The following is a 143,044-nucleotide window of genomic DNA, read 5'->3' on the forward strand; positions in this document are numbered from 1 at the left end:
TCAAATGGGTCAGCTTGACCTCTCAACGGGAGGCTGACCCAAGTGTGCCGGCATGAAAAAAAACAGCTCGCAGAAAATAAACATAATTAAACATAAGTGGTCGGTCAACCGCCGGCAAAAGTCCACTTAAACCTAATTAAACATTAATTAAAACATAAAAAAAGTCTGCGCCGCCTCGCACGCTGCCCCTAGACGTCGTCGGCCTTGCCCTTGCCCTTGACGTCGACGTCGCCATTGCTATCACCGCCGGTAAGGTCGATGAAGACGGGAGCAGGGCCATCCCACCCGAACGCCGCCAGGTACGCTGCCAGGGCAGCCTCCTCCGGTGTCTGCTGGGGCGGCGACATTGCGGCACGCCGCACGCGCTCCTCCTCCTCCTCCTCCTCAAGCCGGAGCGCCTCCGCGTCGCGTTGCAGCATCGCCTCGTAGCACATCTGTCGCTCGCCGTCGGCCTGCTCCTGGCAGAGCTAGTGCGCCTTCCAGCGCTCAAGGTGGGTTGCCTCCTGCGCCGGCGTCGCGGCGAAGTGGACAGGACGCGCGCTCACCCACTCGCGGTACTGGCCCGTCCAAGTGTAGGCCTCCTCCGGCCAAGTGGGTGGAGGCGGGGAGCGCTTCTACGTCGGCTCCGGCTCTGGCTTGGGCTCGACCGGCGGCGACGATGGCGGAGGCGAGACGAAGAGCGGGGTGTGGACGGAGTCCCCCGCCGCCGACAGGGCAAGGGCTTGCTCCAGCCCATCCCAGTGCGCGTTCTCCTCGAGACGGCTAGCCTCCAGCGCGTGCTGCAGGGCCTCCTTGAGGGCGGCTTGGTACTGCGCCTCCGGCTCTACCCGCGGGGGCGGCGGCGGAAACGGTGGCGGCACGGTGTCGACGCCTACACGCCGTTGCTCCTCGTGTTCGAGGGAAAACCAAACCTCCCAGTTGGGAGAGTAGGCGGCGTACTCAGGCATCTGCCGCTGCTCCGGCGTGAGCTGCGCGCGGCGCCTGCGCACCTCCTCGTCATGCGCCCGCTGGGTCCGCGGAATCGCCGGCACCGGGATCTGGTGCGGATCCAGGTGCCAGTGGTGCGACAACGTGACATCGGGGTAGGGTAGCGGCTGCCTGTACTCCTAGTGCCACCGTGCTTGGTGCACCGGGATGTGCAGGCTCCGGCGACCTGGGCGGAAATGCGCTGGCGTCGGAGGAGGAGGGGGAGGAGAAGCACGGGAGGATGAGGCGCCGGTGGTGCCCTTGCCGCTCCTGCTGCCGAAGAGGCCCATCGCTTGCTAGGGTTTGTTGTCACCGGCTAGGAAGCAAAGGGAGTGGTGGGGGCCAGATGTGGACGGAAGTGGATGAGGTCGGCCCCCGCCGCACGCGTGGTTAAAAAAGGATGGTTCCACTGGCTGACTAGTAGACCCCCTGTCAGTGGTCGTCATAATTAAGACGACGGACGGTAGTTGGGTGGCCTACAGGTAGGGACGCAGCGGACGCCGAGGAGACATGCGGCGCGTCCGCGCCGACACATTGCAGACGCAATTTTGGGCCGGAAATGGGTCGGCGCGGACACCAGATGGATGAGATTTGGGTTTGGGTCGACGCATTGGGCCACCACTTGTGTCCGCGCCGACCCAAACGAACGCAAGCGGGCAAAATGGATCGCCCCATTGGAGTTGCTCCAAGAGCTATAAAAACGGTCTATTTGTGCTATCTTGTTTGTTCCGTCTGTACAACTGGACTTGTTAGTCCTTTTTTGAGCTGGAAAACCTGCTTTACTTTGATCGATCAATGAATTACTAGTACTACTTGATGTCTGATTACTCACTTCCCATCATTAACCGTGACATCCATGTAGTACCAGACTACCAGTATATTCACACAATTTTTTTGGTGAGCCATGTGTGTTGGTTAGATGAAATGGAGTTCTGTTATAAAGAGGATATATAAAATGTTGTGTTGTGGATGAATTTCCGGTAATCCACTTCTGAGCCCAGGCTCAGCTGCACCCGCCCTAACGAAAAAACAAAACAAATACTAGAAAAATTCAAAAAAAATTCAAGTTTTTTTGTGTGGTAGATAATTTGATGCATGATGTCCGCTCCAATTTTCAAATCATTTGGACATCTGAGCAGCTCTCGACAAAAAAGACAAATTCGGGGTCTGTAAAAATGTTTGCTGTTCATGCACTATTTTGACCCGATTTTTCGTTTTTGCTGAGAGCTGCTCAGATGTCCAAATGATCTAAAATTTGGAGCGGACCTCACGTGATAAATTTTTGATCATTGAAAAATATATTAGAATTTTTTGTGATCTTTTCCTGGGCGAGTGCAGATAAGCCTGGGCACCGAATCGCCACACTCATCAATTTCTCTTCAGTTTAGCAGAGGAATAGAGGAAAACTGTAGCAGAGTCGTCTGTCTTGCACAGTTCGCTATATGCTTACAATAAACAGTACGCACAAACTCGTACTAGTGCAGATTTAGTCGTCAAAGTAATACAGTATACAGTATAAAAAATTGTTGGCTTGACAGATGTTAAATCTTGGAAATTACTTAAGTTCACTTAAAAATTGCAGAAGTTCATATGCAAAATTAAATAAAAAGGAACTTCATTACTCGTTTGTAAAGAAAAAGGAAATTTTCAGTTTTAAAAAGTAAAACCAAGAAGTTCAAATTGAAATAACAGAAAAGTTAAATGTTTATAAAAAATTCAGAACTTTCTCGTTTCTAAAAAAATAAAACCAAGAAGTTCAAATTAAAATAACTAAGCAGTTCAATGTTTGTAAAAATTGGAATTTCTCTGTTTGTAAAAAACACTAGAAGTTTCGAATAAAATGAAAAAACAAAGCAAAGACTAGTCTACACGTTGCATGTGTGCATGACATGCTCTTTGTAAAATCTGAATATTGTTTCTCTATGGTCGAAAAATTCCTTTGATTTCCATTTTTATGTAGAGAAACCGTGAGCGAATAAGAGCACAAAACTATTGATGTTGTTTTTCATGATTTTCCTCATTTCTAAAAAACCTAGAAGTTCAAATTTAAATAATGGGGCAGTTCGATGTTTACTACAACACAAGGATTTCCTCCATTACTAAATAATAACTGAGAAGTTAAATGATTATCTAGAAAAGGTTCAAAATTTATAGAAAAAGTGGTTCCCCATCTAGAAAAAATATAGAGGTCAACATTTAAAAAACGGAGAAGTTCAACATTTATTACAAACCCTAAAAGGTCAAATTTAAAAAATATGGTAGTTCAAAAGGTTTACAAAAAGGGATTTTTTTCTCGTTTCTAAAAAACCCTAGAAGTTTAGATTCAAATAGCAGAGCGATTCGATGTTTAATAAAATCTAGGATTCTCCCCCATTACCAAAGAATAAAGCAAGAAGCTCAAATTAAAAAAACAGAGCAGTTCAAAATTCAGAAAGAAAGGGATTTTTCCCATTTATAGAAAAACGCAACAGTTGAGACTTAAAATGACACAAAAGTTCAAATGTTTATTATGGAAGAAGAAGATCAAATTAAAAAAACATAGCAGTTCAATTTTTTTTATAAAAACGGGTTTTCCCGTTTCTAATAAAAACTAGAAGTTCAAATTAAAAAAATGGAGAAGTTCACTATTTATTACAAAACCAAGAAGGTCAAATGAAAAATAGAGCAGTTCAAAAAGTTTATCAAAACGAGTTGCTAGTTCAATATTTATTACAAAACCCGAATTTTTTCGTAAATAAGAGAAATAAACCAAGAAGTGCAAATTACAAAAATAGAGCAGTTCGAAATTTATAAAAACTAAGATTTTCCTTGTTACCAAAGAAATAAAATAAAATTAAAGTAATGGAATTAGTTTGATGTATTCGGAACACCTAATAATTCTTTTTGTTTCTAGGAAAAATAAAATTATGAAGTTCAAAATTAAGAAAAATGTTTGATTCTTATTAAAAACATATTTTTTTTCTAAGAATAAACTAAGAATTTCAAATTAAAATAACTGAGAAGTTCGAAGTTTGTAATAAACTCACATTATTTCTCTCTACTAAAGAATAAAATGAAGAGGTTCAAATTAAAATAAAGGAACAACTAAAAAAGTTTTAAAAGATTTTCCCCATTTTTAAAAAAACTGGAAGTTCATACTAAAACAACGAGGTGGTTCGATGTTTATTAAAAAATCTAGGATTTAACCATTTTTAAAACACTCAGATATTTGTTGTTATGAAGGAATCAACCAAGTTCAAATTGAAAAAACAATCAAATTTGATGCTTATTTAAAAAAATTACTAAAAAATAAAAAATGAAGTTCAAATTAAAATAACACAAAAGTTCAAAGTATATTAATGAAGGAAATATGCCCTAGAGGCAATAATAAAGTTGTTATTTTATATTTCCTTATTTATGATAAAGGTTTATTATTCATTCTAGAATTGTATTGATTGGAAACCTAAATACATGTGTGAATATATAAACAAACAATGTGTCCCTAGTGAGCCTCTACTTGACTAGCTCGTTGATCAAAGATGATTAAGGTTTCCTAACCATGGATATGAGTTGTCATTTGATAACGGGATCACATCGTTAGGAGAATGACGTGATGTACAAGACCCACACATTAGCTTAGCATTATGATCGTTCAGTTTTATTGCTATTGCTCTCTTCATGTCAAATACAATTCCTTCGGCTACGAGATTATGCAACTCCCGGATACCAGAGGAATACCTTGTGTGCTATCAAATGTCACAACGTAACTGGGTGATTATAAAGATACTCTACAGGTATCTCCGAAGGTGTTTGTTGAGTTGGCATAGATCGAGATTAGGATTTGTCACTCCGAGTATCGGAGAGGTATCTCTGGGCCCTCTCGGTAATACACAACATAAGAAGCCTTGCAAGCAAAGTGACTAATGAGTTAGTTGTAGGATGACGTATTACGGAATGAGTAAAGAGACTTGCCGGTAACGAGATTAAACAAGGTATGAAGATACCGACGATCGAATCTCGGGCAAGTAACATACCGATAGACAAAGGGAATAACGTATGTTATCATAACGGTTCGACCAATAAAGATCTTCGTAGAATATGTAGGAGCCAATATGGGCATCCAGGTTCCGCTATTGGTTATTGACCGGAGAGGTGTCTCGGTCATGTCTACATAGTTCTCGAACCCGTAGGGTCCGCACGCTTAACGTTCGGTTACGATATTTTATTATATGAGTTATGTGATTTGGTGACCGGATGTTGTTCGGAGTCCCGGATGAGATCACGGACATGACGAGGAGTCTCGACATGGTCGAGAGGTAAAGATTCATATATAGGACGATAGTATTTAGACATCGGAATTGTTTCAGGGGTACCGGGTACTTATCGGGTCACCGGAAGGGCTTCCGGGCACCCCCGGCTTCGTTTTCTGCTCGCGAGACGTGGAGGAACTCGCAGCCGTCAAAGAAGCCGGACAACTGCTGACGAGGAAGCGGTAGCTGGCCATGTTGGTGTCGCGAGCGTCCCACTCGCCGGAGCACTGCTGCACCACCAGATCCGAGTCGCCGTAGCACAGGATCCGCCGGACGCCGAATTCCTTGGCAAGCCGGAGGCCATGCACAAGGGCTTCGTACTCGACAACATTGTTGGAGGTAGCAAAGTGGATCTGGAGCGCGTATCGAAGCCGGTCGCCCTTTGGGGAAGACACCACGATGTCGGCTCCCAAGCCGGAGCGCATCTTGGAGCCGTCAAAGTGCATGCGCCTATGTGTCGAATCTGGCGGCGGCAGCAGGTACTGGGTCTCGGTCCAGTCGACGAGGAAGTCAGCCAGAGCTTGGGACTTGATCGTGGTGCGGGGCTCGTAGAGGATTGTGTGGCCGGCTAACTCGATCGGCCATTTGGCGACCTGGCTAGAGGCATCCCGGCAACCCATGATCTCGCTGATGGGGGCTGTGCTGACTACTATGACAACATGCTCTTGGAAATACTGCTTCAACTTCTTGGCGGTAAAATACACGCCGTAACACATCTTCTGGTAGTGCGGGTAGTTCTGCTTGGAGGCGGAAAGCACCTCGCTCAGGTAGTAGACTGGGCGCTGGACAGACTGGACCTTGCCCTTCTCTGGTCGCTCGACCACCATCACCATGCTGACCGACCGCGAGGTGGCAGCAATGTAGAGCAACAGCGGCTCCTTCTCGGTCAGTGCGGCCAGGACGGGTGTGATGGAGAGCATGCGCTTTTGATCCCAGAAGGCCTCGTCCGCCTGGTCGTTCCACTCGAACGGCGTCGTCTTCTTCATCCGCTGATACAGGGGCAAGGCGCTCTCCCCCAGCTGGCTGAGAAATCGGCTGACCGAGGCCAAACAGCCAGTGAATTTCTGCACATCACGCAGCCGGGCCGGCTTGCGCATGCGCTCGATGGCCTTGATCTTCTCTGGGTTCGCCTCAATGCTGCGTTCCGAGACAAGGAAGCTGAGTAGCTTTCCGGCCGGCACGCCAAAAAGGGCTTAGGCTGCTCCTTCTCCTTGCGTATATGTGTGTGTTCTACTGATCTGATTGCCCGCATGCATGAGGGCTCCTGGGGGTTTTATAGGTCAACCCCCCAGGGGTACAATGGTAAAGACACAAAGCCGTGGGGTGATACGTCCATTTTGCATCATGCTTTAATATCGATATTTATTGCATTATGGGTTGTTATTATACGTTGTGTCACAATACTTATGCCTATTCTCTCTTATTTTACAAGGTTTACATGAAGAGGGAGAATGCCGGCAGCTGGAATTCTGGGCTGGAAAAGGAGCAAATATTAGAGACCTATTCTGCACAGCTCCAAAAGTCCTGAAACTTCGCGGAGGCAGTTTTTGGAATTAATAAAAAATACTGGCAAAAGAATTAACCAGAGGGGGGCCACCCACCATCCACAAGGGTGGGGGGCGCGCCCCCTGCCTCGTGGGCCCCCTGGTATGCCTCCGGTGCCCATCTTCTGCTATATGAAGTCTTTTACGCTGGAAAAAATCAGGAGGGACCCTTCGGGACGAAACACCGCCGCCACGAGGCGGAACCTTGGCGGAACCAATCTAGGGCTCCGGCGGAGCTGTTCTGCCGGGGAAACATCCCTCCGGGAGGGGGAAATCATCGCCATCGTCATCACCATCGATCCTCTCAGCGGGAGGGGGTCAATCTCCATCAACATCTTCACCAGCACCATCTCCTCTAAAACCCTAGTTCATCTCTTGTATCTAATCTTTGTCTCAAAACCTCAGTTTGGTATCTGTGGTTGCTAGTAGTGTTGATTACTCCTTGTAGTTGATGCTAGTTGGTTTATTTGGTGAAAGATCATATGTTTAGATCCTTTATGCATATTAATATCCCTCTGATTATGAACATGAATATGATTTGTGAGTAGTTATGTTTGTTCCTGAGGACATGGGAGAAGTCTTGCTATAAGTAGTCATGTGAATTTGGTATTCGTTTGATATTTTGATGAGATGTATGTTGTCTTTCCTCTAGTGGTGTTATGTGAACGTCGACTACATGACACTTCACCATTGTTTGGGCCTAGAGGAAGGCATTGGGAAGTAATAAGTAGATGATGGGTTCCTAGAGTGACAGAAGCTTAAACCCTAGTTTATGAGTTGCTTTGTAAGGGGCTGATTTGGATCCATATGTTTCATGCTATGGTTAGGTTTACCTTAATACTTCTTTTGTAGTTGCGGATGCTTGCAATAGGAGTTAATCATAAGTGGGATGCTTGTCCAAGAAAGGGCAGTACCCAAGCACCGGTCCACCCACATATCAAATTATCAAAGTAACGAACGCGAATCATATGAGCGTGATAAAAACTAGCTTGACGATAATTCCCATGTGTCCTCGGGAGCGTTTTCCTTCATATAAAAGTTTGTCCAGGCTTATGAAGGAAATATGCCCTAGAGGCAATAATAAAGTTATTATTTATTTCCTTATATCATGATAAATGTTTATTATTGATGCTAGAAATGTATTAACCGGAAACATAATACATGTGTGAATACATAGACAAACAGAGTGTCACTAGTATGCCTCTACTTGACTAGCTCGTTAATGAAAGATTATAGACATGAGTTGTCATTTGATTAACGGGATCACCTCATTAGGAGAATGACGTGATTGACTTGACCCATTCCGTTAGCTTAGCACCCGATCGTTTAGTATGTTGCTATTGCTTTCTTCATGACTTATACATGTTCCTATGACTATGAGATTATGCAACTCCCGTTTACCGGAGGAACACTTTGTGTGCTACCAAACGTCACAACGTAAATGGGTGATTATAAAGGTGCTCTACAGGTGTCTCCAAAGGTACTTGTTGGGTTGGCGTATTTCGAGATTAGGATTTGTCACTCCGATTGTCGGAGAGGTATCTCTGGGCCCACTCGGTAATGCACATCACTATAAGCCTTGCAAGCATTGTGACTAATAAGTTAGTTGCGGGATGATGTGTTACGGAACGAGTAAAGAGACTTGCCGGTAACGAGATTGAACTAGGTATCGAGATACCGACGATCAAATCTCGGGCAAGTAACATACCGGTGACAAAGGGAACAAACGTATGTTGTTATGCGGTCTGACCGATAAAGATCTTCGTAGAATATGTGGGAGCCAATATGGGCATCCAGGTCCCGCTATTGGTTATTGACCGGAGACGTGTCTCGGTCATGTCTACATAGTTCTCGAACCCGTAGGGTCCGCACGCTTAACGTTACGATGACAGTTTTATTGAGTTTTGATGTACCTAAGGAGTTCGGAGTCCCGGATGAGATCGGGGATATGACGAGGAGTCTCGAAATGGTCGAGATGTAAAGATCGATATATTGGACGACTATATTCGGACTTCGGAAAGGTTCCGAGTGATTCGGGTATTTTTCGGAGTACCGGAGAGTTACGGGAATACGTATTGGGCCTTATTGGGCCATACGGGAAAGAAGGAAAAGGGCCTCAAGGGTGGCCGCACCCCTCCCCTTGGTCTGGTCCGAATTGGACTAGGGAAGGGGGGGCGCCCCCTTCCTTCCTTCTCTTTTTCCCTTCCTCTTTTCCTATTCCATATGGGAGGTGGAATCCTACTAGGACTAGGGAGTCCTAGTAGGACTCCACACTTGGTGCGCCCCCTCCTAGGGCCGGCCTCCTCCTCCCTTGCTCCTTTATATACGAGGGCAGGGGGGCACCCCAGAGACACAACAATTGATCCTTGAGATCTCTTAGCCGTGTGCGGTGCCCCCCTCCACCATATTACACCTCGATAATACCGTTGCGGAGCTTAGGCGAAGCCCTACGTCGGTGGAACATCATCATCGTCACCACGCCGTCGTGCTGACGAAACTCTCCCTCAACACTCGGCTGGATCAGAGTTCGAGGGACGTCATCGAGCTGAACGTGTGTAGAACTCGGAGGTGCCATGCGTTCGGTACTTGATCAGTCGGATCGTGAAGACGTACGACTACATCAACCGCGTTGTGATAACGCTTCCGCTGTCGGTCTACGAGGGTACGTGGACAACACTCTCCCCTCTCGTTGCTATGCATCACCATGATCTTGCGTGTGCGTAGGAATTTTTTTGAAATTACTACGTTCCCCAACAGCTTATCCTTTGCTACAGAAAGGATTGGGCCATCTTGCTGCACCTAATTTACTATCATTACTTGTTACTTGTTACAAATTACCTTATCACAAAACTATCTGTTGCCGATAATTTCAGTGCTTGCAGAGAATATCTTACCGAAAACCGCTTGTCATTTCCTTCTGCTCCTCGTTGGGTTCGACACTCTTACTTATCGAAAGGACTAAGATAGATCCCCTACACTTGTGGGTCATCATGGGGCCGGGTTGTCAGCGACCGGGAAGCCGGCGCTGGGACCTGCCGGGTGTCAGGGCTCGCGGGGTTCTCTGGGCGCGGGCCCCATGTGCTAGGAGGCACTGTTCTCTGTCTTGTCGATCGTCATGGAGTGGCCGGGTCAAGTCCGCTAAAGTGGTGCACCGCCAGGTCGCCGTCTGCTGGCGTCAGCAGTGACGATGGGTGCGTTGCAGCCACGCCGGCCTCGGTTAGCGGGGCAGGTGGGGCACTATTGCCACGCCTTTGCCGGTCAGAGGAGTTGGGTGGGGAACTGTTGCCATGCTCATCCCTTTGGTGGAGACCCGTCCCATCATACGCCTTAGATGGGACTGGAGCTGACCCGTGGCCGGGTTGAGGAACACGCCATGGGAGAGCTGGCTTGCTGGAAAAGTCTTGGTTCGCCGGGTTCGGCCGACTTGCGCTAGCCGGTAGGGCCAGGTTGCCGCCTTGGTTGGGTCGAAGAGTTCGTCCGAGTTGAGGGACTTGGCTGGGTTGAGGAACCCGGCCAAGTGCGAGCCGGATTGAGGGGCGATGCTGGCCCCAACATTTTTGAAAAGGATCCGGATTTCGTTGCCTGCTCGGGGTTCATCCCCCTGACACTCGTGGACATGGACGCCACCGCGCGAGCGATGCCTTTTCTTGTGTGTGTTTCCTATAGAAGAGCTATCTCTGTTCACTTGAGATGAAAGCTCGTTAGCTGGGTTGGTGCGCACATTCCGCACTTCAACATGAATTTTGAATCCTCTTTCTTTCTCTTATCGACGAGTGGACCCCACACATGTGCTGCCTAACGCACCGATCCCGGCCTTTCTGTAACACCCCAAAATTTTGACCTTGTTTTATTAATTAAAATTTTGCCAGGAAATTAAATTTTTATTTTCTGGATTTATCTTTTGATTTCAGAACCTCTTTTTTTTAATATTGTGGAGTTTTTACCCCACATGAAAACTTTCCAAAAATATTATTGGTCTTGTATACTCTCTCAATAAAACAATTCTTTTATCAGTGGATTTAATTGCATAATTATTTTTCCCTGAGCTTCATTTCTTTTAAATGATTTTCATAAGCTTTAGAGCTTCTTTTGCACTACAACCTATTTAAATATTCCTTTAAAACTTCCACCAAAATTAGGGGAGGTCAGTAGGAGTATATAATTCAACTTTATGCAAAAACCTATGACTGTGCTTTGAAAATTTTGAGCAAATCATCCTCTTTTGCTCTCTGGTTCAGTTTGGCATTTTCTACTGCAACCATATTTTAACTTGCCCTTTTACCCATGACTCTTTTTCCTACTTATAGACCACCCTGCAAAACCCTTAAGCCCAGGAGAGTGGACCCATTGGAGTATGTTTGGTCCATGAAATGATGCCCTTTTCTTTCTGTCCAGAATTGGTTTTCTCAAAAACTTGCACTAACAAGTTTCTGTTTTTGCCAAACTAACCTTACCACCTTCTTTAGCATCTAAAGAGACTATGATCTGGAGTTTTTGGCTACCCCAAGAGATGCCTAGATGCCCATGACATTCTGTCGAGCACTTTATGTGCATGGCCAAATTTGGCATGATTTTTAGTTGGCATTGTGAGCTTGATCCTCTGACCTAACTAACTTGTCCACTAAGCTCCTAGCTAACCCTAACCCAGGCCTGTTAACTACCAGCATCATCCGAGCTCTCTAACACGCGCTGGCATTTCGTCGAGCACCTGGCGTGCATGCGCTGGGCGCGCCCAGAGTGCGCGTTTTGCACGTGCGTGCGCACGGGTCGCCGCGTCTGGCCCCTGGCCTTTGCTCACCTGCAGAGCCACGCCCGTCCTCATCCACTCACCAGCACCCTCCAGGCCGCCCCTGGAGCTCCACAGCGCCGCCGTCAGGTCGGCCGTGGCAGCTAGCGGCCGGCCACAGCAGGGCTCTGCCGCGGATGGCGCCGCCCGAGCCACCCGCGCGCGCCAGCTCGCCCCCTTGAACAGTGGGGAGCTCGTCGGAATGCGCCGACCAGCCCCAAACACCTCCACGTCGCCCTGCAGCAACAGAACGACGGTTCGCCGTCGGTCTTATCCACGGCCGCCGCGGAACCGACCTTGGCCGCCTATAAGAGGAGCCCCGAGCTCGTCCAGTCACTCAGGCAAGCTCAAGCCATCCACCTAGCGCTCCCATAGCCTGCAATCGACCAAGGAAGGCCGTCTTCCCCCTCTCCGGTCAGCTCGGCCGCCGCCACGTTCCGGTCCCGCTCGTCGCAACCAGAGCCTCCCCCGTCCGTCTGGAGCCACCGTTCAACTCCCCTGAACCTTGCGGAGCCACCCACCTCTCAAACACGATCGGGAACCACCGTAGCTCTAGTCCCCAAAACCTCCCGAAGCCACCTCCGCCGCGGAGCTCGCCGCCGGCGACTCCCTCCACCCCCGCCAACCTAGCGACCACCGGGAGGACCGCCCTGGACTGGCGGATCCATCCCTGCCCCCGGGGGCCCGTGGGGAGCCGCCGTTCGCTGGCGTCGATCACCGGAGCCCGCCACCACCCGGACAGAGGAGGAGGGAGGCGCGGGCGACTGGTCAAACCTGACCAGTGGGCCCCCTGGACCCACTGTCAGTGACCCCGAGCCGGCCCGCGCTGTTTTAAGTGGAGGCGTAAAGCCCTAAGTACGTGTCCCCCTCTCGAAAGCGTATTTCGTCCGAAACGTTTTCTTTTCTGTTTTATTTTAAAATCAGATTTTGACCGAAACTTTGACTGGCTATATCTTTTTAAATAAAACTCCAAATGAATTAATTATTTTTCCTACCTCTCTCAAATTCCACCTAGTTTATTTTAAGATTTATTTCAAAAATATCTAGGACAACTTTTTGCGCTGTTTTTAAAGTATGTGTTATTTGAATATTTTTTGGAAATAGGGATTTGGAGGGGAGATTATAACTTTCAAAAGTTTTGGAGTGCACCTCACCCCTCCACACCTTGAAGGCAAGCATCCTGAACTCAGATATGATACAAGTTGGGTGTTGTTTTGCTAGAATATTTTAGAACTCCATCATTTATGCTAATGTGGAGTGGCGTTATTTTATGTGGAATCATACTCATGCATATAAGCACATGGTGAAAATCTTTTCTGTTATGTATGCGACATTGGTGATAGTAGCTACTTCTCATGCCACATGTGCCTGATGATAGTTTGGAGGGAGTCCGAAAGGAGGTTATGTTCCGGTGAACACAACCCCGTGACTGACGTCTCGTTGTGGCGAGAATGTGCAGTAAGGCATGATGGGGCATGAGGGGTGGTGACCCTGTCGGGAAACTATGAAGAACATTGCTATGCTAACCATGTAGGGAATACTTAAACCTCCTGAGTCGGCCGTAGATCGAGTCTTGTTCCGGTAACCTCCCATACTTGTTTCGTACTACCACTTGTCCCTGCCATAGGTAGGGTACGGTTCAGTAAGTTGTCAACCCCTTTCTAGCACACACCGTACAGAGAGGCCATGGTGGAAGATACCGGCTGCATCCGGTAGGCATGCCACCTGGTCCGGGGGCATGGGTGTTTCCGGTTGGAGCCGAGGGGGTAGCTCCCCTAGTTTGCGCGCGGTATAAATTTTGTGATCCCATGCTAAGTCGAGGTTGCAGCCTCCCCACTTAGAGTTTCGCTTAACGGGTGTCGTGGGTGATTCCAGACACCGGTAAGTTAGGCTGGTGTGTGCGGTTAGGTGTGTTTTCAATTAAAAGACCGTAGACGGAATTAGTCCCGATGGACTAAAGAAATCCGTTACCCGTGGGTAAAGAGTACACCCTCTGCAGAGATTATACATCTATTCGAATAGCCGTGTCCATGGGTAAGGACTACAGTCTGGGATGGGTCAAGTGTCGGTCTTAGTGTCGGTTTTCGGAGGAGAAAACTGTTAAACCAGAACTTGGATCATGACTTGTGACTTGTGATGATTATGATTATTATTATTATGGACTAACCATTTACATTATTTGAAATATTGAGTATCCCTGGGACGGTTCTACCTCCTGGATATTCGCCATGCTTATTTACCTTATAAGCCCTTTATGTGATGTCGCTGAGACGCCCGACTGTGGCATGCTTGTTATTTATTTACCTTATAACCCCTTTATGTGGTGTCGCTAAGACGCCCGACTGTGGCATGCTTGTTATTTATTTACCTTATGAGCCCTTTATGTGGTGTCGCTGAGACGCCCGACTGTGGCATGCTTGTTATTTATTTACCTTATAAGCCCTTTATGTGGTGTCGCTCAGACACCCAACTGTGGCATGTTTGTTATTCTTTTATATAAGCCCTTTATGTGACGTCGCTCAGACGCCCGACTGAGGCACGCTTTATATTATTACCCATTCAAGGTGTCGCTTCAGACACCCGATCGGTGCATTTTTTTAATTTCCTGCTTACGTGCATCGTGAGTTTTATTTTAGGACTGACTAAGTGACCGTGGATTATTTTAGTGCATGTTTATCACCTGCTATGCTATACCTGTTTTCATGATGTTTGCGAGTACATTCAAAGTACTCACTGGCTTGTCCCTAGCTATTGTCTTGGCCAGATTTCTTGCATGGAGAGGAGCGCCGCGATGACAGTCCTGGAACCTAGGCAATGGAGATAGCAGCCTCGCGAAGATAGGAGTTATCCTGGTCAGCTGTTCCTGTGGGAAATGGAGTCCTATAGACACAGATGAACCACAAACCGCTTCCGCCATCAACCACTAGAAACCAACTGATGTACTCAGAGGCCACAATGGTCTTGTACTACATATTTTGTACTTTGCTTGGAATTTCTGTATCAAGTTGGTGCCTCATCAGCTAACAATAATCCTGGGGCTGGTGAGCACAAGGGCCATTTTCTGGGAAATTAATATCCCGAAAACCGGTCCTGACACTTTCCCGATGCCAAATAGGGAATCCCTGTTAGGATGTGACCGCAAGGTGAAAAACCATCGGGATTAGAGAGGACAAGGTACAGACTTCAAGGATTCGAAGGTGAGGGTTCGTTTTCGACGAGCTCTACAACATCAAGTTTTAAATCAGACTGCACTCGCAAGATCGTATCAACTAATGAATGTACAAAAAAAGAAGGAAGCAAGAATCATGCATGTGACAAGGTGCCACCAGATTTTAGGACGAGCCTTTTCTTTCTGGATTAGTTAATTAATTATTTAACCTAAATGATAAGTGTCACACGGGTGACATGAAGCAATCTGGCCGTGACTTTTTTAAGTTGTCATCCCAAAAAAAGCAAAAAAAAAACCCGAAACTTGCCTTCCAAAAAGAAAGTTGCTATGCTACATAATTAAAGTTGCCATGGTCGCATCACTAAATTTGCCATAAAAAATATTTTCAAAATTGCCATGTGTTCGTGCCACATGTGTGACACTTACCAGGGTCTTATTTTAATCCATGGAATTGAGGCAACTTCTTAAAAAAAACCCGGAATACTTCTCTATTCCATTAACCAAAACAACCAGCTAAATCGCTGGTAAAAAAATCCACGAGAATTATAACCGTGAGATTGTTGTTGTAAGAGTTTTTCCAGGTTAGTTTAGTCCTTATCAGTACTTGTGCAAGGGTCGGCTATATAACTCCTGCATGTACGATTGGTTTTAGGTTTTTTTATTCGTGAGTTAATTTTTTTTGCAGGAATGTTTATTCGTGAGCTATGAAAATAAGTCAGAAAACGCCCAGGTTTCGAGCGACCATATCGTGAGTTTTTTCTGTGATTTTCATGTATTGACCGTGCACGGGTATAGATTCATATTCGAGGCTGCGAGGAGGAACAAGGGAAAGAATTACTGATCAAGCGTTGCCGTGAAAGATCGGGCCGTCAACACGCACAAATTAGCATCTCGCTAGTTTGTGCGTTATTATCACTTATTCAGCTATTTTAGATGAAAGGTTATAGAATCTCATCAGCTGAAACAAATCCATCTCCCAATATTTTCTTATCCAGTTCCACATCCAAGATCCGGATCAGGTTCGACATCATACAAAACCGTGTTGCACTACCCCACAAGCCCACAACCCCCACGGTCTATTCAATAACCAAAATAAAGGAAATGAGCAAGAATCGCGGGGGGTGTGGTGGGGGGGGGGGGATGAGAATAAGTGCATGAGGGTTGAGGAGTGGGACCTGGGTAGAAGATGTGGACGGAGGCGCAAGCTTTGAACCATGTTGCGGCATGGCCGTCAACCTTGGTCGACAGAATAATAGAGATCCAGCACTCAAATGGTTGCGGATAGTGGGGCATGGGGGGCCACTGGAGCTTGTCGGCGCACAGGTGCATGACAAGCTGGAGACGCACCCGATGGTCATGGATCAAAAGACCGCTGATGGCGACGACTGCGGGAAGCCGTCAGCATAGTAGACATCCGGTGCGGCGGGAGGCCGTCGACATAGTATACACTTGGTGCAGGCGGCGAACCCGAACCCGAGAAACCGGAACACTTTATCAGGTAGCAAATCCCGAAACCCGATATTTGTTTGGGAAATTCGGGTTTATACCCACGGTACCCGAATTACCCGAAGCAAATAAGAAGGTCAGTAAAAAATCTCCCCCGCAGGCCCAAACAACCACCTAACATGAAAAATCGAGACATGAAGGACCGCAGGACAGGAGGTGAACCGCGGAACCCTAACCCCGCCCATCGTGTCCTCCCCCCTCTGTTTCAAATCTAATAATCTACAAATACATACGGTGTTACGGTTGCCCTGCCTCCCTTCCCCTCCCCTCCCGTCCTAAGCGTGACCGAAGACAGGCTCTTCGGCCTGAGCGAGGCTGACAGGGTCATAGTTTTGATTTTTTTCCAAATTATTAGGGCATATATTTTCGGAATTTGTTATAAAAACATTTTACCACGCAACGCAACTGCCCTGACTCGATCTTTCTCCACCCCACTCAGAGCATCTCCACTAGCCTCCCCAGGACACCTTTCTAGGCTTGATTTTAGGCTCGGACGACACTTTTCGCCGAAAAAGGCCCAGCCACGCCCCCAGGACGTCAAAATAGCGCCGGCAAACCCAGGCGAAACTCGGCGCGCTGGGGTCTCTTGGGGGCGCCGGCGGAAGTTTCGGCGAATCGTGTCTCACCACATGTCCTTTTTCTTGGCCCACTTAATCATTCTCCTCACAAACTTTTGCTTGGGATGGGGTGTGACTGAGAAGATGCCCTCTTTATTTCGTCGGATTTCATCGGATTTCGCCGGATGACCTCAAGACATCAACTTTTTTGGTTCGGTGATATTCTTGGGGTGCCAACGGCTGGAGATGCCCTCAGCCGCCGCCCCCACCGCATCTTCTCCCGCACCCCGACGCCTACTCCCGCCGGCCGCCAGCGCCTGGCACCTTCGCCATCTCTTTCCTCGCCTTCTCACCGGCCGCCGATCATCTGCGCGAGCGCGAGCCTCGGTGCCTCCCAGATCCAGGTTCCAGGCACGGCGGCGCCCCTCCTCCACCCCCACGACTCATGATCGACCGAACCGAATGTTTCTGCTTTACACGGGTCCCTCCACCACCGCGGCACCTCTGACAGACAGAGACCTGATCAGGCCGATCTCATCCCCCCCAACACCGCCAAACCCTAACCCCCTCCCCCCGTTTCAAATCTACTCCTACAAATAACCAGTGTTACCGTTGCCCCGCCTCCCCTCCCCTCCCGTCCCCTCCGGCGAAATGGATCTCTCCGCCACCCCCACCAAATCCAAATCCAAATCCAAGCCCGGACCCTCCCCGTCCAAGGCCGCCGCCGCCGCCGCCGCCCAGATGGACTTCTCCACCCCGTCCAAGCCGGCGCCCACGCCCACGCCCAGGCGCAAGTCCAAGCCCGTGCCCTACGCGCCGCCCGCGTCCCCGGCGACGCCCTCCGCCGTCCGCAGGTCGCGCCGCCTCCTCGACACCCCCACCAAGGACCTCTCCGAGGCTGCCCTCTTCGAGACGCCCGCCAAGCCCAAGCCCGCGCCCGCGCCCACCCTCAAGCGGAAGCGGGCGGCGCCGTCGCCGTCGCCCAAGACCCCGGCCCGGGCCGAGCCCAAGCGCAAGCGGCAGCGGCGGGCGCCGGCGAAGCGGGCCTTCTACCGCAAGGTGGTGTACGACGGCGGGGAGTTCGCCGCCGGGGACGACGTGTACGTCAAGCGGCTGGAGGGGGCCGAGTCGGACGCCGAGGACCCGGAGGAGCCGGAGGACTGCCGCGTCTGCTTCCGCGCCGGCGGCGGGGTCATGGTGGAGTGCGACGCCTGCCTCGGCGGCTTCCACCTGCGCTGCGTGCGCCCGCCGCTGCGCCGCGTGCCCGAGGGGGACTGGGCGTGCCCCTACTGCGAGGCCGAGCGCGAGGGGAGGGCGATGGACAGGCCCAAGCCGCCCGTCGGGAAGAAGATCAAGAGGACTGCCAAAGAGAAGCTTCTCGACAGCGATTTATGGGCTGCACGCATTGAGAGGTCAGTGTTGCTCGAATTTTTTTGAGGTTTGTGTGGCGAAACTTTTGTGAATTGGTTTCCTTATTCGTGTGATAATTAGCTGTAGTTGGTCACATTTGGAAAAAATTGCAAAATTGGAAGCGTGTTGGCGGTTTGCTGTAGTGATGGGCTGGTGGCTACTGATGTGTTTTCTGAGAAATGGATGTGGAATAGTGTATCTGAATGGTATATTTGCTGAGAATAGGAACTGTACAACATCCCTTCCAAGTGCTAGGCAATGGTGCATAAACTTAACTTTAGATGTGGAGTTTTCATTCGAGTTAGGTGCAAGACATTGTTTTGTTATGGGTTTGAACCCTCTTTCCAACAAAACAAGAGTTCAATCTACAATGATGTTTTGGGATGGTAGAAGAAGGCAGGAATATGTTGTGAGACATGCTTGTTGTTAGAATGGTACTTACTGAATAGCAATAACATGTAACAGTTTACGGAGGGAACCAGATGGAGCATTCTGGGCAAAGGTGAGGTGGTACACTATTCCTGAAGAGACCGCAGCAGGAAGGCAGCCACATAATTTGCGGAGAGAGCTATATCGTACCAATGCTCTTGGAGACATTGAGGTGATTAGTGTTTTCCCTGTATATGTTTGGTTCCTAAAAAAATTCCATGTTTATTGACTGTACTTGCTTTCTTCTTGTGGCTTTTACAGATGGAAAGTATCGTTAGACATTGTTTTGTCATGAGCCCCAAAGAGTATAGGGATGCCACTAATGACGGAGATGATGTATTTTATTGCGAATACGAGTATGATGTACATTGGCATAATTTTAAGCGTCTGGCAGATATTGATGATGAACCTGAGGTACATCTTCTGAAACTTCAATCAAAGCTGTGAAGCTCTCTTCATAGAAATCTGAATCATCATTGTGGTATAGTGAATAATCTTGTCCTTGCTCTATTATGTAGACAAAAGAAGATCCCAGTGACGAGCCTTACAATGCTGCTAATGATTATAACAGTGATACCAATGAAGATTCAGAATACGATGAGGAGGATGAACCGGCTGCACGTTGCTCAGCCAGAAAGAACCAATCTAATGAGAAAATTTTGGCTGCTGTACTAACTCTTCCTCCCTTTCCCTCTATAGTTTTGCATCGCTTTACTGAAAGGCCTGTTTGTTTGTAGAATTCATGGAAAGGGAGGATATATGGCCTGCAAAAGATTGGGATCCGAAAAATACCTGAGCATGTTCGGTGTCATCAAAAGACTGCTCTGGAGAAGGCGAAGGCTACCCTGTTATTGGCTACTCTTCCCAAGTCATTGCCTTGCAGGGATAAGTATGTCTATTCATGTTTGTTGCATGTTTCATCAGCTTCTTATGCAAACTGTTACTGAGTAGAAATCTTGTGCCAGAGAAATGGAGGAGATCTCTACATTTGTGAAGGATGCAATTTGCAATGACCATTGTCTAGGACGCTGCCTTTATATTCATGGTGTGCCTGGTACTGGCAAGGTAACCACCCTTATTTCATGGCCGTCGTGGTGGTTTGATTTCTTCTGCTGTGGCTGAATGCTAAACTGCATTTTCTGCACCTGCTTTTTTGACTGGCAGACTATGAGTGTACTTGCAGTCATGAGGAGGTTGAGATCTGAATTTGATTCTGGAGCTCTGAGGCCCTATTGTTTTATAGAAATCAATGGTCTCAAATTAGCTTCTCCAGAGAATATCTACAAGGTATACAAACTTCTAAGTTGGTTAAGAAATGGCAAATTCCTACTCAAGCATAGCATATACCCTTATCAGTCAACATAGACTTATAACAGGTCCACTTCATTGAATATGCAGGTTATATATGAACAGTTGAGTGGGCATAGGGTGGGATGGAAAAAAGCTCTCCATTATTTGACAGAGCACTTTTCAGATGGCAAGAAGATTGGAAAGCAAGCAAACCAGCCAATTGTTTTGCTCATCGACGAGCTTGATCTTCTTTTGACAAGAAATCAGTCGGTAATTAATCTAACTGAACTTAATTAAATAGTTGTACAAATTTATAGTTTATTTTTGAGAAAATGCCCAATATTGCCATCATTTGGCCTTCTGATTGCTCTATGATATATATTCATGTTCATTGACATTTGGATTAATCTTTCTATCAGGTGCTGTATAACATTCTTGATTGGCCCACCAAGCCAAATTCAAACCTAGTTATTATAGGTACCTATAAACTCTTTCTTGGTTTGCGATTTTGAACTCTAGCCTATTATTTATTCTTTGGTGTGTTGTTACTGAATGCAGGTATAGCAAACACAATGGATCTTCCAGAAAAACTATTGCCTCGTATCTCAAGTAGGATGGGTATTCAACGGCTGTGTTTTGGCCCCTATAATTATCGGCAACTGCAGGAAATCATAACAAGCCGTCTTAAGGGTATCAATGCCTTTGAAGATCAAGCTATTGAGTTTGCTTCTAGAAAGGTTTGGAACTTTGGATCACAGTATCATGTGTACACATTTACTGTTATATACTTGTATCTTCTTGTCCATGATTGTTCTTCTGTCATCTAATCTGAGTTTTGCTCAGAAAGTATTTAAACACCAGGTCCTTCACTTAAAGGTTAATTTCTCCTAGCTGCGTGCAGACCCTCCATGTTGTTTCATAATAAATACTTAAGTAAGACAGAGTCCCATGAACCAGTAGAGTGAATCATGCTTTCATCGTTTTTGCACTCTTCTCTTCTTGAGTAGTTTGATACGAAACATCTCATAATCTGTTCAACACAGCTGGAGTCAGTGGAATAAACAGAGTTTCAGCAATGCAGTGTGGTGCCATTGAGTATTAGCTGTCAATTGCTACTGCATTCAGCATGACATTTGCTTGTACCGTTGAGTTTCATCATTCCATAGCACAAGGAAAGAGGTTAATTTTTTGGAGCAAAAAGATTAAATTAAAATAAACAATTGTTTATCCATATCTCCCAGCTAATTAGCTTTTCTGTTCTGTGAAATAAGGTCAAACCATGCAAGTGTTCTGTTAGGCTAGTCGTAGTGGGGAGTATCATACACTAGTATCATACTAGTATATGGTACTACATCCGTAGTGCATAGTATCATATGTTGGTATCATAGAATAGTTCATTTATTGACATGCATGACACATAGTAGCACATCATTTAATATGATACGGTATCATGATATGATACTCAACCCTCTCTTCCTTCATTTAATTCTATGCCACCTCATCAAAATTGCCTTGTTGGCATGCATGATACTACCTATCATACTCCCATTACAAGCAGCCATAATATACATGTTCATTCATCTGAGTAGATTACTTTTTCCCGCAGGTAGCTGCTATGTCCGGTGATGCTAGGCGGGCCTTAGAAATTTGTAGACGCGCAGCAGAGTTTGCAGACTACCGTGTTAAACAATTTCAACAGGTTGAACAGACTTCCTCTTCTGCAAATTCAGGTAACCCTCCACATTTCTGCTACAATTGTAAATAACCTATTCATTAAAGGGTACTTGGGGTTTGTGCTAAGCTCCTATATATAGCCCACTGAACATTTGTCCAATACTTGTAGGAAATGGTTTTGTTTGCATGGGTGACATAGAAGACGCTATTCAAGAAGTCTTTCAGGCACCACATATTCAAGTAAGTGGAGATAATGATTGCTTCTTATCTGGATGCTTTGTGTTAGCATTGCTATGTAGTATACAGTTTGCTCAGTTACGGTAACCACATGTACTTGACTTCCTTAATCAGATCAAATAGTAATACTAGCCGTGTCCAACCTTACATTACCAACATCTCCTCACTTGCACAGTTACACTACAGGTAATGAAGAATTGCCCAAAATTTGGAAAAGTTATACTGGCTGCTATGGTCCACGAATTATACAGAAGTGGCCTAGGTGAAGTATTGTTTGATAAGGTGAGCACAACTTTTTTTAATTCGTGTGTTTGTCTTTAGCATTGCAGTCATGCAGAAAATTTACCATTATAACTGCTTTTATTTGATCCACTCTTTTTCTTAGGTCGAATTTTCTGATGAATTTAGCCAACCTAATTCGCTGCATAAAAAATTATTCGGAGTCCCTTGTCAACCTATTTTAGGCAACTCAGCTTGCTTACCACCAACCAAGTTTTCCCCGAATTTGTGTCTGCTAGCTACCATAACCTTAAGTTGGAACTGTTACCATTATGTGGTTTCCAATATTCTAATCGATCCAGGCCTTAAATTTCACCTTGGTTTACTCTACTATACCTGTATTCAAATGAGGATACTGGCTTGCCTTAGCTCTATCTTTCATGAATGCAGTAAATTTGTGTTGTTTTGATGACTTCCAAGTTCTGGTTATTTTCTGGATCAGTATATTGGTCTGCAACAAAAAACCATGCGAATAATTACTCAGTAGTTATTCATTCTCTCATTAAACTATTCCTCCATATAACCAATAGTTTTTTCCAATCTCTTCTCTGGTTGAGTTTCCATCTGAATTAGAGGCTTTAATTTTTTTGTCTCATGCTTGCTACAGAACTTTTATTGTGTGAGCGTTCCTTCACTGTATTAGGCATTACTGTCCATTTGGTACTGAATTAATGTCCATCTGTTAACAATCTTTGCTCTTATGGAAGTTATTCCCACCGGGAAACTAGAAAGAGTGCCTACACTATACGTGCATTTGAAGAATTCTCATGGAATATCTTTTTATCCTGTAGCTGGCAGCGACTGTTTTCTCTTGGTGCCACGTCAACAGAGAACTATTGCCCGGATACGATACTCTCCTGAAAATCTGGCAAGTGATTCTGATTTAATCTGTATTTGGTATTCACATTGCATGAAACTGTGCTAAAGTTGCTTTTACATACGGTTACCTTGAGTTCATGTGCATGTGCCATCATGTATGACGTGGATAGTCTGCTGTTACCTTTGCTTAGGTGCACTGTTACAAATGTAGTTCCGTTGTCATTTTCTTGTTCCATGAGAAGTCATGCCATGATTGTAAATGTCGCTTCCTTTGAGCTTCAGGGATATCATTGTTGTAGGCACACACTGGTTGGTATAGTGCATGTTTGTGTTTTCCCCCACCTAACTACTCTTGTTTCCTTTTACTAATATGCCACCAAATTCCGTGGAAGCGAAATATATATGATAGGTTGATTGTGCAATGCAAAAGAAAAGTGCTAAAGGTCATGTGAGCACTAGGAAATCACACTGGTGCTCTGTTTCTTTCAAGCACTTCAGTTTTTCTACCTTGCTTAGTTTGGCCCTTTATCTAGGTATTGAAGAAAGACAATCATGGTTCGTAATTTATAATGGCAATCTTGATTTTGCTGTTTTTCTATCAGTCTCATTATTTTCCTACCTATGGTTCATCTACAATTTGAAAAAGGCAAAACCCTTAGCCCCCAATGCTTCCTTCTCTATTATCTATTGAATATGCTGTTCTAGTTTAGTGTTGTCTAGAAACAAATTGTTCTAAGTTTCTCTTACAGTTGCAAGCTTGGTGAGAGCAAGATCGTTCTCTGCGAGGAAGGCACCAAGCATAAGTTGCAGAAGCTGCAGCTCAACTACCCAAGGTTAGCTTGCAAAACTACATTGCCCTTTCAAACAGGAATTACAGAACAGTCTGAAGATCAACATCCTTCCGGGCCGCTATTTCATTTTTAATAAGTATGAGTTTGCTACGCGGATCGGCCAAGAGCCCAATGCATAAGCTATGGCCACCGGCCAGTCTGAAGATAAAATTTTGATTTACAGATAAAATTTGATACCCAATTTCCATCGAACAAGGATAAGGAGGCTTTTCCCCTTTTACCCATCTGAACCGAAACCTTAGATCCACAGGACAGTTGGAAGCTAGTACTCGCATTGCATTCTGGTTAAACCTCTTAGCTCATGTACTAATCCTTCCGTTTTGTTGTTTGGTAGCGATGATGTGACCTTTGCACTCAAGGAGTCCCCAGATCTTCCTTGGCTGTCCAAGTACCTCTAAATCTCATACCTGCAGTGGCCAAATTTCCCAGCACTCGCATTGCATTCCTGCTTCTCTTGGGGAGCAACAGCCCTGTCTACATGTATAGTAAGTTCACTCCCTCTGTTTCTCACCCTATACTGAAAGTTTGCGGTTGTGGCCATCTTGTTTCCAGTGATGAGCATTATTATCTTGCGAAACTAAGAAGCTCTGTGTATCTTCTGCAGAAACTTAGAAAAAAGAAAAGCGAAAAAAAAATCCTGTTGTTGATCTCTGGAGCCGATTGCCGCACCAATTGCATACCGGTTGCCATGTAAACCAAGAACTCAGCCATATGTTGCATCAGATGCATCTTAGTTTCCATCTCAGGAAAAAAAGAAAAAGTCTTAAGTTGTGCGTCGAAGCTGTAAGATGTGAAAAAACTTGTATTTCTCAATTTTCGCCGCATTTGTGGAACTCGTGTGGGACCGTGCTGTAATGTTGTCGTTGCACTCTCAGTTGAGCTCGTACTACTGTCAATTGTAACATGACTACAACATTAAATTGTTTGTGTGCGTTCGATAAACAGTGCATGTGTTTCTCCATAAGAATCTACTAGTAAGTAGTATTGCTGATAGCCATGTAGTTAGCGCCGAAAGTTGAAAGCTACTCCCTCCGATTCGTAATACTTGAAGCTCTAGGTTTGTTCAAAACGTCTTTCAGTTTGATAAAGATTATAGGAATATGTACCAACGTCTAAAACATGTGGTAGATGTAAATATATTTTTTCTATAAATTCTTGATCAACTTCTGACATTTTGGAACGGAGTAAGTAATTAACAGTGGTGCTGCCGATAAGGTTGCAGTTGACAAGCACAATGTTATACTTCCCCTGTAACTTTTTATGAGTAGAACAGTAATTAACAGTGATGCTTATTCGCAAAAAAGGAAAAAAAAACTGAAGAGTCAAAAAACATCGTATACAACGAGTCTGCCTGTCCGTCTGTTTATGAACAATAGGCGATACTTTTTATGAGTAAGTTATACAGTGGGAAGTTCATCCGCCTTTCTTTTACTGTCCGTCTGTATTTCGTGTGTTTACTGCATCTCGTTCGTGCGAAATAACTGAAGGAGTTCCGTCGGAAGAGCGATCTTAACCTGCCAAGCACGCGAGAAGGCCAACGGAGAGATGGCAAAGGCGAGGGCCACGCCGAAGGTAGCTCGCCGGCGAGCCAGCGCCGTGAGGCCCCTGCCGAGCGGGCCCCATCGCTTCCTCCGCCTGGTCGCCACCATCCGAAAAATCACCCGCCGCCGCCGCCGCCACAGGGGCCTTACCGCAGTCTCCCCGTCCTCGCCGCCACCGGTCCCGGTCTCCAAGAGGCGGCAATGCGCGACCCGGCCTCCAGCCCCGTCTCCGCCGCCGCCCCGCGAGGCCGAGACGCCGCAGGAGCCGAAGCGCCCGGAGGAGGAGGAGGCGCATGCCGCTGATGCCGCCGCGGTGGCCGTTGCGGGCAAGTACTGGGCCCACCGGCACAGCCTCTTCTCCCTGTACGACCGCGGCGTGCGGATGGACGCCGAGGGCTGGTACTCCGCCACCCCGGAGGCCATCGCCGCCGCGCAGGCCGCCCGCGCCGCGCCCGCCGGCCTCGTCCTCGACGCCTTCGCCGGGGTCGGCGGCAACTCCATCCAGTTCGCCGCTAGGCGCGTGCCCGCCGCCCCTTTCCGTTTCCGGGTCGCTCGTCTGCTCCGCTCCCGCACTGTTAACATCGTCGCCGGCATCTTGTGCTCGTGCAGGGGCTGCTACGTGGTGGCGGTGGAGATCGATCCCCGGAAGGTGGAGCTGGCGAGGCACAATGCCAGGATCTATGGCGTGGAGGACATGATCGAGTTCGTCGTCGGCGATTTCTTCCTGCTCGCGCCTTACCTGAAGGTACATATGCTTGTTCAGTTTTATGATGAACAAGACCACATTTAGGTTAGTTAATTTTTGATAACTGGACATACCTTGATCTTGCCTACTGAGGGAAGTCCTGAAATGATATGAAACCAGCCAAACCAGTGTATGCTTCCAAAATTCACAAATCTGTCTGTAACCGTTAAATTTATCAATCTTTCTGCAAAATTAAGCCGTCAGGCGCACCAGGATTCAACCTGCATCAATTTCGTGAGAAGTCGAGAACTATGTGGAGCAAAATTCAGGGACCTCAGTTAGTAACCAACTTTGTGTCTCCAGTATATTGGAATCTGTAGAAAGCGATTTTGATTTTTTTTTTTTAAATCTACAGTTGTTGGTAGTGAGGCACTTCTTAGTTCAATTTAGTATATGTATTTTCACTACTTTACAATAAGTGTTATAAACATTACAACTGACGTCTGTAGAAGTGCTGCTCAAGTGCCCTTCTTTTTTGAACTTCATTATCACCACCAGTACTTCTTCACCAGCCGCACATTGCTGGTAGGAGTTCTAATTCCAATAATCTAGGCACGTCCTCATCCATTTGTGATGTAAATCACCTCACTGTTCATTTTAATTTGATGTTGAGGCCAGATGTAATCTAAAAACGGTACAAGATAAACTTTAGATTCCTTGTCATGTCAACACCATTGGCTAATAACCGAATAGTACATCCATAATATTTAGGTAAGTGCACCATTTAGGACTATCTGCTTGTCTGGTTATTTATTTGAACAGATTATTGCTTTTAGCTTTATTCTACATTGTTGTCAGTCCATCTGCAAATAAATCAAAAAGCATCGTATACAAAGGGTCTTCCTGTCTCAGGCCTTGGACGGCATAGTAACACATATTGTTCACCATACAGTACAATATTGACCTGGCCCTTCGTTATGCCCATTATCCTGTCAACCCATTTTAATTGAACACGCCTGTAGCAAGCAACACTGGTCAAGGTACTCCGAATTAAACTTGTCAATTGCTTTCTTGAAGTCTATTTTCAAAATGATACTATCCTCTTTAGTATGATGAGATTGGCATAAAACATCATGAGGGATAACTATACCATCCAAGATGAACTAGTGAGATTGAGTGACAGTTACAATTTTCATATTGTTGAGTAGCCATTTAATGATATGGTTTGTTGATTGCTGCTACTATACCAGGCAGATTTGGTGTTCCTTTCACCACCATGGGGAGGGCCAGCATATAATCAAACACCAGTGTACACCCTCGATATGCTGAAGCCAAAGGACGGGTATGCTGCTCACCATATTCCAAATTATCCTTACACCAGACGATGAAGTAGAATAAAAAACAGAGACAGGTTTGAAACAGTTTATGCTTCTTGGAAGCGAGCATGCTGATGTATTGCTTTGCAGTCGTTGGCCTACAATTGTAGCCTTGTAGCTGTTAGTCATGGAGGTTTGCACATTCCAAGTGAAACTGGACTGGTGAATTATTACTCTTGTACATTTGTGGCACTTAGGGGTGTTGGATGAAGGATATTTTTGTAGATAGTTTTCATATTTAGTTCAGATCTAAACTAAATACCAGAGTCTTGAAGAAACATACCCCTCATCCAAACATCCCCTTATTGTTACATTCAGACAAAATCAGAATGAACAAAATTAACTCCGATACAGTAAAACAATTGTATTATTGATATATGGTTTTGCACGCAGGCATGCAGTATTTCAAGCTGCTCAGAAAATAGCTCCTAATATCATCATGTTCTTGCCACGGAATGTGGACATAAGCCAAGTAGAGGAACTTTCGTGGTTGTCTTCTCCTCCCCTAGATTTTGAGGTATGATACTGTTCTTCTCTCCTTTTGGTCGCATTTCTCATGACTCCGAGCATTTTACAACTATCATCCTAGGATGAGACCTTAATATTCAAGTTTTCTCTAGAGTGAAGAGAGCTACGTACAGCACAGATTCAAAGGAATTACCGCTTACTTTGGAGATGTGGCACGATGATCCAGTTCAATATCGAAGTTGAGGGCAAGGACCCAGTGAGGCGAAGTTCTTCCTAAGCTACTTATGTTTTTTTCCTCCCAAGTCCTAAGTTGGTGCAGAAAGAATTAGTCTTGCAGATGTGACACCCATGTACATATCAACTGAATTTCGACCATTTCAATTAATATATGAGTTGGTCATAGCCAAGAGATCATCATTCTAATAACAAGGATTTAGTTTAGGCTTTCTCGAATTGGGTTCCATGGGATCGACTCTAATTGTTTAACCCCCAAATCCAGTTTGGAAAATCTCCTGGTTCCCATTCGAATCCCTGGAGTCAGGTATGGGAAATGTCTACTGAAATCTCAAAAGTCCTCTCATTGAATCGGCAATGACGGGAGAAGTTTCATAATGTGTGGCTATGACATGATCATAGCTGTGCCCACTGGAATCAAAATCTTTAGTTGGATAGCTACCATATGGGGACGCATGAATTTCCTTAAATGCAGATAGATAAAAAATGGGAATAAAGGGATAGGAGTAGGAATAGGAATAGGAATAGGAAATATAGTACAAATGGAAGAAGAGGCACCGGTGGGAACATCTATACTGACGAATTAAACGTGGCCCGTAATACATGAAGAAACCTGTTTATGTCTGGACATTTCACACCAATTTGTTGCCAGCCAAGGAACCCATATTGGTAGCATGTTGTTTCCTTTCGGATCATATTGTCTAGGCGCAGTGTTGTTTCCTGTCGGATCGCGTATTGTCTCGTCGCAAACTGAAATCTCAGAAGTCCTCTTGTTGAGCCTTCTCCAGCCGAGGAGCTGGATGTGACATCCACTCCCTGGAGGATATGATTTTTAAGGTACGGTATTTCCACCTCGAAGTTTCATGCCATTGACTTGCTCTTTCCCAACCTGTGACAAGATGAAGAAGAGAAAGTTCAAAGTAAACAGCAATTGTTTAACGCTTCTGGCCAGGGCAGCAACGAAGATGGAAGTAGACAGCTGAAATGTCAACTTCGGAACTATCCTACTATATTTGCAAAGTCTTTGCATTATTGTTGCTTGTACGAGTACATTCCCAGAATCATATACCGCGGCTGCACTGCAATTCTTCTGGCAACATCGTCGAATGGATTGGTCATCTCTCACCTGTTCCGCCTCCTTCCTAATCATTCTGCTCCTGCCGTTGGGTGCGTCTGATGACCGGCTTGTCCCCAGCAAGCCGCTCTCCCCTGGCACAACCGTCGTCTCGGATGGCGGTGACTTCGCCTTGGGCTTCTTCTCCTCATCCGGCTCGACGCCGTCCAACCTGTACCTTGGCATCTGGTACAGCAGCATCCCCGAGCTCACTGTGGTGTGGGTTGCCAACCGGGGAACCCCACTCACAAACGGTACCTCCTCTGCACCGACTCTCACCCTCACCAATGCCTCCAATCTTGTTCTCTCTGACAGTGATGGTGGTCGAGTTGTTTGGATGACCAACGTGGGCGCTGCCTCGAGCTCCTCTTCGACAGAGGCGGTGCTTCTGAACACCGGTAACCTCATCATTCGGTCACCCAACGGCACCACGTTGTGGCAGAGTTTCGACCACCCAACCGACACGTTCCTGCCCGGCATGAAGATGCAAATCAGGTATAGGACACGCGCCGGTGAGCGCCTGGTGTCCTGGAAAGACGCTGGAGACCCCTCGCCTGGGGGCTTCTCCTACGGCTGCGATCCGGCCACGTCCATCCAGATGTTCCTTTGGGACGGGTCACGCCCGGTGTACCGCAGCACCCCGTGGACCGGGTTCCGGGTGAAGAGCGAAGACGAGTACCTGTTGACAAACACCAGCGCTATCATCATAAACCTGGCTTTCGTCAACAACGATGAGGAGAGCTACACGATGTTTACCGTCTCTGATGGTGCCTGGCACACCAGGTTCGTGCTGACCTACTCCGGCAAGCTCCAGTTCCAAAGCTGGAACAGTAGCTCTTCCACGTGGGTAGTTTTTGGGCAGTGGCCACCCCATGAATGCAACCGCTACGGCTACTGTGGCCCGAATGGCTATTGCGATGAGACGGTGTTGCCTATTCCGACGTGCAAGTGCTTTGACGGTTTCAAGCCGATGAGCACGGAGGAGTGGGACAATGGCGAGTTCTGGAAAGGGTGCCAACGGAAAGAGGCGTTGCGTTGCAGCGATGGTTTCATGCCCTTGTCGGGGATGAAGCCACCGGATAGGTTCGTGATCGTCGGAAACACGTCGTTGAGGGAGTGCGCCGCGGCATGTGGTCGCAACTGCTCCTGCATGGCGTACGCATACGCCAACCTGAGCAGCAGCATTGAAAACAGAGACCTGACAAGGTGTTTGGTGTGGGTCGGGGAGTTGGTTGACACCGGGAGGCTAGGCGCAAGCACCGCCAGCGACACACTCTATCTACGGCTTGCAGGCTTAGATGCAGCAACTGGTACCAAATCTCTCCCCCTTTTATCTCACTATGCATCAGTGTATGAGATATGATAATTTATTTTTGTGCCATTCTGTGCGTCCACAGGTAAAAGGACAAGGAGCAATGCCATGAAAGTTGTGTTGCCGGTTTTAGGAGGTGCTGCTCTGATACTCATGTGCATTTCCATTGCATGGTTGAAATTCAAAGGTGCGTTTAGAATACATTGCTTGGAGAAATGCCGATTCTACCTTTCTGAAAATTTGAAGTTTCTCTATTGTACCCTTGTTCTATGAAATCTTGTAAAGCCTGTGAAGATGCAAATCCAGGCCAAATAACCCCTTATGTTGTTTAATCATGGTGTCTGTTAATGTATTTTTTTGCAATTTATCGGTAAATAATACATGACCAAACCAAACCACATTGTCTGTGTCCACCCTCCAGCCAGTGTGAGCCACGCCGATCATCAGGGTTCCTGCGCTGTACTCTGGGGTGGGGTGGGGTGGGGGGGTGGGGGGGTCTAGTAGCGAGGACAAGTGTGTGTTTCTGTGGAGGGGGGGGGGGGGGTATTATCTGCTCTGGTTTTTGTCAGTTTACAAAGGTATAATGGGCAAACACCAATAGTTAGGGTCAAACAGAGCTCTTCTTAATTGCTATTATGCTTATCGGAGAATAAATGATTAATGATTATGCAATTGTATGGCGAGCAGGCAAGGACAGAAACCAGGAAAAACACAAGAAGTTGCCATCGGATGGTTCAAGTGATCTTGACTTTCCATTTATAAGATTTGAGGAAATTGCCCTAGCAACACACAATTTCTCCGAAACATGTATGATTGGACATGGAGGCTTTGGCAAAGTTTATAAGGTAATTATTGAACACTAGTTTCCTCTTATTCAGTCTAATCAGTAACCTAACTGATATATTCATATGAAGAACGCAAATCATTGTTATTGCTTAATATTATTCAGGGAATTGTAGGTGGTCAAGAAATTGCTGTCAAAAGGCTAAGTAGGGATTCTCAACAAGGAACAAATGAATTCAGGAATGAAGTAATTCTTATTGCCAAATTGCAACACAAAAATTTGGTTCGACTTCTTGGATGTTGTGACAAGGGAGATGAAAAGTTATTGATCTATGAGTATTTGCCCAATAAAAGCTTAGATGCCACCCTTTTTGGTATATTCTAGCAACACACCAATTTTCATGTAACAACTCAACATATTTTTCTTACATTTGCTTTTGTCTTAAGATGATTCAAGAAAACATTTGCTGGATTGGGGGACACGGTTAAATATAATTAAAGGTATCGCAAGGGGGCTTCTTTATCTTCATGAAGATTCAAGACTGACCATAATTCACAGAGATCTCAAAGCAGGGAACGTTTTGCTAGATGCAGAGATGAAACCTAAAATAGCAGATTTTGGTATGGCAAGGATCTTCGGTGATAACCAGGAAAATGCGAACACCCAACGCGTCGTCGGAACATTGTAAGTAACTGTTTGAGCCAATAGCTCATATTACCCCTTGATTATGTTCAATTCCCATTTGTGTAACTATTGCATATGTCAATAATCAAGCAGTGGCTACATGGCCCCTGAGTATGCAATGCACGGCATCATCTCTATCAAATCCGACATCTACAGTTTTGGCGTGTTACTACTGGAGATTGTAACTGGTATGAAGAGAAGCTCCACTAGTCACGCCATGGGCTTTCCAAGCCTCATAATCTACGTGAGTATATACATGCTTTCGCCAAAGTTCTCAATAAGGAAAATAGTTTTATAACACGAGATGTTTTTGTTTGTTTCAGTCGTGGAATATGTGGAAAGATGGGAAGGCAGCAGAATTGGCTGACTCATCTATTATAGATACATGCCTACTAGATGAGGTGTTGCTTTGCATTCATGTAGCACTCTTGTGTGTCCAAGAAAACCCAAAAGACAGACCACACATGTCATCGGTTGTGTTCACCCTAGAGAATGGAAGCACTACACTCCCAACTCCCAGTCGGCCTGCATACTTTGTGGGACAGAGCACTGAGTTGGAGCAACTCAGAAACAATATTCAGAATTCCGTGAATACTTTAACTCTTACTGGTATAGAGGGTCGATGAAATACTTCATTACTTCTATATTTGTTGGACATTGTGTAAAGAAAGGCTTGTTCGCGGTGGTCGTTGTTTGTAGCTTAGTGGTGGAGGGAAGTTGTTTGATCCCATCTACACGGGTTTGACCCATAAAGTTTTTGTTCTGCTGAATGATTCTTGTTCGTGCCCATGAAATATGTTCATAATAGAGGATGACCAAGTGTTAGTGTGCATGAAGTTTTTCTTTTTTCACGAACTTGTGATGGACGTGGAGGGCTGGTACTGGCACTCCAGAGGCCATCGCCACTGTGCAGCACGCCAGCGCCGCGCCCGTCAGTCTCGTCGTCGACGCGTTCGCCGTGGTCGGCTGTAACTCATCCAGTTCGCCGCCAGGCACGCGCTGCTGGCCGACCACTTCTCGTTTCCAGGACACTGCTTTCCCCCGCTAACACCAGCGTTTAGTTCTCGTGCAGGGGCTGCTACGTGGTCGTGGTGGAGATCGATCCCCGGAAGGTGGAGCTGGTGAGGCACAATGCCAGGATCTACGGCGTGGAGCATTTGATCGAGTTCGTCGTCGGCGATTTCTTCCACCTCACGCCTTACTTGAAGGTATACTCGTTCAGTTTTACGATGAACAAGACCACATTGAGTAGGTTAGTTAAATTTTGATAAATGGACATGCCAAACCAATGTATGCTTCCAACTATGATATGGCATGCGCAAGGTATGCACAGTTATAAAAAACAAACAAACCCATCTGTAAGACTGTAACTGTTAATTTTACCAACTCTTTTTGCGCAATTAAGCTATGAGGCGCACCAGGATTCTACCTGCATGGATTACAGAACTCGAGAACACTTTGTATGTCCAGCATATCGGAATCTGTAGAAAGCCATTTTGATTTCTAAATAAAAACCTACAATTGTTGGTAGCATGGTACTTTTTAATTTAATCTATAAACACTACAACTGCCCAAGTGACCTGTTTTTTGAACTATATTATTAGTACCAGTACTCCTTCACCAGCCTATTTTTTGTGATAAACTCCTTCACCAGCTGGACATTACTGACAGGAGTCCCAACAAAACTAGGCATGTCCTCACACATTTAGTGATGTACTCCCTCCGTTCTGAATTATAAGATGTTCTAACTTTTTGTGAATCGTATGTATATAGACGCGTTTTAGTGTGTTTGTTCACTCATTTCAGTCCGTATGTAGTCCATATTGAAACCAAAACATCTTATAATTTGGAACGGAGGTAGTAGATCACTCCACCTTTTAAAAATTTGATGTTGATGCCTGATATAATCTGAAAACAATACAAATATAAACTTTGGATTCCTTGTCATGTCAACACCATTGGTTAAAAAGAGAGTACAGTCAGAATGTTTAGTTGAGTACCTCATTTTGGTACTACTGATCTGCCTATTCGGCTATTAATACTCAACATTGTTGTCAGTCCATCTGCAAATAAACCAAAAAACATTGTATACATAGGGTCTCTCTGCCCCAGGCCCTGGGCTGTATAGTAACGCCTATAAGGCTATTGTTCTCCATACAGTAAAATTTCCTGGTTCCTATCAGAATCGCTTGAGCCAGGGTGCTGGGACATCGTCAGTGCACGAGCCTTGAAGCAAATAAACAGCAAAAGTGAACCGAAATCTCGAAAGTCCTCTCACCGAGCCTTTTTCTAGCCATTGCTGGAGGTTATGGCAGCTGCCAGGACAAAACCGGCAATGGCTGGAGAAGTTTGATAAAGCGTGGCTGCCGGTTCTGATACCTCCAGTTCCTCACTCTGCAGAACAGATTTTGCATGTTACTCTGTGTAAGGGTAACGGTAGAACTCAAAACTAGGAGAGCTGAGTTAACTGAAAAAACCCAGAAGGGGAGCATGGATCCTAAGTTCTAGAGGGTAGATAGGTGAGTTGTTATTCTCTAGATTACAACCTTTCTGTAACGGAGGGGCTGGATGTGATTTCTTAAGGTACACATCATATTTCCAACTCCAAAGTTCCATGCTCCTGACTGGCTATTTCCCAGTTCAAAGTACACGTAATGGTAGTTGAGATAGGCTATTTCCCAGTTCAAAGTACACGTAATGGTAGTAGAATGGAAACACATTATCCTTTGATTTTTAATATCTGCGTTTAGATCAGGTCAATCATAATGAATTACTCCCTCCGTCCGGAAATACTTGTCTTAGAAATGGATAAAATAGATGTATCTATAACTAAAATAAATCTAGATACAACCATTTCGAGGACAAGTATTTTCGGACGGAGGGAGTATATCCTAAACGCACAGAATGAAGGTGGACCGACGTAGACAGCCGGAATGTCAACCCTGAGACTAGCCTACTATAATTGTAATGTTGCTTGTCTGGCCAAGGAGTCTTGTAAGACCACCAGAATCACATTTCGTGCCTGTACTGCAATTCTTCTGGCAGCATCGTCGAATGGATTGGTCAGCTCTCACCTGCTCCATCGCCGTCCTGATCATTCTGTTCCTGCCGCTGTGCGCGTCCGACGACAGGCTTGTCTCCAGCAAGCCACTCTCCCCCGGCACCACCATCGTCTCGGATGGCGGTGACTTTGCATTTGGCTTCTTCCCCTCTTCTGGCTCAACGCCGTCCAACCTGTACCTCGGCATCTGGTACAACGGCATCTCCGAGCTTACCGTGCCGTGGGTCGCTAACCGGGAAACCCCGGTCAGGAACACTACTACCTCCTCCGCGCCCACGCTCTCCCTCACCAACACCTCCAATCTTGTTCTCTCTGATGGTGATGGCAGTCGTGTTGTTTGGACGACTGGCGTGGCCGCTGCCTCGAGCTCCTATTCATCAGAGGCGGTGCTTTTGAAGACCGGTAACCTCATCATCCGGTCATCCAACGGCACCACGGTATGGCAGAGCTTCGACCACCCAACTGACACGTTCCTACCTGGCATGAAGATGCGGATCAGGTACAGGACACGTGCGGGTGGGCGCCTGGTATCCTGGAAAGGCTCTGGAGACCCCTCACCAGGGAGCTTCTCCTACGGCTGCGACCCAGCCACCATTATCCAGATGTTCCTCTGGGAGGGGTCACACCCGGTATACCGCACCGCCCCATGGACGGGGTACCAGGTGAAGAATGAGTACCAATACCTGATGACCAACAGCAGCGCCATCATGATATACCTCAGTGTCGTCAATAATGATGAGGAGACCTACGCAATATTTAGCGTCTCGGACGTTACCTGGCGGACCAGGCTCGTGTTGACCTACTCCGGCATGCTCCAGTTCCAGGGCTGGAACAACAGCTCCTCTGCGTGGGTAATCTTTGGGCAGTGGCCACACTACGGATGCAACCGCTACGGCAACTGCGGCCCTTATGGTTACTGTGACGAGACAGTGTTGCCCATCCCGACATGCAAGTGCCTCGATGGTTTTGAGCCGACGAGCACAGAGGAGTGGAACAAGGGCAAGTTCTCAAAGGGGTGTCGACGGAAAGAGGCACTGCGTTGCAGTGATGGTTTCTTGGCCTTGCCGGGGATGAAGCCACCGGACAAGTTTGTGTTCGTTGGAGACACGTCGTTGGAGGAGTGTGCGGCGTCATGCCGCCGCAACTGCTCATGCGTGGCGTACGCGTATGCCAACCTGAGCAGTGGCATGGCCAGCGGAGGTATGCCAAGGTGCTTGTTGTGGGTCGGTGAGTTGGTTGACACCGGGAAGTTACACGCAGACCCTGTGAGCGACACGCTCTATCTGCGGCTTGCAGGCTTGGATGCAGTAGCTGGTACCACTTTATACCTTATATTTATATATACTCGTCCGCACTAACTCTCTTTTTGTTTTAGATAGACAAGACCCAGTGCAACTCGGAGACGCCTTGGCTATGTATAATACTTTGTTTTTACGTGCGCTGCACAGGTAAAAGGAGAAGGAGCACTGCAGTGAAGATTGTACTGCCAGTTTTAGGAAGTAGTGTCCTGATACTCATGTGTATTTCCCTTGCATGGTTGAAATCCAAAGGTGCGTTTAGTTTACATTCCTTACCTTCCCGAAACATTCAAGTTTGTCTATCTATTGTACCCCCATTCCATGAAAGCTTTATAAACCCCATGAAGATGCAAATCCATGCTGGTAATGCGGTAGTGGCAATTCATCAATAGATAAGACATGGCTGAACCACATTGTTTCTCCTGATCCTGCCCTGGTTGGGTTCTACGAGTGACGACTTGAGTGTTCAACTAAGGGACAAGCTCGGGGGGCTAATTGCATAGTACTATGTTATATTTACTGGAGAAGAAATGATCATGCCATTTTGTTTGAAGAAGGCAAGAACAGGGCCCAGGGAAAGCACAAGAAGGAGCTATTGGATGTTTCAAGTGATCTTGAATTCCCATTTGTAAGATTTGAGGAGATTGCCCTAGCAACACATAATTTCTCTGAAACATGTATGATTGGACGGGGTGGCTTTGGCAAAGTTTACAAGGTAATTATTCAGCACTACATTGTTTTTATTCTAACTGATCTATTCACATGACAAACTCAAATCTACATTTTCCCTTAAAATCATACAGGGAACACTAGGCGATCAGGAAATTGCTGTCAAACGGCTAAATAAGGATTCTCAACAAGGAACAAATGAATTCAGAAATGAAGTAATACTTATTGCCAAACTTCAACACAGAAATTTGGTTCGACTTCTTGGATGTTGCGACGAGGGTGATGAAAAGTTGTTGATTTATGAGTATTTGTCTAATAGTAGCTTAGATGCCACCCTTTTCGGTATATTCTAGCAACACACCAGTTTTTAAAACATGTCAAAATTTTGTTTTCTAACATTTGCTTTTGTCTAAAGATGATTCAAGGAAATTCTTGCTGGATTGGGGAACACGTTTAAATATAATCAAAGGTGTCGCCAGGGGGCTTCTTTATCTCCACCAAGATTCAAGGCCGACCATAATTCACAGAGATCTCAAAGCCGGAAATGTTTTGCTAGATGCACAGATGAAGCCCAAGATAGCAGATTTTGGTATGGCGAGGATCTTCGGGGATAACCAGGAAAACGCAAACACCCAACGTGTCGTCGGAACATAGTGAGTAACTGTTTGAACCAATAGCTCCAATTGATCTGCAATTATATCCAAATCCCATTTCAAATAACTCTTGCAAGTCAAATAATCAAGCAGCGGCTACATGGCTCCTGAGTACGCAATGGAAGGTGTCATCTCTACCAAGTCCGACATCTATAGTTTTGGCGTGTTGCTATTGGAGATTGTAACCGGTATGAAGAGAAGCTCCAGTAGTCACACCACGGGCTTCCCTAGCCTCATAGCTTACGTACGTACAACATGTTTTCAAGTTCCCAACTCTCTACAAAGTTGGCCGATATTTTAAAAGAAAATAGTCATGTAACACAAAAGAGATGATGTTTTTGTTTGTTTCAGTCATGGAATATGTGGAAGGAGGGTAAGGCAGAGGAGTTGGCCGACCCATCTATCATGGACACATGCTTACCAGATGAGGTGTTGCTTTGCATTCATGTAGGCCTCTTGTGTGTCCAAGAAAACCCAAAAGACAGACCGCACATGTCATCAGTCGTGTTGGCGCTAGAGAATGGGAGCACCACACTGCCAGCTCCCAATCGGCCTGCATACTTTGCAGGATGGAGCACTGAACTGGAGCAGCTCAGAAACAGTATTCAGAATTCTGTGAATAGCTTAACTCTTACTGGTATAGAGGGTCGATGAAATGGTTCGGTACTGTTATATGTGTAATGCGATGTGTTGGACCTTACGTTGTTTGTAGCTAGTGGTGAAGGGAAGTTGTTTGAGCCCATCCACACCGGTTTGATGCATGAAGATTATTGCTCTACTGAATGTGCTCGTGTGTGTTTGTGCGGTGGTGGTGAAAAAAGACAATCTTAGTTAGCAAAAAATATGTATGCACTCTTTTACTAAGAACATCAAACACAAAACACACCAAAAAAACATACGTAACATAATTATAAGGCATTTTTTACATTATATTGTAGTAATTTAAGTTTGTGCTTGCTTGGTGAATCGCGACGCTACAAGCATTTTGTACTCCCATTAGATTTTCTGTTGAGGACAACTCATCTCTGAGAGCTCGATGGGATTTATTAGGGGAACAATTGGTTATGCTGCACCAGGTTAGCCCAAGAATTTTGTATTTTCTATCTATTTACAAGCATTGTTTGTCTGCATTGCCCCTTTCATAAAGCATGTTGCTAAAAAGACGTATGTTATGCAGATGGAATTATTCTATACTCTCTCTGTTTTTATTTACTCTGCATATTAGACTTGGGATTGAAGTCAAGCTTCATAAAATTTGACCAAGTTTATAGAAATAAATATGACCGTTTAAAATAGCAAATCTATATGATGTGAAAGTATATTCAATAATGAATCTAATGGTATTGATTTGTTATTGTATATGTTCATAATCTTGTATATGAACGTTGGCAAAGTTTAACTTTGACCAAAACTAATATGCTGAGTAAATAAAAACGGTGGGAGTACTTGAAAGAATGGCTTTTGGCTTTATCTATGATATCAATACTTACCTTATATTAATATCTACGCACTTTGTACTATTTTTTTGAAGAATGCCCTTTATAATTACCATCCACACCGGTTTGATGCATGAAGATTATCGTTCTACTGAATGTGCCCGTGTGTTTGCGTCGTGGTGGTGGTGAAATAAGATAATCTTATTAGGTAGCAAAAATATGTATGCATTCTTTTCCTGAGAACATCAAACACAAAATATACCAAAAAATACTTAATATAATTATAAGGCATTATTTACATTATATTATAGTAATTTAAATTTGTGTTTGCTTGGTGAATCGTGACGCTTGTCCTTGTGCTGCTGCGTTGGTGCATATCCTCATAGTCATGTCACCAAATTAAGCCGACGAAGTGGGATTACACGGCCCAACCCCAAACCCCTTCCTCAACCCTCGAGGGCGAGACACCTGAGAGGCCAATGTCCCCGGAGCTAGAGGCTGAGCAGCCGTGGCTTGAGCCTTGAGCAGCACGCCGCCAATGTCGATGCTGCGGGGGAGAGGGCTAGTACCAGGTCCACGACCTGCTGACGTACACAGTACCTTCATCCAATACTATGAAGGCGTGCACAAATCTCAACCAGGAGAAATCAGATGCTTAGGTCATCGACTTCGACATAAGAAAAAAAAATCTAAACGACTAAGATTTAGTAAAAAATATTATATCTGTTATTAAAATCATGGCATACGATTCTTCCACATACACTGAGTTATGCTACATTCTTATTTTCATGGCTGAGATTTAAGAAGTAAAGATACAGGGACGTGGGTACTAAAAAAAAAGATACAGGAACGTGGCAACGTCCATAAGATGTTGTGACCGAACAAAGGCAAAGCAGCACGGTCGGCTTACACCAGCTAGAAAACATGAGTGACGCCACCAATGATGTCATCAAGCTAATTTTTTTTGAAGGGGTCATCAAGCTAATTTGAATGAGTACACATGTAGGTTGATGACGTCACGCATGCCAACTAGGCAAATTGGCTGAGGTGCAACCAACTAATTATTAGATTTTATATAAAAAATAGAGATAATAGAAAATTAGCATTTTCAGTATAAAATAATTTCAGCATGTATTCCAAAAATATCTATATTGACGTGCAACCGCATAATTAGTAGATTTTACATCTAAAATTGGAAATGAAAGAAATTTAGTAGCTTTATTTGTGTAATAGAAATTCAGCATGTATTCCATAAATATCTAATCTTTTTAGAAAATATTTATATTTTCAGATTAGATCAGTATGAATTTCACAAACATATACTATTTTTAAGATAAAATAACGAACTAAACATGCATGAAAATTAAAATAAATAAGCACATTTGGTCATACTGGATTTTTGCGCTCTTAAATTTTCTTTAAGATTCAGAATGCAAATTATATCCACACGAACATGAAATCATGGTAACCCTTATTCAATCGTGACTCTGAATCAGATCAGAGCTCCGGTGATAGGATTGTAAATCATAGAATCTCAACTATCAAACTATAGAAACATAGATTCAACTAAGCATGACGTAGAATGGGTTAGTTTGGATAATAAAAGTTATAGAATCGTATAAATGGAATCATGATTTGGACTATCCTGGCGTCTATATCTTCTCTGTCCCGGCAACGATAAGATCCCCTTTCCAAGTGGTATTGTCTCCAGTGAGGGGCGTTCCTGGCATGGTGGTGAAACTCGACGACGGTGGATTGTGGATCAGATTGCAAACTTCCTCTCATGTCCAGGGTAGTTGTTTTAAGTTTATGGGCTAAGTTGTACTTTGCCTTTCTTTGGTGTCCTTTTTGCAGTTGTACAAATTACAAAGCTTAATGAAATTGTTCCATATTCTTGTGGGCCGTCTCCTATTAAAAAAACCTAAATATGACAATCCGATGTCAGACTTTTAGCCATTCAAATGCTCCCAGGCATGTGGGATCCCGCACGAGAATCCTAAAGCGTTCGCTCCCATACACCCCTCCAAGCGAACCGAGAGCTGACGATGTTAAACGGTTCTCTCAGGATGACAATCCGAGCGAACACATTCGGGATGACAATTTCTGTTTTTAGAGCATGGTAATTTCCACCTTTTTCCATTGATATAGCATGTCAATTCCCTTGAGACAGCATGACAAATCCTAAGCATGACGGTTTTCATCATTTTCTTTTTTTAGGCCGTCAATTCTCTATGCTGCAATCATGGTAAATATGTGAAAACACGTGGTAATTACTCTGCTGCAGCAAGACAATTTTCAGACATCTTTACAGTATGACATTTTTTAGTTTGGAATATGACAAATCCTTATACAATATTATGATAAATTCCTGTTTTCACATGGCAATTCATAAGCATTCGTTCGGAGTGAATATTTTTTTTATAGAATGAATGATCTTCCTGAGAGCTGAGAGAACGTCGGTGCGATACTAAAAAAAATTAAGACTAACCCAAGGGCTAACTCTCATTGGCATTTTTTATAGGAGAAATTCCGCGAGCACCGCGCGTCAGTGCGATATTCAGGTAAAAGGAAATCCCGTATGAACTGGCTAATTTTGTTAAAATAATACAATTTTTTTATTAAATTTCAGAAATATTATGGCATAATATTTTTCAAAATAATACCCAGTCGGCCTACTGCTGGCCGATTGGATCCAGTCGACCTACTGCGGGCCGATTGGACCCCAGTCCGCCCACTGCCGGCCGATTGGATCCAGTGGGCGCCCACTGCTAGCCGATTGGCGCCTAGTCTGCTTCCTTTAGGCCGACAGGTGCATGCACCCATTTATCTGTTGAATAAGTATTTGAAAAATGTTGAAGAAGTATTTAAAAAAATGTTGATCATGCATATAAAAATGTTAATCAAGCATTTGAAAAAACAATATTGAACAAGTATTTGAAAAATGTTGAAAAAATAGTTTTTTTGAGACATGTTGAAAAAATATTTGAAACTGTTGAATAGGTATTTGAAAAATCTTGAAGAAGTATTTTCAAAAATGTTGATCATGTATATAAAAATTTTAATCAAGCATTTGCAAAAAATGTTGAACAAGTATTTGAAAAAATGTTGAACAAGTATTTGAAAAAATATTGATCATGTATATAAAAATGTTGAACATGTATTTGTTAAAATGTTGATCATGTATATAAAAATGTTTGAAAAAATTTTACACAAGTATTTTAAAAAAACTGAACAAGTATTTGAAAAAATGTTTAACGTGTGTATAATATACATGATCAAAAAATTTATATTGATCAACATTTTTATATGCATGATGAACATTTTTATATACATGATCAGCATTTTTACAAATACTTGTTCAACATTTTTACATACATGATCAATATTTTTTCAAATACTTTTTTAACATTTTTTCAAATACTTGTTTAACATTTGTTGCAAATGCTTGATTAACATTTTTATATACATGATCAACATTTCTGAAAATGCTTCTTCAACATTTTTCAAATACCTATTCAACAGTTTCAAATACTTGTTCAATATTTTTTTTTCAAATGCTTGATTAACATTTTTATATGCATGATCAACATTTTTTTAATAATTCTTCAACATTTTTCAAATACTTATTGAACAGATAAATTGGCACCTTTTGAAGCACTGTACGGACGGAGGTGTCGTACCCCACTGAATTGGTCAGAAACAGGCGACGGTCGTATCTTCGGCCCAGACATGCTTAAGGAGGCCGAGGAGAAAGGTAAACAGATCAGGGACCGACTCAAGACAGCACAGAGCCGACAAAAGAGCTACTACGATCAAAAACACGCGAGGTTAGCTTTGAACCCGGTGATTCCGTATACCTACGAGTATCTCCTATGAGGGGCCTGCAACGGTTCAAAATTAAGGGGAAGCTAGCTCCAAGATTTATTGGACCATTCTGTATAATTGCACGAAGAGGCACGGTAGCCTACCAACTAGATCTACCCAAGGAGCTGTCAGACGTCCATGACGTGTTCCATGTCTCACAATTGAGAAAATGTGTAAGTAACCCGGAGAAGCATGTACCTCATGAAAGCATTGATATACAACCAGACCTCACCTACAGAGAGAGGCCAGTAAAGATTTTGGAAGAGTCTGAAAGGAGGACCCGTCAGAAGACAACAAAATTTTTCAGGGTTCAGTGGAGCAACCACACTGAGGATGAAGCTACATGGGAAAGGGAAGATTTTCTCCAGGCAGAATATCCATATCTATTCGAGGATCAGCTGAAATCTCGAGGACGAGATTTTTCCTAAGGGGGTAGGTGTTGCGACACCCAAAATTTTATTTGGCCTTTTTCAAAAAAATTATTGGACTTGAGGGGGGGAGTATTTTAATTTTTTTTGAAAAGAACCCTCCCCTTCAAAATATTCTTTTGGGCAAGGATTTTATTTGGATTCACCCAAGACTTGATTTTTGGTCTTGGAGGTTCTTTCTGCGATTTGGACTCAAACCAAAATGCTTTTCACTTGGGAAAAGTGGCTTTTGAAAATTTCTTTGAAAAATGCACTATGGCCTTTGAAATGATTCTTTGCCACTTTCAACAAACCTCTCTTGCCATGACCTAGTGCAAATCCACTCCCATAGACCTCTCCTCACCCTTGGATCATGATCTACTTCAAATCCAGCAAGTTGGACCTCTCCATATATTTATTTTCCACTTATTTATTATTAAAAACAATTTCTGCCTCATATCTTGACCCTTGGAGGTTTACAAAGGAACCACACTTTCTACTTTGATTTTTACTCCCAAACCTTTTTCCCCTCCTAGTCCTTTAAACCCTCAACCAAGATCCATGAAGATCCACTGGTCTTCAGTTCAAAATTTTCAAACTATACTTGCTGCAAGTTTGGACCAGATTTGTCAAATTTGATGAAATTCATTCAAATTCTTCTCCAAAAATTCTGAGTAAAATCAGGCAGCCTCTGGGTGCATTGAGTGGTCACCTCACCAAGCCCCAGCTGCAGGAAAAATTTTCTTCACACCAAATCATTTCATCGAACACCTTCAGAGCACTGTCAATTTCAGGTTCAGTCAAATTCAGTTAACAGTGGCTGGATCACTGTCGTTTTCTTCAGTGTCTGTTGCCGATCTCGCTAGTGCCCGGTGTCGCCGTGTTCCCTGTCCCCTCCCCCTTGTCCTCTGCACCGCACGAGCGCCTGGATGCTTGCGGGCGTCGGCGACGAGCTGGAGGAGGTGCGCCGCCCCGTGACCGACGCCAGCGGCGGCTTTGCGGCCACCAGAGAGAGGCGCAGCGCAGACGGCGCCACCCAGCGCCGCCCAAGCCACTGGAGAGCGCCGCGTGGTCTTCCACTCCCCAGTGCGCGCTGCCATCTTCGTCGCGAACCGCTGGGCGCGGAGCGCGCTCTCTGCCGCCGTTGTGCCCGTGCGGCCACCCCACCGTGGACCGGCGCCGTTACGCCAAGACCGACCGGGATTAGCGGGGGAACGACACCAGTACACCTCACTGATGCTGCCTGGCCACCTAAACTCCTTGCCAAGCCGCTGCCTCGCCGTAATTGCTCGCCGGAGAAACCCCGTTCACGGCCACCCCCTCGAGCCGCCTATAAATAGAGGCCCCGAGCTCCAGCTAGTACTCACACCACCTCTACACCCCACCAAGACCCTGCCTAGCCACTGGGAGAGCCCCGAGGAAGTCGCCTTAACTCCGGCCGCCGCAACCCGCCACGGGATCCAGCTCGATTCACTCCCGTACGTGCACCTCTACCTCCCTTCTCTTGCCAGAAGCTCTCTAGTGCATCCCTCCTTCTGACCCGCGCTTCAATTCGAAGTTTGCAGCACGTCACCAGAGTTCCCCACCATCGCCCGAGCCGCCGTCCGCCGGAGAAAGTGTCGCCGTCGACGTGGTGTTCTCCGACGCCCAAGTCCACCACCCACCGACGCGGAAGGACACGCTGATACTCTTGGTACACTCCGATCGCCCTGACTCGCCGTGGTTCGACGCCGGCGACCACCGCAGCCTTCGGGCGCCGGCGAGGTCTTTCAAACCTGACATGTGGACCCGCCACGTCAGCCTCTCTTTCTTTCCCCGCGAACCGTTTTCTGTTGGCGCCTTCGGGCAGAGTACGTTTTCTCTGTGGGCTTGCGCGTTTCTATTCGAACCGTTTTCTGTTTTCTTAGTTAAACCCCTGGAACTTTTCTGTTTCATTACAAATGAGTCCCTGGACAGAAACCCTTATAACTTTTTAATAAAAAGTGATTTTTGAGTGATTCTTTTTCTGACAGTCTTAAAATTTTGTCTAGTTTTTTATGGGATTTATTTGAAAAAAATTTGAAACAACTTTTGTGCACGCGTTGATTTTCACGTTAGTATGCATTTTCTCTATACCGTAGGTTCCGGGAGAGGTGACGGAGCCGTGAACTTCGCCGAGCTAGACTCCGACTTCTCCGAACCAGGCAAGCATGTTTGAACCTTTGATATGATAGGTGTTTTGCATGGTTGCGTGAAAGGTTGTGCATGGCATATGAGCATCGGTGGGTATCTCGTTGCATGTGAGGAAACTACCCGTGTGTTCCAAAGTTGCTAAGATTCTCTGATGAGAGATGGCCTAGTCATGTGGTGACATGAAGGGCAGTGAGGTGGTACTGTTGTAGCATGCCAGCCTTACATCTTCCGTTTAATTTCCGACGTCAACGTGGACGGAGTCACGTTATCGTTCTTTCCCCTTTCGTGCTACCACATGTTTTCTGTCAGAATGCGGTTTAGTAAGTTGGTAACCTCTTTCCGTGTACACACCAAACAGAGGGGCCGGGATGATGGTTCCATGGCCCTGGATTAAAGCCAGTCATCCGGTCAGGGGGCATGGGTGTTTCCGGTTGGGACCGAGAGGGGGGCACCCCTTAGAGCGCGCGTATAGAAATTTGATCCCATGCTACGCGAGGTTGTAGCCTCCCCGTCTCAAGATTTTTCTTGAACGTTGCCGAGGGTGATCCCTGGCTTCGGAATGTTGAATGGGTGTGTACTGGTTAGACGTGTTCCTTCCAAAACACCGTAAACGGAACTAGTCCCGGTGACTACTGAAATCCGTTGGCTGTGGTTAAGGTACAAACTCTGCAGAGTCAAATCTTTCCAAATCATCGTATCCATGATCTAGTAGAGTGGTCAGTATATCCATATCTATCCTCGTGGAAATTTATCCCCGGTGAACAAACTCAAGTGGTAAACCAAATTTAATTGTTATTCGTGTGGATGGACTAACCTTATATTTTGTCTCGTACTTGTAATAATTTTCAAGCGATTGAATTATTGAGTTATGGTATAAGCCCTTTATGTGATGTCGCTCAGACGTCCGACTGTGGCATGTTTGTCTTTTATTTTCTGTTATAAGCCCTTTAAGTGATATCGCTCAGACGTCCGACTGTGGCATGTTTGTCTTTTATTTTCTGTTATAAGCCCTTTATGTGATGTCGCTCAGACGTCCGACTGTGGCATGTTTTTCTTTTATTTTCTGTTATAAGCCCTTTTTGTGATGTCGCTCAGACGTCCGACTGTGGCATGTTTGTCTTTTATTTTCTGTTATAAGCCCTTTATGTGATGTCGCTCAGACGTCCGACTGTGGCATGTTTGTCTTTTATTTTCTGTTATAAGCCCTTTATGTGGTGTCGCCTTGACGCCCGACTGCGGCATTGTATTTCTTGCATTTTCCTCTCGAGGAGTCATTCAGACCCTCGTTTGGCACCCAGTATATTATTTTGGGATTTCGGGAGGACTACCGCCCGACTTCTCTTTTATTCCCCGTACAGTTTTATCTCTATGCCTGAGCGCACTTGTTGGCCTGTGCATATGCATCATGCTTACATTTATTATATCTTATGTCCGAACTGCCTTGCGAGTACTTTCATAGTACTCACCTGGCTTGTTGTTTTGGCCAGATGTTGACAAAGGCGATCTCTTGGATGAGGAGTTTGCTAGTGAGTCCGACTCCTAGAGGAGTCCCAGTCAGCCCCGTGCGATCTTGGATTTTGGTCACTTGTATTATATACGCTTCCGCCACTCGCAATAAATCTCCTCGAGCTTCACTGCGACGCTCGAAGGGCTGTAGTCTTCAGGAGTCATATCACCCGCTCCGCTGTGATATTTCCACCACCGTTGTTATCGTGAGTTAGTAGTAATGCCACCATATCCACCGTTATGTTTTATCGGCGTGCATGTAATAAACTGTTGAGCAGTCTCCGCTCAACCTGTATTATATTCAGTACTCCTGGTATTTGTCTTCTGTGACCAAGATATTGTCTGTCAGTGAGAAGGAATTCTTCTTTACTGGTCCGTAAAAGGGATTGGTCTCTCAATAAATATTTTATTGAAAGACCGGTCGTGACAAGCTTGGTATCAGAGCCAGGCTGACTGTAGGAAGCCACTAGGTGCGATCGCTAATCGGTTATTAGCATCTTTTGTACTTTTTCAGCACTTTGCAATTGTAGCTATTTTCTGTTGGTCATCATAAAATTTATGACTTGACTACTCAGAATTTTTGCCTACTTTTGTAGATGGCTGGCAGCATCTGCGAGACTCGAGTGTTCACGAACGTGCCCGAGGGGTTTGTCAAGCTCCTCGTTTCCATCACCAAGCTCGCGATCGGGCCAGCGACTCGCCCGGAGTTCACACTTTACCAGCACAAGCTCAGTGACGACGTTTCTATGCACCAAGCTGTGGTGCAATTCAAGGGAGGACGTTCTGCATCATGCCACTTCCATTTTGTGGGAAGGGCCATGCCTACGGAGAGGCATGCCATGCAGATGGCGGCCCGTGAGGCGATAGCTCGTCTTCGGGACATCCTTCCTATGATGAAGACTCGTCGCTACCGCTACCTCCCATGCCATGTGCCATATACCGGTCACTATGCTTTTGCCTGCCATCGGGGAGAGCGAGATGAAGCCATCGAGATGGTTGTGGAGTATCTCAAGGCTCTGGAGGAGTCTTTCGACAACCTCGTGGACGATCTTGTGGCTGCCCGGATGGACTTAGTTCGGGGCGGTCCTACCTGCAGGAAGGAACTTCTTCACACAGCACCGCCTCTGACATTCGTCTCATCTTCAGCCTCTTATGCACCGGCCATTTTAGCCACTGCTCGCCGTCTGCCTACCACTGAGGAGTTCGACCGAGTCATCGCTCCTACTCCAGTCAGGGCTGCACCGCCTGCCACACCCACACTGCCACCGGTCGCCCCCGCACCAACACCGCAGCGCAGTGCTTCGCGCCAGGAGCCTACTAGAGAGGAGGAGGAGGTGGAATCTCCTGCACCGCTGAGCCTTGCTCTCGGCAAGGGAAAGGACATCGTCACCATCTCCGATTGAGAGCGTCGTGTAGTCGCGCGTTGTGTCTACCTGTATGATGTGTTTTATCTGTATGCTAGTTTGTAGTAGTTGTGCTCGCTGCACCCCCGAGAGTGTGCTAATAACATGTCAGGAGTGTGTACACACATCCTGAGTGTTGTATCGTAGGTTTGCGTTTCGCGTGTAAGATTTGTGTTAAGCGTCTCTCCTCCATGCAGAGTTGTTTCTGTTTTCTTGAAAATCTTGAGATCTTTTAAATTTTTGTCTTTGCAAGATTTTACTTGCACCTCGCAGTCCTTCTCATGATTTTCGCAAATAATACCCCAGAGTGGAAAATGTCTCGTCCATGGACTCGTTCCATGCCCAATCAGCCAGAAGAAGTATTTGGGACTCAGACCAGCAACAACTTCACTCAGGGACAGTCTAGTCAACAAGACAGTGAGGCCGCCTTATCTCAAGTATGCCGCCTGTTTGAACAAAGCCAATAGCAACACCAAGAGATGATGAACCACGTCATCAATATGGGAAACCACCGGGAGCCGTACCAGCCACACTCCAAGTTATCTGAGTTGCAGAAGACTCGCCCTTCAACGTTTGCTCACACCGATAGGCCACTTGAAGCCGATGATTGGCTTCGTGACATCGAAAGAAAACTAATTATTGCTCAGTGTTCAGATCATGAGAAGGTGCTTTATGCACCACACTACCTTACTGGAGCAGCAGCTGCATGGTGGGAAAACTTCCTACACATGCATCCCAGTGAAGACAACATCACCTGGGAAAAGTTCAAGGAAGGCTTTCGTGGGGCGCACATCCCCATGAGCATCATAAAAATCAAGAAAAGAGAATTTGATGACCTCAAGCAAAGAGGCATGTCAGTGACAGAATACAACTGCCAGTTTACCCAGCTATCTCGTTATGCCTACGACGAGCACATGACAGAGGACAAAAAGATGGAAAAATTCCTGGACGGCCTGGCACCGACACTAAGATGCCAACTGGTTGTACACACCTTCCCGGATTTTAAAACTCTGGTTGACAAGGCCATTACCTTGGAGAATGAGCGCCGTAGTATGGAAGATATCCGTAAGCGAAAGAGGGACAAGACGACTCTTGCTCGCAACAACAGAAGCAGGATTGAGGTTCCAAGGACAGAAGCAAGGAAACTCCCGACTGCTGATCCAAGGCCCGCCAGACAGTTTCATGCCAGAGACAAGGAGTTCACGTACCGTCCAGGGGTCACATGCTATGCTTGTGGTGAAGAAGGACACTATGCCAAACAATGTCCAAAACCAAGGAACTCGGCCCCCAAGCCAAACAATGGTGGGAATAATCCAGCCCCCAAGCGCAACAATTTCAATCCCAACAACAACCACAGGAAGGGTCACCTGAACCATGTGACCAAGGAAGAAGCGCAGAATGCCCCAGACATCGTGCTTGGTACGTTCCCTGTCAACATAGTACCTGCCACGATTTTGTTTGATTCTGGAGCTTCCCATTCGTTCGTTTCGAAGAATTTTGTTTTGCAACATGGTTTTCCGATACTTCCCTTGGAAAAATCTATGATCATCAAGTCCCCCGGAAATAAACAAATCGCTCAGAGTCACTGCCAAGGAGTGATCATTGAGTTCGAAGGACTACCGTTCCAAGCAAACCTCATCGTGTTGGAAAATAAAGGACTGGATGTCATTTTAGGGATGGACTGGTTGACCACCAACAAAGGATTTATTGACTGTTTCAATCGGACTGTGATCCTCACTCATCATCACGGCAAGACAATAAAGGTTACAGCTCAGGAAAGACCACGGTCACAGCAACCAAATTTGAACAAAATGGACATTTCAGAATTGAGAAAGGTTCCAGTGGTATGCGAGTTTCCAGACGTATTTCCTGAAGAACTACCAGGCATGCCACCAGACCGAGAGATTGAGTTCAGCATTGAACTAGCACCCGGCACCACTCCCATCTATAAGAAACCTTAAGAAACCTTACAGGATGGCACCCTCAGAATTGGTAGAGTTAAAGAAGCAGATAAAGGAATTATTGGACAAAGGATTTATTCGAGCCAGCTCCTCACCTTGGGGTTCGCCAGTTTTATCCGCCAAGAAAAAGGATGGGACACTAAGATTGTGTATAGACTATCGAGCTCTCAATATGGTTACCATCAAAAACAAATATCCGATGCCACGGATAAATGATTTGTTTGACCAACTCGCGCAAGCCAAGGTGTTCTCAAAAATTGATTTGAGATCAGGATATCATCAATTGAAAGTACGGACAGAAGATATCCCTAAAACAGCATTCACCTCCCGATACGGATTATATGAGTTCACAGTGATGCCTTTTGGATTGACAAACGCCCCCGCTTATTTCGTCCACCTCATGAACAAAGTGTTTATGAAGTTTATGGACAAATTTGTTGTGGTGTTCATTGACGACATTCTGGTATATTCAAGAACACCAGAGGAGCATGCTGAGCACCTCAGAATCGTTTTGGGAGAATTAAGGAAACACCAATTGTACGCCAAATTTAGCAAGTGCGAATTTTGGCTAAGACAAGTTGGTTTCCTGGGCCATATATTGAACCAAGAAGGCATAGCCGTAGACCCAGAAAAGGTCAAAGCCATACTTGACTGGAAGCCACCAGCCAACGTGACCGACGTTCGGAGTTTCCTAGGAATGGCTGGATATTACCGGAGATTTATTAAAGGATTCTCCACTGTGGCAAAACCAATAACCCAGTTGCTCAAGAAAGATAAGAAGTTTGTATGGACGGAAGCATGCGAGAAAAGCTTCCAAGAACTCAAGAGGAAGCTAACAACCGCACCGGTATTAACCGTGCCAGACATACACAAGAGTTTCGAAGTATATTGTGACGCATCCCGGAAGGGTCTCGGATGTGTGCTGATGCAGGATGGCAAAGTTGTCGCATATGCCTCCAGGCAACTGTGGAAACATGAGGAAAATTACCCAACACATGACTTGGAGCTCACAAGAGTCATACATGCACTCAAGGAGTGGAGGCACTTTCTGTTGAAAAATCGTTGTGAAATATATATGGACCATAAGAGCCTCAAATATATTTTCACACAGCCAGAAATAAATTTACGCCAACGACGCTGGTTGGAATTGGTCAAGGACTATGATGTCGGCATTCACTATCATCCAGGGAAGGCAAATGTAGTGGCTGATGCCCTTAGTCGGAACCCTAGCCCGGATGACGACAGTACAAAACATCTGAGGCCTGAGTTTCAGCAAGAGTTCACTAGACTCAACATGGTGTTAGCCGCTGAAGGCACCTTATCAAATCTGGAGATACATCCCACCCTTATGGAACAAATTAAGAAGGCTCAACAGGGACATCCCAGCATCGAAGGTATAAAAAGGAAAATGAACCTTGGTAAGGCTTCAGAGTTCGTCACAGACAACGAAGGGATATTATGGTACGGAGACAGACTTTGCGTACCTAACATTGGGGAACTCAAGCAACAAATCCTAACCGAAAGCCACACCGCTCCATACTCGATCCACCCTGGAGGGACCAAAATGTACAAAGACCTTCAGGAAAGATTTTGGTGGCACGGTATGAAAAGAGATATAGCCGCATTCATTGCTTGTTGCGATTCATGTCAACGCATCAAGGCCGAACATCAAAAGCCAGTAGGGCTACTCCAGCCAAACAGGATACCTGAATGGAAGTGGGATGAGATTGGGATGGACTTCATTGTCGGACTACCTAGATCGCAACACGGAAATGATGCCATTTGGGTCATCACAGATAGGCTAACCAAGGTAGCCCATTTCATTCCTGTGAAGACAACCTACTCCACTCAAAGGCTAGCAAAGCTCTATCTCTCTCGTATAGTTTGTTTGCATGGAGTCCCAAGGACTATAATATCCGACCGAGGCACTCAATTTGTCTCTAAATTTTGGGATCAACTGCAACAAGCTCTAGGCACACAACTAGCTTTCAGTACAGCGTACCACCCTCAGACTGATGGACAAACGGAACGTGTGAACCAAATCCTAGAGGATATGCTGAGAGCCTGTGTACTCACATATGGATCCAGTTGGGAAGAGAGTTTGCCGTATGCCGAGTTTGCTTACAACAACAGTTACCAAGCCAGCTTACAGATGGCACCTTTTGAAGCACTGTACGGACGGAGGTGTCGTACCCCACTGAATTGGTCAGAAACAGGCGACGGTCGTATCTTCGGCCCAGACATGCTTAAGGAGGCCGAGGAGAAAGGTAAACAGATCAGGGACCGACTCAAGACAGCACAGAGCCGACAAAAGAGCTACTACGATCAAAAACACGCGAGGTTAGCTTTGAACCCGGTGATTCCGTATACCTACGAGTATCTCCTATGAGGGGCCTGCAACGGTTCAAAATTAAGGGGAAGCTAGCTCCAAGATTTATTGGACCATTCTGTATAATTGCACGAAGAGGCACGGTAGCCTACCAACTAGATCTACCCAAGGAGCTGTCAGACGTCCATGACGTGTTCCATGTCTCACAATTGAGAAAATGTGTAAGTAACCCGGAGAAGCATGTACCTCATGAAAGCATTGATATACAACCAGACCTCACCTACAGAGAGAGGCCAGTAAAGATTTTGGAAGAGTCTGAAAGGAGGACCCGTCAGAAGACAACAAAAATTTTCAGGGTTCAGTGGAGCAACCACACTGAGGATGAAGCTACATGGGAAAGGGAAGATTTTCTCCAGGCAGAATATCCATATCTATTCGAGGATCAGCTGAAATCTCGAGGACGAGATTTTTCCTAAGGGGGTAGGTGTTGTGACACCCAAAATTTTATTTGGCCTTTTTCAAAAAATTTATTGGACTTGAGGGGGGGAGTATTTTAATTTTTTTTTGAAAAGAACCCTCCCCTTCAAAATATTCTTTTGGGCAAGGATTTTATTTGGATTCACCCAAGACTTGATTTTTGGTCTTGGAGGTTCTTTCTGTGATTTGGACTCAAACCAAAATGCTTTTCACTTGGGAAAAGTGGCTTTTGAAAATTTCTTTGAAAAATGCACTATGGCCTTTGAAATGATTCTTTGCCACTTTCAACAAACCTCTCTTGCCATGACCTAGTGCAAATCCACTCCCATAGACCTCTCCTCACCCTTGGATCATGATCTACTTCAAATCCAGCAAGTTGGACCTCTCCATATATTTATTTTCCACTTATTTATTATTAAAAACAATTTCTGCCTCATATCTTGACCCTTGGAGGTTTACAAAGGAACCACACTTTCTACTTTGATTTTTACTCCCAAACCTTTTTCCCCTCCTAGTCCTTTAAACCCTCAACCAAGATCCATGAAGATCCACTGGTCTTCAGTTCAAAATTTTCAAACTATACTTGCTGTAAGTTTGGACCAGATTTGTCAAATTTGATGAAATTCATTCAAATTCTTCTCCAAAAATTCTGAGTAAAATCAGGCAGCCTCTGGGTGCATTGAGTGGTCACCTCACCAAGCCCCAGCTGCAGGAAAAATTTTCTTCACACCAAATCATTTCATCGAACACCTTCAGAGCACTGTCAATTTCAGGTTCAGTCAAATTCAGTTAACAGTGGCTGGATCACTGTCGTTTTCTTCAGTGTCTGTTGCCGATCTCGCTAGTGCCCGGTGTCGCCGTGTTCCCTGTCCCCTCCCCCTTGTCCTCTGCACCGCACGAGCGCCTGGATGCTTGCGGGCGTCGGCGACGAGCTGGAGGAGGTGCGCCGCCCCGTGACCGACGCCAGCGGTGGCTTTGCGGCCGCCAGAGAGAGGCGCAGCGCAGACGGCGCCACCCAGCGCCGCCCAAGCCACCGGAGAGCGCCGCGTGGTCTTCCACTCCCCAGTGCGCGCTGCCATCTTCGTCGCGAACCGCTGGGCGCGGAGCGCGCTCTCTGCCGCCGTTGTGCCCGTGCGGCCACCCCACCGTGGACCGGCGCCGTTACGCCAAGACCGACCGGGATTAGCGGGGGAACGACACCAGTACACCTCACTGATGCTGCCTGGCCACCTAAACTCCTTGCCAAGCCGCTGCCTCGCTGTAATTGCTCGCCGGAGCAACCCCGTTCACGGCCACCCCCTCGAGCCGCCTATAAATAGAGGCCCCGAGCTCCAGCTAGTACTCACACCACCTCTACACCCCACCAAGACCCTGCCTAGCCACTGGGAGAGCCCCGAGGAAGTCGCCTTCCTCAACTCCGGCCGCCGCGACCCGCCACGGGATCCAGCTCGATTCACTCCCGTACGTGCACCTCTACCTCCCATCTCTTGCCAGAAGCTCTCTAGTGCATCCCTCCTTCTGACCCGCGCTTCAATTCAAAGTTTGCAGCACGCCACCGGAGTTCCCCACCATCGCCCGAGCCGCCGTCCGCCGGAGAAAGTGTCGTCGTCGACGTGGTGCTCTCCGACGCCCAAGTCCACCACCCACCGACGCGGAAGGACACGCTGATACTCTTGGTACACTCCGATCGCCCTGACTCGCCGTGGTTCGACGCCGGCGACCACCGCAGCCTTCGGGCGCCGGCGAGGTCTTTCAAACCTGACATGTGGACCCCCCACGCCAGCCTCTCTTTCTTTCCCCGCGAACCGTTTTCTGTTGGCGCCTTCGGGCAGAGTACGTTTTCTCTGTGGGCTTGCGCGTTTCTATTCGAACCGTTTTCTGTTTTCTCAGTTAAACCCCTGAAACTTTTCTGTTTCATTACAGATGAGTCCCTGGACAGAAACCCTTATAACTTTTTAATAAAAAGTGATTTTTGAGTGATTCTTTTTCTAACAGTCTTAAAATTTTGTCTAGTTTTTTATGGGATTTATTTGAAAAAAGTTTGGAACAACTTTTGTGCACGCGTTGATTTTCATGTTAGTATGCATTTTCTCTATACCGTAGGTTCCGGGAGAGGTGACGGAGCCGCGAACTTCGCCGAGCTAGACTCCGACTTCTCCGAACCAGGCAAGCATGTTTGAACCTTTGATATGATAGGTGTTTTGCATGGTTGCGTGAAAGGTTGTGCATGGCATATGAGCATCGGTGGGTATCTCGTTGCATGTGAGGCAACTACCCGTGTGTTCTAAAGTTGCTAAGATTCTCTGATGAGAGATGGCCTAGTCATGTGGTGACATGAAGGGCAGTGAGGTGGTACTGTTGTAGCATGCCAGCCTTACGTCTTCCGTTTAATTTTCGACGTTAACGTGGACGGAGTCACGTTATCGTTCTTTCCCCTTTCGTGCTACCACATGTTTTCTGTCAGAATGCGGTTTAGTAAGTTGGTAACCTCTTTCCGTGTACACACCAAACAGAGGGGCCGGGATGATGGTTCCATGGCCCTGGATTAAAGCCAGTCATCCGGTCAGGGGGCATGGGTGTTTCCGGTTGGGACCGAGAGGGGGGCACCCCTTAGAGCGCGCGTATAGAAATTTGATCCCATGCTACGCGAGGTTGTAGCCTCCCCGTCTCAAGATTTTTCTTGAACGTTGCCGAGGGTGATCCCTGGCTTCGGAATGTTGAATGGGTGTGTACTGGTTAGACGTGTTCCTTCCAAAACACCGTAAACGGAACTAGTCCCGGTGACTACTGAAATCCGTTGGCTGTGGTTAAGGTACAAACTCTGCAGAGTCAAAATCTTTCCAAATCATCGTATCCATGATCTAGTAGAGTGGTCAGTATATCCATATCTATCCTCGTAGAAATTTATCCCCGGTGAACAAACTCAAGTGGTAAACCAAATTTAATTGTTATTCCTGTGGATGGACTAACCTTATATTTTGTCTCGTACTTGTAATAATTTTCGAGCGATTGAATTATTGAGTTATGGTATAAGCCCTTTATGTGATGTCGCTCAGACGTCCGACTGTGGCATGTTTGTCTTTTATTTTCTGTTATAAGCCCTTTAAGTGATGTCGCTCAGACGTCCGACTGTGGCATGTTTGTCTTTTATTTTCTGTTATAAGCCCTTTATGTGATGTCGCTCAGACGTCCGACTGTGGCATGTTTGTCTTTTATTTTCTGTTATAAGCCCTTTTTGTGATGTCGCTCAGATGTCCGACTGTGGCATGTTTGTCTTTTATTTTCTGTTATAAGCCCTTTATGTGATGTCGCTCAGACGTCCGACTGTGGCATGTTTGTCTTTTATTTTCTGTTATAAGCCCTTTATGTGATGTCGCTCAGACGTCCGACTGTGGCATGTTTGTCTTTTATTTTCTGTTATAAGCCCTTTATGTGATGTCGCTCAGACGTCCGACTGTGGCATGTATGTATTTTATTTCCTGTTATAAGCCCTTTATGTGGTGTCGCCTTGACGCCCGACTGCGGCATTGTATTTCTTGCATTTTCCTCTCGAGGAGTCATTCAGACCCTCGTTTGGCACCCAGTATATTATTTTGGGATTTCGGGAGGACTACCGCCCGACTTCTCTTTTATTCCCCGTACAGTTTTATCTCTATGCCTGAGCGCACTTGTTGACCTGTGCATATGCATCATGCTTACATTTGTTATATCTTATGTCCGAACTGTCTTGCGAGTACTTTCATAGTACTCACCTGGCTTGTTGTTTTGGCCAGATGTTGACGAAGGCGATCTCTTGGATGAGGAGTTTGCTAGTGAGTCCGACGCCTAGAGTAGTCCCAGTCAGCCCCGTGCGATCTTGGATTTTGGTCACTTGTATTATATACGCTTCCGCCACTCGCAATAAATCTCCTCGAGCTTCACTCTGACGCTCGAAGGGCTGTAGTCTTCAGGAGTCATATCACCCGCTCCGCTGTGATATTTCCACCACCGTTGTTATCGTGAGTTAGTAGTAATGCCACCATATCCGCCGTTATGTTTTATCGGCGTGCATGTAATAAACTGTTGAGCAGTCTCCGCTCAACTTGTATTATATTCAGTACTCCTGATATTTGTCTTCTGTGACCAAGATATTGTCTGTCAGTGAGAAGGAATTGTTTTTTACTGGTCCGTAAAAGGGATTGGTCTCTCAATAAATATTTTATTGAAAGACCGGCCGTGACAGCTGGAGAGGAAGAAGCACGGGGAGAAACAATTTTGCACATATTTTTATTCTAACGGCTATTACATCAATCGATCCAGGTAACCACTTGAGCATGAACTTAACTTAAAACAAAGATCTTTCACTTTTTGCGTGAATTGAAGCAACAAACCTTTAGCTATTCTTGTAGCACAAATGTCAATCAGAGGATTGATGGTGAAAACAGACCAGCACAAGAAAATTATAGGTTCTCAGTGTACATTGGCCGGCGCCGGTGATACAAATACACATTCAGCAATAGCTAGCATATGGTACAGTTGAAGCAACGGCTGATGTTGAACCTACACATGGCAGGAAGGACCGCCCTTCTCAAGTTCTCATTCACTGTATCAAAAGAGCAATAAGGGAATTGGTTAGCACAATTGCCACATTGCCAACATGCCAAGAAAACGCACAACTCATGTGAAATTTGGACTTGGATTCACAATATTTATTTTTTATGTGCTTCTTGAACTTGAAAATTCTGAGAAATGTCTGCAACGTGCATGTGGGATACTTTAGTTTCTGGGTGGAGCAACTTGAAAATGATATCATGAGCTAACTGATATGGGCCACAAGTTAGTAATAGGGTATGTTATGCATGAGTTATGCCATTTAATTCATACTGCTATGATCCTTTTTGAGGACTTGATACATTGCTCAAACTATCACATTACAATGAATGGGCATGTGGGACATGCATGTGTGTCAATTTCGTTTCAAATGATTAATCAGATAATTTTCCAGTTGTTTTGGTTACAACCTACCCTAGACCAGGGGCTATCAGTTGACCCCCTCCCCCCCCCCCCCCCCCCCCCTCCCCAACACACACACACACAGTTACATATGTTTTTTTTGTCACAACAGCCTAAACACATGGATTGGTGTGATTTCTTCTATACAATGGGGTTATTTGGATACAAAGTTTAAAATCAGTTTTCCTAAACACATTTAAGGTTGTAACTAACTAAAAATTTGACAATAGCCTTATTTTGGATGTTGTATCATTATTTGAGTAAAAATAAAGCTGCCATGGCAATTGAAAAAAACTTAAATAAAAATTAGTTTTTCTAAAATTGAAACAATGGAGCTTCTGGAAAAACGCCGATTAGATTTTTTTTTCTATAGAAAAGGCTTAGCGTATTTCTTACGCATCGGTCAAACATGTTTTACCAGTTTCCTCATCTAAACAAGAGTATGTGCGTACTTTATCTCTAACAGAATTACTATCAAAAACTGGGTTTCCAAAAAAATCTTACTAAAACATGTATTGTTAAAGCTAGACATTAATGTTATGGTTTTCATTTGGTTTTTCCTGATTAATTAAGAATGTTAGGGTTTTTTATCTGGTTTTCCTTATAAACTGAACCATCTGCGTTCTTCTTATTAATGAACTACAGGACCCTCTGCCCTAGTGGTGAGGTTTTCTCAAACAAACAAAAAACTAGACGTTAATTTCCTTTATCCAAAAGCCATTTTGCATTTTTTGTCTTTACTTTTTATACTCTCCCCGATCCATATTACTTTGTTGCAGCTTTAGTACAACTTTAGTCCGAGGGAGTAACAAGTTTACATGAAATTTTCACAAAAGAAAAACTGGTTTACATGGAAGCATATGTCTTCAAATGATACGCAAAGTGACTAAACTCAAATGAGCAACGTGTTGCTGAGGCTCACTTTACGATTGTCGTCGACATGCATCCACACAAAAGAAAAGCTAGTATGTGTAGACAATTTCTGCACGGATTAGTTCATTACCAGCGGGCTCGTAGTTGCAACTTATGAAGACGCCGCGACCGTCGTTGCAGACGGCACGGGCGCAGCCGATCTTTGTCGACTCCGGCCACACGACCTGAACGTACTCTCTCGCCGCCGGTGCCGTCCACGCATCCAACGCGTCGCCCGCGTTCCACGCCTTCTCGGGCGGGCCACGGAACAGATTCTCGCCATACCTGTGGTGGCGGGGTCCGTCGTCGTAGCCGGAGCCGTCCGGGCTACGTAGCCCACAGCCGCGCTCAGTGCGCTTCCCCGCTTCCCGCGCCACCTCGTCGTCCCACGCCACCGGTCTTGCGCCGGCCGCCCCGCGAGCGGCGTTGTGGAGCCTGACGTAGTCCTCCGGGGAGTTCTGGGCGAGCACGGCGGCCAGGCCCGCGGCGGAGATGGCCATGGCGATGGCTAGCTTCTGTGTTGCCATGATGACCCTACCCCAGGTCGCCAGACACACTATTGTAACTGACTGACCTGTGTGATTGTGTCTTTGCAGATTAACTGAGGTCTTCCTCGAGCTTTGATATCGATCGAGCTAACAGGCACGGCTTACCAACTTTGTATAGGCCCCGATCGACGTAGAAAACACTTTGATTAAGCCTCCACTTGGGCTGCTTGCTCAACTCTAAATATCTCTTCTTGAACTTAGAGGACTTGACCTCGGTTTAGCAACTGGTCATTCAAATTAAGAAGAAGCGGACAAGAAACTACCAGTCTGCCACATGCATCGTTCATCCCTTCGGGTACACTAGGCCCCTTTTTTTAGAAGAGTACACTAGGCCTCATGTGCAAACAAACTTGAAACCTGAGTATATCATGACTAGCTAGGGTCAAGCGCTACCATGATGCAAAGATTAAATTTGTTACCGTAAAATAATCAGAAACGTCCAAAATGCTAGTGGCAAACTACGAAAAAAGAACCCATTCAATCAAAAACTGCGCAATACTTTGTCTTGCACACATACCAAGGTTTGAAACGACTAGACTACCCACAATACTTGTCTTTGAGATTTTATCAATTCATGCACTATATTTTTTGAAGAAGCAACTGGATGGTGCCCGCTCCCCCCCGCGTCGCCCCCCCGCTCGGGCGACTCGGGGGCTCCCCAACCCTAGCCGCCGCCCGGCCTAGCCCATCCTCCTCCCCTCCTCCCACCGCCGCCGGCTTGCGCCCGGAGGCCGACGGCGGTGGCGGGGGCTCTTCCTCCCTCCCGCGTCTTAGGGGTGGCGGGGCCCCAACATGCGTGGAGGTGCGGCCGATCTAGAAGCGACGGCGTTGGCTTTGACGGCGGCGGCGGTCGGCCCTGCCTCAGGCCACGGGCGGCGGTTGGCCTGGATCGGGCGGCGGCGCGATACGGTCTTCGGCGACATGTCATCTGGCTTTAGATCGGTGGCGCCGTCGAGGGCCTGGTGGACTGCTTGGCGGCACCCATGGCAGATCTGTTCTGGCCGGTGTAGCCAGTGGTGGTGGTCATCTTCTTCGTCGGCGGTGGCCGGCCAGAAGCTTGGTGATCGGATCTCGAGATCCATCATCTAGTCCCGGCTGCGAGTTGGGGAGACATGGTTGCCGGTGAAAACCGAGCCGACGGCAGGCGATGGCGGCGTTCTACGCCGTTACCTTGATGAAGGCATCGTCGTGTAACTACTGTCGACCCACTCGTGCTGGTCCGGGGGAAACCCTAGGATCTGGTGTTCCAGATCAGACGATGGCGGCACTGTGGTGTTGTTCCTCTCATGGGAGCATCGTTTGTGGAGCAGCGCTGCTAGTCAGAGGCAGGAGGTGGAGCGGCTCCGTATTGCACGGAGCTTCGATGGAGATGTCAAGTCATACCTTACCGACAGGTGCTACGCTTTGTCATGCCTGGTCGGCAGGTGTTATGCACGACAAATCTTTCAAGGACTTCAAGCTGTGTCGGCTGATGGTACTTGGCAGCATGGCGCTGAGGTGTATCAGTGGCGACCGCGACGTGCTCAGCTGTTTGCGCGCAGGGAGGAGGTGCCGTTGGACGCCGTGGTGGCGTCGACGATAGCTAGACCGAGCAAGGTTGATGCATCAATACAGTTCTGAAGATGGAGCGGTGGCAGTTGGCGGCGGCGGCCTTTGAGAGCACGTCGGACCAGTGTGTGCCCCAGACCCGGCAAGTGGCTAGGTTGGGGTCTCAGGTCTTAGATGTTAGGCTTGGCTGCGATGTCTGTTTGGTATTAGGCCCAGGCTATCTGCGCCGCTTCATCAACTGGATAGGTGTAGCGACTTTTGTTGCTTAGACGGCGGTTTTAGTCTTACTGTTGTATGACTTTGTAAGGTCTTGTGAGAATAATTAATAAAGTGGCTGTATGGATGAATCTAGTCCATACATACAAGATCCAACAGCCTGTGCTAAAGTTTCCATGCTTTCACTGAATATGGGGTTTTCACTTGATATTGTCTCTATCCTATTTGGCGCTTATACAGCCAAATATAGTGCATTTTTTAGAAAAGGAGGATGACCCCCGCCAAATAGGATAGAGACAATATCAGGTGAAAACCCCATATTCAGTGAAAGCATGGAAACTTTAGCACAGGCTGTTGGATTTTATATGTATGGACTAGATTCATCCATAACTGCTGCATGCAGTTTTGCAGAAAAACACCCACTCCAAGCAATGCTATTCTACACACAACCCCCTAATGTTTACAAGTATTACAACTAACTTCCTCGTCACATGTCCCCATGTATTTGTGTTGGCTGCGGCTGTGCTTATCAGGTATGGGCCCCATGTCACAGCTAGCTCCATTCGACAGACCACAACAAAAACTGAACTAAGACAGAAATTTGTAAATCATGTGCTAGTATAATTAGAACCATGTCCAACAGAATTCTGCCCAAAATATTGAAGTATGCCCAGTTCCTTGCAAATTTAAGTAGAACACAAACGTACAGTAGAATAGCTACAACCATTGCCCAAATCAATGACCAAAATCATTGCCCAGTTCAAGAACACCTACACTTCACATAGCACATTCCAGTAATTGAAACCTTTGCCTAGAATAGATTTAAGTAAAGCATCAATCTGATTCAGTCACTTGAAATAATGCCTCACTCCAACACACAGTTACAAAATAGACACATCATTAACAGTGATGGAAAACCTACACCTTTATAAATCAGTCGTTGAGCACATAGCTCCAGTACACTACCTAATAACTTGCAGAAGTCCGGCGCCAATAGCCAAGAACATACCAATGCAATACTATTAGTCCTAATAACTTGCAGAAGTCCGTAGGGCCACCAACCAACCTGAAACAAAAAAGTTTAATTGGTCAAGCAGTAGGAAAAATCGCAACGGGTTTAACATGTTGGAATATAAGAAATTATAAGCATGTAGTACATGTTAGTTAATAGTTATGTGGCCAGCAAGGACGGGAGGTTCGTCCTGAACTTTTCCGCCGAGGAGGACCGGCGGTTCATTTTGAAGGCCCAGCCATGGCACCATAAGCGTGATGGAGTCATCTTCGCCGAGTTCGACGGCAAGGGAAACCCAGCAGAGGTTGACCTTGGCGTAATGCCAATATGGGTGCAGGTTCGTGATCTAGATTTTGAACTCAAAACTGAGCGCATGGGCTGGACTTTAAGAGAACAAATTGGGGATGTGATTGCTGTTTCCCATAGAGATCACTTAATTGTAGAGAAATATCTGCGTATAAGGATGGAAATCCCTCTGCATGAACCTCTTAAGACAAGAGTAGAATTCACTCCTTTGGGTAGTTATGAGAGTGTTAAGTATGATGTTAGATATGAGAAACTTCCTTTGTACTGTGAGTGCTGTGGGATTATAGGACATACCTTAGAGCGCTATTGTAGTATACCTAAGGATAAAAGGGTTGTTTCTTTTCCAAAGAATCTTAGTGTAGAGGCATATTGGAAGGGAACAGGGGCAAGTAAAAGAACACTTTTGTTCACCGGCTCCAACAGCAACAACTACTCTAGAGCTGCGGAAAAGAGTGTGGTCAAGGTGACCAAAGCCGTGGCTAACCTCACGGTCACGGATATGCTCACTACGACGACAACGGCGCTTGCCGCTGCGGCGTTTGGTGGGCCAACCCAGGAGGGCGTCACGCTCGGCCAGGAGGGCCGGGTGTATGGGGCTCCAACACCGCTCCACCCAGGCGCTGGTTCTGGTCAGGAGGACCAGCAAACTCTTCCGAGGCCCTCTGCTCTCTCTGGCCAGGCGGGCCAGGGAAAGGAGGCGGGGGGGGGGGGCGGCTCTTCCATTGGTGCTAAGCACGGCTAGGAGGGCCATGTGCTCGAGCACCGAGTGGGGATGTCTACTCCATCGCCGGCTCTGGTGCATGCTAACGGCAGCATGTTCGACGCGGCAATCCGAGGGAACCAGGGGCTCATCCTGCCGGTTGCTACTTCTAATTCTGATGCTGCGGCTGGCGCAAAAAATCTGCAGGACATGTTGTTGTTCAAGCCAGGCGTACTGGAGGCACTCTCAGGGGCAGTTGCGGCAAGGCTGGCTGACCAGAACACGGCCAATGATACGGGAGTATTTACTTTTGCTGCTGATTAAATTACCATGCAGGGTCAGGAAAAGAAGAAAGAGAGAAAGGATAGAAAGAAGGGAGGAAAGGAGAAGTCAGAGAGTGATAGAACTCAAATCATAGGGAAAAAGAGGAGTAACCCTTTTGATGCCCCACAAACGGGTAGTGATTTAAATTTTTCTTTTGAGAGAGAGATGGATAGCTATGAACGTCTATTGTACGGTGAGACGAGTGTTTCCTCAAAGAGAGTTTGTATGGGTAGAGTTGAAACTAGGAGGTATGTGGATGGGATTATTACGCATGTAGTGAAGGAAAAAGAGGAGGAGGAGGTTTATACACAGCAAAGGAAGGAGTCAATTGGAGAGGACGATGTTGTGGGCACTGATTTGGCGGCCTCCGCTCTGGAGGACCGCCAGGAGAAATGAGAGCAATTAGTTGGAACTGCCGTGGAATGTTGTCTTCCATGGCAGTTCGAGAGCTCCGGGAGCTCCAAGGTCGTAATTGTGCGGAGTTGATTTTTCTTTCCGAGTCGCATTTGAATAAAAGTAAAGCTGACGAGCTACGTTGTATATTAGGTTTTAGTTCCATGTTTTTAGATGAGAGTGATGGCAAGTCTGGTGGTCTTGTACTTTTTTATCAAAAAGAGAATAAAGTCGAGTTGAACTATTTGTCTTCCCATTTTATTGATGTTGTATTTATGAATGATAATTCTGTAAATTGGCGCTTTACGGGTTTCTATGGTTATCCGGCATGGAATGAAAAATATTTATCTTGGGCAGATCTTCGCCAACTGCATTCCCTTGCTGATTATCCTTGGGTAGTCATTGGAGATTTTAATGAAATTATCTACTCTAGCGAAAAAGAAGGTGGCAATGCTAGACCAAATGAAATGATGCAGGAATTCCGTAAGTGTTTGAGTGATTGTAACCTGGAGGATATGGGCTCTGTTGGTGATCCATTCACTTGGAGAAGGGGGGACATCCGTGAAAGGCTTGATCGAGCTGTATGTAATATAGAATGGGCAAACAAATTTCCGCGTGCGGCGATTATTAATGGGGAACATGTACACTCAGACCATCATCCGTTAATTCTTGATACAGATTATTTTGATAGTAACTTGATTAATCGTCGGAATGGTCGTGTGAGACAATTTGAAGCAAAATGGCTGAAAGAAGATACTGTTGAGGAGATTGTGAAGACTGCTTGGGAAAAAGCAAAGTTGGCGGGTATTGGTCCCTCTCTCGCAGCACGGACTAGAGCGGTGCATGATGATTTACATTCTTGGGACAGAATTACTTTGAAAGGACCAAAGAGAAGAATAAATAAGTTAAAAAAAGAACTAGAGAGGCTGAAACGTGGTCCTATTAGTGGTGAGTCCCGCTCAAGGCAAAAGGAAATTCTAGTACTCATTGAAAATCTTTTGGACCAAGAGGAAATTTTTTGGTTACAGAGAGGTCGAGCGAACTGGCTGCTACATGGGGACCGTAATACTTCTTTTTTTCATAACGCTGCAACGGCCAGGAAAAAAAGGAACAATATTAGAAGACTTCTGGATGATACTAGGGTTTGGAAACAAGGAAATGATCTGAAGGAACATATTATGGGTTATTTCTCCAATCTTTTTACATCGGAGGTTTTATACCCAAATCAGGAAGTTTTGTCTCTTGTCCGGAGTAGAGTGACTACTGAGATGAATAGTGCTCTGCTCGCCCCATATACTGCTGATGATGTTTGTAAGGCTCTTTTTGATATTGGCGATTTAAAGGCTCCGGGGCCAGATGGTCTTCATGCTATTTTTTATAAAAGATTTTGGCCCATGCTAGGGGATGATTTGGTGGATGAGGTCTTGAAAGCAGTGAATACTTGTACAATTCCACCGGGTTGGAATGATATTGCGATTGTGTTGATTCCCAAGGTCAACTCACCCGAAAAGGTAACCCAGTTTAGACCTATCAGTCTTTGCAATGTGGTATACAAAATTATCTCCAAAATGTTGTCAGCACGTTTGAAGGTTTTACTACCTGATATTATCAGCCCAACCCAAAGTGCTTTTGTGCCTGGTAGATTGATTACAGACAATGTTTTAGTGGCTTATGAGAGCTTTCATACTATTAAAAATAAGAGGGTGGGAAAAGAGGGTTTATGCGCTATCAAGCTTGATATGCACAAAGCTTACGATCGAGTCGAATGGCCTTTTTTGAAGGGAATTATGTTGAAACTCGGTTTCCAGGAGAGATGGGTAAATCTTATTATGAAATGTGTCTCTACTGGGTATAGGGTATGGATTAATGATGAAGAAACTGAAAGTTTCAAGCCTACTAGGGGCTTAAGACAAGGTGATCCATTATCTCCCTACCTTTTCTTATTATGCACGGAGGGCCTTACTACTCTCTTGGCGCATGCGGAGGAGATTGGGAATATTTCAGGAGTCAAGGTTTGTAGAGAGGCCCCTACTATCACAAATCTCCTTTTTGCGGATGACTCATTAATCCTCATGAAAGCTAATCAACAAAATGCGGAGACACTTAAATCAATTTTGGACTTATATTGTGCTGCGTCTGGACAAATGGTGAGCGTTGAAAAATCTAGCATATTTTTTCGCCCAAATACGAGTGGGGACATTAGAGAAAAAATTTGCTCAATTTTATCATGATCGAAGCTCTCAATGATAAGTATCTGGGCCTGCCTGCGCATGTGGGGTTAGATAAGACTGATTGTTTCCAATATCTGATTGATCGCATTGTTATGAGAATTAGCGGATGGAAAGAAAAACTCTTATCCACTGGAGGCAAGGAAGTTCTTCTCAAGTCTGTTGTTCAAGCTATCCCAACTTATGCTATGTCGGTCTTTAAAATTCCTAAAAAAAATTGTAAAGGAATAACTGACAAGATGTCACATTTTTGGTGGGGTGATGACGACAACCAGAGAAGGATGCATTGGATGGCGTGGTGGAAAATGTGTGTCCCGAAAAGCCAAGGTGGAATGGGTTTTCGTGACATTCATTGTTTTAATTTGGCGATGTTGGCTAAACAAGCTTGGCGTCTCCTTGAGAACCCAGATTCCTTGTGTGCCACCATTTTGTGAGCTAAGTATTTTCCTGATGGAGATTTATTGAACGCAAAGTTAAAAAAGGGATCATCCTTCACATGGCAAAGTATTATGGCGGGGGTTAATACCTTAAAACATGGCTATATTTGGCGTGTTGGAAATGGTCAGAAAATTGACATTTGGGAAGATGCTTGGATCCCTAACTGTGCTAACAGGAAAGTCATCACTCCAAAGGGACAACATTTTTTTATCAAAAGTGTCTCATCTCATTGACCCCTCTTCGAACAGGTGGGATGAGGATCTCATCAGACAGACCTTGTGGCCTGTTGATTTACAGCGGGTCCTTGCTATCCCTCTGCCTTAGTTTGATATGTTAGATTTTGTTGCCTGGAGTCATACAAAGAGTGGGATTTTTTCTGTTCGATCTGCATATTTTGTTGAGTGGGATTATCAACATGGAAGGAAACTTCGTCGTACTAATGGAATGGGTCGAACAAACTTTAATCCAATTTGGTGTAAGATTTGGAAGTTATCTTGTCCAGCGAAGGTGAATTTTTTTATTTGGCGGACGCTGCATGGTACTCTTCCATGTCGTGTTACGCTTGCTAATAGACACATGAAAGTTTCACCTTTATGCCCTTGTTGTGCTTCTGGTTTAGAAGACACAAAGATATGTTGTTTCAGTGCCAGAAGGCAAAAGAGGTCTGGAGAAGGCTTGGATTAGACGAGATCATTGCTCAAGCTTGTGAAGTTGATCGTGCTGGAGAGGCGGTCCTTGAGTTTTTGTTGCTCATGCTTGACCAAGATTTATCTATTATGGGGTTCCAGAATACTCGGGAGATGATTGCCATTACGTCTTGGTATTTATGGTGGGAAAGACGTAAATTAGTGCACAAGGAGAGAATTCAAGATGCAAAACAGATTTCAATGGGGATACAAGCTCTTACGACTAATTATGTTGTTGCTTCCAGTCCAAGGGCTTCTATGAAAAGAGGGGGTTGGATTCGTCCCCCGGTGGGTTTTGTGAAACTTAATGTTGACGCTTCTTTTGATCATGATCTTCTTAAAGGTACGGCGGGGGCTGTCCTGAGGAACGACAAAGGGAAGTTTATTGCAGGGGGTACTTGGAAAATTGATCATTGCATCGATGCTCTAACAGCGGAAGCTTGGGCTCTCAGATTTGGTCTTTCACTACCACAACGTGCGGGTTGCAATCGCCTAGTTATTAATTCTGATAATTTGGAGGTTATTGAAACGATGAATAACGGCGGACGGTCAGCAGGAGCGGCGACGGCAATCTTTGATGATTGCTATTTTTTGGCGTGTGATTTTCCTACCTCTAGGTTTGAACATTGTAATAGGGAAGCCAATAAGGTTGCGCACGAGCTTGCTAGGTTGGCTAGATTTCTTCTACCATTGATTGGTTTGAGAAGCCTATGTTTGAGATTGTACCATTCCTCACAAACGATGTATCTGTTATTTTCGTTGAATAAAGTCCATTTGTTTTTTTTAAGTTAATAGTTATACAAAGCACTTACACAGAAAGGTGCACTACACATTTTTTGTGTGGTGTGGTCAATACAATTTCTGGACTTGGTCTAGTGTGGATGGCTGATTCTGCATCGGACTGGGCATCGCAAATAGCCAAAGGTGGAGCCTTGCTCACTTTACTGTGGCATTCCATAGTTACTGCACAAAGAGAAGATATACAATTTGTAAGTGGAAAGCACATTCTCATAGGAGCCAGTCAATATGTGCCTTCCGGAATAGGATAGAATAGAGTAAACTGTTAGAAAGAACATTCAAGTGTTATCAGTACCTAATATCAGCTCACTTCACCAATCAATTGCAAATTAAAACTGACGGCTAAAATCATTTCTACAATTTTGCTATGCTCAAACAATTTCAACTCATTTCTTGTTCCCATCGTACTACACACAAGTCTACAAGAAGTAATGGTTTCCTTAATTTAACAACTCTACACTAATAAATATGCCTACAACCACCATTATGGTGTACAGTATTCAGTATTGTCAAATTAAAATGATAGGATCTCCCTGTTGCTGCATTAATATAAAACTTATTTACCAAATGAATTAGACTTTACCAACTTCTTGAAGACCAAAATCTGGACCCTAGACTTAGGGGCAATCAGCAGTTGCAGCCATTGAATTTGTGGTCCGCATACCAACTACATCTGCAAACCTGACAGGCCCTAACCAAGATCCCCTCTAGCCGCCTCAGTATTTAGGCCCCATTTTGGAAATGTGAAAACTGGCACAACTCTGTCCCGGTAGCGAACCATCATCCTGTGATTACAGTATTTTAAGACCGATTGGCACACAAGTTCCGTAAGCAAACGGGTGATGTTTGACCAGGCAATAGCGAACAATGTAATAGAAATCTTAATACCTTCAGACCTAGATCCAATACCAATCCGGTGGGGAATGCTCAGAGGAGTATTGGCGCGTAGGGCCAGCCGTCGGAGAGGAGAGAAGGCCGCAGAAGAATTATCGGCGCCGGTCGCCGGTCGCCCGCCCTGCGCGGAACGAGGGCGTCGTGCTGGGTTGGCGCGGTGGGCCAGCCGCCGAAGAGGAGAGAAGGAATTAGCTGCGGCCGCCGGCCGTCGGTCCTGTGCAGAACGAGTGCGTCGTGCTGGGCGAAGCCACCATCTCCTAACCCTAGTTATTGATGAGGAAAACTGAATCAGGATAGCTCCATGGGGAAAGGCACGGGATGGCTCATCTAGTCTTCCATAGGGATGCTGTCCCGAGGTACAGGAAGGTTACGGGGTTCTTTTTGCAATTCGTCCATCTTCTCATCTCACATCGTACACTCCTCATCCAACGGCACAGAATCAGGTTTCCATGCTTTCACTGAATATATGGTTTCCATCAGATATGTACTCAAATAGGATATACCCTTTGCCTGAGGTAGGGTTTGGCACCGTTTTCTCCATTGGATTTTTTCAGGGATTAGTTTTCTTACGGTAGGGAAGGGTTTCTTCGGGTTTTTACACTTTTATTCTACATTTCTTGGTTTTGTTTCATTTACATTTTCCTTCTCCATTTTTCTTTTTCTAATTTTTAAAAACATGTAACAATTTTTTGACTAAATACATTAACACATTTTTAAAATGTGAGATTTTTCAGTTACATGAACTAATAGAAAATGGTAAATACTTTCTAAAATTACAAGAACATTTTCTTGTGCTTTTCATTGTTTGCATTTCAATCTCCTTTTACTATTTTCAGTTATTGGTTTCATTTTTGAATTTTTGAATTTTCCTTAATGTTTCTTTCTTAGAAAAATATAATTTCATTTGAAAATACGTGAACATTCTTTTATATATGATGAACACCTTTTTAAGTAGATAAACCCTTTTTAATACATGATGAATTTTTTTCAATACGTGCTGATCATTTACTGGATCCACAATGACATTTTAATATGCAATGATAAATTTTTTTATTACATGATCAGCATTTTTAAATACACAGTTACATTTTTTAATAGACACTTAGCATTTTCTAGATACACGGTGAATATTTCAATACACCATGAACACTTTTTATACACACGACACACGTTGGACAACTTTTGAATACATGATGACCATTTTTGGATTACACAATGTGTATTTTTTGAACAGTTTTGGATTTCACGGTGAATATTTTTCGAAATACATGATGTATATTTTTAAATACATGATGAATATTTTCGTTACATGATGCACAATTTTTAATACATGATGTACATTTTTTAAATACATGATGAACGTTTTGAATACACGATGAATTGTTTCGGTGCACTGTGGACAATTTTCTAGCTATACTTAGAAAATTTTGTAATACCCTGATGAATATATTTTAATACAAAATGACTATTTTACTAAGGTATGAAATAATTTTTTCAGATATATATATATATATATATATATATATATATATATATATATATATATATATATATGAATATGAAGAGAAAAACAAAAAGGTAAAAGAAACAGCAAGTTGTATGTCTTCTCTAGGGAACCATCGAATTGTGCGTAGGCTGCACAAAATACGTGCAATCAGATAGGATAATGGGCAAGCCCGTTGACCTGAACGTGGGTTAGCATCCTAGTTCGCACAAAGTGAGATATAGACGTTCCCAAAATTGTGCTTGGATCGCCATATCTGTAATAGTTTTTCTGGTAGGTTCTGGTCCACTGCATTCAAAAAAGATTACACATCACAGAAGATATAGATAAATAAATTGATCCAAGTGCATTGCTAATGGATACAATAATGTTTAATGAAACAAACCCAATAATGGAGTGGTTGAATGAGGATGAAGAGAATCCAATCATGGATGGAGCTGATGTTGCTCGTGTTATTATTGAGAAAATAAGGCGTCTCAACTCAAGCAGCAAAGCTTCCTATGTTGGTACAAAGGGTAATAGAAAGAAAAGAAATAGGATGGTGATGAAGAGAATGAGTATGTAAACACTGAAAGTGAGGATGATGACGAAGAGAATGAAAATGTTTATAATGAGAGTGAGGATAATGATGGGGTGTGTGAGGATGATGAAGATGATCCATTAATGCAAGATCAACAACATGCGAAATGCAAGTGTTAAAGGAGACACAAATTCAAGTGGAAAAGGAGACACCACCAAGCGATGGCAATTTGGAGACCCATAGATCTGGACGGCTAGTTAAGAAGACCAAGGACGTCAACAGCCTCTACCATGTTCTTTCCGTGAAAAGAAAATAATATAATTAACAAAATCTTCTTGTAAGTCTCTTCTGTTTGATGTTTATGATTCATGATGATAACTTAGAAAATTCTAGTTACTTGGATCTGCTAGTTCATAGGTTAATTAGAGCTTGTTATATATGTTCTAAGGGGTTGTTCTTTAACTAGCTTGTTGTACATTAGTTTATTGTTTAAGTAGTTGTTTGTTCTGCTACTCTATATGCATTAAGGCCTCATTTGGCTAAGTAAAAAGGAAAGTAACTAAGTTTCTAGTCCCATATCACAAGTCCATATACACCGTTGGACTAACATAAACAAGATAGGACCTCCTTTGCCCCCTCCTGTTGGTAAAATAGTATGGAGAAATCAAAAACTATATGCTTTCCCAAACTCAAAACTATATCTCTAGTAATCCAACATATGCAAACCCTTTCTCAAGCAATCTGATCTAACTCAAGCCCTTTCATTTTATTTTTTGCATGTTTCCTTTCTTTATGAAAGTTTGCTTTGATATTAATATGTCCAAAAAATTTAGTTTTAAACTAGATAAGAAATCTTGTAGTATAATATTGTTTTAAGTCGTAAACACATACTAGACACAATTCTAAGCATTGAAGTATATATATTGTTTTAAAACGAGGTGAGTTGGGAAACTCTAGTTTGCGCTTATGCACACTGCGTTCAATATTTATCTTTAAGTGATACCTAGTTGTTCCGATGCTAGTTGGAGCTTGGAGCTTCATGCTAGTTGGAACCTAGAAGCTTGGAGCTTTTTCAATGGAACAATACCTCCCTATGTCCATGCTTTAATGGTTTTCTTTTGGAGCCGTTGTTTCAATGTGATGCTTTGATGGTTGTCTGTTGGAGTTGTTGTTTCTGTGTGTAATCCTTTAAAGTCTATTGGTTGTACTGAAGTATGTAAAATTTGAACTGCCCGGTGATGGTTTGGAATTGAGGTTGGACTAATAAGGTTATGTTGGAGGCCATCATTAAGGTTGTACTGTCAAGTTTAGAACTAATGTGTGACGGTTATGTTGGACCGATGTAGTTTTTTAATCCCTAAAGCTAATTTGTTAAAGATTATATGATTAGTCCTGAGGTTTGTTGGGATGATATATTTATGCTCTATTTGATTTCGAATTTTGTTCAAATTTCAGCCAAATTTGGTCAAATTTCATTCAAAAACTCAGAACTTGTTTTTAGCAATTTTTCCAATATTTTGCTGAAATATTTGAAATGGCCAAAATTCAGCCATCTAGGCCAGGGGCGAAAAGAGAACGCAAACCGAAGATCAAAACTTTGATCTACTCTGAACATGCAGGTCTAGGGTTTGGAACCATGAAAGCTCCATATTATTTTTGTAATGTTAAAAATCTGGCGTCGGATTTTTAACCATGGCAAATATGACGTTTTTATGGAAAATTACATTGTTGGGAGCATGCAACTTCCTTCAACAAACATGGCAAATCTGGTCATCCTCAGGTTTTTGCCAACATAATTTATTATTAAAAAAAATCTGATTTCCCATGGTTATAAATCTAACAACTGATTTGTGGGAATCCTTTATTTTTATTTGAACTTATGTCCGTTGTAGAAAAATTTGCCAAAAAAATAGAAGTTATGAGAATCAAACATGGATTTACGAAAACTAGAGAAGACATCGCCCGTTGGTGCGGGAAGCGATTGCGATTTGAATGTATGAAAAATGAATAATTGAATTAATAATATATGAACTTAAAACTAAAAATACATATTATAATTGAATTAATAATATACGAACTAAAACTAAAAATATGTATTATATACTATATTTGATTATTGTGTAATCAAAAAATATTTTGAATATAAGTGGCATAATATAATGGGAAAAAATCCCATGCATGTTGAGCAGACCTTCGATGAGGTGGCATGTGTGTTGAGGTGAGACGTGTGCATTGAATCAATTAATAATGGAAAACCTTTTCTGATGCATGTTGTGGTGGGCTTTTGATGAGGTGGCATGTGTGCATGTTAAGATAATTGAGGTAGTGGTGATGAACTATTTAGGTATATAAGACGCATGTAAGAAAAACTTGCGTTATACTCCCTCCGTCTTATCAAAGAAATGGATGTATCTTTTTTTTCCTTTTGAGAATAAAAAATGAATGTATCTAGACATACTTAGTTTTACGTACATCCATTTTTCTCCATTTCTCTGACAAGTATTTTCGAAACTACCAATGAACTCGATCCGTAGGAGACTCGGGTCGAATTACACGTATGCTTGTATGCCGCAAGCAGTATTTCCAAGTTGGGGGAGGGTCGATCACGGGAGCGACTAACAGTCAGATTACTCCTTTTGAAAGTTTTGATCTCATGATAGATTACTCCTTTTGGATCAGAACAAAGTCGGGCCTTGGACAGAAGGCCACACACCAGGTTTTGACTGTCCTATACTATTGTACTAAAATAAAACTAAAACTAAATAAAATGAAATGAAAACTAAAATAACAAAATAATGACAGAAATTGCACATAATTTACAAATAAATTGTGTTTTTAATAATACTAGGCATATAGTAGTGTAGTTCTGCAAGATTTTTTTTATAAGGAGGAATAAACTAAGATCACTGGTATTGTCCTTCAAGAAGGAAAAAATGAAATAAAAAATCTAACAAAATCAAAATATGAAGATTTCTAAGGAATAATGAATTAGTGACATTAGTATTACCTTTTAAGAAGAAATAAAATGAAGATAAAATAATATGGAAAAAAATTCCACACATTTTACAAATGAATTGCGATCTTTTATAATATGCAAGAATAAACGTATAATAGTGGAACTTTCACAAAAAAAAAAGGTTCCTAAGAGGGAATGACTTGGTTGCATCGGTATTTTCTCTTAAAGAAGAAGGAAAATGAAATAAAAACTTAAGCCAAATCAAAATAATGAAGTTTTCTAAGGGAGAATGAATTAGTGGCATAGGTATTACCCTTTTAGAAGGCTAGAAATGAAATAAAAACTAAAAGAAAATCAAAATATAAAGTTTTCTAAGGGAGAATGAACTAGTCACATTGGTATTACCCTTTAAGAAGAAGAAAACCAGACACACTAAACAAATAATGAACGAAGTTGCACACAACACATATTGCAATTTTTTATGATATGCAAAAATAAGCTTATAATAGTGGAATTTCCACAAAAAGAAAGTTTCATAAGAAGGAATGAATTTGTGGAGTTATTACTACCATTAAAGCAGAAGCAAATACAATAAAACTAAATAAAAATGTAGTGTTCTAAGGGAGAATGAATTAGTGGCATTGGCATTACCCTTTAAGAAGAAATAAAATGAAACAAATAAAAACACATAATGACAACAATACATAGAAATTGCACTTTTTATAATATGCAAGAATAAGCATATAAGGTTTATAAGGAAGAAAATGAAAACAAGGAATGGGTTAGTGGCATTGAATTATCCTTAAAGAATGGGTTAGTGGAATTTTGCGACGAAAAAAGTTTTTTAACAAGGAATGGGTTAGTGGCATTGAATTATCCTTAAAGAAGAAAGAAAATGAAATAAAAAATAAAACAAAATCAAACTATAAGTTTTATAAGGAAGAAAATGAAAACAAAGCTAAAATAAATAATGAAAAACTTGCAGACAATTTACAGATAAATTTTTATTGACACACATATTGTATAGTATTTGCGTGTATACATATATACAGAAAAAATGAAGTTGTCTAAAAATGAATGAATTATTGGTGTTTGTATTACCTCTTAAGAGAACATGATGAAAATAAAAAAAATGAAAAAAATTGCACACATTTTAAAAAAAATAGTGTTTTTTATAATACGAAATAATAACCATATAATAGTGGAACAATATTGGTATTACCGTTAGAAAGGAAAATGAAAACAAATAATGAATTTATCTAGGGAAGAATAAAACCCTTTAAGTAGAAAGAAAATAAAAATCAAAAACTATATAATGAAATTTTCTAGGGAAGATTGAAACCCTTTAAGAAGAAAGAAAATAAAAAAATAAAAACAAAACAATGAAGCTTTCTAAGGTAAAATGATTCCCTTTAAGAAGAAACAAAAGAAAAACAAAAAACAAAAACAAAATAATGAAGTTTTCTATGGAAGAATGAAACCCTTTAAGAAGAAAGGAAAGAAATACTGAAACAAAAACAAAATAATGAAGTTTTCTATGGAAGAATGAAACCCTTTAAGAAAAGAAAATACTAAAACAAACTAATGAAGTTTTCGATGTAAGAATAAAATCCTTTAAGAAGAAAGAAAATATAAAAACAAAAACAAAAACAAAGTAATGAAGTTTTCTAGGGGAAAATGAAACCCTTTAAGAAGAAAGAAAATAAAAAAATAACTAGCACACAAGTATGCCCTGAATTTGCACTTTTGTAAATATGCAAAAAATAAGCATATACAGTGCAATTTTTGCTCTCTACCATAATTTACACACATGGTGTATCAAACTTGCATGTATACTTACTAAATATAATAAAACAAATAAAGTTTTATAAGAGAGAGTAAATTAGTGACATTGGTATTACTCTTAAGAAGAAAGAAAAATAAAGAAAAACTTGCACACAACTTTATAGTGAAATTGCACTTTTCATAATATGTAGCGAATACACTTATAATAATGCAACTTTAGCAGTCTAGTAGAATTTACACACATATTGTATAGTACTTTCGTGCATACATACACATAATAATAGACAAATGTATTTAATTAGCAAAAAAATAGCACAAAACAATTAGCATTGGTATTACCCTTAAAAGAATAAAGAAAATGAAAAAAAAATCACACAATTAGCACAAAAATGCACTTTTTATAATATGTAGAATAAATATATAAGAGTGAAGTTTCCATACAATAATGTAATTTGTACATGTTGTACTTTTTTTTTGCGGAAAAACTTCCAATCTATTCATCTTCAATCATGGCAGTACAATGAATACCAGAAATAAAAATTACATCCAGATTCGTAGACTACCTAGCGACGACTACAAGCACCGAAGCGAGCCGAAGGCGCGCCGCCGTCATCGCCCCTCCATCACCGGAGCCGGGCATAACTTATTGTAGTAGACAGCCGGGAAGTCGTCGTGCTAAGGCCCCATAGGACCAGCACCCCAAAACAGCAACCGCCGCCGATGAAAAATAACGTAGATCGGAAGGATCCAAACCGAAGACACACGAACGTAGACGAACAACGATGAGATCCGAGCAAATCTATCAAAGATAGATCTGCCGGAGACACACCTCCACACGCCCACCAACGATGCTAGACGCACCGCCGGAACGGGGGCTAGGAGGGGAGACCTTTATTCCATCTTCAGGGAGCCGCCGCCGTCTCGCCTTCCTGAGTAGGACACAAACCCTAACAAGATTGAAAAAAACGACTAAAAACTGAGCCCTCCCGCCGGCCCTTGCCAGGATCCACCGCGCCTCCATGGCCCTAGGGCCACCGGAGACGAGGCGGATCTGCGCCGGAGCTGGCGAGAGGCACGAACCCTAACTTTTTTTCTTGGAGGAGGAAGAGGAGGCGGAGCCCTGGCTCTAGGTACGTGCGTGAGGTTGGAAAGGAATCCGACGTACATGTAGTACTTGTATGAATACATTTACACACACTCAACATCCGGAAATACATGTAAAGAAAAAAAACTCAACTGAAAAATAGAAAAATAAAAGCTTACACATGCAGAAAACAAAAGCAAGCCCATGGAGAAAAGTATGCACACACCAAAATCCAGCTCAAGAATGAGATCTACTGACCCAAAATAGATGTCAGTCGAATCCAAACAGCACAATACGACCATGGCAAAAAAAGAAAAACTACATAAATCTTAAAGCACAATTCAACGGCCAGAAAATCTACTGACCACAAAACTAAAAATCAGCAAACTGAAATCAGCTAAAGTGGTCGGAACCGCAACCGCAAGAGCGTGCGTCACACTGGTTGCCAAAGCTCACCATCGATAGCTTCCCCGTCGCGAGCCAGCGGCTGTCGGCTGTCCACTTCGGCCAGGAACTGGGCAAGCGCCGCGCGCCCCGAGCCGCCGTCGTTCCACGCCACGGCGGCGCCTTCCTTCTGCGCCGCCGCTCGCACCCTTAGTTCCCTGCCCTCCTCAGACTCCATGATCATCCTTACCTTGCCCTCCACCTCGCCGGCCTTGACGAGCCCCTGCTGCCACCCGACCATCTCCACGGCGACCCTCATCTCCTCAACCATGAAGAGCTTATTCATCCTCTGTTCCGCATACATCGGCCAGCAAAGCATCGGCACGCCGGCCGTGACGCCCTCCAGCGCCGAGTTCCACCCGCAGTGCGTCACGAACGCGCCGGTGGCTCTGTGGCGGAGCACGTCGACCTGCGGCGCCCACAGCTTGACGACGAGGCCGCGGCCGTCCGTGCGCTCCAAGAACCCGCCCGGCAGGAGCGCGCTGAGATCTGGGACGCCGTCACCGCCGGGGGCTCGCACGACCCAGAGGAACCGATGGCCGGAGTTGTCCAGGCCGACGGCCATCTCCCCGAGCTGCTCCTCCGACTGGAGTCCCCAGTTCGTCATGCTCCCGAAGCAGAGGAACACGACGCTGCGGTCGGGTTGCCCATCGAGCCACGCAAGGCACTCGTGCCTCGGTGAAGTTGCCTCGCCGTCGCCGCTGCTCCCGATGAGAGGTCCGACGCAGTACACCGGAGGCAAGACCCGGCCGGGGAGACACCGAGGGTCCCTGAGAGCCGCCACCGCCCGAGCCTCGAGCGACCTGAAAGTGTTCACCAGAATGCCGCTGGCCTCCGGGATCCGGTACATGGCGGCCATCGTCGCCTTGTACGCGTCGCTCTCCGGGTCCTCGAGCAGCTCGGCGAGCAGGTGCGAAGCCGGCACGGGCGGGAGGCCGAAGAACTCGACAGGGCCGTCTCCTAGCTCCCTGGAGCCTTTCCGGCGGCTCTCGCCGTCGCCGAGGACGGAGTGAAGCTGTACGAAGGCGTAGGCGGGGATCCCGAGCTCCTCGGCGACGCCCAGCGCTCCGACCGACAGCTAGTCGAAGATCACGGCATGGGCGCGGCGGGTGGAGCAGAGCAAGTAGTGGAGGCGGCCGTTGTAGCGGTCCAGGAGGCGGAGGTACGAGAGCAGGAGCGACGACGGCCCGTCGAGCGCCAAGGCGGGGTGGTCCTGGACGGGCGGGAGCGTGTGGATCCGGACGGACGGCATGGAGGAGGCGACCCGGCGGACGGCGGCGGCCAGGGAGTCGTGGCCGATGAGCGCGACGGTGACGGCGTAGCCACGCTCCAGGAGCGCGGCGGCGAGCTGCATCATGGGGTTGAAGTGGCCCACGCCGAGGCCGGGGTACAGGACGATGGTCTTCTCCATGGGAGATCGTGGACACCGGGGTACTGGCGCGCTCCCAGGTTACTGATGTGTGATGGATGCCTCACCAGCAATGTCACTGGCACCGGAGCCTAGCGGGATTTTGAAGCCGCGGCCGACATGGCGTCCCGTCGCTGCGGTAACAAAGTTCAGTGCGGTGGTTGTGCTTCCCGCGTTGGAACTCTTTGGTGCAGAGCAACGGCACCGTCACGTAAGGATGATAAATTTCAGTGACACACGACAGGCTTCTGTCAAAAATAAACTGAAATACAAAAGTTGCCATGCTTGTCAACTAAAGTTGTCATCCGCGCTTAACTAAACTTGTCATCGAAAACGTTCGAAGTTGGCATGTGCTCGTATCTGACGTTCGACACGTATCAGGGTCCAAAAAAATTTGTGGGTGATATGTAATCAGTTTCAAAAAGAGAAAACATAGTGAGAAAAACGCTAGCCCGATATCGTTGCCAAGAAAAGAATTCTTCCTCGTATTTCCTCATAAATTAAAGAAACAAGAATGGTCAGTCTTCGATCAGAGAGTGGAGGACCCAACCACGCAAAAAAGAAAAGTACAAACATACATACAAATGTACGACTACATACATACACCAATGCTAATATACCATGAGTCATCACAAGTTGTTGAATGCCTGCGTGCCCCGGTTGTACCCGTAGTAGGAGAGGTACCACCGGACGAACTTCTTGAGCCCCATCTCGAGGCTGGTGGTGGGCTTGTACCCGAGCTGCTCCCGCGCCAGGCTGATGTTGGCGTGCGTGAAGGGCACGTCCCCGTTCCCGGGCATCTCCACCACGTTCCGCTTCGCGTTCACCCGGAGGTACCGCTCCAGGATCGACACCAGCGTCGGCACCGTCACCGGCGCCGTGTTCCCCAGGTTGAAGATCCTGTACGGCGCCGGCCCGCGCTTCCTCCCGCCCGTCCCCGTGCTCCGCCCCGCCGTGTCCAGCGACGCCAGGCACCCCCGCACGATGTCGTCGATGTAGGTGAAGTCCCGGGCGAGGTCCACGTGGTCCCTGCCCCGGTACACGGTGATGGGCTTCCCCTGGAGGATGTTCCGGGTGAAGGAGAAGTAGGCCATGTCCGGCCGCCCCCAGGGCCCGTACACGGTGAAGAAGCGGAGGCCGGTGACGGACAGACCGTAGATGTGGTTGTAGGTGTGGGTGATCTCCTCGCCAGCCTTCTTGGTGGCCGCGTAGAGCGACGCCGGCCGGTCCGTGCGGTGCGCCTCCGAGAAGGGCACGGCGTCGTTGAGCCCGTAGACGGAGGAGGAGGACGCCCACACCACGGCCGGCTGCGGGTCCGCCTCCTTGCACGCCTCCAGGAGCGACACCAGCCCCGCGATGTTGGAGTGCACGTACGACGCCGGGTTCTCCATGGCGTACCGCACCCCGGCCTGCGCCGCCAGGTGGAGCACGTGGGTGAAGGGCACCACGTCGAAGAGCTTGGTGAGCAGGCGGCCGTCGTTGATGTCGCCCTCCACCACGAACACGCCGTGCGACGCCAGCAACGCGCGCCGGGCCTTCTTCAGCGACGGGTCGTAGTACTTGTTGAAGTTGTCGATGCCGACCACGCCGTCGCCGCGCTTCCGGAGGGCCAGCGAGCAGTGCGTGCCCACGAACCCGGCGGCGCCGGTCACGAGCACGGACAGCCCCGCGCCCTCCGCCGACCCGGGCGGCCGGCGGGGCGACGCCGACGCGCGGATCTGGCGCTCCCAGTGCAGCCCGCCCCAGGACGCGGCGAAGTAGCGCGACGAGGTGTCGACGAAGGAGTGGAAGCTGAGGTACGTGGCCGTCATGGCCACGAGGAAGAGCGCCCACAGGAACATGGTGCCCGTGGAGGCGAAGCACCGGTGCAGCTGCCGGGTCATGGCCCCCGCCCGCTCGATCTTCACCTTGCCCGGCGTCGACGGCAGCATGTCCTCCTCCTCCTCGGCTACCACCCGCATCCTCTGCTCATGCAAGCAAATGAAGAAAAGGAAAGAGGAGACCAACGGGCGGCCGGCCGGCCGGCGGCGGCGGCGGGCTCCTCTTATCGGTGGGATCGGTCGATCGATCCTCCTGTCGTGTCGACCGCGGCAGCGCTCGACCGATCAGCTAGCTGCTCGCCGCAACAGTGGACCGAATGTGTGCCTCCGCTGAGGTGGTCGATCTCGTTGCGCGAGCGCTGTCGCCGATCATTCTCGTTCCAAGAAATTCCCGGCGCCTGCTTAGGAGGGCGTGGGTTATAAATAGGGTGGTTTTGTGTTTCGGGGCTCGGCGATGTTGGTGGACATCCCTGTAATTTAGCCTGGTGTATTTTTAGCCTCCTGTGTGAAGACAAGAGGGAGACAAGAGAAGAATGGATGCTCTTGTTTGCTGTGCTCACGCCATTGGCACACACATGTGTGAGCTCATTTGTGGAAGAGGAGACAACAGAAGAGAAGAGAAGAGTGCTCTTGTTTGGTGTACCTGTGCTCATGGCGGCATGGACATACATATGTGTGAGCTCATTTGTAGAAGTTTGGGACATGGTATCAACTATCAGTTTTGCTAAGTCTCACCCGACTGAGGCTTCACTGATTTTGCATGAAGATTCGTACAAAAATTTCTTTTTAGTTTTTTTCTTTTTTTTCTTCTTCTATACTATATCACTGGTTAAGTCTCGGTCGACTGAAACTTAACCACATCCATCGAATATGTGCATGTGAGTAAATAACCAAAAATTATCATAACTGGGGCAACTGTCGCAAAAAAAATACACCATCATAATTCAGAGCGTCTACAGCCGGACGCCCAAACCTGCATCATACGCCCGGACGGACGGCCCGGTCAGTGACAAATCACAAAAGAGCAACTCAGACGGGCGCCTCAAACGGGCATCAAACGCCCGGGCTGACTGGCACCCCTCATATCCAGCCCAAATATGGGGCGAATATGGGGAGGCCTGGGCGCGTCTGGCACATCGGACTGACGACCAGATCCCACACGAAAACACTTCGAAACCCGGCGGTCCGAAGCTCGTCTCCTCCGTCACCGCGTGGCGCCGCTCCGACAGGCCGCGTAGTTCTCTAGCCCAGCTATTTAAGCCGACCGCCGGCACCGAAACCTTACCCATCCACATCCACCCTCCCCCCCACCCCCGCGTCCGCCGCCGCGGTCACTTTCCACTCGCCGTCCACCACAAGTAGTAGCCATGCCCCCACGCTGCCGAGTAAGGAGCTACCCGTATCTAACGTCGGAGTGTTGGATGCAGCTCCTTGAACAGATCCAGAAAACACGCGAAGCCCGGATCGCCGTGGGGCTGCCTCCTGCACGCACTAGTGCAGAACCGGGCTTTAGTCCTGGTTCGTAAAGGCCTTTAGTGCCGGTTCCGTAACCGGCACTAAAGGGTGGGGACTAAGGGTCCCCCCTTTAGTACCGGTTCGGTACGAACCGGCGCTAACGTGCCACCACGTGGCATGAGCCAGGCCCGGGTGCGTGTAGGACGTTAGTACCGGTTGGTAACACCAACCGGTACTAAATGTTTGGGGGTGTTTTGGTTTTATTTTTTATTTTTCCTTTAATTTTGTGCTTTCAATTTAATTTAGTGATTGTTTTACATTATAATGAGTTGTTAAATCATTAGGTGAAAGTACCGCAGATTAGTTTCGACTGGATGCATGTGGATCCTAGCTAAGTGATCAAGTATATGCCATATCCATATTATACTTGAGGTGATCAAGTATAATATGGATATGGCATGCATATAGGTGATCAAGTATAATATGGATATGACATGCATATACTTGATCACTTAGCTAGGATCCATCCAGCTGAAACTAATCTGCGGTTTCTTTCATAAATGATATAATAACTCATCATCATCATCATCATCATCATCATCATCATCATATTAATATAAAAACTCTTGCATCATATCATCAACAACAGTATACTAGCTAGCTAAAAATCATCATAGTCGTCATTACCACTATTTAATCATCATAGTCATTATCGCTATCTAATCACCACCAACACTAGCTTAAAGAAGTAACATTCACTTGTACCAGAAGTAAAGATATCATCGAGTTCAACATGGTCATGATATTATAAGCGTTCATAACACCACAAAAGCAAATCACTCTTTGAGATTAAATTCAGGACGAAGAACACGGACATGAGAGGACAAGTACTAAGAGCATGAACTAGCTAAATCACTCCTGCTGCTCTCTCTCAGGTAAAATAGCATAGAACATGTATAGCTCTCCTGATTCATCATACTAGAGCATGCAGATGAACCTGTCTCCTGATCGTGGGCTGCGCTTCTGATTGCTGCCCCCTAGTACTTCTCTGGGATCGTTAACAATTTTGCTCCAATCTTTCACTATTAAGCGTTCATCGCTTTTAAAAATCCTGAATGCACTCATGTGCAATGTAGGATATCTTGGTCGTAAGCTAACCATTGGCATGCGACCTTTAGTCTCGATCCACTGAGGCACAACTGTCATCGGGAGTCCCTGTTGAAGAACATCGTATAGTAATTAATATACTTAGCAATGAAAGTTTAGCTTCAAAAATAATGTATGCAAAAGATGCGCTGAGGACAAATAGTAAAAATCTTACCATCTTTCCTAAATAGATGTGACCGTAGTTCAATACGATCACTATTGGTCGCACGTTTTGAGTACTAACATTTCGAAGTGCAGGAAGAAAATTTGTCTTGACAGTATGAAGATCCTCAAGCCATGAAACATAATGACTTATCTCCTCGCAGTTTAGTTCAGCTCCGGGACAGTATTAGGTCCTGTCTACCAAGCGTCGGACATGTTTGCTTGAATGGAAATAAGCTGTCAATAGAAATTAGTTGTCAACTATTTTTGAATAAACAATATCAAAGACATAAATATGGTTGAGAAACTCACATAATGGTAGAACTGGAGGCGTCTGCACATCGACCCAGATGTCTCTATTACCTTCAATATCATCTTCCGGACGAATATCAAAGGTGATAACCATATCAGGCTCAAATGCATAAGCCTTGCATAGTGCTTGCCAAGTTTTGCATTCAAAATAGGTGTATGTGTCTGCATTGTATAATTTGACGTTGAAAGTATAACCATGCTCGGTCTTCAGGTAAACTCTCTTTACCTCCATAGTTTTCATAGCACTGAAACCTATCTTATCCAAGAGAACAATTCTTGGATGGCAGGGGATGCGCTAGTAGAATAGTGAAAATTTAAAATTATAAGTTGAAACAAATGAAGCATATATAAGTCATGCTTAATTACGAAAAAAGACTTGTCGTTGTGACTTACTGTATCCACTTCGAAGGTCTCATCCAGCTTGATGCTGAAGCGCCTATTATCAACAAGGAAATTTCTGTCGCACAGGCCGCGCTGGTCTTCGCAGTATTCGCACATAATGAAATCTTTTTCGTCGTCAGACGACATTTCCTATGTTCATATAGGCGAAACATTAAACACTTACTAGTTCTATTAATTCAACTAGTTCAACTAAGAATTTCCTAAAAAATAAACTATTTATATTAATTCAACTAGTTCAAATAATCTCATATACCTAAATTTTCTTACTAAAAATAAACTAGTTCTATTAATTCAACTAATTCAACTAAGAATTTACTAAAAATAAACTAGTTCTATTAATTTTCTTACTAAAATATATAAAGTAGCTATATATAGTAATATTTTAATTAGATCATCAAATCTCATATACCTAAATTTTCTTACTAAAAATAAACTAGTTCTATTAATTCAACTAATTCAACTAAGAATTTACTAAAAATAAACTAGTTCTATTAATTTTCTTACTAAAATATATAAAGTAGCTATATATAGTAATATTTTAATTAGATCATCAAATCTCATATACCTAAATTTTCTTACTAAAAATAAACTAGTTCTATTAATTCAACTAGTTCAACTAAACATTTACTAAAAATAAACTAGTTATATTAATTCAACTAGTTCAAATAATCTCATATACCTAAATTTTCTTACTAAAAAACTAGTTCTATTAATTTTCTTACTAAAAATAAACTAGTTATAATTAATTCAACTAGTTCAAATCTCATATACCTAATTAATATCTAGCTAATTCATCTAACAATTGACATTAATATTTAACAACTTTTCTATCTAATTCATCTAACATTAACATTCTAACATTCTTCTCTACGTAATTCATCTAATTCGATCATCTAATTAACAATTTGACATGCATTAACCTAAACAAAAAAAAATGAAAATAAGTAAAAAAATATGTGTGTGTGTGTGTGTGTGTCTGTGTGTGTATGTGTGTGTACGAGCGGGGGGCGGCGGCGTACGGGCGGCGGCGCGAGACGGCGCGACGACGGGCGGCGGGCCGGGGGCGACGGCGCGATCGAGACGGCGACGTACGGGGCGGCGGCGCGAGACGGCGACGACGGGCGACGGCACGCGGCGGGGTGCGGCGAGGGCGGCGCGCGATGGGCGACGGTGCGGCGGCGGCGGCGATGTCGCGCAAAGCAGTTGAAGAAGAAGTGGTGGTCGATGAAACTGAATTTTTCGTAAGTGCCATATATATAGGAGGGTCTTTTAGTACCGGTTGGAGCCACCAACCGGTACTAAAGGCCAATTTTGGCCAGGTCAAGCGGCGGGAAACGGCCCCCTTTAGTACCGGTTCTGGGCTCCAACCGGTACCAAAGGCCCACCTATTAGTACCGGTTGGAGCCACCAACCGGTACTAAAGGCTGTGCGCTGCCACCCGCGGTGCACAATGTTTAGTCACACCTCGCCGAGCGAAGGGCAGCCGCGACTGGTTTATAAACCCAGCCGCGACTACTCCTTCGAACTCCTCTATATAGCAGGCTTCTGGGCCTAACTATCGCGCGCTGCCTTGTGAGCCTGCTGGCCCTTCTGGGCCTGAATTTGCACACCCGAGGTCTGGCAGGCCCACTGGGCAGCGCCCCTACAATTTTTTATACAGTTTTTTCTTTTCTGCATTATTTATTTTCTTCTATTTATTTCTGAGTAATTTTTTATATAGTTTTTTTCTTTTCTGCTTTATTTATTTATTTATTTCTGAGTAATTTTTTATATAGTTTTGAATGCTGCATACTGAAGCAAAAAAAGTCTGGAGTTCAAATAATTTAAAAAAAATGAAGTGCCCATGTAACAGATGAGTTCTCGTTCGAAACCCTGATACTCCGAAAGATATTGTTCAGTTTGTACACGAAGTGCGTCCAGTTTTTGCCGTGACCCTCTCTACTCTTTTGCACATGCTATGCGGGTGAAATGATGATACCATGCCAAGTTTCAACATTTTCAGAGTTTATTTTGTAGTGATTTTCAATTTCACGTTCATTTAGCTCTCTAAACAAATCGGTAAATGACTGAAGTACAGCAAATGATGTCAGAACGTGTTGAAAATTGATGACGTCGCTTTGAATGTTGCATACGGAACGCAAAAAAAGTCCGGAGTTCAAATAAGTTTTAAAAAAATGAAGTGCCTGTGTAACAGATGAGTTCTCGTCCGAAACCCTGATACTCCGAAAGAGATTGTCCAGTTTGTACACGAAGTGCGTCCAGTTTTTGCCGTGACCCTCTCTACTCTTTTGCACATGCTATGCGGGTGAAATGATGATACCATGCCAAGTTTCAACATTTTCAGAGTTCATTTTGTAGTGATTTTCAATTTCACGGTCATTTAGCTCTCTAAACAGATCGGTAAATGACTGAAATACAGCAAATGATGTCAGAACGTGTTGGAAATTGATGACATCGCTTTGAATACTGCATACTGAACGCAAAAATAGTCTGAAGTTCAAATAAGTTTAAAAAACATTGATTATACATGTGAGGGCGTAAACATGTAAAAATATACATCAAAAATACATTGATTATCAATGATCTTTTTGTGTACAATCTGAATTGTCAACATGAGTCCTCAACGGTTTAGAAACCGGTGAAGACTCATATTGCGACCACAAATTCTACACATAGAGTTCAATGAAGACCAAGTGCTTGTGATAGTTTGAAAAGTAACATATTTAAGGTGGTAAAAATCCTGCTAGGGGAGCGAGGTGGGACTAAAAACAGCCTCTGCTACAACCTCTTTACTACCGGTTCATGCCACAAACCGATACTAAAGGGGCTGGCCTGGCCCCTGCCTCTTTAGTACCGGTTTGTGGCATGAACCGGTACTAAAGGTTCGTTCCGAACCGGTACTAAAGATCTCCTCCCGCCTAGCCGTTGGAACCGGCACTAATTGACAGGCGGATGTCGATGAGATGCTCGCGTATATGGATGAGTATGGGGAGCCGGAGCCGTACTACGTGTCCATCCACCCGGTGCCCAACATTGATGTCGTGGACATCTCCGACGACGATGCGTAGAGGCTGGCGCGATGGTAATACGTAGAATTTCTTTTGCATGGTTTGTATGGATATAGGGGATGAACTGTGAGGTACTCAGATGCATGGCACCAAGTGTGAGGTGTGATTGACCAGTGCCCGCAGACACGCCCGGTCGCGTTCGCGGGCATTTGTGGGGGGGGGGGCAGATTTGCCAAGTCTGGATATAGATGCCCTCGGAGGCCTAACAAAAAGCTATAACTTTTATGGTAATTTTTTGCAAAGAATCGCCACTTCCCATTGGTGACCGATTCATTCGATGACGCGGTTATGATCGGGCAGGCCCACATGTTGGCACAATAGTCAACTCCATTACGTTTGACCGGCACAATGGACATTATGGCATGTGGGACCCGCATGTCCGTGTCAATAAAAAAATCACCAATCTCATTCTCTCTCTCCCTCTTCGGTCCGCATGACCCCTCTCCCTGCCTGATACACACTGCCGCCGCCATCCTCATGTGCTCGCGTGCGCGCCAACCATGCCACAAGCTGACACCACCCGCGATAGGCGACCGCTAAAGCTCGGGCGTGCCCCATCCCCTCTTCTTCCCCGAGCTCCTCTTCTTCGGCCATGTGGTACCCGCAGCCTCCGCTGCCCCGCCTACAGCTCCAGCTACCTGCGCGGATGCTCCCTTCCTCCTCATGTGTCGGCTGCGCCGTAGACGCAACCTCAACCCATCACAACATCAGACTACTCACACTAGGAGTAACTTGAGCAGTAACATAAGGTCCAACTCAGCAAATTTGCTTATGTGGCGATGATTTAATGGGAAGAGAGATAGATTGAGTAACATAGCTAGTTACTCATACTATGAGTAACATCACACATACCAAGACAAGATGCATCTACAAGTTAATAAATAAAATATTGCATGACACCACACATATGTTACTTTCCACTATGAAGGTAGTAACATATGCATGTTACTAGTCAAAGTTACTCCCCACGGTGAGTAGTCTCACTGAAAAGACCCGCTCACCACCCTGACCCACGTTCTATGGGCCGCGCGTTGCCAGCTCGGCTGCATCACAACATCATAGAAAAACTATGACACCCCTACCAGCCAGCACTACACCACCAAGCACACGACAAGGAGCATAGGGAGGGACACCAGGGACACTATCCGAGTCTCCATCCTCCCGTCTTACTTCGACCAACTTCGGCCTGTTGACCTTAACCTGTAGAGGCGGTTCCAAACACGTACTATATATAACCCGAAGTCGGTGGCGAGTAGGTTGGAAGAGTTCCTGCAAACCAAAGTGAGGGGAAGCACAGTGAGTCTCCTTCCTCCTGCCTTACCATGACTTAACCCAATCCGTCGATTTATAACACTTAAAGAAAGTCCCAAACACAATGTGTAGAGGACTCTCCAGTCGGCTATGTGGAGGGCAGTGAAATCTAACCTGCTTCGTTAGAGCATCTACAAGCGGATTTGGCAAATCCAGCCCCTTAAACATCCGCGGACGCGACCGTGGACATTGATTAGTCACACTTCAAAAAATGCATTCTACATCCGGATATCTCAAATTAAAAACCTCAAGTCCATATTATCACATGCAATGCAACGATCTTTGAGTGGAGCTTCGTCTGGTTCTGATCCCGCTCGTCCGACTCCGCCGTGGCCATGTCCAGCGGCCGGTTGCGCCCCTCAGCGTGTTGGTCCGGTCGCCGACAAGGTAGAGTAGGGCATGGAACTCAAGGCGCCACCGTCTCCCATGCCCTACTCTTCCTCGTCGGAGCCCGGAACCCATTGGGTGTCGGTGGCCATCAGATCAATGATGGATCCGTCCTGGGAAGAGCCGGCGACATCCACCACGACGCGGTTGCGGTGCTCGGACTGGTGCACCGTACGGGGGCGCCAGAGAATGCGACTCCGCCTCGCCGACATCCACCGTGGAGAGCGTTGTTGCCGCGTCCCGCGCCCGCTGCCACGCATGGCAAGCACGCCTCGCCATGTTTTGCGTCGGACGATGCCCATGGTGCGTCCATGACCTTGGCGCGCTAACGAAGGGGTTGCGCGTCCGCCACCCCGTTCGGACTCCAGACGGACTGCACCGCCTCCGGTGAGACAGCGATGGCTGCCCTAGCACTGGATCCATGTGCCATTTGGGCGGACGCAATGGATTCCCGGCGAAAGGAGTCTGAGTGTTGCCGTGCACGGGCGTCCTCCTAGGCGCGGCGGAGCGCAAGCCGGATGGCCATCTCCTCGTCGGGGCCGCGTGGAATGAGCTCGGGGTCGACGGATCTGGAGGTGAAGGACTCAGATCCGCTACCTGCCATGCAGGAGACGGGCTTGGGGGCGAACGGGAGTGGAGTGAAGTGACTAGGATTTGATTCGGCGAGCGGATGTGGAGGAATATATGTGGGGTCAGGTGGTGGGCCAACGTGGGCCGGGTTCAGCATGGCGAATGTGCCCGGGCGTCCCATATCCGTCCCATATTTGGGCTGGATATGAAGGGTGTCGGTCAGCCTGGTTGTTTGAGGTCCGTTTGAGGCGCCCATTTAGGTCAAAATTTTGTGACCGGACAATGACCGGGCGGTCCGTCTAAACGTATGAGACGAGTTTGAAATGTCTGATTGTGATTGTAGATGCTCTTAGTTCATCATCTCACCAACGCAAAGCATGGAGTCTTAATGGAGAGGGCATAATTAAAAGGAACCGTCGTCACTCTATTTTTCACACAAGATAACAGTAGCTGATACAAACATACATTGCACCCTCGATACTGTGGTCCTTTATACGACGTCAGCTCGAATTTGGTGTCGTTGGGCGACGGGGAGATCGTGCGCAAGGCAGGACCGAACAAACGGAAAGCCGCAAAGTGAACCGGCCAGAACAGTCGGAACGGAGTTAATTGCACATAAGTATCACAATTGAAGCATCACATGCACATTATTTTTTTACCTTTTCATTTTAGTTTTTTCTTCTCCTATTTTATGTTTGTCTTTGTTTCAATTTTTTCCTTTCATTATTTCTTTTTCTTTATCTTCTTTCTTTTCCATTTATGGAAACATCTTTCAAATTCATGCACATTTTCTGAATAATGAAAAAATCAAAATAATAAACATTATTTGAAATCATGGTCCTTTTTTAAAATTAGTGAACATTTTCTGAAACCATGAACATTTTTGGAATTAAAAGATCATCATTTGAGATTTGGCAACAATTTTCGGAATTCATGAACATGTTTTTATTTTTGGTGAACATTTCTTGAACGCGTGAACATTTTTTGAATCGATGAACTTTTTTTGAAACTAGCAACGTGGCCTGCTCAATGCCCGGGCTAGAACTTTAGCATGTTTAATACTGAAAACATCTTATTTAATTTGTGTAAACAAAAATTGGAACCAAATGTGATGATGTTTATAAATATAAGTATTTTTGTAAATATAGTTTTGTCTTAGGCATGTATGTTTTTCTCATTGAATATATTTCTTATACATTTATCATTTACCTGCTTGTCGGGCATGCCATAATAAATGTACTTTTTATGATGAGTCACATTCAATTTATATCTTGTATAATTTTTTTGATAGTTTTATCATGTTTCTATTTTCAATTTATTCCTGAAATACAAATTTAGTAGTTCTTATTGTTTATGTGTAGGCGCATATGTATATTTTCTAACATCATGTAAGAATGACATGTTAATTTTGTAGTTGGAGTGATGAATGTACCTGTAATATTTTTCACTTCGGTGGGCATTACCTCGAACACGCGCGCCAGTTAAGTGCGAAACGAAAAAAAATGCAGGCCTCGGTGGGCCGGCCCAGCGCTTCAGCAATCGTATAAGAAAGGGAACGCCTGTATTCGAACGCGGACTGGGCTGTGGCGTGTTGGTTAGCGAGTGGCGGAAAATTTCAAACCAGTCCAGAGTCGGTGATGGAAATTGCGAACAAAAAAGAAAGCCTCTCATGAAGCCTTTTTCCCGCAAAAAATTTGGGCATTTTTGTGATTACATATAACGTAAGGGGGTTTTCTGCAAAAAACATGCCATGTCGGCACCTGATGGGCAGGCTCCGCCGGTCAGATGCACCGTCAATACGTGTTTATACGCAATTTAGACCTATTTGTAAAAACCTAAAGCAATGTTGGTACTGACACGCAAAAATTAGTAATCATGGTACCAATCTGCATGTGATGCCCTAATTATGGTACTTCTGTGCAATTAACTCGTCGAAATGTGAATGTTACAAAACGCAAGCATATTCACGACAAATGACCTCAGCCATCAGAACTGGACACAAAACACGGTGGCATGCATTTGTCTAACAAAACAACGCAATAACAACTCCGTTAGCCAGCTTAGCATCAATGGCATACAGCACAAGGGTGGATTCCATTGCACATACACCGGGTGGTCATTTAAATGGATGCCACCCGTATCATGCGCCGATTAGGAGGCAATGTACATAACAAACATCTACTGACTGCTCGGGTCAACCGAATACTATTCCGAGGTCGAGCCATTCATCGGCTTTGCATGGATGACACGGAAGAAGGGAGAAAAACGAAATGCAACCTGAAGATATGTGGACTATTCGAATTTTTTCCTGAGTCACACATGACTGTCCTGCTGAAGCCAGGCTTAGAGCAGAACACTGTGGTTTCATGGCCAAACACCGGAAAGCACAACCCATGAAGATGGTGTTTTTTTTCCTGAGCCACACATGGTTGTCTTGCTAAAGCGCAGCCAAGCCTCTGCTCGGCTAGGAGCCTTGTAGGACGGAAGCAGACCGAAAGCAAGGAAAGAACCAAATCATGAACAAAAGTATAGGTCAATACAAGGCTCCTATCATGAACTGCTACAATTTTAGTGGATCATAGACACAAAAACGGAGAGATGAGGTCCTTCTCTCTCATTATAATCATAAACTCAGGAGTATTTTGTTCGCACTGTTCGCAAGCACGAGTTCCACTAAAATTGACTCCCGGGTGCATCGTAATCATAAAGAAAACGAGGCTACCTCCTTTTCTAAAAAAAGTGTTAGTGATATTCTTGACGATAGAACAAGGTCGACGAGGAGTGACCGATCGAGGGAACGAACGAGGAAGACCGATCTAAAATAAATAGAGTTTCCGACGTTAGGAGGAATTCCCTTTAATAGCTAAGCATGATTTCAAAGGATCGGTACCTTTGGAATGGGTACCTTGCTGATCGGTACCTCTGGAAATCGGTACCTGGTATTTGCGCCCCTGGAGACTGGACTCGTAGGGGGTAAGATTCGCATGTCTTCCTCTGTTGTAAAGGGGCCACCCTTAGAGGTGGGTTCCCTTTACGCATGAGGCCTGTTAGTGCGTGTCTCAATCCCTTGAGACATGCTAATTGGTCGAAGTCGACCATCCAGCATATGCCTCTTTTGTATGGAAGATCATTACCATTGGCATCATGGGGGGTGAAGCTTTTGTAGGAAATATATCATGGGACGGTAAATGCAAGGCTAGTAATTGCTCGAATCAGCCGGATATTCCTCGACGAAACAATCATTCACTTGTTCGCATGGGCGACATGGAGACATTAAGTCCAAAGCCACCAAAAAAATGAAGGAAAGAGGTAGGCCCAAAGGCCAAGAGGTAAGAAAATGATTGCATAATTTTAAAATATGTTTTGTAAAATGTTTGTGACATTTAACAATCTGGTTTAAAAAATGTTCGCGACATTTTTATAAAACATTTAAACAATGTAAAGAATGTTCCGCACATTTTTATAAACAATTTAAATAACTTAAATATATTTTATTGGAAAATATAAAAAATCAAAAGTTTTTTGTCACATTTTAAAAATGGTTTAAATTTAATCAATGTTCGCGTGTATTTTTCAAATGCTCACGGCAGTTCTGAAAAATGTATAACATATATTAAAAAATGTTCAAAGTGCACTCAGGAAAGTTTCAAGGTGTGTCTAGAACATGTTCTACATATATTAAAAAAATGATCAGCGTCTTTCCAAAAAAATTCAACGTGTATTTGAATTTTTTTCAACATTTATTCAGAAAAAAGCAAACGTGTATTTGAAAAAATGTTCATCATGTATTTGGCAAATGTCAATGTGTATCAGAAAATATTCCGTGTGTTAACGAGAACCGTAAAACTTATATTGAAAAAGCTGACTGTATATGAAAAAAGAATAAGAAAAACGCAAAAGAAAAAAACTGTTATATACACACAGAAATAAAGAAGAAGAAAAACGCAAGTGAACTTCTAAAATTGGTCGTGCCCGAATGGAAGCACACCCAATGACAGCACGAGCTGGATCAATCTCGTGTCGTGCTGGAGCCATGTGCGGTATGCACATTTAGCAACACCAAAAATATCGAATAAAAAAACTTCTAAAATTCGTCCAAACAGATCCATAGAAGTTTCCTATAAGCTCTTCGTTACGTTGGGCTCGCCCATTAGCTGCAGCGCTAAAGGCGTGATGGAAGACATACCGTTTGCGGTTGAGGCAAGTCGTCGCCCAAACGCATAGGGCGTGCGCAACTCAACCGACATGTTGTCGCTAGTACTGTACTGAGCCGATTGATTTATTTTTGTACACTATAATGTTTCTAGGCGGTTTTCTTCAACAAAATGAGCTGCAGTAGGAAATTTTTAGACATTATAAAATTAAAATGTGTTATTTTAACTTCTGTTAACTTTCTTTTTATTTAAACACGTAATTTACAAATTTTCTGCAACATTTTTTTTGTAAACATGAATAATTTTAAAACTTTGTGAACATTTTTTGAAAAGAACGAATATTATTTAATTGTTTTGTGAACATTTTGTTCAAAATTGAGCACTTACTTAATATATTTTTTAAACACATGAAAATTTATTTAAACGTGAATGTTTTTCTTTAAAATATATATTTCAAACTTGAAGATTTTTTTAAAAGGTTTTTCAAATAAAAAAGAAAAGGTAAAGCTAAAATCGATAGAGAAAAAAATAGAAAAAAACTAAAAGTAAATTAAATAGACATGAATCGAAGAAAAGCAGAGTAGTTAATTGGGTTGGACCTAGGTTTACTCAACACTTTGAACCAGTATGCATCAAATGGGATTGTGTGCGAGCGTATCCGTGTACATGTGACAACATAGTTGCAGGGCTAGTAATAGCCACTCTTTGGCTCCTCTGGTTCGACATAAACTGGGTTCCAATGGTTCCCGCAAATTATTTTTCAACTAGTCATGTGGACATGCCGGACATCATGTATCCTCAAGAGAAAAAAAATACTCACACATTATCCTTGATGCTCTGCTTCCTGTCGAGGAAACCTCATGAAAGAAGGTGAGATGTTAGAATAGATGGATTTGAAATTGAAATTGTATTGCATAATCGAATGCAATACAAGAAATCATAAATCAAATCAAATTGCAACAAGGTCAATGTATACATCCGGATTTTGAACTAGTTAGCATTAGCATTTCAACGCATTTGGGCCATCTTATTCTCATCAATCAACACAACTAAAATTTACATATTTTGCAACATCAGTGATATTCAATCACTCATATTCGAGGAGTTAGCATCATGTCGACGCAATCTCTTCGAGCTCACATGGTTAGAATGTGTGTGCACGTGTTATAGGGCGTGTTTTTCGCGCGTGCATTTGTGTGTGTGTGTGTGTGTGTGTGTGTGTGTGTGTGTTAGCATTTGCATCAGTATTGTATTTCTATCTTTTTATCTAATGCATTTGTTAAATTTCCAATGTGGAAGTAAGGGTTCATATGGTGGATGGAAATCCCACTAGGTTGGTGCATGACCGAAATTCATTTCCAAATAAAATACACATATGTAATACACAATAATACATTTAGTCAAATATTCAGAATTAAATAAAATAGTTTATTGCACATAGGTTTAATACATGCATGATGTACACACTGCTAGGTAGTTTGGAACACATGCAAATGTAGCTAGGTATACACCGGTGGGTGGCATATACAAGCCAGTACACATACACACAATACTAGCACAAGAAAGAGGCAAAGCCAAGCCAAGCAATGCATACAAGCTCTCTTCTCACACACACAAATAAAATGCGGTGCAAACCAATATATATAGGTGGTGGTATATATCAATCGATCTTCTGATGCTATATATATTAGTACTTGGATCATCTGATTATCAGTACTTCCACATGCCATCCGTACCCATGTTCACTGACGAGATCTCATCAGCAGTTGTTGCAACGTCGTTGCTACTCAACCTTGCCAAAGTGTCCTCCTGCGACACTATGGATGACGGCCCGCTCCCAGGCTCGACCCCGATCATGAGGCCCTCATCTGCACCTATCTGCATCTGCATCGGCATTTGAATCATGTGTTGTTGTTGTTGTTGCTGCTGGCGGGGGTCATGGTGGTAGAACGACACCAACGGTCGTGGTGGGGTAGCCATATTCTGGTAGTGGTGGTTCCCGAAGTAGTGGTCGTTCATCATCGGGAGCACCGCACTACCCATCATTGACGATCTGGCCCCAGCGTCATGCAGCTGGTACGAAGAAGATGCGGGCAGGGACGATGGGGGCACCAGCGATGATGATGCACCATAGCCCATGAAAGGAGGCAATGTACCGGATTCAAGGAATCCATGTTGCTCCTCTGCTCCCATGGACATTGGCATGGGAATGGCGTACGACGACATCACTACCTTCTTGAGTCCAGTGCTCTTATGGAATATCCTGCAAACCACATACTCCTCCTACCAACATACATAAACTAAATCAGTGCAAATCAACTATGTCCAGTAGCTAGCTAGTATGTACGGACGTGTTCCTGAATCATGAGTAATACTAGTGTGTGTTTAAATACCTTGGAAGATGCATTAATGGCTGTGGCGGTGGTGATGTCGGTGGGTAGACTAGGTGTTCCTTGTTTTCCACTCTCGAGCCTATACTCGTGCATGACCCAGTTGGTCTTGTCCCCCCTGGGCGCCCTACCCTTGTAAAAGACCAACGTCTTCTTCATGCCGATGAGACTTGTGGTCGCGTGGTGGAAGATCTCCTTGTCCTTTCCAGTGGCCTTCCAGTAGCCGGCGGTCGTGGCTCGGTTGGTCCGTATACCGGTGGGGTACTTGCGGTCCTTTTGGGAGAAGAAGTACCACTCCTTCTCCCCCATTTTCGCCTTCTCGGGGAGTTCCCACGGCTCGCATTTGTTTAGGTCCACCTCCCCGACCGCTATGGGGTCGAATGCTTTGTTCAACACCTTAGGGACTAGGTAGGAGGTGATGATCTCCACATCTGTCGGGTGAAACCTAAACCCCTGAGGGAACTTTAGTTGTTGCCGCTGAACTTGAAGGTGGTCTGCCATGGCGGAGGCTCTCTGGGAAATTGGTTCTAGGGTGGCGCAAGTATTGGGGGCAAGGATGGAGATTTGTGTAACTACAAAAGGAATTCAATGATGTCTAGAGATATGAGAGGAGATGCTTAAATAGAGTGAATGCTTCTGCTAGCAAGTCACTTGCTAGAGAAGCCTTGACGTTTTATGTGCTTTGTTTAATTTGTCCCTACTGAAAGTGGATGGATGGATGTTTAGATAGATAGATAGAGATAGCTCCCTCGCCTTTACAACTGTGTGTTGTTTATCTTGCTACGGGGCCATGCCTAGGTGGTGACAAGTGCTAGGTTTCTCGAAACCTCTTCAAGCCATGTCATGCCAAATTGAACACCTTTGATTTTGTTCTCATTCTTGTTAATGTATGCATATGCATTCCTCATGCTCTGCTCGTCTCATCTTCATGGAAAGTGTGTGCTTTTGTTGTTGTTGCTTAGCTTTAGGGGCAGACCCAGAACAAAAATGACCCGTTGCCCACATATACACCATATACGGATGGATACCAAGCAATAATATGAATAGAATTAACACACTAGAATAATATAAAAAGGCGAGCAGTAAAATTGCTTACCAAAATGAACAAGCATAAAAGACTAGTTGATGGATAATCATTTGGTTAATATAATGGGCCAACATTATCTGAGGTCTTCGTATTTTTAAGAATCGTTTCCATAAATTCCCCTAAAATTTGTCGGTTGTTATATTAGCACAAGTGTGCAACGAATTACATTATTTCTGTTTGTAGATGCAAAAATAGAAACAACAAAATAGAACATATTGATTAAACTACATGTTTATGATGTTAAACTTAATGGACATTGGGTCTTACTATCATTGTGTGCGGAAAAGAATGATCCAACTAGAAGTGAATCAATCAAGAGAAGTGAAAAATCAAAGCAATTTGTTTCTTAGTTGTACTGCCCTTGAATGTAAGCCCTACAATTTAGAGAACAAGAATTGGGCAAAATCAAATAATTATAATAGCTTTAAATTTAGAAATCTTGGCCATACAATTTAGAAAGGTAATTAGACAAAATTAAGATACGCAAATGTCCTTTGAATAAACACCAACCTACAGGTCGTAGTAGCAATCTAGCGCAGTGGCAAGCGGTTGGCAATTGGCTCTGACTGAGCGGGTGATGCGGGTCTCTCACATTTTTACTGCTCAGCGTTTTACAATATTATTGTGTGTTAATTCTATGCATATTATTGCTTGGTATCCACCCATAGATGGTGTATATTTTGGCACCGGGTCATTTTTGTTCTAGGTCCACCCTGAAGCCAGGCAATAACAAAAGAAGCACAAATTTTCCATGTAGATGAGACGAGGAGAGCATGAGGGATGCATATGCATACATTAACAAGAATGAGAACAAAACCAAAGGTGTTCAATTTGGCATGACATGGCTTGGAGAGGTTCAAGAAACCTAGCACTTGTCACCACCTAGGCATGCCTCACATAGCAGGATAAACAACACACATCTGTAAAGACGATGGAGCTATATCTATCTATCTATATCTCTCGCTAAACATCCATCCATCCACTATCAGCAGGGACAAATTAAGCAAAGTCATATAACGCCAAAGCTTGTCTCGCAAGTGCCTTGCTAGTACAAGCAATCACTCCTATTTAAGCAACTCCTCTCATACTAGCGCACATGATAAAGACTACAGCAACGCACAGGAGGAGATTGATCTAGAGCTAGACTACACGCACCCTCCAATCGATCCAAAACCAGAGCTACTACTGCTAGTTGGGCCGCAGACCGCGCCTTGTGTCCAAATCCGAAGTATACCAGTGTCCAAGCCCATCTGAGCTATACATACATAATGCAAATGCAAATTCTACCTGGTTCCCGTGACACTGCCTAGCCCTACATGGATCCACCCCTGCTTGGCTTTGTGATGCAAAGTAAACAAATGTTTTTTTTGTGTATCTACCAATGTAAACATTCCATCATATGCATACAAATTATATATAGCCTTTGCAGGTGAAATCTGCTAGTTTACATACTCAATCCTACACCTTCATATACTATATATAGCCTATGCGGATTTGCACATGGTAGCCTATGCGAATTTACACAAAATCCGTGTGTGTTCTCTAAACAATGTGTGACAAGGAAAGAAGCATGAATGGATGATTTAGCATCTTGCGTATGTGGTGATGCCCACAAGTGTGAGTAACAATTATGTCAATCTCTCTCATGTGTCCTCCCATGAAAACAACATCGCTCGATTGATTCCGTCGGGCGAGGGGGTACATGCGCCAACTGTTTTTGAATACATGCATGCATGAACGGGGTCGTTAAGGTTCATGCTTTGTATACATGCGCGCACACCCACACATGCATGCATGCATTTACACAAACCCATGTCTGGCACATGTTCGCGGATATACATCTATTAGAGCAAGTACAGTAAGGTGACATAAGTAGGCTATAAGTACTAAAATATTATATCTTTGCTTAGTTGGAAGAGAGAGAAGATGAGAGAAAAGGAAAGCGGGCTGAAGAATAAGATCCAGCTATAGCACAAGACCCAAGACACTTTGTAAGATTATAAGGTGGGCCAACTTTTAGTAAAGTAGTACGTATTTAGAACTTACTATTGTACAAGCCAGCTATTAGGTTGGCTCTAGATGACGTGACAACTTGTCATAGCCGATTGTTGGCTATATTATTAACCATGCCTCTTACTTGTTTTTACCCACTTTCCGAAGTGTCGTGTGCATGTACACCAAGGTATGAAGAGCCCCGTATCATTAATGGCATCTCCAACATTACCCCTATAACGGACACTATATTTATCTGTGGATTGGTCCGAACCACTCCGTGAATAGTGATCTAGGAGCCGGCTAGCCAACCTTGTCCCCTAAACGTCTGCCTATGTTTTATTTTTCGAAGTCCGGAACACTAAAAAAAAATACTTAAATAGCATATGAAATCTTTAATGAGTGAAAATATTCAAATGCGATCGTAATATTCAAATAAAATAGTTCAAACTTGAATTAAACTCGCATGTATGTTATAGTTATCCCCTTTAACCACACACAAATTTTCAATCAAATATTCCTCGAGTTGCTTGATGCCAAAAAAAATTATGCATTTGGACAAACTCATCAAACGTGGCTAGATTCTGATGTGGGAGTTGGATAGGATCACCCATGTTGTCGAATTACTAACCTCTAGCAGCATTTTCACCCTCATCCTCCACGATCATGTTGTGCATGATCACACAACATGTCCACCTCCCACAAGGTCTCTGGATCCCATTGTTTAGCACGTCGACGAACAACTACAAAACAGTCTTGGAGCGCTCCAAATGCCCTCTCCACATCCTTTCTAGCTTCTTCTTATCTTTTGGCAAATAGAGCTCTATTCTGACCAATGGCTCAGAGGTGGTCTTGACAAAGGTTGCCACGGAGGGTAGTAGCCAATGTTGTACTCATGCCCATTGACAGTGTAGTTGCACGGAGGAGCTTGGCCTTTAGTCAACCTAGCAAACAATGGAGATCGCTGCAACACACTGATGTCATTGTGAGACCCAAGAATGCCAAATGCAGAGATCATGTGATACAACTGCTTCAAGAATGATTGTGGGCTTCTTAACATGATCTTGTCACCGCTTTCTCAATCTTCCCCATTCGGTTCCTTGGGCAGTGAACTCACAGTGGAAGACCGACGTTGTGCTAGCATTGGGAGAGCTAGAATACTAGGTGCTGGAGATCTAAGCCACATGAGCACTTGTTGGAGATCCACCATAGCTAGGTTGTGTGACATTAGATTTAACCTCAAGGTTGGGAGGCGACTAGGTTGGGGGATTGGAGTTTTAGGGACGAAAACGAGTGCAAGGAGACTGATTCTGAGAGGCAAAGGCACAAGTAAATCGGGCTGTGAGGGGAGGGCATGCATCGTACATGGGCCTAGGGTCATGCCTACACGTGTCAGGAATGTAAATTATTTAAAAAACATGTCATCACAATTTATAATCTGCAAGTGCACATAGTTTAGCTGAAGTTTTTCTGAAGAGTATCGATCTTACTGGGAGCACAATAAATGGTATGTGACTCTTGTAGAGGCTTACTTCAATGTATCTGCAAGTCAATTGTGGTCCAAAGCAAGAGCGGATGCGAGGCTTCAAATATTTCAAGTGTTTGCTGGCTAAAACTAAGAGTGCAAGAATAAAGTAAAAGAACAAGAGAGTAATGAAAATGATAAAATCAATAATAGGGGTAAGGCATTCTCGGGGAGTCTGGATTCACCATTAGTATGTGTCTAACATAATTATGTGAATGCATAATTGTAGGTTTCAATCACTAAGCCACCTCACATGTTTCTATAAGTGGGCGGAGCCAAGTACATATACTTGCATGTATGTACCAGCCAGCAGCCACATATCACATCTGCCATCACCGTTCCTCCCCACATTCAAGTTTCAGCAATAGTGATTAAGGGTCTCCCCGTGGATGTAGGTAAGGCGGTCTCTAGTAATCCTCCATCAAGAGGTCAGGGAAGGAAGGTGGTGGCTTTGTCACCACGGTACCTCTGCAAATGCACCACCACAATAATAGTAATATCCTTCATGTCCCTACAGGCAAGTGTTGAGTGGTCGACTTCACCCAACATTGTGAAGAACATTAACATAAACATACAAAATATAATTTTGTATCCTATTGGTATTCATCATCTAAACATACTAGGGTTACTCAATATCCCTGAGGCAGCTAGCCTAGGCAACTCAGCATACAGATGGATGATGGCATGAACCTCCATCCGTACCGTACACGCGACTCTCCACATAGGGCTCACATAGAGACTCCAAAATCCATATCGAGATTTCTATTCCACCTCTCTCCCCAATCCTATGTCAAACTGGACTTCCCCAGTAGAAAACGTATCCACGGGCGCAACAAAGCGCTCATCTCACTTGCTTGTTCTTGAGCACGCAAGGCGCTCAAGATGGTCATTATTGCTTAAAAACTAAAGGGCTAAAGCACTCTTCGGTTTACTTGGATATAGACAACAAGCATCATAGGGATAATAATGACAATCATGGATGAATGATTAATGATAAAGATAGGAATCCACTTAGGGTCTTAGTATTACAAAGATATGAATAGAGGGGTGATGATGGCTGCCACAGTCTCCTTGATTGGATTGATGGCGTGATGGAGCCCATCCGCCGATTCCCCCGCTAGGTCTCTTCGGAGGCTAGGGTACTTGGTTCTGGTGTGTGTTCTAATCTCTGTGTGCCCCCTCTTGTTGATCTGAAAGCACAAGGGCGAAGTAGTTGACCTGGGGGTGAGGGCACCGCTTGTTACGAGCGGGTGCGCTCATACCAGACATCGATTTTGCCTCTGAAAGCACTTGTGCGACTGCTTTTTCTCCCAATTGGTTGCTGCTTCATTTGGTACACTATTATCATGTTGATTAGCGTGATTTTTACCACATATTGATGTTATCTTTTTTTAATGCCTCAAATCTCTTTCTTCATTGGGATCCTGATAAAATCAGCCAAAAAGGGATTGCAAACGTGATAAATTTCAAAAAATCTTATGAATATGATGCAAAACAAGAAGTAAAAACTGATGCAAAATTGGACTCATAAAATTTTGGGCTGAATAAAAAAATTGGGTTGTAAATTTTTCATGACCCAATATCTTTTTATCTAAGTAAATGGGATGATTACTGAGCTTAGCACATCGGGCCATCAGAAATTCAGTGACGATATATTTGTCACTGAATATGGTAGGCCATGGCAGATTTGTCCCCATAAAATGTAACGTTTATCTTACATCACAAAAACACCATATCAATTATGATGAAGTAAACATCGATGAAGGTCCATGTTCTGTGACATGTCATGTGAGTGTCATCACTGGGAGGAATCGGTGACGTTGATTCTGTGAGTGACGCCCAAATAACGTCACAAATGGGTATTCAGTGATGTTTTAAGTTGTTCCATGACATTTTTTTGGCTTGTCATAGTAGCCCATATCTCTTGTAGTCTCGGGGGAATTTTCCGTCTGCACACTTGTGCCACGTGGTTTAGGGTTCATCTCTCGGGTGAGCCTGTGCTTACATGGTCCTTATCCTTGTGCCCATGGGGTCCCCAGGGGTGGCAACAGTCACATTGGGAAGGGGGCATTTATACTCACCATTCTTCCACCTCTAAACCTATTCCAATTTGAGCTGCTCAACTATTCCAACACCCTAAAAGCTCGATTCCTCTCAATCCTCCACTCAAACACCACCAAACATTGATGATTGAAAAATATTCACCCAATCTACACTTCCACCGAACCAATTTGTGATCCCCACACTTGTTCATCACTAGTTCTTGTTACTCTTGGAGATTTCAGACTCTTGGGTGGTAGGAGTCAAGCCCGAAAGCTTCCGTGCGTGCGTGATGTGCTCTGGAAAAGTTTGTAAAGGTCTGCTGGTCACCTTCAAGACCAATCACAAGTGAATTGAGGCTTGTCCGTTGGGTGACTCAAAGGGGGAATAGGGTGAGCCACTTGGTGGCATTCGGGAGCTTTGTCTCTCACACCTCTCTAACGGAGATTAGCACTCCCCCAAGAGTGTGAATTTTGGGGTACATCCGCGCCTCCAGCTTGTGTGGTTTATCCGTTTTGTACCTTTCATTGTGTTTGCTTGCTAGCTAGCTGGTTGATATTGCTTATCGTTAGTTCACTTGTCATATAGGTTATTCTTGTCATAGATTACATATCTAAAGAACTTACTTTATCAGCACTATTCCTAAAATTAGGAAGTTAAGCTAAAAATTTGTAGTTTTCTATCCCCCCCCCCCCCTCTAGTCAACCATTAGATCCTTTCATAAGTGTTCCATACATGTTTGACAACTAGGGCGGTATAAGAGCCTTAAGTTCCATAGCTTTGGGGGCAGAAGATCATTTTTCTCTCTCAAAAACACAAAGATGCATCTCGATGCGTTGATAGAAAAAATATAGTTACAATTTACAAGCCTTAAGACTAAGCCGAAACAATCAACCACTCAAGACAAGACCACAATCAACCCTAACATGACAAGCATTAAGCCATCCACACTCGATCAAAGATAAACCCACCCGCTGCGGAGGTAGACCTTTGCCACGAGCAAACGCCGTTTGAACGTCCGAGATTCTGATAGTACAAAAAATGGTCAAATCCGGGCAAACTTTCACGGGTTCAAATCACGGTAAACTTGAAACAAAAAGGTCAAAACAGGATTTTGGTCCCCGGTATTCAGGTTTCAGTACCGATGCAGCTTTGGTCGAAAAATAGCAAGCGATCTCCATATCACTGTGGCACATTACCCTCTGCAAATTCAGAATGGCTTTCCCAAGATAAAAATGGATCCGATCTCCAATGCGCGAGTGCTGCACAATAACGAGGCAATAAATACCGATCACCTCTCCCTTGCCCCCATTTACCTTCCGTCGCAGTGACTTCCACCACCGCACCATCCCGGCGGTCCACGGATCTCCTCCGAACACCTTAACCCACCGCCATTAATCACCATGTCCAGCATCTCGGGCACACACATCACGGCCACGGCATAGCCTACGCCTGCCTACCATGGACGCCTCGTCGTCGTCCACCCCCGCGGCGGCGGCGCCGCCGCCGCCCACGAACTCCGTGCTCGACACCATCCAGAACAAGCTGAGCCCGGGCGTGCTCCTCATCGTGGCCATCCTGGCCATGGTGTTCTTCATCTTCGGCCTGCTCAACCTGCTGGTGCAGAACATCCTCCGGCTGCGGCGCGCGCGGCGGCACCGCCTGCGCGTCGCCGCGGGCGACGTCGACGGCAGCAGCCCCACGGCGCTCCAGGGCCAGCTGCAGCAGCTGTTCCACCTCCACGACGCCGGGGTCGACCAGGCCTTCATCGACGCGCTCCCCGTCTTCGTCTACCGCGCCATCCTCGGCGCCCGCAAGGGCGGCGGCGACCCCTTCGACTGCGCCGTGTGCCTGTGCGAGTTCGCCATGGACGACGCGCTCCGGCTGCTGCCCACCTGCGGCCACGCCTTCCACGTGCCCTGCATCGACGCCTGGCTGCTCTCGCACTCCACCTGCCCGCTCTGCCGCGGCAGCGTCCTCGCCGCCGACCTCTCGCCCGCGTCCAGCCCGGTGGTGCTCGTCCTCGAGTCCGACGGCCGCGCCGACACGGCCGCGGAGGCGCTGGGTGGAAGGGACGACCATGAGAATGAGGCGTCTCCGAAGGCAGAGGAGGTCGTCGAGGTGAAGCTCGGCAAGCTCCGGTGCATGGACGGCAGCAATGGCGGTTCAGGGCATCTCGCCGCCGATCAAACCGCTGGCAGAGACGACCTTGGACGTAGGAGGTGCCTGTCCATGGGATCCTACGAGTACGTCATGGACGACCACGCCGCGCTCCGCGTCGCCATCAAGACGCCGGCCAAGAAGCGCCCGAGGTCGCGGCGCCGGCACGCGCTCTCAGAGTGCGACTTCGGGAGCGACGTCGCCAAGAGAGGGGCGTGGGAGGCGGCCGTGAAAGAGGCCGCCGCGCCGGAGCCCGCCGGAGCGCGTCGCGGCGACGACGCGAGGCTGAGCAACAAGGACAGCTTCTCCGTGTCCAAGATCTGGATGGTGCGCGGCGCCAAGAAGGAGGACGGCCGGGCACTGGCCGGCGCGAGGCGGTCCGTGTCGTTCCGGTGGCCGGCGATGGCCGAGGCGAGCAGGAACGAGGGCGCCGACGACCGGGAGCGCCGGGACGTGGAGTCGCAGTCAGGAAGCTTCGGCAGCAGCGGCGCCCCGTCCCTTGCGGAGGAGAAGCTGCCGCTCGCGCGGACGAGGACGGCGCCGCTCTGGGCCGCCGGCGGGTGGCAGGCGAACAGCAGCAGCGCTGGGAGCCATTCTTGAGCCGCATTTGATTTTTGCACATCTTCTTCTTGAAATTCAGTTTGCAATTTGAACGCAGAAGATGGATTTGTTTTTCCTTGTGCTATTCTTTTTTTCTTTTGCTTGTTCAGATTGATTGTAGTTACAGGAACTGCGTTGTTTTACGACTACGATCGAGGAATTGACGCACAGATAGCAGAGCAAAAACACATTCTTGCATGATTGTGACTTGAATTGTGAGAGAGGTCCAAAAAGTTTTGTGGAACATTCATATCATACATAATCTATAGTACTAATCTGCATTACAAGTACAATAGAATTGGAGCAACTTAGAAGCTACTCATGAGCAAAAGGAAGCACGGTTCTGAACTTTCTGACGATACAGTTTGCCAGTTTAATCAGATTTGACAGGTAAACTTCTGATGGTTAACCATTATTTTCGAGATTTGCCATGTCCCTACTGATTAACAAAATGGTTTCTGTCTCGCTGTCATAATTAGCATTCAATGGTGTCCTTGGTGGCGCGTTTGACTTGGAGAAAATCAGGTGCCTGCCGGTGCATGTGCCGATGTGCGCCTGCATGTGGGGAGAGGGTGAGAGGAAGCTGGGATGGACGTTTCGAATTCTTTTCTTAATTCCCAAAGTTCGGTTGGCCTTGGTGTTTGTGGAGGTGAGCTGTTCCTCCAACGGATCAAGGTGGTGGTGGACTCTGCGTGCTAGCACAGTGTTCCGTATCACGTTGCAATTTACAGGCTGTTGGAGCAGTAGTTGCGCTCGCAGTTCCACTTCTTCCACTAGATGATGTTTGCGACAGTAATAAACGGCGAGACTGTATATATGTGCGCGTGTAACGGGCGTCTCTGTAGCCCATAGCTGGTAAGAGCGTCTACAACTGGACTCGGTAAATCCGTCCCTTCTAAACGTCCGCAAACGTGCCCAAGTGTGACCACGGACAACGCCGAACAGGCCCTTGTTGACTGCGGGCGATCACACTACTCAAATTGAAACCCTCGAATTCATGCAAGTTCATCATACATGTGAATATCACACATAAGCACAATTTTTTGTGGCAAAAAATAGATAGTTTAAACATCAAATTTATTCAAGAGCGCAGTTCATTGGTTTTCATTGTGGCTCCACATATGCTCCACAAGATCACTGAGTAGCTGCACGTGCATCCGATGATCTCAAAGATTCTGATGCATTTACAGAAAATTCATAAGTTGGTATGCATCTTGTTGTTCTGGGATATGGACTTGTTCTCCAGACTTGTCAAAATCATGGTTTCGGGCTGCCCCTTCACCCTCGTCCTCAATAATCATATCACAACATGTCATCAGCTGCCACAAAGTTGCTGGAATTTTGTCTATTTTGGGCCTAGCCCAATAGCAGTTTCAGAAATTCCTAATAAATCCTAGAGGCCCACGCAGCCCATTCGTGCAAGGCAAGAGGTGGAACTAAAGTTTAGTCCCACATTGCTAGTTTAGAGGGAGTTGGACCTCTTTATAAGGGAGGTTCTTTCCCCACATATATGAGCATGAGAACAAGAGGGACATCCACGCGCGCTCCTCCTCCGCCACGCGCCGCGCCGCGCCTAAATTTTTGCCACGCACGACGGGTATACGAACGGTCACATAGGAGCTGAAACGTTTTGCTGTAGTGGAGCCTGAATACGAACGGCGCACCTGTTCGCTTCGTCTCCCTCCGTTGCTTCACCTCCCGCCGCAGCCTGTTCGTGTCCTTCTCCTGTGCCTATATAAGAGAGGTCGCTCCTCTCCAGAGAAACACACCAGAAGGTCCTCTTCCTCTCGCCACAAGGTTCCTGTGCGCAGCTGCTACGATCTTCCCCATCCCGGCTTGCGGCGTGCACCGCAGGTCGGGACAGTAGGCCTCCGAAACCGCACCTTTTGAGTCCTGTACGGGAGAAGGGTGATAAGGTTTCATCACGGACTTCGACGACTACTTCCCCGACGACGACTTCTTCCCGGACGTCGACGACCTCATCAACGACATGGCTGGAGAGGATGTCGACCCCAAGTCCAGTGCTTCTGCTGCTGCTGTCCCGTACGTGTTCTTGCTCTTTCTGTTAGATGTCCTGCCACAGTTCTTTGGTCTAGTTTCTGCCCTACATATGATAGGTTCTACTTTATATATGCAACTTCATCTAGTGTCTGTTCTAGATGTGTTTAGTTCAAGTTCATATATGCAGATGCTATTCACCTTCACTCTGTCAGATTACATGACTTGCTTTATCTCTGCTATATTAGTCATGCTTTATCTAGTATTTCCATTAGCAAAATTATTTGGTAAATTGCTCATATTTCCAACAATCCAAAAACCTTATTATAGGCAATTTACCCCAAGTGGTTTTGCCATGAGACCTCCTATGTTTGAAGGTATCCACTATAAGAGGTGGCGCGTGAGAGCAGTCTTATGGTTTCAAACCATGAGTTGCTATGACGCCACTCTTGGCAAACCAGAAGGGGAGCTTGATGCTCAACAGGCACAAGCCTTTCAGAAAATGGATACTCTGTTTAAGGCTGCTCTCTTGAGTGTTCTTGGTGAGAACATAGTTGATGCTTATGCGTCAATTGATAATGGAAAAGATATGTGGGATGCACTCGAGGCCAGGTTTGGGGTCTCGGATGCTGGCACTGAGCTGTACATCATGGAGCAATTCTATGATTACAGGATGACTAAAGAGCGCTCCGTGGTTGAGCAAGCTCATGAGATACAGTCATTTGCTAGAGAACTTGAGCACTTCAGTTGTATGCTACCGGACAAGTTTGTTGCCGGAGGTATCATCACTAAGCTTCCTCCTTCGTGGAGGAACTTTGCTACCTTACTGAAACATAAGAGACGGGAGTTTTCCATCCCGGATCTCATTGGCACTCTTGATGTGGAAGAAAAGGTGAGAGCAAAGGACACACGTGCTCGAGGTATTGAGGGAGGATCTAGTGCCAATCTAGTACAGAAGAAGAACTTCCAGCCCCACAAGTTCAAGAACAAGGGCAAGTTTGATGGTAAAGCAAAGTTTGACGGGAAGACCAAGGCTGTGCAACACACAAACTTCAAGAAGAAGAATGACAAGAAGAAAGGTGTCTGTCATGTGTGTGGGGATCCTAATCATTGGGCTCCTAGTTGCCCTAATCGCTATGACAAGCGTCATCCTGGGAAAGGCGGCAAGACCGCTAATGTTGTCATTGGAGACACTGACATGAAGGATGCTGGGTATGGTATATTTCCCACTATTCTTTCAGTATGTCATTCTCCTGATTGGTTGATTGACACGGGTGCTAATGTGCATGTATGCGGTGATATTTCCATGTTTTCGTCTTATGAGACCGCAGGGACTTCAACCGTGCTGATGGGCAATGGTTCAAGTGCTTCTGTTCATGGTGTTGGCACGGTCGATCTGAAGTTTACTTCGGGGAAGATCGTGCGGCTGAAGAACGTGCATTATGTGTTGGGGAACGTAGCAGAAATTCAAAATTTTCTACGCATCACCAAGATCAATCTATGGAGTAATCTAGCAACGAGGGGAAGGGGAGTGCATCTACATACCCTTGTAGATTGCAATGCGGAAGCGTTGCAAGAACGCGGATGAAGGAGTCGTACTCGTAGCGATTCAGATCGCGGTTGATTCCGATCTAAGGCCGAACCACGGCGCCTCCGCGTTCAACACACGTGCAGCCCGGTGACGTCTCCCACACCTTGATCCAGCAAGGAGAGAGGGAGAGGTTGGGGAAGACTCCGTCCAGCAGCAGCACGACGGCGTGGTGGTGATGGAGGAGTGTGGCAATCCTGCAGGGCTTCGCCAAGCACCACGGGAGAGGAGGAGGGAGAGGGTAGGGCTGCGCCAAGAGAGAGATCATCTCGTGTGTATGGCAGCCCCAAATACCTCAAGTGGAGGGGCTGCGCCCCCATCTAGGGTTCCCTCCCTAGGGGTGGCGGCAGCCCCCAAAACCCGTCTAGGGTGCGGCCAAGGGAGGAGAGAGGGGGGCGCCACTAGGGTGGGCCTTAAGGCCCATCTGGACCTAGGGTTTGCCCCCTCCCACTCTCCCTGCGCCTTGGGCCTTGGTGAGGGGGCGCACCAGCCCACCTGGAGCTGGTCCCCTCCCACACTTGGCCCACGCAGCCTTCTGGGGCTGGTGGCCCCACCTGGTGGACCCCCGGGACCCTCCCGGTGGTCCCGGTACATTACCGATAGCACCCGAAACTTTTCCGGTGACCAAAACAGGACTTCCCATATATAAATCTTTACCTCCGGACCATTCCGGAACTCCTCGTGACGTTCGGGATCTCATCCGGGACTCCGAACAACATTCGGTAACCACGTATCTCTATTCCCTATAACCCTAGCATCATCGAACCTTAAGTGTGTAGACCCTACGGGTTCGGGAACCATGCAGACATGACCGAGACGTTCTCCGGCCAATAACCAACAGCGGGATCTGGATACCCATGTTGGCTCCCACATGTTCCACGATGATCTCATCAGATGAACCACGATGTCGAGGATTCAAGCAATCCCGTATACAATTCCCTTTGTCAGTCGGTACGTTACTTGCCCGAGATTCGATCGTCGGTATCCCGATACCTTGTTCAATCTCGTTACCGGCAAGTCTCTTTACTCGTTCCGTAACACATCATCCCGTGATCAACTCCTTGGTCACATTGTGCACATTATGATGATATCCTACCGAGTGGGCCCAAAGATACCTCTCCGTTTACACGGAGTGACAAATCCCAGTCTCGATTCGTGCCAACCAAACAGACACTTTCGGAGATACCTGTAGTGCACCTTTATAGCCACCCAGTTACGTTGTGACGTTTGGTACACCCAAAGCATTCCTACGGTATCCGGGAGTTGCACAATCTCATGGTCTAAGGAAATGATACTTGACATTAGAAAAGCTCTGAGCAAACGAACTACACGATCTTGTGCTAGGCTTAGGATTGGGTCTTGTCCATCACATCATTCTCCTAATGATGTGATCCCATTATCAACGACATCCAATGTCCATGGTCAGGAAACCGTAACCATCTATTGATCAACGAGCTAGTCATAGAGGCTTACTAGGGACATGGGTTGTCTATGTATCCACACATGTATCTGAGTTTCCTATCAATACAATTCTAGCATGGATAATAAACGATTATCATGAACAAGGAAATATAATAATAACTAATTTATTATTGCCTCTAGGGCATATTTCCAACAGTCTCCCACTTGCACTAGAGTCAATAATCTAGTTCACATCACCATGTGATTAACACTCACAGGTCACATCACCATGTGACCAACATCCAAAGAGTTTACTAGAGTCAACAATCTAGTTCACATCACTATGTGATTAACACTCAATGAGTTCTGGTTTGATCATGTTATGCTTGTGAGAGACGTTATTAGTCAACGGGTCTGAACCTTTCAGATCCGTGTGTGCTTTACGAATATCTATGTCATCTTGTGGATGCTACCATGCGCTATTTGGAGCCATTTCAAATAACTGCTCTACTATACGAATCCGGTTTACTACTCAGAGTCATCCGGATTAGCGTCAAAGTTCGCATCGACGTAACCCTTTACGACAAACTCCTTTTCACCTCCATAATCGAGAAAATTCCTTAGTCCACTAGATACTAAGGATAAGTTCGACCGCTGTCATGTGATCCATTCCCGGATCACTATTGTACCCCTTGACCAACTCATGGCAAGGCACACTTCATGTGTGGTACACAGCATAGCATACTGTAGAGCCTACGTCTAAAGCATAGGGGACGACCTTCGTCTTTTCTCTCTCTTCTGCTGTGGTCAGGTCTTGAGTCTTACTCAATACTCACACCTTGTAACACAGCCAAGAACTCCTTCTTTGCTGATCTATTTTGAACTCTTTCAAAATCATGTCAAGGTGTGCGTTCTTTGAAAGTATCATCGGGCGTCTTGATCTATCTCTATAGATCTTGATGCCCAATATGTAAGCAGCTTTATCCAGGTCTTCCTTTGAAAAACTCCTTTCAAACAACCCTTTATGCTTTCCAGAAATTTTTTACATCATTTCGGATCAACAATATGTCATTCACATATACTTATCAGAAATGTTGTAGTGCTCCCACTCACTTCTTTGGAAATACAAGTTTCTCATAAACTTTGTATAAACCCAAAATCTTTGATCATCTCATCAAAGCGTACATTCCAACTCCGAGATGCTTACTCCAGTCCTTAGAAGGATTGCTGGAGCTTTGCACACTTGTTAGCATCTTTCAGGATTGACAAAAACCTTCTGGTTGTATCACATACAACCTTTCCTCAAGAAAATCTTCGAGGAAACAATGTTTTGACATCCTATCTGCAAGACTGCTAATACAATTCCAACAGACTCTTAGCATCGCTACGAGTGAGAAAGTCTCATCGTAGTCAACTCCTTGAACTTGTCAGAAAACATCTTAACGACAAGCCGAGCTTTCTTAATGGTGACACTTACCATTATTGTATGTCTTCCTTTTAAAATCCATCTGCACCCAACAGCCTTACGACCATGAAGTACATGGATCCTCTCTCGGATTTTATGGCCTCGAGCCATTCGTCGGAATATGGGCCCACCATCGCTTCTCCATAGCTCGTAGGTTCATTGATGTCTAGCAACATGACTTCCAAGACAGGATCACGTACCACTCTGAAGTAGTACGCATCCTCGTCGTCCTACGAGGTTTGGTAGTGACTTGATCCGAAGTTTCATGATCACTATCATGAGCTTCCACTTCAATTGGTGTAGGTGCCACAGGAACAACTTCCTGTGCCCTGCTACACACTAGTTGAAGTGACGGTTCAATAACCTTATCAAGTCTCCACCATCCTCCCACTCAATTCTTTTGAGAGAAACTTTTCCTCGAGAAAGGACTCGTTTCTAGAAGCAATAACTTTTGCTTCCAGATCTGAAATAGGAGGTATACCCAACTGTTTTGGGTATTCTATGAAGATGCATTTATCCGCTTTGGGTTCGAGCTTATCAGCCTGAAACTTTTTCACATAAGCATCGTAGCCCCAAACTTTTAAGAAACGACAACTTGGGTTTCTCTAAACGGTGTCGTCTCAACGGAATTGCGTGGTGCCCCTTTTAAAGTGAATGCGGTTGTCTCTAATGCCTAACCCATAAACGATAGTTGTAATTCGATAAGAGACATCATGGTATGCACCTTATCCAATAGGGTGCAGTTATGATGTTCGGACACACCATCACACTGTGGTGTTCCAGGCGGTATTAATTGTGAAACACTTTCCACAATGTCTTAATTGTGTGCCAAATTTGTAACTCAGATATCTCTATGATCATATCATAGACATTTTATCCTCTTGTCACGACGATCTTCAACTTCACTCTGAAATTACTTGAACCTTTCAATAATTCAGACTTGTGTTTCATCAAGTAAATACACTCAGCATCTACTCAAATCATCTGTGAAGTAAGAACATAACGATATCCACTGCATGCCTCAGCACTCATTGGACTGCACACATCAAAATGTATTACTTCCAACAAGTTGCTTTCTTGTTCCATCTTACTGAAAACGAGGCTTTTCAGTCATCTTGCCCATGTGGTATGATTTGCATGTCTCAAGTGATTCAAAATCAAGTGAGTCCAAACCATCCATCTGCATGGAGTTTCTTCACGCATATATATACCAATAGACATGGTTCGCATGTCTCAATCCTTTCAAAAATGAGTGAGTCCAAAGATCCATCTACATGGAGCTTCTTCATACGTTCTATACCAATATGACTCGAATGGCAGTGCCACAAGTATGTGGTACTATCATTACTATTTTATATCTTTTGGCACGAACATGTGTATCACTGCGATCGAGATTCATTTTAGGTGCAAGACCATTGAAGGTATTATTCAAGTAAACAGAGTAACCATTATTCTCCTTAAATGAATAACCGTATTGCGATAAACATAATCCAATCATGCTCAACGCAAACACCAAATAACAATTATTTAGGTTTAACACCAATCTCGATGGTAGAGGGAGCATGCGACGCTTGATCACATCAACCTTGGAAACACTTCCAACACATATCATCATCTCACCTTTAGCTAGTCTCCGTTTATTCCGCAGCTTTTATTTCGAGTTACCAACACTTAGCAACCGAACCGGTATCTAATACCCTGGTGCTACTAGGAGTACTAGTAAAGTACACATTCATATAATGTATATCCAATATACTTCTGTCGACCTTGCCTGCCTTCTCATCTACCAAGTATCTAGGGTAGTTCTGCTTCAGTGACCGTTTCCCTCATTACAGAAGCACTCAGTCTCGGGTTTGGGTTCAACCTTGGGATTCTTCACTAGAGCAGCAACTGATTTGTTGTTTCATGAAGTATCCCTTCTTCCCTTGCCCTTCTTGAAACTAGTGGTTTTACTAACCATCAACAATTGATGCTCCTACTTGATTTCTACTTTCGCGGTGTCAAACATCGCGAATAGCTCAAGGATCATCATATCTATCCCTGATATGTTATAGTTCATCACGAAGCTCCAGTAGCTTGGTGGCAGTGACTTTGGAGAACCATCACTATCTCATCTGGAAGATTAACTCCCACTCGATTCAAGTGATTGTAGTACTTAGACAATCTGAGCACATGCTCAACGATTGAGCTTTTCTCCCTTAGTTTGCAGGCTTAAGAAACTTGTCAGAGGTCTCATACCTCTTGACGTGGGCACTAGTCTAAAATCCCAATTTCAGTCTTCGGAACATCTCATATGTTCTGCGACGTTTCAAAAACGTCTTTGGTGCCACAATTCTAAACCGTTAGCATTACGCACTGAACTATCACGTAGTCATCAAAACGTGTATGTCAGATGTTTCGCAACATCTACAGACAACGCTGAGGTTCAGCACACCGAGCTGTGCATTAAGGACATAAGCCTTCTGTGCAGCAATGAGGACAATCCTCAGTTTGCGGACCCAGTCTGCATAATTGCTACTATGAACTTTCAACTAAATTTTCTCTAGGAACATATCTTAAACAATAGAACTAAAGCGTAAGCTATGACATAATTTGCAAAGACCTTTTGACTATGTTCATGATAATGAAGTTCATCTGATTATTTAATGAACTCCCACTCAGATAGACATCCCTCTAGTCATCTAAGTGATACATGATCCGAGTCAAACTAGGCCGTGTCCGATCATCACGTGAGACGGACTAGTCATCATCGGTGAACATCTCCATGTTGATCATATCTACTATATGACTCATGTTCGACCTTTCGGTCTCTTGTGTTCCGAGGCCATGTCTGTACATGCTAGGCTCGTCAAGTCAACCTAAGTGTTTTGCTTGTGTTCCAAGGCCATGTCTGTACATGCTAGGCTCGTCAACACCCGTTGTATTCGAACGTTAGAATCTATCACACCCGATCATCACGTGGTGCTTCGAAACAACGAACCTTCGCAACGGTGCACAGTTAGGGGGAACACGTCTCTTGAAATTTTAGTGAGGGATCATCTTATTTATGCTACCGTCGTTCTAAGCAAATAAGATGTAAACATGAAAAACATCACATGCAAATCATAAAGTGACATGATATGGCCAATATCATCTTGCGCCTTTTGATCTCCATCTTCGAGGCGCGGCATGATCACCTTCGTCACCGGCATGACACCATGATCTCCATCATCATGATCTCCATCATCGTGTCTTCAGGAAGTTGTCTCGCCAACTATTACTTCTACTACTATGGCTAACGGTTAGCAATAAAGTAAAGTAATTACATGGCGTTTTCTTTGACACGCAGGTCATACAATAAATTAAGACAACTCCTATGGCTCCTGCCGGTTGTCATACTCATCGACATGCAAGTCGTGATTCCTATTACATGAACATGATCAATCTCATACATCACATATATCATTCATCACATCCTTTTGGCCATATCACATCACATAGCATACCCTGCAAAAACAAGTTAGACGTCCTCTAATTGTTGTTGCATGTTTTACGTGGCTGCTATGGGATTCTAGCAAGAACGTTTCTTACCTACGCAAAAGCCACAACGTGATATGCCAATTTCTATTTACCCTTCATAAGGACCCTTTTCATCAAATCCGATCCGACTAAAGTGGGAGAGACAGACACCCGCTAGCCCCCTTATGCAACTAGTGCATGTCAGTCGGTGGAACCTGTCTCACGTAAGAGTACGTGTAAGGTCGGTCCGGGCCGCTTCATCCCACGATGCCGCCGAATCAAGATAAGACTAGTAACGGCAAGTAAATTGACAAAATCGACGCCCACAAATACTTTGTGTTCTACTCGTGCATAGAAACTATGCATAGACCTAGCTCATGATGCCACTGTTGGGGAACGTAGCAGAAATTCAAAATTTTCTACGCATCACCAAGATCAATCTATGGAGTAATCTAGCAACGAGGGGAAGGGGAGTGCATCTACATACCCTTGTAGATCGCAATGCGGAAGCGTTGCAAGAACGCGGATGAAGGAGTCGTACTCGTAGCGATTCAGATCGCGGTTGATTCCGATCTAAGCGCCGAACCACGGCGCCTCCGCGTTCAACACACGTGCAGCCCGGTGACGTCTCCCACGCCTTGATCCAGCAAGGAGAGAGGGAGAGGTTGGGGAAGACTCCGTCCAGCAGCAGCACGATGGCGTGGTGGTGATGGAGGAGCGTGGCAATCCTGCAGGGCTTCGCCAAGCACCGCGGGAGAGGAGGAGGGAGAGGGTAGGGCTGCGCCAAGAGAGAGATCATCTCGTGTGTATGGCAGCCCCAAATACCTCAAGTATATATAGGGGAAGGGGAGGGGCTGCGCCCCCATCTAGGGTTCCCTCCCTAGGGGTGGCGGCAGCCCCCAAAACCCATATAGGGTGCGGCCAAGGGGAGGAGAGAGGGGGGCGCCACTAGGGTGGGCCTTAAGGCCCATCTGGACCTAGGGTTTGCCCCTCCCACTCTCCCTGCGCCTTGGGCCTTGGTGAGGGGGGGGGCGCACCAGCCCACCTGGAGCTGGTCCCCTCCCACACTTGGCCCACGCAGCCTTCCGGGGCTGGTGGCCCCACCTGGTGGACCCCCGGGACCCTCCCGGTGGTCCCGGTACATTACCGATAGCACCCGAAACTTTTCCGGTGACCAAAACAGGACTTCCCATATATAAATCTTTACCTCTGGACCATTCCGGAACTCCTCGTGACGTCCGGGATCTCATCCGGGACTCCGAACAACATTCGGTAACCACGTATCTCTATTCCCTATAACCCTAGCGTCATCGAACCTTAAGTGTGTAGACCCTACGGGTTCGGGAACCATGCAGACATGACCGAGACGTTCTCCGGCCAATAACCAACAGCGGGATCTGGATACCCATGTTGGCTCCCACATGTTCCACGACGATCTCATCAGATGAACCACGATGTCGGGGATTCAATCAATCCCGTATACAATTCCCTTTGTCTATCGGTATGTTACTTGCCCGAGATTCGATCGTCGGTATCCCGATACCTTGTTCAATCTCGTTACCGGCAAGTCTCTTTACTCGTTCCGTAACACATCATCCCATGATCAACTCCTTGGTCACATTGTGCACATTATGATGATGTCCTACCGTGTGGGCCCAGAGATACCTCTCCGTTTACACGGAGTGACAAATCCCAGTCTCGATTCGTGCCAACCCAACAGACACTTCCGGAGATACCTGTAGTGCACCTTTATAGCCACCCAGTTACGTTGTGACGTTTGGTACACCCAAAGCATTCCTACGGTATCCGGGAGTTGCACAATCTTATGGTCTAAGGAAATGATACTTGACATTAGAAAAGCTCTGAGCAAATGAACTACGCGATCTTGTGCTAGGCTTAGGATTGGGTCTTGTCCATCACATCATTCTCCTAATGATGTGATCCCGTTATCAACGACATCCAATGTCCATGGTCAGGAAACCGTAACCATCTATTGATCAACGAGCTAGTCAACTAGAGGCTTACTAGGGACATGGGTTGTCTATGTATCCACACATGTATCTGAGTTTCCTATCAATACAATTCTAGCATGGATAATAAACGATTATCATGAACAAGGAAATATAATAATAACTAATTTATTATTGCCTCTATGGCATATTTCCAACATTATGTCCCCTCCGTCAATAAAAATCTTGTTAGCGGATCTCTTCTGTGTAGAGATGGCTATAAGCTTGTCTTTGAGTCGAATAAATTTGTAATATCCAAGTATGGAACCTTTGTTGGTAAAGGCTATGAGTCAGGAGGCCTGTTTCGTTTATCCTTATCAGACATTTGCAATAAAGTTGTTAATCATGTTTGCAACAATAGTGAATCAAATGTGTGGCATTCACGTCTTTGTCATGTTAACTTTGGTTGCATGTCGCGACTAGCAAAGTTGAACTTAATCCCTAGTTTCACCACTGTCAAGGGATCTAAATGTCAAGTGTGTGTGCAAGCTAAGCAACCTCGTAAGTCTCACACGACTGCGGAAACGAGAAATCTTGCACCACTAGAGCTCATACATTCAGATCTATGTGAAATGAATGGTGTTTTGACAAAAGGTGGAAAGAAATATTTCATGATGTTAATTGACGACTCCACTAGATACTGCCGTGTGTATCTTCTGAAATCTAAGGATGAGGCTTTGAACTTTTTCAAGATCTATAAAGCTGAAGTGGAAAACCAACTTGATCGGGAAATCAAGAGGCTTAGGTCCGACCGTGGTGGAGAGTATTTTTCCAATGAATTTGATGCTTTTTGTGCGGAACATGGTATAATCCATGAGAGGACGCCTCCCTACTCACCTTAGTCAAATGGGGTGGCCGAAAGAAAGAACCGTACTCTAACTGATTTGGTTAACGCCATGTTAGACACATCGGGTCTCTCCAAGGCATGGTGGGGGGAGGCGATATTGACAGCATGTCATGTCCTAAACCGAGTCCCCACAAAGAACAAAGAGATAACTCCATTCGAGGAATGGGAGAAGAAAAGGTTAAAACTCTCTTATCTGCGCACATGGGGTTGTTTGGCGAAAGTCAATGTTCCAATTACAAAGAAGCGGAAGCTTGGACCAAAGACTGTGGATTGTGTTTTCCTAGGATATGCTTTTCATAGCATTGGCTATAGATTCTTGATTGTAAAATCTGAGGTACCTGACATGCATGTCGGTACGATCATGGAGTCGAATGATGCGACTTTCTTTGAAGATATCTTTCCCATGAAGGATATGGCTACCTCATCTAACCAGGAGATGCCTAGTTCATCGAATCAGGAACCAGTTACAATTACCGAACCTGCCATTTCGATGGAACACTTTGAAAGTTCTGTGGAGGAGAACAATGAAGTTCCTACTAGGAGCAAGAGACAGAGGACTGCAAAGTCCTTTGGTGATGTTTTTTGTGTGTATCTCATAGATGACACTCCCAGTTCTATTTCAGAGGCCTATGCATCTGAAGATGCTGACTACTGGAAGGAAGCGGTTCATAGCGAGATGGATTCCATCTTGGCGAATGAAACTTGGGAGATAACTGATCGTCCTTATGGGTGCAAACCTATAGGATGCAAATGGGTATTCAAGAAGAAGCTTAGGCCTGATGGTACTATTGAAAAGTACAAGGCTCGACTCGTGGCTAAGGGTTATACCCAAAAGGAAGGTGAAGACTTCTTTGATACTTACTCACCTGTGGCTCGACTGACCACTATTCGAGTTCTACTTTCACTAGCTGCCTCACATGGTCTTCTCGTTCATCAAATGGATGTTAAGACTGCTTTCCTAAATGGAGAGATGGACGAGGAAATTTATATGGAACAACCAGATGGGTTTGTACTAGATGGTCAGGAAAGAAAAGTGTGCAAGTTGCTGAAGGCTTTGTATGGACTCAAGCAAGCACCCAAACAGTGGCATGAGAAGTTTGAAAGAACTTTAACAACTGCAAGCTTTGTTGTGAACGAAGCTGACAAATGTGTGTACTATCGCCATGGTGGGGGCGAGGGAGTTATCCTTTGCTTGTATGTTGATGACATACTGATTTTCGGAACAAATCTGAATGTTATTAAGGAGGTCAAGGATTTCCTATCTCGTTGTTTTGAGATGAAGGATTTAGGAGTGGCTGACGTCATTCTGAACAACAAGTTGTTGAGAGACGATGATGGTGGGATTACATTGCTTCAATCTCACTATGTGGAAAAGATCTTGAGTCGCTTTGGCTATAGTGACTGCAAGCCTTCTCCAACACCATATGATGCTAGTGTGCTAGTTCGAAAGAATCGAAGAATTGCTAGAGATCAATTGAAATATTCTCAGATTATTGGCTCGCTTATGTACTTAGCCAGTGCTACAAGACCTGACATCTCTTTTGCTGTTAGCAAACTGAGTCGGTTTGTCTCAAAACCAGGAGATGTGCATTGGAAAGCTCTAGAAAGAGTTTTGCGTTATTTGAAAGGCACTGCTAATTATGGAATTCACTACACTGGGCACCCAAAGGTGCTTGAAGGGTATAGTGACTCAAACTGGATCTCAGATGCTGATGAGATAAAGGCCACGAGCGGATATGTATTCACTCATGGAGGTGGCGCTGTTTCTTGGAAGTCTTGCAAGCAGACCATCTTAACGAGGTCAACAATGGAAGCAGAACTCACAGCACTAGATACAGCTACGGTCGAAGCAGATTGGCTTCGCCGGCTCCTGAATGACTTGCCGGTTGTTGAGAAACTTGTACCGGGTATCCTTATGAACTGCGACAATCAAACTGCGATCACGAAAGAGAGCAGCTCAAAGGATAACATGAAGTCATCAAGACACGTTCAGAGAAGGTTAAAGTCTGTCGGAAAAATGAGAAACTCTGGAGTTATTGCATTGGATTATATCCAAACGTCTAAAAATCTGGCAGATCCTTTTACTAAGGGTCTATCACGTAATGTGATAGATAATGCATCGAGGGAGATGGGTATGAGACCCACAATATGAGTTGTTCACAGTGGTAACCTATTCTTTGTGATCGGAGATCCCGTGAATTAGATGTGGAAGACAAGCTGTTGATCAACTGAGAGGAGAGTATCCTTACTATTAACAATACCACTCCATGAAGATGCAATACTCTCCTAAAACTGCATGGCAGGTTGATGTATATCTTAATGTGTTCTAAGTGGCTCATTTAAGCAGAGATGTTGTCCTGCAGAACATCTTTTGAAGAACACACCTATATGAGTCTGATTGTCAAACGTCGCAATCTATGAGAGTAGGGTTCTCTCTAGTAAACTCATGAAAGGTCTCAGAGTATGACGCATAAGCTCCACCCGCGGGGAAGACCCACGGTAGCCACGTATCGGTCAAGGCTTTATGTGAAGCTAGATTCGCAGAAAACTTGCAGTTCAAGGCCTAGTCCACTGTTCAAGTTGCTTACTAGTGTAGCATAGAGTTCTAGGTGGAAGTTCAACTTAACAGTCTCCACTGCAGTACCGGTATATAAAACAGTGTTTTGGAACCAAAGGAAAAATTTTGTGTGCCTCTGGGATCTGGTGGGGGATTGCTGGAATTTTGTCTATTTTGCGCCTAGCCCAATAGCAGTTTCAGAAATTCCTAATAAATCCTAGAGGCCCACGCAGCCCATTCGTGCAAGGCAAGAGGTGGAACTAAAGTTTAGTCCCACATTGCTAGTTTAGAGGGAGTTGGACCTCTTTATAAGGGAGGTTCTTTCCCCACATGTATGAGCATGAGAACAAGAGGGACATCCACGCGCGCTCCTCCTCCGCCGCCCGCCTCGCCACGCCACGCCACGCCTCGTCACGACGCGCCGCGGGTTGCGGGAACGAGCCGATGTCTAAATTTTTGCCACGCACGACGGGTATACGAACAGTCACACGGGAGCTAAAACGTTTTGCTGTAGTGGAGCTTGAATACGAACGGCGCACCTGTTCGCGTGCTGCCTGTTCGCTTCGTCTCCCTCCGTTGCTTCACCTCCCGCCGCAGCCTGTTCGCGTCCTTCTCCTGTGCCTATATAAGAGAGGTCGCTCCTCTCCAGAGAAACACACCAGAAGGTCCTCTTCCTCTCGCCACAAGGTTCCTGAGCACTGCGCTGCTGCTATGATCTTCCCCATCCCGGCTTGCAGCGTGCACCGCAGGTCGGGACAGTAGGCCTCCAAAACCGCACCTTTTGAGTCCTGTACGGGAGAAGGGTGATAAGGTTTTGGGGGAGCGCTCCGCGCGACTACTGACTTCTTCATCACGGACTCCGACGACTACTTCCCCGACGACGACTTCTTCCCGGACGTCGACGACCTCATCAACGACATGGCTGGAGAGGATGTCGACCCCAAGTCCAGTGCTTCTGCTGCTGCTATCCCGTACGTGTTCTTGCTCTTTCTGTTAGATGTCCTGCCACAGTTCTTTGGTCTAGTTTCCGCCCTACATATGATAGGTTCTACTTTATATATGCAACTTCATCTAGTGTCTGTTCTAGATGTGTTTAGTTCAAGTTCATATATGCAGATGCCATTCACCTTCACTCTGTCAGATTACATGACTTGCTTTATCTCTGCTATATTAGTCATGCTTTATCTAGTATTTCCATTAGCAAAATTATTTGGTAAATTGCTCATATTTCCAACAAAAGTCTCTGATTTTCACACCATTGCAGCTCCATGAACAATTTTCCAGCGAGCTTGGAGCACTCCAAATGCCCTCTCAATATCATTCCTAGATGCTTCTTGCATTGTTGCAAAGTGGGTTTGTTTGTTGTCGTGGGGATCGGATATGGTCTTAACAGACGTCGTCCACTCGGATAGATACCATCGGCAAGGTAGTACCACATGTTGTAGCCGTGCCCATTGACAGTGAAGTTGCACGGTGGCGATTCCCTGTTACAAAGTCTCTTGAACACGGGAAATCGCTGAAGCACATTGATATCGTTGTGAGAATCGGACATTCCGAAGAAAGCATACCAAACCCACAAGTCATGTGATGCCACTGCTTACATAATGATGGTGCCCTCTTGGGTGTGACCTTGGTACATCCCGCGCAAGCCTTCGGGGCAGTTCTTCCATTGCCAATGCATGCAATCAATTGAACCGAGCATTCCTAGAAAACTCCTTGCCTCTCTAATAGCCGGTAACTTTTCCGTGTCCTGGACATTTGGTTCTCTTAGATACTCTGCTCCAAACAACTCCACCAAGACACAGGAAAACTTGATACTTGTCTTTAAGCATGTGCTCTTGCCCATCTGGACCATCTAACCAACGGTATCAACGGTGGTGCCAAGTGCAAGCATCATCATAGCAGCCATGCATTTCTTAGCATAGAACTACTGTTGTTTGCAACAATCCCTGGTGAGCTTGAAGTAGGGATCGTGTGCCTTCATTCCCTCCACCAAGTGCAAGAATAAGGGTTTGTGCACACGGAAGCGTCCACGAAACCATTCATCAGGGAATGTTGGTGTGTGATCAAAGCAGTCCTTTGTGGAGCAGTCGTGCTCCAGAGACCCAATCCCGGTTCAGAACTCTTCTCCCTTTGATCGAACCCTTGAAGTTTAGAATGTGCTTCACCTCCCGACCCATTTCCTGTTGGATGCTCATGATCATGATCATCTCCGCTTCTTTGTCCGAATCCGACGAATCGAAGAACTCCTTTTGAATTAATTCATCAAGATCCATCTGTCCATACCCCTCATCCGAAGAACCATCTGAATCCATCATCTTGCATACAATAAATCACAAAAAACTGGTCGGACAATGTGTCAAACACATTGAGGGCAAGATGTAGTCCAAGAGAAGGCAAACGTACCGCGGCGACGAAAGTGGAGGGGAGGAGTGTTGTGGCGGTGCTAGAGGAGCTGAGGGCTTGGTACGGCGGCGGAACAAGGGTGGTGGCGAAGCTAGGGGAGGGCCGACATGGACAAGGGAGAAGAAAGGAGAGAGAAATGGTTGGTCCGACAAGCCGGGGTGGATTTGGTGTAATTTATGGTGGGTCCTGCCTATTGAGTCCAATGTGGCAGACGCGCCTAGGTGCGTCCGAGCCTCCTGTCGGTGTCAAAACCGGCGGATCTCGGGTAGGGGGTCCTGAACTATGTGTCTAGGATCGATGGTAATAGGAGACGGGGGACACGATGTTTACCCAGGTTCGGGCCCTCTCTATGGAGGTAATACCCTACTTCTTGCTTGATTGATCTTGATGAATATGAGTGTTACAAGAGTTGATCTACCAAGAGATCGTAATGGCTAAACCCTAGATGTCTAGCCTATGTGAATATGGTAATGAATCTGTCCTATCCGGACTATGCTCTCCGGTTTATATAGACACCGGAGAGATCTAGGGTTACATGGAGTCGGTTACATAAGAGGGAATCTTCATAGTCGGTCGCCAAGCTTGTCTTCCACGCCAAGTAGAGCCCGATCCGGATACGGGTTCAATCTTCGGTCTTCATGTCTTCATAGCCCATCAGTCCGGCCCACGGACACCAGGCCGGACGCCCGAGGACCCCTTAATCCAGGACTCCCTCAGTAGCCCCCGAACGAGGCTTCAATGACGAGGCGTTCGGCGTTCGGATTGTCTTCGGCATTGCAAGGCGGGTTCCCTTCTCCAAGTAATGTATTCGCCCGCTGACTCAATTTTGTTCTCCTCGGCTTCTGCGCGCTAATAACTTCGTCTTCCACGTGTCGAGCGAATGCGGAAAGTGAGGGTATTTTTTCAAATAACACCCCGTCCATGCAAGAGAACGCGCCCATTAAAGATACTGGATCTTAGATCCACGCGACACCACATCGAGAAGATCCCCGGAGACTGCTAGGAGAAATCATTCCAACATGGCTAACACTCCTAGTTCCTGCTCCCGTTCCAGCCCAAAGAAAAGCGAGTGGGAGAAGTGCTTTGTGTCTCACGGTCAGTTAGCAAAGTTGCAAACGCAGGGGTTCCTCCCCCCTCCCCTGTGGATCTGGTCCCTGTTCGAGCAGGGCTGGCTTCCTTCAATGGTGTAACCCAGGCGGAGGACTCCCCCAATCCATCCGGGGGGGAGCGAGTGTGCTTCGTCCCCTATCTGATAAGAGGCGTCGGATTTCCAATCCATCCGTTCCTTCGAGGGCTCCTGGAATATTATGGCCTCCAGCTGCACAACTTCACTCCCGCCTCTATCCTGCACATCGCAGGTTATGTTGCTTTATGCGAGTTATTTCTGGGTGTTGAAGGCCACTTTGAACTGTGGAGAAAATTGTTCTGTCTTGTCCCGCGTAACCATGAGGGGTCAATACTTGAAGTGGGCGGAGCCGAAGTGTGGCGCGTCGCCGATACCGGATACCTGTCCGGCACACCGAGGAAGGCGTCTAAAGAATGGCCTTCCGAATGGTTCTACATTGAGGACGACGCCTCCCGCTGCGGTCGGAAAGGTCCGGGCACCCCCGCCGCTCCTGGCCAAAATACTGGCCGAGCTGTTCAAAGGGGAGGAAGAGGAATTTCTTCGCATCAATCGCAGAGATGGATATTCTATGTATAATCCTCCCAGTTGGGTAAGCCCCAATCCTTCTGCTTTACTCATTCCGCTTCCCGGATTACCTTTGATAAAATTCGCTTGTGACAGCACCGCCCCACAGCCGGAGAACCACAACTGGGAGCTGGATCCTGGGTTTGAAGAAGACCCGGATATATTCATGGTACTCGCGGAAGGGGTGTTTTACCAGGCAAGCTACGATGGCACGGAAGTGGCCACTATCACCGATTACCCTGGTCTTCTCCCTGCTTCCCACGTAAGTCATCAAGAAAAAATCTCACTCGAAAGATCTTCCTCGCACTGCCTCACCCATCGCACTGTCTCGTGCTCCATAGGGGAGGCGTTCGGCGCGTTACGCTACTTCGGGGGCGGCTCCAAAGAGAGCGGCTCCGGCGCCGAGCAAGGCTTCTAAAAGGAAGGTCGGTGAAGGCACGACCGGTCCCTCGTCAAAGAGGTAAGGATTTGAAGGCATACTTTAGTAGTCACTTCCAACTGTAACATGTACGTTTGTTTGATATCAGGAAAAAGGTTCACCAGACTAAGTCCGGGGGTCAGATTTAGACCCTGTTGGAGAGGTGGGGGCCGACGTAGGAACAATGCCGGACTGTCCTTCGGCCGAGGGTTCGGAAAATATGTCCGTTACCAACTCGGAAGTGGAGAGTGCCATGAATCATCGGCGCTGCAGGGCTATTTTACGAGACCCTGAGTTCTCGGAAGAGGCATTCAATGCCTTCAGTTCGGCTGACGCGTATATCCGAGCTGCTCGAAACGGGCTAGGTAGAGCCACCAGGCAGCATTTAACATACGTGCGGGTAAGTTTTCTTTGTCCGAATAGGATAGCCATGTGCTAGTAGCCCCCGGGACTGAAAGCAGTTGGTACAACTGATTTAAGGACCGTTGTATCACCAGGTTCTTACAGAGAAGAACAACCTACTAACCCAAGAGCTGCAACAGTGTCGGGCGCAGCTAAATGTTGCTACCGCCGAACTGGAAAATTTGAAGAAGCCGTCCACTGGTAACGTTTCCCCTCCATCGAGGAATAGTAAATGTATACCAACTGTGCTAATACTGCCACTGTTCGCGTAATAGGGTCACCGGATCAGCTTGAGGAGAAGTTGAAGATCGCCCAAGAGGGAGAAAGAGAGGCAAAGAGGCAACACGCCGCAGGCGAGCGTGTGCTGACCCGCGTCAGGGACGAGAAAAACAAGCTACAAGATTCCAACACTAAGTTGGGTGAAGAGTTGAAAGATGTGCGGGCCCAGCTAGCCGACTCCGTAAAGGAGAACAAAAACCTGCGGGGCAGTATCTTCAGTATGTGTCCGAACTATTTGTGGATTAGCTCAAAAAATAGATGGGACTGATATAGTCATGTTTGCAGGTGTACTGACGGGCCGTCCTGAAGAGGAGGTGTCCGGATCATCGAGTGATCTGCTGCAGAGGCTATCACAGGTGCACGAGCATGCTCGGCTAGCCATGCGGAGCGTGGATAAGGCCTTATGGCCGTCCGACTCCCCTCCAGGAAGTATGGAGGAGCTTGTAGAGCTGTTCAAGGGAGCACGGCGGCGTATCCGACTATGGAAGATATCGGCCTGCCGAGAAGGGGCGCGGGAAGCCTAGGCCATGGTGAAAACACGATATACCAAACTGGACCCGAATCACATGGCCAGGGTTGGACCACTAGGGTCAAATGGGGAGGAAATTCCCGTTAGTTTAGTATATGACCAAGTAGAGGTGGCCGCTAAATATTCCCAACAGGATTGTAAATTAGACCGCCTGTTGGATGGTATAGAGAGGGAAGTGTTTGAGTCCATGTGACTATGTATTTTCCTTGCCCTTTGTAATTCTAGCTGAATTGTATAGCATTTGTCATGGCCGACCTTTTCGCTTCAACCTCCGGACTCAAGGGTGCGGAGTGTTTCCAGATACCCTCACGGCCGAATAGGCCGGGGCATGCCTGGAAAACTAGGCGTAGGGGTCATAATTGCTTGAACAGACAAGTTGTATTCTGCTAGTTATGTTATATTACATTTGAGTCGTAAGAAACATCTTCCAGAGAGAATATTTCCGTTAAGGGTTCCTTTCCCTGGGTGTGCATGCATTAGTAGACATGTCCGAATTGTGATGTGAAAATCACAGTGTGTATAGCTTCTGGGAGTTCACAATAGAGTGAGTGCAAAAGAGATTATTCATCCACCGACCGAATATTCCCTTAAGAACGCTAGCTTTCGGCTTCACCCAGTCTGAGGTACATATCCGGATGACCCAGCAGTAACAATCGCAGAGGTGCTCCCTTTACCACCTAGCCGAACAATCGGGAACGTAGGGGTAAGCACAGGAGCCAGGCAACCCAGCTTGGCCAAAACTTAAGTCATATCGATGCATATAATGGCGAAGAAAAGACATGCGGGAAAACGCGCATGTGTGATGAGCTTGATGCTCGGAAAATAATATTAACAAGCTTCTGTTAAAGAAGCCCCCAGGTATAATGGGCGTACATATGTAAAGATGTGTACGTCAGCAGTGTTCGGTCAAGCCAAATGAAATCTTTAAAGCGGAAAAAAATTGTGTAAAAGGGAGAAAGAGTAATGGAAACTATAGGGGAGAAGGAGACTAACAAAGAGTTCGGCGCTAGGCATAGAACCTTCGGAGTCTGGCCGCGTTCCAGGGGTTCGGCTCTAGGCAATTGTCTGCGTCACGAAGACGGTACGCTCCTCCGGTGAGAACTTCGTCGATTATGAAGGGACCCACCCATTTGGGCTTGAGTTTGTCCTTTTTCTTCTCCGGTAAGCGTAGAACGAGTTCGCCAACATTGTAAGTCTTGGCCCGCACTTCTCTGCTTTGATATCTTCGAGCCTGCTGTTGATAAAATGCTGAACGGGCTTTGGCGACGTCGCGCTCCTCCTCCAGGACGTCTAGGCTGTCATGCCGATCCAACTCGTCCTCTTTCTCTTCATAGATACGCACTCGAGGTGAGTCATGTATAATATTGCAGGGCAATACAGCCTCTGCACCGTACACCATGAAGAAAGGTGTGTATCCGGTAGTACGGTTTGGCGTGGTCCGCAGCCCCCAGAGTACGGAGTCGAGCTCCTCGACCCAGTGTTTGTCTGATTCTTCCAAAGATCACACTAGCCTGGGTTTGATGCCGCTCATAATAAGACCATTGGCTCGCTCGACTTGACTGTTTGTTTGCGGGTGGTAGACAGAGGCGTAATCGAGCTTAATGCCCAGATTAGCACACCAGGTTTTCACCTCATCAGCTATGAAATTCGAACCGTTATCGGTGATGATGCTGTGCGGTACACCGTAACGGTGTACAACATCGGATATAAATGCAATCACCGGTCTGGACTCGGCCGTTTTAACTCGTCTAGCCTCTATCTACTTGGTGAATTTGTCCACCATGACCAACAGATATTTTTTCTTATGGCTTCCTCCTTTAAGGGGTCCGACCATGTCCAAGCCCCAGACAGCAAAGGGCCATGTAATGGGGATTGTTTGTAGAGCGGTTGGGGGCATATGGCTTTGGTTGGCGAAGAGTTGGCATCCGACACAGTGTTGGACGAGGTCCTGTGCGTCTGCCCGGGCCGTAGGCCAGTAAAATCCTGTACGGAAGGCCTTGTTGACAAGTGCCCGGGCTGCGGCGTGGTGCCCACCGAGACCGGCGTGAATTTCCACCAAGAGTTGCCGCCCCTCCTCCTCGGAGATACACCCTTGAAGGACTCTGATAGTGCTTTTCTTGTAGAGCTCTCCTTCGTGAACTTTATAGGCCTTCGAACGTTGGACTATGCAGCGAGCCTCGTTCTGATCTTCTGGGAGCTCCTTCCTATTAAAGTAGGCCAAGAATGGTTCGGTCCACGGGGCAATTACTGCCATGATGAGGTGGGCCGATGGTGTTACTTCTGTGGTTGAGACTCCGATGATACCGGCGTGTTCGTTATCTGTGTTTGTGTTCGGAACGGGACTGTCGTTGCTATCTCCCCCTTGCCATACCACGGACGGCTTAAAGAGCCTTTCGAGGAAGATGTTAGGTGGGACAGGGTCGCGCTTAGCGCCGATGCGAGCAAGGACGTCTGCCGCCTGGTTACTTTCGCGGGCGATGTGATGAAATTCGAGTCCCTCGAACCGAGCCGACATCTTCAAAAGCATTGCGATAAGCTGCCATCTTTGGATCTTTGGCATCAAAGTCTCCATTAATTTGGGATATTGCGAGGTTTGAGTCCCCGCGCACCTCCGGGCGTTGTATGCCCATTGATACGGCCATCCGGAGGCCATGTAGCAAGGCCTCGTATCCGACTGCGTTGTTGGAGTCTGTGTATAATATTTGGAGTACGTACTGGATGATATTTCCTGTGGGGGACGTTAATACGACGCCCGCCCCTGGCCCTGCCAACATCTTGGAGCCGTCAAAATGCATCACCCAGTTGGAATACGCGCCGTACTCTTTAGGGAGTTCGGCTTCTGTTCATTCGGCGACGAAGTCGGCCAGTACTAGGGATTTGATGGCTCTACGTGGTTTGTACGTGATGTCGAATGGTAGGAGCTCAATGGCCCATTTGGCAATCCGGCCCGTTGCATCCCGGTTGTTAATTATATCATTCGGGGGAACTTCGGAGGCCACCGTGATAGAGCACTCCTGAAAGTAGTGTCGCAATTTTCGAGATGCCATGAAGACTGCATATGCTATTTTTTGATAATGAGGGTACCGGGATTTGCATGGTGTGAGGACGGTGGATATGTAGTATACCGGCTTCTGGAGCGGAAATTTGTGTCCGTCCTGTTCTCGTTCGACGACGAGTACGGCGATCACCACCTGGTGTGTTGCTGATATGTATAAGAGCATTGGTTCGCCGGCGTTTGGCGCGGCCAGGATTGGGTTGCTTGCCAGAAGGGCTTTTATTTCTTCCAGTCCGGCCGTCGCCGCGTTTGTCCACTCGAAGTTATCGGTGCACCGTAGAAGGCGATAGAGCGGCAGCGCCTTTTCTCCCAACCTGGAGATAAAGCGGCTTAAAGCTGCCACGCACCCAGCGAGTTTTTGGACCTGCTTGAGTTCGGTTGGCGTAGCCAGTTGTGACAGAGCTCGGATTTTGGCTGGATTTGCTTCAATTCCTCTATTGGAAATGATGAAGCCCAATAGTTTACCAGCAGGGACGCCGAAGACGCAATTTTCTGGGTTAAGCTTGATGTCGAATGTACGGAGGTCGTCGAATATGAGACGCAAGTCGTCTATTAGTGTTTCGATGTGTCTAGTTTTGATGACGACGTCGTCCACGTAGGCCTCCACTGTTTTGCCGATCTGTTTCTCGAGGCATGTTTGGATCATGCGCTGGTAGGTGGCGCCGGCGTTCTTGAGCCCGAAAAGCATGGTGTTGAAGCAAAACGGCCCGTATGGTGTAATGAATGTTGTTGCGGCTTGATCGGACTCCTTCATTTTGATTTGATGGTATCCGGAATATGCATCAAGGAAGCACAGCGAGTCGTGACCTGCGGTAGCGTCAATGATTTGATCAATGCGGGGAAGAGGGAAGGGATCCTTAGGGCAAGCCTTGTTAAGGTCTTTGAAATCGACGCATAGGCGCCAGGATTTATCCTTCTTTGGTACCATTACCAAGTTTGCCAGCCAGTCCGGATGTTTAATGTCTTTGATAAATCCGGCCTCGATGAGTTTGACTAGCTCCTCTCCCATAGCTTGTCGTTTGGGTTCGGAAAAGCGCCGCAGAGTTTGCTTGACCGGCTTATATCCCTTTAGTATGTTGAGGCTATGTTCGGCCAACTCGCGCGGGATTCCTGGCATATCGGAAGGATGCCAGGCGAATATATCCCAGTTTTCGCGCAGGAAGTCTCGTAGTGCGGCGTCGACTGCAGGGCTGAGTTGCGCTCCGATAGACGCTGTCTTCTTCGGGTCTGTTGGATGGACCTGAAATTTGACTATTTCTTCTGCTGGCTTGAAGGAAGTGGGTTTGGGTCGTTTGTCCAGGATCACATCGTCCTTATCCACGGTGGAGCATAGTGCGATTAGTTCTTCGGCCGCAAGGGCCTCAGACAATGCCTCGAGGGCCAAGGATGCGGTTTTATTCTCGGCGCGGAGGGCTATGTCCGGATCGCTGACGAGGGTGATTATTCCATTAGGCCCGGGCATTTTTAGCTTCATATACCCATAATGAGGTATGGCTTGAAAGCGCATGAAGGCCTCTCGCCCTAACAGGGCGTGGTACCCACTGTTGAAAGGGGCCACCTGGAAAGTTATTTCTTCGGACCGATAATTCTCCGGCGTGCCGAACACCACATCAAGTGTAATTTTTCCTGCACACCGAGCTTCCCGGCTAGGAATGATACCTCGAAAGGTTGTGCTACTTTTCTCGATGCGGCTCCTGTCTATTTCCATCTTGTGGAGCGTGTCCTCGTAAATGAGGTTTAGTCCGCTGCCGCCGTCCATGAGGACTTTTGTAAGTCGGAAGCCGTCCACGATGGGACTGAGGACTAGGGCAGCTGGCGCTCGGACTGTTCTGTATTTAGGTTCGTCACTGGCGTTGAAGGTTATGGCCGTGTCGTTCTAGGGGTCAGTTGCAGCGACCTGGCAAACTTCGGCGAGATCGCGCAGGGCCCTTTTACGCTTGTTGTTTGAAGCGAATGTCTCGAGGACTGCCAATACTCTATTGTCGTCGTTTGCTAGATGGTGTTGTTCTGGGGTGTCCTTGATAAGGATGTCCTCGCCGCTCTTGGCTACCTGCCGAAGTATCCAACATGCTCTAAGGCTGTGGGTTGCCACGGTATCCGGCGTCGTGTGTATTTTGCATGGGCCATTGAGCCATCCCTCCAGAACGGTGCCGTGCAATGTAATAGGTTTATGTTTTTTGACTGTTCGGCTGGGCGTGCCACGGGGGCGCGTCCTTTTTGAAGGAAATATGCCCTAGAGGCAATAATAAAGTTATTATTTATTTCCTTATATCATGATAAATGTTTATTATTCATGCTAGAATTGTATTAACCGGAAACATAATACATGTGTGAATACATAGACAAACAGAGTGTCACTAGTATGCCTCTACTTGACTAGCTCGTTGATCAAAGATGGTTGTGTTTCCTAGCCATAGACATGAGTTGTCATTTGATTAATGGGATCACATCATTAGGAGAATGATGTGATTGACTTGACCCATTCCGTTAGCTTAGCACTCGATCGTTTAGTATGTTGCTATTGCTTTCTTCATGACTTATACATGTTCCTATGACTATGAGATTATGCAACTCCCGTTTACCGGAGGAACACTTTGTGTGCTACCAAACGTCACAACGTAACTGGGTGATTATAAAGGTGCTCTACAGGTGTCTCCAAAGGTACTTGTTGGGTTGGCGTATTTCGAGATTAGGATTTGTCACTCCGATTGTCGGAGAGGTATCTCTGGGCCCACTCAGTAATACACATCACTATAAGCCTTGCAAGCATTGTGACTAATGAGTTAGTTGCGGGATGATGTATTACGGAACGAGTAAAGAGACTTGCCGGTAACGAGATTGAACTAGGTATCGAGATACCGACGATCGAATCTCGGGCAAGTAACATACCGATGACAAAGGGAACAACGTATGTTGTTATGCGGTCTGACCGATAAAGATCTTCGTAGAATATGTGGGAACCAATATGAGCATCCAGGTTCCGCTATTGGTTATTGACCGGAGAGGTGTCTCGGTCATGTCTACATAGTTCTCGAACCCGTAGGGTCCGCACGCTTAACGTTACGATGACAGTTATATTATGAGTTTATATGTTTTGATGTACCGAAGGTTGTTCGGAGTCCCGGATGTGATCACGGACATGACGAGGAGTCTCGAAATGGTCGAGACATAAAGATTGATATATTAGAAGCCTATGTTTGGACATCGGAAGTGTTCCGGGTGAAATCGGGATTTTTCCGGAGTACCGGGAGGTTACCCGAACCCCCCGTAACTTAATGGGCCTTAGTGGGCCTAGGTGGAAGAGAGGAGAGGAGGCCAGGGCAGGGCCGCGCGCCCCCCAGTTCGAATAGGACAAGGAGAGGGGGGCGGCGCCCCCCTTCCTTCCTCCTCTCCACCTTTTCCCCCTTTCTCTCCTAGTCCAACATGGAAAAGGGGGGAGGCCTACTCCCGGTAGGAGTAGGACTCCTCCTGGCGCGCCTCTCCCTTAGGCCGGACGAACCCCCCCTTGCACCTTTATATACGGGGGCAGGGGGGCACCTCTAGACACACAATTGATCATTGATCTCTTAGCCGTGTGCGGTGCCCCCCTCCACCATATTACACCTCGATAATATCGTAGCGGTGCTTAGGCGAAGCCCTGCGTCGGTAGAACATCAACATTGTCACCACGCCGTCGTGCTGACGAAACTCTCCCTCAACACTCGGCTGGATCAGAGTTCGAGGGACGTCATCGAGCTGAACGTGTGCTGAACTCGGAGGTGCCGTGCGTTCGGTACTTGATCGGTCGGATCGTGAAGACGTACGACTACATCAACCGCGTTGTGTTAACGCTTCAGCTTTCGGTCTACGAGGGTACGTAGACAACACTCTCCCCTCTCGTTGCTATGCATCACCATGATCTTGCGTGTGCGTAGGAATTTTTTTGAAATTACTACGTTCCCCAACAGTGGCATCCGAGCCTGGTTTTATGCGTTGATGTTATATGCACGAGTAGAACACAAGTGAGTTGTGGGCGATATAAGTCATACTGCTTACCAGCATGTCATATTTTGGTTCAGCGGTATTGTGAGATGAAGCGGCCCGGACCGACATTACGCGTACGCTTACGCGAGACTGGTTTCACCGTTGCGAGCACTCGTTGCTTAAAGGTGACTGGCGGGTGTCTGTCTCTCTCACTTTAGTTGAACCGAGTGTGGCTACGCCCGGTCCTTGCGAAGGTTAAAACAACACCAACTTGACAAACTATCGTTGTGGTTTTGATGCGTAGGTAAGAACGGTTCTTGCTAAGCCCGTAGCAGCCACGTAAAACTTGCAACAACAAAGTAGAGGACGTCTAACTTGTTTTTGCAGGGCATGTTGTGATGTGATATGGTCAAGACATGATGCTATATTTTATTGTATGAGATGATCATGTTTTGTAACCGAGTTATCGGCAACTGGCAGGAGCCATATGGTTGTCGCTTTATTGTATGAAATGCAATCGCCATGTAATTGTTTTACTTTATCACTAAGCGGTAGCGATAGTCGTAAAAGCAATAGTTGGCGAGACGACAACGATGCTACGATGGAGATCAAGGTGTCGCGCCGGTGACGATGGTGATCATGACGGTGCTTCGGAGATGGAGATCACAAGCACAAGATGATGATGGCCATATCATATCACTTATATTGATTGCATGTGATGTTTATCTTTTATGCATCTTATCTTGCTTTGATTGACGGTAGCATTATAAGATGATCTCTCACTAAAATTTCAAGATAAAAGTGTTCTCCCTGAGTATGCACCGTTGCGAAAGTTCTTCGTGCTGAGACACCACGTGATGATCGGGTGTGATAGGCTCTACGTTCAAATACAACGGGTGCAAAACAGTTGCACACGCGGAATACTCAGGTTAAACTTGACGAGCCTAGCATATGCAGATATGGCCTCGGAACACTGAGACCGAAAGGTCGAGCGTGAATCATATAGTAGATATGATCAACATAGTGATGTTCACCATTGAAAACTACTCCATTTCACGTGATGATCGGTTATGGTTTAGTTGATTTGGATCACGTAATCACTTAGATGATTAGAGGGATGTCTATCTAAGTGGGAGTTCTTAAGTAATATGATTAATAGAACTTAAATTTATCATGAACTTAGTACCTGATAGTATCTTGCTTGTCTATGTTAATTGTAGATAGATGGCCCGTGCTGTTGTTCCGTTGAATTTTAATGCGTTCCTTGAGAAAGCAAAGTTGAAAGATGATGGTAGCAATTACACGGACTGGGTCCGTAACTTGAGGATTATCCTCATTGCTGCACAGAAGAATTACGTCCTGGAAGCACCGCTGGGTGCCAGGCCTGCTGCAAGAGCAACACCAGAAGTTATGAACGTCTGGCAGAGCAAAGCTGATGACTACTCGATAGTTCAGTGTGCCATGCTTTACGGCTTAGAACCGGGTCTTCAACGACGTTTTGAACGTCATGGAGCATATGAGATGTTCCAGGAGTTGAAGTTAATATTTCAAGCAAATGCCCGGATTGAGAGATATGAAGTCTCCAATAAGTTCTACAGCTGCAAGATGGAAGAGAATAGTTCTGTCAGTGAGCATATACTCAAAATGTCTGGGTATAATAATCACTTGATTCAACTGGGAGTTAATCTTCCGGATGATAGCGTCATTGACAGAATTCTTCAATCACTGCCACCAAGCTACAAGAGCTTCGTGATGAACTATAACATGCAAGGGATGAATAAGACAATTCCCGAGCTCTTCGCAATGCTAAAGGCAGCGGAGGTAGAAATCAAAAAGGAGCATCAAGTGTTGATGGTCAATAAGACCACTAGTTTCAAGAAAAAGGGCAAAGGGAAGAAGAAGGGGAACTTCAAGAAGAACAGCAAGCAAGTTGCTGTTCAGGAGAAGAAACCCAAGTCTGGACCTAAGCCTGAAACTGAGTGCTTCTACTGCAAGCAGACTGGTCACTGGAAGCGGAACTGCCCCAAGTATTTGGCGGATAAGAAGGATGGCAAGGTTAACAAAGGTATATGTGATATACATGTTATTGATGTGTACCTTACTAATGCTCGCAGTAGCACCTGGGTATTTGATACTGGTTCTGTTGCTAATATTTGCAACTCGAAACAGGGGCTACGGATTAAGCGAAGATTGATTAAGGACGAGGTGACGATGTGCGTGCGAAATGGTTCCAAAGTCGATGTGATCGCCGTCGGCACGCTACCTCTACATCTACCTTCGGGATTAGTATTAGACCTAAATAATTGTTATTTGGTGCCAGCGTTGAGCATGAACATTATATCTGGATCTTGTTTGATGCGAGACGGTTATTCATTTAAATCAGAGAATAATGGTTGTTCTATTTATATGAGTAATATCTTTTATGGTCATGCACCCTTGAAGAGTGGTCTATTTTTAATGAATCTCGGTAGTAGTGACACACATATTCATAATGTCGAAGCCAAAAGATGCAGAGTTGATAATGATAGTGCAACTTATTTGTGGCACTGCCGTTTAGGTCATATCGGTGTAAAGCGCATGAAGAAACTCCATAATGATGGACTTTTGGAATCACTTGATTATGAATCACTTGGTACTTGCGAACCGTGTCTCATGGGCAAGATGACTAAAACACCGTTCTCCGGTACTATGGAGAGAGCAACTAATTTGTTGGAAATCATACATACAGATGTATGTGGTCCGATGAATATTGAGGCTCGTGGCGGATATCGTTATTTTCTCACCTTCACAGATGATTTGAGCAGATATGGGTATATCTACTTAATGAAACATAAGTCTGAAACATTTGAAAAGTTCAAAGAATTTCAGAGCGAAGTTGAAAATCATCGTAACAAGAAAATAAAGTTTCTACGATCAGATCGTGGAGGAGAATATTTGAGTTACGAGTTTGGCCTACATTTGAAACAATGCGGAATAGTTTCGCAACTCACGCCACCCGGAACACCACAACGTAATGGTGTGTCCGAACGTCGTAATCGTACTTTACTAGATATGGTGCGATCTATGATGTCTCTTACTGATTTACCGCTATCGTTTTGGGGTTATGCTTTAGAGACGGCTGCATTCACTCTAAATAGGGCACCATCAAAATCCGTTGAAACGACACCTTATGAACTATGGTTTGGCAAGAAACCAAAGTTGTCGTATCTTAAAGTTTGGGGTTGCGATGCTTATGTGAAGAAACTTCAACCTGATAAGCTCGAACCTAAATCGGAGAAATGTGTCTTCATAGGATACCCAAAGGAGACTGTTGGGTACACCTTCTATCACAGATCCGAAGGCAAGACATTCGTTGCTAAGAATGGATCCTTTCTAGAGAAGGAGTTTCTCTCGAAAGAAGTGAGTGGGAGGAAAGTAGAACTTGATGAGGTAACTGTACCTGCTCCCTTATTGGAAAGTAGATCATCACAGAAACCAGTTTCTGCGACACCTACACCAATTAGTGAGGAAGTTAATGATAATGATCATGAAACTTCAGATCAAGTTATTACTGAACCTCGTAGGTCAACCAGATTAAGATCCGCACCAGAGTGGTACGGTAATCCTGTTCTGGAGGTTATGTTACTAGACCATGACGAACCTACGAACTATGAAGAAGCGATGGTGAGCCCAGATTCCGCAAAATGGCTTGAGGCCATGAAATCCGAGATGGGATCCATGTATGAGAACAAAGTATGGACTTTGGTTGACTTGCCCGATGATCGGCAAGCCATTGAAAATAAATGGATCTTCAAGAAGAAGACTGACGCTGACGGTAATGTTACTGTCTATAAAGCTCGACTTGTTGCGAAAGGTTTTCGACAAGTTCAAGGGATTGACTACGATGAGACCTTCTCACCCGTAGCGATGCTTAAGTCTGTCCGAATCATGTTAGCAATTGCCGCATTTTATGATTATGAAATTTGGCAAATGGATGTCAAAACTGCATTCCTGAATGGATTTCTGGAAGAAGAGTTGTATATGATGCAACCGGAAGGTTTTGTCGATCCAAAGGGAGCTAACAAAGTGTGCAAGCTCCAGCGATCCATTTATGGACTGGTGCAAGCCTCTCGGAGTTGGAATAAACGCTTTGATAGTGTGATCAAAGCATTTGGTTTTATACAGACTTTTGGAGAAGCCTGTATTTACAAGAAAGTGAGTGGGAGCTCAGTAGCATTTCTGATATTATATGTGGATGACATATTGCTAATTGGAAATGATATAGAATTTCTGGATAGCATAAAGGGATACTTGAATAAGAGTTTTTCAATGAAAGACCTCGGTGAAGCTGCATATATATTGGGCATCAAGATCTATAGAGATAGATCAAGACGCTTAATTGGACTTTCACAAAGCACATACCTTGACAAAGTTTTGAAGAAGTTCAAAATGGATCAAGCAAAGAAAGGGTTCTTGCCTGTATTACAAGGTGTGAGATTGAGTAAGACTCAATGCCCGACCACTGCAGAAGATAGAGAGAAGATGAAAGATGTTCCCTATGCTTCAGCCATAGGCTCTATCATGTATGCAATGCTGTGTACCAGACCTGATGTGTGCCTTGCTATAAGTTTAGCAGGGAGGTACCAAAGTAATCCAGGAGTGGATCACTGGACAGCGGTCAAGAACATCCTGAAATACCTGAAAAGGACTAAGGATATGTTTCTCGTTTATGGAGGTGACAAAGAGCTCATCGTAAATGGTTACGTTGATGCAAGCTTTGACACTGATCCGGACGATTCTAAATCGCAAACCGGATACGTGTTTACATTGAACGGTGGAGCTGTCAGTTGGTGCAGTTCTAAGCAAAGTGTCGTGGCGGGATCTACGTGTGAAGCGGAGTACATAGCTGCTTCGGAAGCAGCAAATGAAGGAGTCTGGATGAAGGAGTTCATATCCGATCTAGGTGTCATACCTAGTGCATCGGGACCAATGAAAATCTTTTGTGACAATACTGGTGCAATTGCCTTAGCAAAGGAATCCAGATTTCACAAGAGAACCAAGCACATCAAAAGACGCTTCAATTCCATCCGGGATTTAGTCCAGGTGGGAGACATAGAAATTTGCAAGATACATACGGATCTGAATGTTGCAGACCCGTTGACTAAGCCTCTTCCACGAGCAAAACATGATCAGCACCAAGACTCCATGGGTGTAAGAATCATTACTGTGTAATCTAGATTATTGACTCTAGTGCAAGTGGGAGACTGAAGGAAATATGCCCTAGAGGCAATAATAAAGTTATTATTTATTTCCTTATATCATGATAAATGTTTATTATTCATGCTAGAATTGTATTAACCGGAAACATAATACATGTGTGAATACATAGACAAACAGAGTGTCACTAGTATGCCTCTACTTGACTAGCTCGTTGATCAAAGATGGTTATGTTTCCTAGCCATAGACATGAGTTGTCATTTGATTAACGGGATCACATCATTAGGAGAATGATGTGATTGACTTGACCCATTCCGTTAGCTTAGCACTCGATCGTTTAGTATGTTGCTATTGCTTTCTTCATGACTTATACATGTTCCTATGACTATGAGATTATGCAACTCCCGTTTACCGGAGGAACACTTTGTGTGCTACCAAACGTCACAACGTAACTGGGTGATTATAAAGGTGCTCTACAGGTGTCTCCAAAGGTACTTGTTGGGTTGGCGTATTTCGAGATTAGGATTTGTCACTCCGATTGTCGGAGAGGTATCTCTGGGCCCACTCAGTAATACACATCACTATAAGCCTTGCAAGCATTGTGACTAATGAGTTAGTTGCGGGATGATGTATTACGGAACGAGTAAAGAGACTTGCCGGTAACGAGATTGAACTAGGTATCGAGATACCGACGATCGAATCTCGGGCAAGTAACATACCGATGACAAAGGGAACAACGTATGTTGTTATGCGGTCTGACCGATAAAGATCTTCGTAGAATATGTGGGAACCAATATGAGCATCCAGGTTCCGCTATTGGTTATTGACCGGAGAGGTGTCTCGGTCATGTCTACATAGTTCTCGAACCCGTAGGGTCCGCACGCTTAACGTTACGATGACAGTTATATTATGAGTTTATATGTTTTGATGTACCGAAGGTTGTTCGGAGTCCCGGATGTGATCACGGACATGACGAGGAGTCTCGAAATGGTCGAGACATAAAGATTGATATATTGGAAGCCTATGTTTGGACATCGAAAGTGTTCCGGGTGAAATCGGAATTTTTCCGGAGTACCGGGAGGTTACCGGAACCCCCCGGTAACTTAATGGGCCTGAGTGGGCCTAGGTGGAAGAGAGGAGAGGAGGCCAGGGCAGGGCCGCGCGCCCCTCCCCCCCAGTCCGAATAGGACAAGGAGAGGGGGGCGGCGCCCCCCCTTCCTTCCTCCCCTCCACCTTTTCCCCCTTTCTCTCCTAGTCCAACATGGAAAAGGGGGGGAGTCCTACTCCCGGTAGGAGTAGGACTCCTCCTGGCGCCTCTCCCTTAGGCCGGCCGAACCCCCCCTTGCACCTTTATATACGGGGGCAGGGGGGCACCTCTAGACACACAATTGATCATTGATCTCTTAGCCGTGTGCGGTGCCCCCCTCCACCATATTACACCTCGATAATATCGTAGCGGTGCTTAGGCGAAGCCCTGCGTCGGTAGAACATCAACATTGTCACCACGCCGTCGTGCTGACGAAACTCTCCCTCAACACTCGGCTGGATCGGAGTTCGAGGGACGTCATCGAGCTGAACGTGTGCTGAACTCGGAGGTGCCGTGCGTTCGGTACTTGATCGGTTGGATCGTGAAGACGTACGACTACATCAACCACGTTGTGTTAACGCTTTCGCTTTCGGTCTACGAGGGTACGTAGACAACACTCCCCTCTCGTTGCTATGCATCACCATGATCTTGCGTGTGCGTAGGAATTTTTTTGAAATTACTACGTTCCCCAACACTTTTTGCCTATAGGGGGAGCCGGGATGGTTCCCAGCAAGCTGCCTGAGTTTTCCAGGCGCTTTCCATCGCGCTGTACTTTTGTACGATAGTTGCTAGGTCAGCGAACTTTGGTATGCGGCAGCGATTGATGGCGTTAAGGATACCTTCGTCCGTGCAGTTTTTGGAGAATGCTGCTATCGCGTCTTCGTCGCGGCAGTCTTTTACCTTGTTTTTAACAAGGAGGAATCTGGCCCAGAAGTGGTGGACCGTTTCCTGAGACTGTTGTTTGATGCTCCTGAGAGCATCTATGTCCGGGTGGGTGGGTGGAATTGAATCCGAACCCTGACCCGATTTTGGATCCGGAGTTTGGATGTCTACCGGGCCGGACAGTTCGGGCTCCGGGATATCGACTGATTTTTTAGGCTCGTCATCCGACTCTATGTTCGGAGGAAGAGACATGCTTTTCTGCCGGAAAATATCCGGCTCTTCGAGATCGGCGATCCGAACATAGTTCGTCTTCAATATAGTGGAAGAGTTGCTCCGCTCCTCGACTACCGCTATCTGATGGGTGATCGGTGGAGTTTTAATTTCTCTCTGGTCGGGTTTAAGCCCGACCCAATCGTAGTCTGTAGCGACCCCCAAGGCGGCCATGCGATCCAGGAGTTCGTTCAACGACGATAACTCCATTGGATCCATGCAGGCGGAGTATTCGGGATCAACGCGGAGGCGATTTTCGATGACTTGAGAGGTCATCTTCAGCTTAAGGACCGAGCCGCGGTCATGACGAAGCCGCCGAGCCGGAGGGTCTGGCCTGGGGCCAGGGCTCCTCCGGAGATGATATTATCCTTGACAACAAGGCGAGCCATCAACCCTCTTGGCGACGACACAGTGGAACTCTCAATGAAAGCACCAATGTCGGTGTCAAAACCGGCGGATCTCGGGTAGGGGGCCCCAAACTGCGCGTCTAGGATCGATGGTAACAGGAGATGGGGGACACGATGTTTACCCAGGTTCGGGCCCTCTCTATGGAGGTAATACCCTACTTCCTGCTTGATTGATCTTGATGAATATGAGTGTTACAAGAGTTGATCTACCACGAGATCGTAATGGCTAAACCCTAGAAGTCCAGCCTATGTGAATATGGTAATGAATCTGTCCTATCCGGACCATGCTCTCCGGTTTATATAGACACTGGAGAGATCTAGGGTTACATGGAGTCAGTTACATAAGAGGGAATCTTCATAGTCGGTCGCCAAGCTTGTCTTCCACGCCAAGTAGAGCCCAATCCGGACACGGGTTCAATCTTCGGTCTTCATGTCTTCATAGCCCATCAGTCCGGCCCACGGACACCAGGCCGGACGCCCGAGGACCCCTTAATTCAGGACTCCCTCACCTTCCCATATCCGCCCCAGATTAGGGCTGGATATTAGGGGGTGCTGGTCAGCCCGGGCGTTTAGGGTCAGTGTGAGGAGCCCGTTTGGGTCAGTTTTTTGTTTACCCATCAGCGACTGGGGCGTCCGCCCGGGCGTATAGAGGGGTTTTGGGGAGCCCGGTTGTAGATGCTATAAGAACATCTCCAACGGTTCTCTCAAAACCTCTTCGTATACGTGCATTTAGGGATGCTTTCGATAAATTTATTGGGAGCGAAAGGTGTAAGGTTGTAGTAGTTTCCCTATAAAACTCTCCCTATACTTTACCCTAAAATGTGAGGCCCATCTGTCAATGACTAATTTCTCTTTTCTCGAGTACACGTAAGTCATCGGCGGGGAGGAAGGTGACGGATGGCGAGGCAGCGGTAGCGGCGGCACGGTGGACGGTGGTCGGGCGGGCACCAGTTGTGGCGGTGTGATGGTCATTGGTGGCGGCACGCTGACATGGCATGGGTTGAAAAATTATTGGGAGACTTGCAACTCGGTCTCTATTCGAGGAGAGATGGGGTGTTTTTTGGAAGAGACCGAAAAAAGTTGGTGTTTAGGAAAACTGCTTGAGCAGATTTTTTTTTGCCTTCATTCTCCTTATACATGTAATTTTTTTGAATACGGGGACTGCTGAAGATGCTTTGTTACCTTTCTATCTTAAGAAAATTAGGAGCAGCGTATGAGCTCAGTAGTAAAGTTCGTGTAGGTGTAAGAGTGGTGCTCGCTAACCCGATCTAATTGCGATCTAATTAGAATAACTTTTCTTTTTTGCATCGGTAATTAGAATATGTTCACTGAAGCCTCTGGCAGCATTGATACCATGGAGAAGGGATCTCGAGACATATAATTCTTACTAGTTTGGAGAGTTCGTTTCTTGCATTTTTGATCCACAACATTGTACGTGCAATGGCTACTTAGTTTGAATGTATTTTCTGTCTTTAGCCATCCAGAAATATTTTATTCCAAATTTGTATTCTCATCCAGACTTAGGCCATCTCCCAATCATTTACAACAACAAAAAATCATGAATACACAAAGCTTGCGTA

The 143,044-nt window shown here is 45.5% G+C and overlaps 9 protein-coding genes, 1 non-coding gene and 1 pseudogene across 11 annotated transcripts; 6 read left to right on the forward strand and 5 right to left on the reverse strand.

Annotated features, from left to right (window-relative positions):
• Positions 1-17,433: 17,433 nt before the first annotated feature.
• Positions 17,434-24,748, forward strand: LOC123167478 (origin of replication complex subunit 1). The gene is made up of 17 exons (XM_044585318.1): positions 17,434-18,229; positions 18,693-18,828; positions 18,918-19,070; positions 19,175-19,324; positions 19,394-19,545; positions 19,622-19,721; positions 19,821-19,943; positions 20,055-20,216; positions 20,366-20,423; positions 20,505-20,683; positions 21,553-21,676; positions 21,790-21,860; positions 22,044-22,139; positions 22,928-23,004; positions 23,705-23,788; positions 24,141-24,291; positions 24,411-24,748. The coding sequence occupies exons 1-16, from the start codon at positions 17,469-17,471 to the stop codon at positions 24,202-24,204; spliced, it is 2,490 nt and encodes an 829-aa protein (XP_044441253.1). The 5' UTR covers positions 17,434-17,468; the 3' UTR covers positions 24,205-24,291; positions 24,411-24,748.
• On the forward strand, positions 18,978-19,055 carry LOC123171763 (small nucleolar RNA snoR28). Its single transcript, XR_006485386.1, has one exon. It is a non-coding gene; the product is annotated as a small nucleolar RNA snoR28 (small nucleolar RNA).
• Positions 24,749-24,983: 235 nt separating the features above from the next.
• On the forward strand, positions 24,984-28,302 carry LOC123167480 (trimethylguanosine synthase). 2 transcript variants are annotated; one of them, XM_044585321.1, is made up of 5 exons: positions 25,180-25,863; positions 25,957-26,092; positions 27,283-27,374; positions 27,802-27,925; positions 28,029-28,302. In XM_044585321.1, exons 1-5 carry the CDS (start codon positions 25,352-25,354, stop codon positions 28,095-28,097), a joined length of 933 nt encoding a protein of 310 aa, XP_044441256.1. In that variant the 5' UTR covers positions 25,180-25,351; the 3' UTR covers positions 28,098-28,302. The 2 variants fall into 2 exon arrangements, with proteins under 2 accessions (XP_044441255.1, XP_044441256.1); XM_044585320.1 differs by having other exon boundaries at positions 24,984-26,092.
• A 250-nt stretch (positions 28,303-28,552) lies between these two features.
• LOC123167479 (G-type lectin S-receptor-like serine/threonine-protein kinase At1g11330) lies at positions 28,553-34,786 on the forward strand. Its single transcript, XM_044585319.1, has 7 exons — positions 28,553-30,534; positions 30,622-30,723; positions 31,224-31,381; positions 31,486-31,693; positions 31,767-32,004; positions 32,098-32,248; positions 32,328-34,786. Exons 1-7 carry the CDS (start codon positions 29,217-29,219, stop codon positions 32,628-32,630), a joined length of 2,478 nt encoding a protein of 825 aa, XP_044441254.1. The 5' UTR covers positions 28,553-29,216; the 3' UTR covers positions 32,631-34,786.
• A 112-nt stretch (positions 34,787-34,898) lies between these two features.
• LOC123167481 (G-type lectin S-receptor-like serine/threonine-protein kinase At1g11300) lies at positions 34,899-38,502 on the forward strand. Its single transcript, XM_044585322.1, has 7 exons — positions 34,899-36,379; positions 36,514-36,615; positions 36,921-37,078; positions 37,167-37,374; positions 37,448-37,685; positions 37,779-37,929; positions 38,037-38,502. Exons 1-7 carry the CDS (start codon positions 34,972-34,974, stop codon positions 38,337-38,339), a joined length of 2,568 nt encoding a protein of 855 aa, XP_044441257.1. The 5' UTR covers positions 34,899-34,971; the 3' UTR covers positions 38,340-38,502.
• Positions 38,503-59,194: 20,692 nt separating this feature from the next.
• LOC123171370 (pathogenesis-related protein 1-like) lies at positions 59,195-59,671 on the reverse strand. The gene has a single exon (XM_044588898.1). It carries the CDS (start codon positions 59,669-59,671, stop codon positions 59,195-59,197), a length of 477 nt encoding a protein of 158 aa, XP_044444833.1.
• A 2,580-nt stretch (positions 59,672-62,251) lies between these two features.
• On the reverse strand, positions 62,252-69,712 carry LOC123170905 (uncharacterized). Its single transcript, XM_044588623.1, has 4 exons — positions 69,652-69,712; positions 69,230-69,562; positions 68,356-68,506; positions 62,252-62,522 (listed from the first exon to the last, which is right to left on the reverse strand). Exons 1-4 carry the CDS (start codon positions 69,710-69,712, stop codon positions 62,423-62,425), a joined length of 645 nt encoding a protein of 214 aa, XP_044444558.1. The 3' UTR covers positions 62,252-62,422.
• A 7,595-nt stretch (positions 69,713-77,307) lies between these two features.
• Positions 77,308-78,994, reverse strand: LOC123169025 (anthocyanidin 5,3-O-glucosyltransferase-like; annotated as a pseudogene).
• Positions 78,995-79,412: 418 nt separating this feature from the next.
• LOC123168112 (UDP-glucuronate 4-epimerase 1-like) lies at positions 79,413-81,162 on the reverse strand. Its single transcript, XM_044585977.1, has one exon. It carries the CDS (start codon positions 80,895-80,897, stop codon positions 79,566-79,568), a length of 1,332 nt encoding a protein of 443 aa, XP_044441912.1. The 5' UTR covers positions 80,898-81,162; the 3' UTR covers positions 79,413-79,565.
• Positions 81,163-95,128: 13,966 nt separating this feature from the next.
• LOC123166658 (NAC domain-containing protein 26) lies at positions 95,129-96,711 on the reverse strand. Its single transcript, XM_044584462.1, has 2 exons — positions 96,117-96,711; positions 95,129-96,006 (listed from the first exon to the last, which is right to left on the reverse strand). Exons 1-2 carry the CDS (start codon positions 96,612-96,614, stop codon positions 95,434-95,436), a joined length of 1,071 nt encoding a protein of 356 aa, XP_044440397.1. The 5' UTR covers positions 96,615-96,711; the 3' UTR covers positions 95,129-95,433.
• Positions 96,712-103,913: 7,202 nt separating this feature from the next.
• Positions 103,914-105,763, forward strand: LOC123167853 (putative RING-H2 finger protein ATL49). Its single transcript, XM_044585716.1, has one exon. The coding sequence runs from the start codon at positions 104,219-104,221 to the stop codon at positions 105,515-105,517; it is 1,299 nt and encodes a 432-aa protein (XP_044441651.1). The 5' UTR covers positions 103,914-104,218; the 3' UTR covers positions 105,518-105,763.
• The last annotated feature ends 37,281 nt before the right edge of the window (positions 105,764-143,044 follow it).

The sequence above is a fragment of the Triticum aestivum genome, chromosome 7D, assembly GCF_018294505.1.
Source record: "Triticum aestivum cultivar Chinese Spring chromosome 7D, IWGSC CS RefSeq v2.1, whole genome shotgun sequence".
Classification (NCBI taxonomy): domain Eukaryota; kingdom Viridiplantae; phylum Streptophyta; class Magnoliopsida; order Poales; family Poaceae; genus Triticum; species Triticum aestivum.

Bases quoted from the DNA above. Each gene is read 5' to 3' on its own strand.
- LOC123167481 (XM_044585322.1), top strand. From the start codon at position 34,972: ATGTTGCTTGTCTGGCCAAGGAGTCTTGTAAGACCACCAGAATCACAT. The intron at 36,380-36,513 runs GTACCACTTTAT...TGCGCTGCACAG, and splicing joins AGGCTTGGATGCAGTAGCTG to GTAAAAGGAGAAGGAGCACT. The intron at 37,375-37,447 runs GTATATTCTAGC...TTTTGTCTAAAG, and splicing joins CTTAGATGCCACCCTTTTCG to ATGATTCAAGGAAATTCTTG.
- LOC123167853 (XM_044585716.1), top strand. From the start codon at position 104,219: ATGGACGCCTCGTCGTCGTCCACCCCCGCGGCGGCGGCGCCGCCGCCG.
- LOC123166658 (XM_044584462.1), bottom strand. From the start codon at position 96,614: ATGGCAGACCACCTTCAAGTTCAGCGGCAACAACTAAAGTTCCCTCAG. The intron at 96,007-96,116 runs GTATTTAAACAC...GTATGTTGGTAG, and splicing joins CCATTAATGCATCTTCCAAG to GAGGAGTATGTGGTTTGCAG.
- LOC123170905 (XM_044588623.1), bottom strand. From the start codon at position 69,712: ATGGAAACCATATATTCAGTGAAAGCATGGAAACCTGATTCTGTGCCG. The intron at 69,563-69,651 runs GTACGATGTGAG...ATGGAAGACTAG, and splicing joins TGTGCCGTTGGATGAGGAGT to ATGAGCCATCCCGTGCCTTT. The intron at 68,507-69,229 runs GTATTAAGATTT...CTCTTTGTGCAG, and splicing joins TATTGGATCTAGGTCTGAAG to TAACTATGGAATGCCACAGT.
- LOC123167480 (XM_044585320.1), top strand. From the start codon at position 25,352: ATGGCAAAGGCGAGGGCCACGCCGAAGGTAGCTCGCCGGCGAGCCAGC. The intron at 26,093-27,282 runs GTACATATGCTT...CTACTATACCAG, and splicing joins TGCTCGCGCCTTACCTGAAG to GCAGATTTGGTGTTCCTTTC. The intron at 27,926-28,028 runs GTATGATACTGT...AGTTTTCTCTAG, and splicing joins CTCCTCCCCTAGATTTTGAG to AGTGAAGAGAGCTACGTACA.
- LOC123167478 (XM_044585318.1), top strand. From the start codon at position 17,469: ATGGATCTCTCCGCCACCCCCACCAAATCCAAATCCAAATCCAAGCCC. The intron at 19,325-19,393 runs GTACTAACTCTT...GTTTGTTTGTAG, and splicing joins ATGAGAAAATTTTGGCTGCT to AATTCATGGAAAGGGAGGAT. The intron at 19,944-20,054 runs GTATACAAACTT...TTGAATATGCAG, and splicing joins CTCCAGAGAATATCTACAAG to GTTATATATGAACAGTTGAG.
- LOC123167479 (XM_044585319.1), top strand. From the start codon at position 29,217: ATGGATTGGTCATCTCTCACCTGTTCCGCCTCCTTCCTAATCATTCTG. The intron at 31,382-31,485 runs GTAATTATTGAA...AATATTATTCAG, and splicing joins GCTTTGGCAAAGTTTATAAG to GGAATTGTAGGTGGTCAAGA. The intron at 32,005-32,097 runs GTAAGTAACTGT...ATAATCAAGCAG, and splicing joins CAACGCGTCGTCGGAACATT to TGGCTACATGGCCCCTGAGT.
- LOC123171370 (XM_044588898.1), bottom strand. From the start codon at position 59,671: ATGGCAACACAGAAGCTAGCCATCGCCATGGCCATCTCCGCCGCGGGC.
- LOC123168112 (XM_044585977.1), bottom strand. From the start codon at position 80,897: ATGCGGGTGGTAGCCGAGGAGGAGGAGGACATGCTGCCGTCGACGCCG.